Consider the following 144,179-nt stretch of genomic DNA (forward strand, 5'->3'; position numbering starts at 1 on the left):
CACTAGTAAGGATATACATATATATTTATTAAAATTAATCAATATAATTGTTTTTGTAGTTTGTAAATTAATGGATGGTGAAAAATTCGATAAAAGTAACACATTTTTTGTTTTCGTGTTCAAAGGTAGTACACTTTTTTAAAACTACGAACTCATCCGAGCCTAAATTATTAAAAATTTCCTTTCCAACTTAATGTTGTTTTGGGTTTTAGGGATGATCTGGGTACACATTGGATTGAGATTTTACCTTTTTCAAATCTTCGTAAATATTATTTATTTTTTAAATTTTTTTTAAAAAATAATTCAAATCTTACCCAAAATCATAATTTATTTTTTGTATTTTAAAACAAATGATGAATTTTGATACATTTGGGCAAAATTGTACCTAAACTTAAAATCTAAAATAAATCAACCAAATCTTTTATCTGATCAAATTTTCTATTATAACCCAATTTAATATAAATTTGTCGTTGTAAATAAAATTTGTATGATAATCTTGTAAATTTTATTAATAAAAAAAAGTTAGTTAAGATTGGAGAAGATTTGAGTAAAGATGTGAAATTAATCAATTTTAAAATATTCGCAAATTTTAATAATATTTTTTTCAATAAAATTATCAATTTTTAGCGTTTTTGGTTGCAATTTTAATTGAGAAAAACAGTTTGATGAATTTTTAAAAATATGGTATTTTCTAAATAAAAACAAAAAAGCGTAGTAGTTTTGCCAATTTTTTAGGGTAGAGAAAGGTTTTCCATATATGTGAATATAAGTAAAATTATATGATATTTTATTTGTGAGTATGAAAAAAGAAAATATGAAATTAGATGGTTATCGTTTTTAAATGAACTTGGCTTGAGCCTCAGGCCCCTTTTGCCCGAGACATTTTTTCTTGCTCAGTTCAGCCGCGTCTTCTTCCTCCCAAGCCAAGTTGATTTTGCTATTTCATTATCTATAAAATTTTTAATATTCAATTTAAATTCTTTTAACTCCACTAATCAAATAGACAAATTTTAAATTAAATGCACTATTCTTCTATTTTAGATTTTTTTTATTGTATTTTTCTTCTGACACTTCTACATTTTGTTATTTATCTTCTAATTTTGTAACACTTTAGTTCTTAAATTTTAGTGTGTATCAATTTAATTCTCGTACTTTAATATTTATTAGTTCCATTTTATCGTAGAAAATAGTTTAAATACTATGATTTTTTAAAATAAATAGTCTATATCACAAAATAAAAAAAAATTCACATCAAAATTTGTTGATTTTTTTCTCATATACTTTTAAGAAAAAAATAAGAACTAATTGTTATATGAAGTTCACAACCAAATTTGATACTCAACCAAAATTTAAGAGTCTAATAATTAAGTTAATGATTATGAACTAAAATGTTTTTAACATTTTATTTTAGGGACTAATTTTGAAATTTAAAAGGAAGAATCGTTAAAAAGATAAAATTGAAGAAAAAAATATTTGAAAATATAGCAATGGAAAAAAAGTGAAAGTTTGTTAATTAGTTTTTTTTTTTTTGGAGGTTTATATGTTTTTAAATCAAAGAGTTCAAAATAAAAATGGAATTAGGAAAAAGAAACCTAGCAGCCTCCATATTGGATCCCCTCCTTCTCGTCAAACTGCAAGCCGCTTTTCCCTCCGTCTACCGAGACCATACACAACTCCACCTGAAACCTCCTTAACCCCAGGCCTTTCCTCACTTCAGCGGCGTGGACAACCCGACGTTCTTTCTTGCAAACAGTATTGAGCACCGCCTATCTTTCTCCTTTATGTTAATTGCAGTTAACTGATTGGTTTTTTTTTTTTTTCAATATTCTTAGGTTGTTCCAAGTCTTTTGTTAGTTAAGTTTTCTCTGAAATGTTCATTCTTCATCGATGAGAAAACTCTTTCACACTCTGTGAAAGATTATCACACTTTACCGTTTCTGTTCTTCAGTTTACTTCCCCTGTCCAACTCCAACGTTTAAGGGAAAATGATATCTGCGGTTTCATGGGTTCCTAAAGGGGTCTGTAAGCCTCTTCCAGACCTTGCCGATCCTCCCTCCCAGGAGACTATTGATCAACTCCTCAAGAGCAACCAAGTCGTTGAGGATTCTAGGTAACTGAAAATTTTGATTAATTTTACTTCTGTTTTAGCTAATATTCATTTCTTTGACCACTCACCTTTAATCTATTGTAAGGACTAAGGAGGGTTAATTAAGTTTTTTGTTTCTTTACTGCTTTTAAGGATTAGGTTGAGTTGTATCTGAATGTGTTATTGATAATTATACAAGTATAATATATGAACAAAGCGGGTGCTTTCAGTTTCAGGGAATGTGTTTTGTTGTAGTGCCTAACGATTATGCATTTATTTCATGATTTTGGTGTTATTCAATTGAATATGTTAATTCCATATTTTCGCATTTTAAAAACTATGATTTGGTTTTTGCAGTAAACATAGTGATGATGAGGCAGATGAAGAAGATATGGATGTTGAAGACGCCAATGATGAAGAGATTGCCAATGCACTAGCTGTTGCACAAGCACTTGGAAAATCTTCTGAGACCAGGAATCTAGAAACCAAATATGACGATATTGCTGAAGAGTTGAAGGAACTCGACATGGACAATTATGATAATGAAGATGATGGTATTCTCATCCTCCCGCCCCTGATTTAACTCCTTTTTTGCTTCCTTATGTTATTAGTTTTTGTTAATTTTTATTTGGAGATGATTAGGAGGGGTCATGTTATTAGGAGGGGTTTTTTAAGGAGTTCTTCAGAAGAGGGATCCTGAACAGTTCGTTGGTGGAAACCTTTGTCTGTTTGATACCTAAGAAGGAAAACACAACTAGGGTGAAGGAGTTTCGGCTTATCAGTCTCATTACTAGTGTCTGTAAGATTTTTGGTAAAGCTTTTGCTAATCACTTAAGGAAAGTGCTTTCGTCGACAATATCTGACGTTTAGAAATGTGTAGCATTCCACTCTCATCAATGGAGTTCCAAAAGGGTCTATTCAAGCTTCTAGGGGTTTAAGACAAGGGAATCCTTTGTCTCCGTTTTTGTTCTTACTCGTTGTGGGTATCTTAAGTCAAATGATCAGTAAAGGTGTTGAAGGAAACATCATTAAGCCTTTTAAGATTGACATAATGAAGTTGGACATTTTTGCATCTGTATCGTTTATCTTCCTCTAAAAATTGTACTATTTCGAATCTTTTGGTCAGTTCTAAGAATTTCGTGTCTTTCTCTTTCGGGTTTTGTTGTAGTTTGACAAATAGGGAAACGACGGAGGCGACCTCTCTTCTTTCCTTGCTTGACGGTGCACTTTTTGTTGTAATTTGACCAATAGGGAAACGGGATGTTCGGGTGGATCCCTAATCCTAGATGGGGATATACTTGTAAGTCTCTGTTTAGTCTGTTGTTGGATCTTGCTCCACTTAAGGAGTCATTTTTTGATGTGGTTTGGAGGACTAAGGTTCCTAAGAAAGTTAGGTTCTTTATTTGGCAAGTCTTGCTTGGCCTGGTTATTACTGTTGATAGGCTTGTTAGGAGAACTTTGCTTGTCGGGCCTTTCTGTTGCATACTTTGTCCGAAGGTGGAGGAAGATCTTTATCATCATTTTTGGGAGTACCAGTTTGTGAGGGCCATGTGGAGCTCTTTCCTTCAGGAGTTCGGTGTTAGCTTTTCTGGTTTGCAGAGTATCATAGATAAAAGGGGTCTTTTTTATGGCTTGCCGGGGTGTGCACGGTTATTTGGGGCATTTGAGGCAAGAGAAATGATAGAGTGTTTCGTGGTAGGTAGAGGGGGCATTCTGCGATTTTGGTCTTGGTTAGATTTCACGTCTCTTTGGGCTTCGATTACAAATAACTTTTGTAACTATTCCATGGGCAATATTTTACTTAGTTGGTCCTTCTTTTAATGGGGTTATTTTGTTGGGCTGTTTTTTTTATGCCCTTGTATTCTTTCATTTTTTTTCAATGAAAGTTTGATTTCATAAAAAAAAAAAGGCTACCAACATAGCACTGCAGCTGAGTTATGGATTTATGACACTTCTTAACTAATTTGACCTTCTATCACTTCACTGCAATTTATCTTTCATTGGATGTATCGGTGAGGCTATTCCTTATTGTGGTTTGGTTTGCTTTAGAGATTGAGCTGTTTACCTCTGGAGCTGGAGACGTTTACTATCCATCTAACGACATGGACCCATATCTCCAGGACAAGGATGTAAGTTATTTTTTGAATATATTTGTCCGAATTAGCTTGCTATGTTGTTACTTGTGATATCTCTCTTTACTGTTATAGGGTGATGACTCTGAAGATATTGAGGATGAAACCATCAAACCGACAGATGCTGTCATAATTTGTGCATGTAGTGAAGACAACGTCAGTGCTCTCCAGGCACGTGGTACACTAGAACTAATACTTATTTCTCCTTTCTTGTCACCAAATGAATCCCTCCCTAGAAAGGGTAATGATAGGAAAAATTGAAGAAAAATTTGCTTCAATGACACTTACCAGGGTTTAATTTCTAAGCAGGTATGGATATGTGAAGGATATGGTGTAGGTGATCCAAACTTCTACATTCACCGTGATATAATTATTCCAGCATTTCCTCTTTGCACAGCTTGGCTAGATTGTCCTCTGAAGGGTGGAGAAAGAGGTATTGTGTTTTAATTAATTCTTTTCAATGTTGTTTTTGTTTATTCTGCTTTCTGCTTTCTGCTTATAGTTTACTGAATGGAAAAACAAATGGAAACTTGTTCCAAGTCATATCTCTGGCACTTGATTTGAGAATTTTGGTATGCTTTCATCAATTCTGCTTATTGTTTACTCATTAGTGAATGAAAACAAACGGACATTTTTTCTAACTTCTAAATCAAATTTCTGGCATTTAATTTGAAAATTTAGTTGAATGGGTTTTGAAGAGTGGCTCTGATCTGCTTGGTTGGAGAACTGAAATTATTATCGATTATATACTTTTTCCTTGAAGATTAATTCGGAACTTGAACGAAATTATCCATACGGGAGCCTTTTTTAGATTATTGCCACAAGCAACAACCTTATTTAACACATAATTCAGCCATTTTTATTTACTACTTTATCCACTTGGTGGGCAGGGAACTTTATCGCAGTTGGTTCGATGGAACCTTCGATCGAGATATGGGACCTTGACGTTGTATGTTTATGTGAATTTTTATGTAATTGACATTACATCATGTAACAAATATGTCATATTAAGTCTTCTTTTTTATGTTGTCTAGATTGACGAGGTGCAACCATGTGCCGTGTTAGGTGGAATTGTTGAAAAGAAGAAGAAGAAGAAGAAGGGAAAGAAAGTAAGTTGCTTGTTTTCTTTTCAATTTCCCATTTCAATCATTTCACTTGAAATTGTTGACCCACTTCCATCTTGGAGTTATTTTGTTTCAAATTCTCGATTGCATATAAGGTTAAAATTTCCAGTTTGTCTTTTTAAGTATTTACTAATTTTATGAACTTCATATCTTGTTTTGCTAGACGTCAGTTACATACAAAGAGAACAGTCACACGGATTCCGTACTTGGACTTGCTTGGAACAAGGAATTCAGGTCTGTTTAACATTAGTTCGTTACTGTACTAGCTGTTTCAAGATGTTTTTTAGTGCATCATGATTCACTGTTAATTTTTCCCATAACAAATAGGAATATACTTGCTAGTGCAAGTGCTGATAAGCAAGTCAAGATTTGGGACGTATCTACTGGACAATGTAATATAACTATGCAGCATCATATAGACAAGGTAAGAATCTCGGTTCTATTGATACATTAGTAGCTTTAAAATTGGCTTATAGAAATGTACTATAGGTCTAAATTGGTTTCTTGAATTGTTCTCTATCCCAAGGAAGACGATTGGTTCAAATTGTTTTCAAGTATTCACCTTAGCTTATTTTCTCTGTGCTTGTAGCTTACATGAACAACAAATGCTGCCTTGTATACTCATAAGCACAAGTTGCACGACATAATGCAAATGCATCTTGGTTCTTTTCTTATTAAGACATGAAAACAATGGCTAACTTCATTTTTTTCTATTTTTATATTAATCCTAATGGCCAATTAGATGAGTCTCAACTCAACTTGAAGTTAAGTTTATGATGGGAGTGTCATTTCCAATGTTTAAAAGACTTGTGAGGATTACTCTTTGAGGCTTGCCTTGGACAAGGCTCTAACTTTTAGCCTTGAGATTCATGCGAAAATGCAGTCAGACTTAAATCTCCACGCTTTTTGTAATGATTAGATACAAGCACAATATCATATTGCTTCATTCTTGAAATAAATAAGTAAATAAAGGTACAGTCAGGACAATAGAAAAGATAAAATTTGTAATGGATCAATTTTGAGGGGGAAATTGATCTTCCATTTATGATATTATTATTAACTTGGAAGAGTTTCCTGATGAGGGTTGTTTATCTTGTGAATCTTGTGAAAGTTCCTAGCTGTATGCATTTTCTAATATAAATCATCATTTTTTTTTCAAATTGGTGCCATTTATGAAGTTCTATTGATTATATTTAACTTTCCAGGTTCAAGCTGTTGCATGGAATCATCATTCGTCACAAGTACTCCTTAGTGGATCTTTTGATCATTCAGTAGTTTTGGTAATACGAGATGGTTTCTTTTGAGTTTTTTGCACTCTCTTGTGGGTTTACATTGATGCTGTTTAACTTATTTTCTCTCCAACATAAGTGGATCTTCCATTCTTCATGTTTAACTTCCTTAGTTTTAGGTTAAAATACGTCTTTGAATCATGCTTTAGGTGGTATTCCATTTTAATATCTGTTCTTTAAATATTATACCATTTTAATCTTTTTATTTTCAAAATTCTTAATCTGGTCTCTATACTTTCAATTATTTTTAGTTTGAAATTAATTTTTCTTGCAATTGGTAAAGTAATATTAATTATTTCCATTTAAGATAAGATACAACGGGACTATCTTTCCATAATTTATAAAGGAAGGTTAACAAAGACTAACTTTTTTTTTTTTTTTTTGGAAAAGTTAGAGATACTAATTTTAAGATTCATTTAAAGTAAAAAGACGAAATTTGAACACTTGGAAGTAGAAAAAGTTTACTAAAATAGAACAAGTCTTGAAGTGTAGTGCAGGACCAAATTATTTAAACCTTGGTTCTATGATTTCTCATCACACCATGAACTTTCTGGTCTTATGCTTTTATGTATTTCAGAAAGATGGGAGAAATCCTTCCCATTCAGGCTACAAGTGGCAAGTTACAGCAGATGTTGAGAACTTGGCATGGGATCCGCATACAGAGCACATGTTTGTGGTGTGTTTTCTTGCCTGTAAAGACCTCGTTTTGAAGATTTTTCAATTCACTTATTGATTCAATTTTCTTTAAATATCTTATCAACTATTAATTTATTCAGTGAGTTTGGTTTTTGAAGTATGATTTTTTTGTTCAGGTGAGTCTAGAGGATGGTACAGTGAAAGGTTTTGATATCCGGAATGCCACTACAGAGAGTAGTTCTGAATCCAAAGCTAGTTTTACTCTCCATGCGCATGAGAAAGCTGTTTGCTCAGTTTCTTACAGTCCTTCAGCACCTAATGTATTTGCTTTTCTTTTCTCCTGTTTATGTTGCCAGCTTGGTCTGATTACTAAATTCTGTTTGTCTCTTACTCTTCTTCTCCAGCTACTTGCTACTGGATCTACTGATAAAATGGTACTTCGTAATTACCCCCCTTTATATTGCGCTTGTAAATGATTTTGAGATATTAAAAAAGGTTATTTGTTTTGTTTGTCATTGACTCAATCTCCTGTGTAGGTTAAATTATGGGACTTGTCCAATAATGAGCCTTCATGTCTGGCATCCACCAATCCTAAAGCTGTAAGTAATATGATTTCAGTGGTTAAGTTATATAATATACAACAACGTCAACTGTTAGTTCTAATTATCACTTTGTTATATTGTGTACTTGTAATCGTTGCAGGGAGCTGTGTTTTCGGTTTCCTTCTCAGAAGATTGCCCCTTTTTGCTGGCTATTGGAGGCTCCAAGGGAAAATTGGAGGTGAGTATATTATGTTGGATTCATTAATTTTATTGAAAGTGGTTTGGGAAACATTTATGCTTTAGTTTAAAAACTCTTTGGTTTTCTAAAAGTGTACTTTCTTTTTCTCACAATGGTAATCATACATGATTACTGATGAATGCTGATTGTATTTGCAGGTTTGGGATACATTAACTGATGCTGCAGTGTCTCGAAAGTATGGAAATTATAGTCAGCAGAGATCTTAAGTTATTAAGCTAACGAGTTATGATAAAAATATAGATGAGAAATGTTTGGTTGTGTAGGCTATAGGTAGTTTTTGGATTCTCTTTTCGAACAAACTTGGGCTTTGCCCTTTAAGTTTTGTATTTGTTTTGAGTTGTCACTTTTCAAACCCCTGCATTTTTTTCGTGGCAGGGTATAATACCTAAAAACTTGTTGAGTATATTCTCTTACCCCTCCATCCACAAAGAAATGTTTATTATATATATATATATATATTGTAAAGGTTAGTGAGTCCTTGGAGCTCATGATTAATGCCATATTTCCTATCTGTTACATATGGGTGAATAGTGCCATTGGTGGTCAGTGTATTTGCAATCCATTAGTATAAAACGAATGAAATGTAAATGTTATTTAAAGTTCTAAAATAGTATTTAGTTGTGCTAAAAACATTCCGAGGCAGATGCATTAAAAGACATTAATGTTTTTTTGTTCTATAAACTACAACGACGCCTGGGTATCGTTGGATAACAGCTCAATCTCCTTCGTAAACCTGTTGAACTTATACAGTTCCTATGTATGCAAGATAGAAGAGATAGATATGTATCTAGATAATCAAAGCGAGCCGAGCCAATTCATTGATGGTTGGAAATCCATAAGTCACATACGCTCTAACTAATCCTGCTCGCACCCTCATGACCGATCTATGAAGCATTAGAATTAAGGTTGGGTAGAGATCATTGCACAAAACTTGATTGATTCTCCCTTTTGGGAAGCAAATCCAACCCACAGCTCTGTAAAGCAAAATACTCCGCATGACAAGAGATCCTATTTATCGAAGGAAGAAACATGAAGCTCGATATGGTTGCAGCCTTCCTATCAGCACTAATCTCCTTTTATCAACCAAATAATGTTTGACGTTATATGAAAAATGTTAACGTAAAAGTAACATCCATATATATATGCATCGTCACTCGTGAGTAATATTAGTTACCTATTGAACTCAATAGGTACGTAAATTTGAAGAATCATATCCTATCTTGAAAAGTTGTATCATGTTGATATCAATTACATCTATTAGACTCAACAGACACCTATACTTAAAAAGTTGTGTTCCATTTAAAAAAGGTAATATATGAATTTTATCAAAAAGTTAGTTGCGGCGAAAGATGAACTAAAATTTCCTCTAGGTTTGCCCCATTTATCTATGTTATAGATTATAGACTACAAATGTTCAAGATCATAGACATGAGCATAGCTAAATTGATTAAGAAATTGTATATAAAAAAAGAAACAAAAAGAAAAGAAAGAGAAAAAGTTCGAACTAAGAAAAAGTTTCATCCACTCTTTTTTTTTTTGAGATAAACAATAGAAACGATAACAATAGAATTTGAGGAAACAACGGAATAGAAAGAAAAACAAGAGGCAGAATGTACGGGTGGAGGGTGGTTTTCAAGCTAGATTTACAAAGGCTAATACATAGAGATAGGAGACTTAAAAGAAAGGTTGGAATAGACTTGAAAAGATGATCATGAATAGAATCAACAAAGGCCTAAATCTTATTTTGTACTAAATTTCTCTACCTAGAGTTTTGAAGTGATAAGTATATTCGTTTCAAATCAAAACGGTGTTAAGCAGTTTCAAGAGCTTTGAAAGTCCCTCATTTGTATATCAAACTTTTAATCACGTCATTAAGCATTCCACTTATAAATTTTCTGCAATTAAATGAATATTAATTGTTGAGATTGTTCACAACCTTAAAAATTTATACTCTTAAATTGTTTTAACATAATTAACTAAAAGTTAGCAGCTTTAGTAAAAATATGAAAGGGTGGAATGTAATGGACAAATTGAAACAAACTCAAAACTGAAAAGTAAATATGTGAACCTATTACATGAATTAATGAAAAGTTGAATTCTATTTAAACTAAAATGGTATTCACTTTGTTCGTAAATATTCCTTATTAAAAAGATTTCTTATAATTTAATGTATAATCATTTTTCGATTGAACGCTTGTAGCTTTTAGTTACATTCAAATTATTAGAACTTTTGGTTCTAATTAAATCATTTCGGTTTGTGCTTGTTCTCACATACTCGAACTCCCTCTTTTGTTATTATGATCTCAACCTTTCTCACAAATCCATCTATCTAAACCTTTCTCATTCAGTTCTTATTTTTTATATTTTTAGTTTTAAAAATATTTCTATAAATATTATAGTTTTAAAAATATTTATAGATATTATAGTTTTAAAAATATTTATACATATATTGTATTATTAAAAATGTTAATATATATTTCTAGACCTTTAAACTCACTTAAAATGATATCATAATTATTTTTAAAAAAAATCTAGATATTAGTTACCTATTCAACTCAATAGATACATAAATTTAAAGAATCATATCTCATCTTAAAAAATTGTATCATGTCGATACTCAACATATACCTATACTCAAAGAGTTGTGTCCCATTTAAAAAAGGTAATATGTGAATTTATCAAAAAGTTAGGAACTCCAAAAGAGGAACTAAATTTTCTCCGGTTTAGTTATGCTATAGATTATAAACTACAAATATTCAAGATCATAGTTTTAAATTCGTTTATGTTGCAGCCATGAACATAGCTAAATTGGTTAAGAAAATGTATTTAAAAAAAAAAAAAAAAACAAGTTCGAAGAAAAAGTTCCATTGTCTCTTTCTTTTCTTTTCTTTTTTGAGATAAATAGTTGAAACGATAGCAATAGAATTCAAAGAAATAACATAATAGAAAGAAAAACAAGAGGCAAAACGTGCCTGGGGAAAAACGTATAATAGCCAACATGAGTTTGGCTCAACTGACATCTGTATGTTCCTTTGGACAAGAGGTCCCTGATTCAAGTCTCCACCTAGCATTTAAAACGTATGATAGCTATTTGTGTTTTTTGTTTTTTTTGAACAAAAAGAAAAAAAAATTGATAACCATTTATTGTTTCTAGTTTCTTGTGTTATTTATTCTACAATTTTACTTTATTTTTAGTTTAAATTTAATTTAATTATGTAAAAAATAAAAAATATATAAAATTCATTAAACTATGAAAAATAACTATAAAACATTAACATTATTAAATGCTTGTTGCAAAATTAATAAGTATAATACAATAATTTTTATTAATTACATATCGTTAAAATTTGATTTGAAATGTTATTTTTCATTCAATTCATCTATTTGAGATGATGTTGATTTAGATTCAACTCAATTATATTATTATGAAAATGTCGTGGTTGTAAAATATTAAAGATAACCTAAATGATTATTTTAATCAAACAAATTATATAACTTAAAATTCTAAGTAACTTCAATACTAAAATCAATAAATTTGAATTATTTAAATTTAAATTTATTGTGTGTAGTCATTGTGCATTTGATTATTACATACATATTCTCGAGCTTCCTACCCATACTTTACCTTATAAGATTAGAATTGAGGACGAAGTAATGTTGACGTTCGAGGAGCTTATGCTCGCGTGTATGCACACAAAAATAATCCTCACTCAAGTTAGTCTTTGTCATGTACGACTTTTGACCAATTTGAGGACCTTTTTGTATAGGACTTTAGAGCAAACCTCACTTTGTTTAATTTGGAACCTTTTATTTTGACTTTATTTGTAAACTATTATTTTGCTTCACCCACTATCACAAGCCTCCTACCCAGGCTTTACTTCATAAGATTAAAATTGAGAACGGAGTAGTGTTGACTTTTGAGAAGTTTATGCTTCGTGCAAGCACACAAAAAAATCCCACTCACGTGACAACAATGAGTACAAACACTTGATGGCAATGACCACAGTGCAACTCCCGTCTTAACCTTTCCAAGAAAATAACAACAGTGCAACTCCGCCTTTGCCTTTCCAAGAAGACGCCAATGGTGTCGCTCCACCTCTCCAAGAAGATGACAACAGTGCAACTATGAGAGGATGACAATGGTGCAACTATGAGAGGATGACGATGGTGCAGCTTCACCTTCTGCCTTTCCAAGATGATGATGATGGTGCAACCCCCTCGATCCTACATCAATCCTACCTCAACCCTTCCCCAATCCTACCTTAACTCTTTCTCAATCCTTCCTTAATCCTTTCTTATTTATAATTAACCAATTTGAGTTTAAATATTATTTAATCTATTTTTTTCTCATTTACAATTTTCACTCTTACGAGTTTTGTTAATTTTAATTTTCTTATTTAAAAAACATAACTTGTTTTTAAGTTATGAATTTAGTACAATTACATGAATTTAAAACTTTCATTTTTTCTTTTACTCTTGAACTAAGTAATTTATTGTGATTACACTGCTTTACCCGTATTTTTTTTCTGCTCCTCATTACAAGAACTAGGACGATTTGATAAATTAAATATATGAAATTTATGTATTGGATTTAGTATATGTTTTTTTAAAAAAATTAATAATTTAATCGCATGTAATGATTACGTAAAAAAAGTTGAGAATTGATATCGTATTTAAATAAATTACTGCAAATTGTTTTACAAAAACTAGAACGATTTGATAAATTAAATATACAAAATTTGTGTATTGGAGTTAGAATATAAATTTTTAAAAATAATAATAAGTTTTGCTCATGCATTGTGTGCCATGTAAATGACTTCAGTTTATAACTCCCTTCCTAAAAACTATTTTGGTGCTTTGGTGCTTTGTATATCGTTTCGTTTGAATGAAATTATGGTGTCAGTCATTAGTATCAATCAATTGTTAAATATATACAATTTGTGTATTGCATTTAGAATATCAATTAAAATACAAAAATGTAATTTATTCGCACGTAACGATCCAACATTGAAAAAGGTTGAAATGGACGTCACATTTGAAGAAATTACTGAAAATATTTTTACGAAAACTAGGATGATTTGGTAAACTAAATATATATAATTTGTGTATTGAAGTTAAAATACAAATTTAAAATAATAATAATAATTTATTAGCATGAAACACTTGTATAATAAACGTTGAAAATGGACATCGTATTTAAGAAAACTAATAAAACTTGTTTTACGAAAATATGAAAATTTGATAAATTAAATATACGAATATTTGTGTGTTGGATTTAAAATATGAATTTTAAAAAACAGTAATAAAAATAATTTTCATAATCTTTTTTCCAAACAAATATTATCATAACATTATCTATTATAATTCTTCCCCAAACACGTACTATAATAACACTGTCATTCACAATCCTTCTCCTAAACTTATATATTATCCTAACTAATTTTAGGATTATCATAATCATTTTTCTACGTAATTCTTCCCCTCCCAACCCAACCGCACCCTAAATGTATCTATAATTATAATTTGAAACTTAAAGTTTAAATAGAAATTAAAACTTAAAATTCAGGACAAAACTTAAATATCCAAACTTATTTACAATCTCAAATTTGAAATTATACTCAAATTATGATTAAAAAAAAAGTGTTTTTACCTATGTTTAATACAATTAGTTTTTTTTGGATCCATGTTATCTTTTAAATATAAAATTAATAATACAAGTTATAGTAGTGTTTGACTAATAATTAGATTTTTGTATTTTTATAAATTTTTTACCTAATTTAGAGTTAGGTCTCTTTATTTTTTACTTCTATTTAAAATTAATGTTTGATAGTTAATTATAATTAATGACGATGTTTCAAAGTTAATTTCTATAATGCAGTGGATACAAACTTTTATTTGTTTAGTTAGCTTCTTTATTTCAAGCTTCTTTATGAATCAAAATGTTATAATATTTTAAAATTATATTATTGAAGATTATTGAAAGAAGTAGAAGTTATAAAGAAAAAGAAGAAGAAGAGAGCTAAGCATATAATATATAGAAACACGGTAGCAGTGACTTTTTGAGAATTGATGTAGAAAATATATGTATATATAAAATGTTAGGTTTTTATGAGATAAAATAGTTAGTTTATTGTTTTTTACTATTTTAGAATTTGAATGTTTGTAACAAATATTCATAAAGTCGTCCATAATATATATGAAATATATACATGTCATATAATATTTTTAAACTAAAAATTTAAAAGTGTGTATCTAAAGTCATTGATTTGAATTTAGTTTAACCATATTTACGTTTTGATAAACTCTTTTGGTTTTGTGCTTATGTCTAAATATTTAATTTTGTATCATCTAAAATAATACTAATTTTTAAATTTAAAAACACATTCTTAAAAAAGAATGTTAGAAAATTTAGAGTGTTGATCTAGAAAAGCATAACAAAACGGTATACTAATTTAAGATAAAAGACATTGAAAAATAAAGTCTTATGTCATTTTACTTTCTCATTTTAGCTAGAAAATTATATAAAAAAAAATAATAGAAAATAAGATGGAAGAAAAATTTTCATTCTACTCATCTGTATAACTAAAAAAAATAACAAAAAGAAAATAAGAAAATATTTACAAAGATGAAAGAAGGTATTTGTATAGATATTCAACAGCCACGAAAGAAGTAAATCTTATCTTCTAGCATTTTCCTCTCTTCCTAATTAGTTGTGCAATTTTCTATCTTCACTATTTATCTTATCTTATCATTTTTCTTGTCTCCTTACACTTTCCTCTCCACTTAACAATATATGATTTAATGCTTCAAGGAAGCAATACCATACATTTACATTGAATAAATTGATAAAATGTGTAGGTTAAAGAATTTTAAAAGGCGTCATTCTTATAAAAATTCTTCCACTACCCATGAACTTAGATAAGGTAATAAATATTAAGACGGTTAGAGAAATAGAGAGGAAAGATTACCCATCATTCATGGAATAGTAAAAATACTTCTAATCAAAAGGTAAAAAAAATTCTCCATACATGAGCTTTTTATATACAATAATAATAACTATAGATATATGCCTTTTTATTCTTCACCATGGAATCTAATAATTATCTAATTAATTTTAGTCCATGGTTGGAGAATACGCGTTTTATTTAAATAATTTACATTGATTAGGTTGACAACCTTTTATTTTTCTTAATTCTATCGCAGCACATTTCTCATATTTGATTTTCTATAATAATTATTGAACTTCTAAATACCTATCTAAGATTTAAAACAAAATTCTAACGTTCAAGTGATATGACGTTTTCCCCTAAAGATAAAAAATTGATGTATTATCTTTGAAGTTGTACTAAAAAACTAATTAAGGTTTACTTCCTTCCAATATGAATAGGTTGATTTAGTGGTCAACGAATTGAAAGTCTACATATAGATGATAATTGAAGTAAATACTCATGGTGGTCTACATCATCTAACTAGACTCATAAGTATAGTTGAAGTGTGACCAAGTAAAGTTGGTGATGACACCCACATAAATAAATAAATATAATATATATATATATACACATATATGAAGAACATTTTTGAAAATTAATTTGTTGTCCTCCCTTATGTCATCTTCTTCTTCTCCTTATCTTCACTTTTAAAAATTTCAACATTAAAGAGAAAAAAGAACAGGAAGATAGGAAGATGACAGAAAAAACCAGCTGCCACTTGTTATAAGTTATATTAAGTTCCAAAGGGATGAAAATAATACCTAGTATCCTCCACAAGTACCTCTCCACATGCTTCCAATCATATTTTGCCACGTAACTTGGAAAGCTCAATGACATGGCACCACTTCAACCGTTGATGTTCAATCATGAACTTGATTTTGACTTGTTGACTAAGATGCATGGGGCCCTGACTTTTCACAACATCCAAACCCCATCCCACGTGGCTTCCCATGGTAGGGTGGTGTCCTTTATAGCAATAGGGTTTAGGGTACCCCATCCACATCCATCTTTTTGTTCTCGTTGTAACAACAAATTAAAAGTCTTTGGATGAGTGGGAAGGCCTAGTTTTTCTTTTTTCATTCAAAACAAGAGATACAATAATTAATTTTAGATAAACATGAAATTAGAAATTACAACAAAAGTTTGCAAGAAAAGGAATAAAAGAATTTGGTGATGTAATTTTGGCATTTCTAATAATTATACATTCCTTAAATGGATAAACACTTTGTTAGTGTATATATGAAACTTGAATTATTTTGTTTAATCATTCTATTGTTAATTTCCTTTTTCTATATAACTTTTCCAAGCTTGTTTTGTTCAAAAATTAAATGTGATTTGCTATACTATAGTTTAGAATTAACAATATGTTTGAATTTTTGGTCAATTTTTCTTATTAAAGAAGATAATAGACATTTTATTTATTGAGTTTGGCTTCAATTGAATTTTTGAGTTTTTAATTTATAATAGTCCTAATTGAAAGAAGAATGTAAAATATATACTAAACAAGTAGCTCACTCTCATGATTTTGACGTTTAGTAAATGTTTGCTATCCATGATTTTATTGTAAATTTTACTTTATAAAATTGTGAAATAAAAAAAACTTGAATTTGCAAAAGTTATTTTGAATTAAATAAACGAAATTGTTATAGAAAAATAGTTGTTTTAATTAGTGATATGAAACTGCTATTAGAAAATGTAGTAATATATGTCTTATTATCATTAATTATAACATTGCTTACAAGAACAACAATTAAACTTCGTAACCAAAATAATTAAAAATATTGACAAACTCATGTACTCGACATATTATTGAATATGTATTTTAAACCAAAAAAAATAAAAGAGTATAATGGATTAAATTAATTTTATACTTGAAAAAAATCAAGAAATAATGTGGAAGAAACCAAAAAGCAAGTTTGAAAAATCCATGAATGGTTGAAAAGAGTGTGAACTGAGAAGGTCACCATTGGAGGGATGACCTACAATAATAATTCAAGTTAAAAAAGAAAAGAAAATAGAAAAAGAATGAAGGAAAAAAATTAAAAAAAAAAACAAAAAAGAAAAAGAGAAAAGAAGAGCCATATATATATGTTTCCAATGATCGACACAAAGTCCTTTTGAAAAATTGAAAGAAAGGCCACGCACGTGTGGCATTAAATGCAAAACCCCACATGAAATCGACTATAATAATAATAACAACAGCAACAACAATAATAATAAGAGGAAGAGGAAGAGGAAGAGGAAGAGGAAGGCTAGATAACAAATAAATGAATAATAATTGAATGTTGATTCACCATCCAAAGGCCTATGGCTAGGCTGGTTTCCTTTGGCCTTTTTCATTTACTACCATAGGATTTGATTTCTTTTGGCAAAACACAACACCATATCATGTGTCAAAAATGTTTGAATATGTATATATATATATGTATGAAATATTGTGAGACTTTGTTGGATTATATGATCATATCACATCCAAATTGTGTTTATTGTACCAACTTGGACTCGAGAAGCCAATATAGTATATGTGTGGCTAATTTAATTCGATTATTCAAGGGTAGATAGGGTGATAGGATCTATGGTAAATGAAATATCAAAATAACTATAACTCAAGTGACAAAATTTATGTTATCAATCTCAAGTTAAAAGTGATTTAGTTTTCTTTAATCAAAAGTCTTGAAATTAGGTGTGCCAACTTTACAATTTTCTTAATTGTTGAGTTGTTGTCAATAAATTTGAGATGAAACTCTATGTTTATCTAAAATAGTACAAGAGAGGAAACCTCTCATCATAAGTGCGATTTGGAGAGATCTAGATAATCCAAGGTGTGAAAATGAGTGAGATCATATTCAAACAAGAAAAATCCTGATAGTATACATTAAACAAAAACGGTCGAAAATTTAATAGATACTAACTATATCTACTGTTAACAAAATGTGAGTCGCTAATTGTTGTGTTGTTATTGTTGTTTCTAAATGTTGAGTCGAGAATCGTGAGTTACAAGATGTTTGTATATTGTTGTTGTTATTTTGAATATGTGATGATCAATTTAAATCGTTGTTTTAATGGTTTTGAGTGAATGGATGTGGATAGATGTGTATGAGTTGAGAAAAGTAATTTAATTTTAGGTGTTGAATTAGAATTTAAACTTTGTTTTACTAATAATTACTATTGTTCTATAATTATTTGTGTGGTGGTAGAGCCTACTTGAATAAACTTCAATCTTACATTTAAAATCAAATTAAATGTATTTGACCCACACACAGATATACACAAAATTATTTCTAAACATTGTAGAGACCAAGGAATGTCGTCCAATATATCTGTACATTAGAAAATTCAAACATTATAAAATATAAATAATATAACGTTTATTTCGAAAAATGTTTTAAATGACAAAACTACTGAAAATATTTACTAAGAAAATAAAATGTCATAATCTATCACAGTTAGAAAGTAGTCTGTCAAGATCTATCACGATATATTATTATTGATACAATGTAAAATTTTATCATATTAGTAAATATTTTTGTTCATTTTTTTATAATAATCAAACAGAGTTATGTGGTTGATTAAATTTGTAAGTACTCTTGAATAAAACTTTACTATTTACCTCCATAATGGAGTGTCGGTTTTATCGATTTAGAATTTGTTTTCAAATGATTGAATTAAAACTAGAAACTCCTTGTATTGACTTACATTTTAGAGAACACAAAATTCTCTAATGTATTGTATACCCAACAATCTAAATAGAAGAAGCCTTTACCAAGTTTAAAAGAACACAAAGAACCATTTATGTAAAGTTCGAGATGCAAGGATTAAAACCATGCTTTAACGTTCAGATTCGATACAACCTGATCACACTATCATTCTAATGAAGACGATCTCTATATAATAACACAAATCCTTTCAATATTATATACTTTATACTCCTCACTTCCATATATTTTCTAAAATAAGATTTTGAAAATCATCTAATATAGGTAGCTCTAAGCCAATCATGCTAAATGTTGGAGTATGTGTATAATCAAGCTACTAAAAAGAAAGGGCAACATTATTGGCTTAAAAGCATGTTGAACTTATGTTGGTTGGTGAAAATGTAGGAGAACGTCAAGCCATTAGGTGCCAAATCATTTACTCTGAATCCTGGTTTTAATATCAAACTTGAGGTATTACTACTTCATTAGCTACATTTAGACGTACAACATAAAGTAAAAAGGTATAAGTAAGTCAATATTAACATAGTTAATTTCACACGATTGACAATCGACTTACTTTAGTTTTAGGCCGATCGTCTAATGGATATTGATTGATCATGGTTTCAAGACAAGATATAGACTTTAATGTAACGACGATCTTTTTCAAAAATTATATATTAATATTAGAGAAGATATTTGAAAATTCTTCCATTAATGTGGAAAAAGAATCACTAAAAACAATGTGAATAGAGCAATTAAGATTAGTATTATTTGAGTAGAATTAAGGGGATATGCTATTCTCTCTTGTCACACCATTAATATTAAATCCAGTCCTCATTCAGTTGATGAATTGATTTTGTCAACATCTAAAACAGTTCATTCTCAGCTGTATATAAACGTTTTAAATTGTAGCTTTTCCCCCTTCACAATAAATAAATAAATAAAATTCTTTACTTTATTAATAATTTGTTTATTTGTATTATTTTGGAAATTAACTAGTGGGGTTTTATCTTTTCGTCTTCTATCATCTTAAATTATTAGTGAGATAGCATTTTCAATTACATGTTTGTTTCCCAACTATTTTTATTTTAGTTTCTGTATAGAAACTTAAGAGTCAAATTTTAAGTTGAGCAATATATGGTTTGAATTTTTCTTTCTCTTTTCGTGTTACTACCAGTGTATTTGGTTCAGTTTTTAGGTGCTTAGTCTAAAAAACAATCCATTTTCATTTTTAAAATTTCAAAATAGTTTAGGTTTATTTTTAATAGTTTTCTTTTATAAAAATATTAAAGAAAAATAACTCTTTTCAAAACCATTTTTTTTTCAAGTTTATCAAGAGAGGCCTAAGATTTTAGAAACCAAAATGACATTGAAGAAGAGACCGTTGTAAAAATAAAAAAAAGTATTCATAAGTTTAATTTTAAAAATAATTTAAAAAATCTAAAAATTAAGGTTTCATTTGATAACGAATTTAGTTTTTGAAGATTAAGTCTACAAACATATATGTAACTTTTCCATAAACCATAGTATTATGAAAAGGGGTCGGGGATGGAGTCAGAAGTAGCACAATGAGATGAATGTCTTACAAAATCATTCAATTCTGATTATTGATTCTTCTTTTAGTAACAATTAAAATCATTCATTTCAAATTGGTTTAATTGTTGGAAATGAAATGGAAGTACATTGCACAAGGACTAATGGAAGAACATATATATGTCCAACACCCCAAAATGTTAGGTTGTCATTTCCAAATTTGCAGATCACTATCCTTACCCTTCAAATATTGTTTGAATGTTGCTTTTTTAAAAACAGTAATTTCCTACTTTTTTTTAAATGACTTTTTTTCCTAACATGTCAAACTTCTTTATCACATTATTTTTAAAAAAATCAACTTTAGGACTTTTTAACTTTTAGATTGACATAGAGATCATAACATTTTAGAGTTTTCGACTCTACTCTTTGTTTGAAAGATAGTGTAGTAGTAGGTAAGTTAAATACCCTAAAGTATTAGTTTAGGGTTGAGATTTTGAAACAATGAAATCTTTTATAGAAGATTTTGAGGACAATTATTTGAGGATATATATATGTATAGTTGTTGAGAACATATTTATTTCCTTCTATATTTTCATGGTAAATCCATCACAAATTCTCTCTCTCCCTCCTAAATTTAGAACTTTCTCTCTTTGTCTAAGATCACATCTCTCTCTCTAGAGATTCTATTTTTTTCCCTAAAATTATCTCTTTTTAAATAATGGGAAAAGAAATTCATGTCTCTCAAAACGTCTCCCTCCCTCTTGAAAAGTTAATCGATGTGGTCCAAAGTCGACCTAGTATATTTGCATATATATATATATATGTATATATATATTTTTTGTATTAAAAAAAAAAATAAGTTGGATAAAAGAAAATAAATATAAGGTTCTATCTTATTATCAATGGAATGTAAAGTAGGTACGTAACTTATCTATATTATTATAAAGAGTGTGAAGTTTCATAATTTTTTCAACGTGGGTCGGACCTCATCATGCCTCCCTAAAAATATTGTTTCTTCGTGAGTTCACTTTTCTAATCGATTTTGAGATGAAAATTCGTATTTTTCTAATATATTATATGAATGCATGAAACCAAACAAATATTAATCTAAAAAAAGTAATTACAAAATTAAGGTATGCCCCAACAATTAGGCATGTGGAAGAAAGAGTACATAATCCTTAGGTAAAACCAAAATTATACTCCTCTTAGTCACAAAAGAAAAACTATATTAAAATATTTTAATTTTAATTTTTTTTTTTTTACCAATAATAACTTATAATGATTGAGTTATTGAGTTAGAATACATTCAAGTATTTTTCTTGAAAAAACAAAAAGACCAACTTACTTCCTTATAGAATAGATAAATTATTGGCTCATTGCTAATTAAATTAGAAATGAAATTTTACGTTGATTTAATTAATTATTATCTCTCCCTTCTCACTCTCTCCAACCACCTCCATAGACACACGCTTGGAAACTTTTAGATTATTTGCCTATATAAACACACACACTCACACTTCAACAATTCACAAGCAATCCATCTCTTTCTCCTCTCTCTTCATATTAGGAAGCAAAGTATCCCACGCAAGAATGAGGTCTATTCACTCATTCCGATCAAGAAGACAGGCTACCACCATTTCCAAACTCAAACCATCAAGGAGAAGAAGGATAAAGCTTCTTCACCTCCCAAAACACACCTCCTCCTCCACTGTCTCCGCCACCACCAACCGAACAACTCCGTCTGCTGCCATGCACAAAAGGCTGAGAAATCTTCAGAGGCTGGTCCCTGGCCACACCCACGAAACCAACCTCAACCACTTGTTTCAAAGAACTGCAGATTACATCCATGCTTTACAACTTAAGCTCAACATTCTCAAAGATCTCACTTCTTTCTATGGCCTTTGAATCCTATTTCATTTCCTTATTATTATTGTTAGGCTAAGTTATAAGTTATAACAAATAGTCTTCAACTTTCTACTTTGTTTCAAAATTATCTCTATACTTTCGAAAGCTGCAATATTATTCCTAAACTATTATAAACAATTAAAAACTATTCTCGAGAGTGTCTTTAAAAATTTCCAACAAACAACTTAATGCTTTGAAAATTACGTGTGACAATGACTTAAAAAGATGTGACTCAAATTTTTGGTGTTTATGTCACTTGCTACCCAGTTTCATATTTCAAATTCTATTTAAATTCTAAAAGATTTCTATTTCAGAAGTATGAAATGTTTAAGAAAATTTAGAGATAATATTGCAAATTTTAAAAGTAGGTGATGATATTTTCTTAAACAAATGAAAAAGTTTGAGGGTATTTTTTATAATTTAAACTTATTATTATTCTAAAATTAGGTTCTCTTATGCTTTATTATATTAATTTTAATTTGTATTCTATGTAGGCTCTCTCTCCCTCTATATATTTAATGTCTTTAATTTTAAGCTCTACCCTCTTTCTTAGCCTTAGAGAAATTATGTAGTTAAGTTTCTAATCATTGAGAGCCTACAATGGCCTAAAATGTTCTTTGGGGAAAAATAAAAGGAATCAAAAAGTGTTATATATTATTTATGCAGTTACCTATTATTATTCCATATGTAAATAGAGTTCCTTTTATTTTTACCTTTCTTCATTTTCTCCTTGCTAATTATTGTTGAATGGAAAATATAAGATATATGATACTTGCATAAGATTTTTAATTTTCAACAATACTGTTTGAGAAAAAGGATCTCTTGGGTTGATAAATGATTTGAACTAAAAAGAAAAAAGTTTGATGATGACCTTTTTCAAAAAAAAAAAAAAAATTAGAGCTTATGTAATTTCAATTTTTCTTTTTTACTATTTGAAATTCCTTATTAGAATACAAACCATTTAATTCTGATATATTCTTGGGGTTAAGAAATATTTTTGAAGCGTTTTAAAACAATATAGCAATGAATCAAAATATAGAAAAAAAATTTAAATATCGAGATTTTCTAATATTGCTCTTACTTCGTTGAAATTGTCTAGGACTTTTCACATTATCTTTTTCTTCCAAATTTTTAGGTAAAAAACTAAAAAACAAAATCAATATTAAAAAATGGGGGAGAATGACCCATCTTTGAAATCAAGTTTCTTTTAATTTTCTAATTAGGATGTATATATACACACACTAAAACTAGATGGCATGATAAAGTTAATAGACTTATTTTTAATGTTTCAAAGAAAATAAAAACCTTGTTTTTAAGAGAACTTTTTGACAATATTTTTTTAGAAATGAATGGTAATGATGATAATAATAAAAAAATGAATTAACAATCAAAGTACCTCTCATAAACTTTAAAAAATTTAATTATCGAAAAGAAACCTAGTTTAAATATTTATGTATATCTATCTATACCCTCTAGTACAAGGTTAAAAAGAATTTCAACTAGTTGCTTACAAATATTATGAGAACAATAAAATCAGTAGGTGTAGCTAATTTTAGTAATCAATATTCTATTATATATTGGTTTTATATTGCATTATTTTTCTTTGGAAGAAAAATGAGTGAAATTAAGAGTGTAATATTAATTAAGTATATTAATTATCATCAAATTGAAATAATTAAGTGGGGGTTGCTTTAATAATTAATTATTTTTAGCAGCATTATTATATTAATGAGTTGTGGCCAACTCTTTCAAACTTTTTCAGGTAATCGATCAAATCCATACTTATAATAGTCTTGTTAGGAATAATGAAACGACATGCATCTCATTAATTTTATCTTCCTCATAATCTATTAATTGACTAAGTAAGCTATTTGAGTTGCATTATTGTTATTATTAATATTAATACCCTCAACCAAAATAATTAAGTTCATATATTTGCTACTTCTCCTAATCCCATTATTAATTATCAAATCAATGTTTAATAATACTTTCCTATATCAATCGAACTTAGATTTTGATAGGTTAACCATCAACCGTTAACGAGTCATTTAGTTGATGATAACGATCAAACTTATTTAGAATTTCAAGATTAGATGTTACATATCAATTAGATTAGCTCACATATAATTGATTGTTGTTGAGTATAGCTCAACTTACCTACGATATATTTTTTTTATATCATTTAAATAAGTGGTTTTTATATTCTTAGTTGTTCAATTTAGCAGAGAATTTCAAGAAAGAAAGTTAGAATTAAAAAGAATATAACAATCAAGTTTAAAGTATGTAGAGACATAGTAAAATGCAAATTCTTCTATGTAGATATAACAAAATTCTTAATTGAATTCTCCATCCATCATAAATAGTTTGTCAAAATTTTCTATTTTTTAAAAAATTTCTAAACCTTTTAGTTTCTTTTTTTCAATTTTAATTTTCTAAAATTCTTGTTGAAAAGAAATATTTTTTTTAAAAAAAGGTTTATTCATTGTTTTTTGAGATTTTCATAAGATTTCAATAAAATAAAGTGGTGAGAGGTAACACATTTTTTTTGAAAGGACCTTACAACCAATTTATAAGATATAAGATGGATGCATGAGTTTTACTTCTTTCTTAAAAAAAAATTAATTAATTAGTATGGAGATAAAATCACATTTTTATTTAATATGATATAAGAATACATACAAGCACACATATTTTATTTTAGTTTTACATTTTTAAAATTCATGCTTGTTTCTTCTCAAATTTTCACTATATGATATAGAAACAATTCAATTCCTTAGAAAATTCTAAAAATACTTTTTTTTTTTTTTTTATTTCTAAATTTTCAAAACTTTTGTTTGGTTGTTTAAACACACGAGTTGAAAACAGATGGAAAAATTGTATCCATACCTTATTTTAAATAAAATAGTTATCAAACAAGATCTAACAAATAAGTAATGATAAAAAAAAAGCAACCAGAACAATTTGTTCTTTAACAAGATACTAGAGATTAGAAGAATAAGTTGGTGTATGCATATCAGAATATCTAGGTTGACACATCTTTCAACACTTTCATCATATTCCAAGCCAAACCGAATAATTCTAACTAACAACGTTACTAAAAAAAATCATTGTTAAATGTTTTTGTAAATCATGTTAATTTAATTTCTATATCGTAGAATTATTGTGAATAGAAAACTGTTAAAAGTATTTACAAAATATAACAAAATTTTAGGTTCTAGTGAAATAAATTGATAAACTTCTATAGTGTCAATCAATATCATTCACACACTATTCGGGTCTATATTTAAAAATATTGGTTATATATATATATATAGCACTTTCAAAACTTAAAAAAGAAGAAGAAGAAAACAATTCTGCAATAATGGAAGAACAAAGATAAGATTTAAATAAGAAAATTCCAACTCCAGCTATGAGAATCACCAAAGGGAACAAACCCTGATGAACATGATTTGGAATGAAGACAAACAAAATGGCCTAAAAAGTCAGAAATTGTTACAAATGAACCTTCTTCATTGGTTGTGAAAAAAGACACATCTTGGAATATATCTTAGGAATTTTGACCATCTTCTTATGTTTAATTAATCTAATATCAAAATGTTATTAATTAGGTGATACTTTTTCAATAATCAAAATGCTATCATTATTTATTTTCTAGGCTTTTTAAATCTAAATTGGAGCCATAAACTTTTTGAATCACTCCCACTTTCAATTCTTTTATCATTTTTTCTTGGAAAAATTCTCACTTAATTATGATCTTCCAATCAAATATTTATAAAAAGTGCTTCTAACACAATCATAATACATATGACATTATAAAGATTTTTGTTTTGAGGCACGTGTCTCAATTTGCAATCAATTTCTTTTTTAATGTTTTGATTCATATTTTATATTAAATTGATTTTTTAAATTCAACGTTGGAAACGAGATCTCGATTGAGTTAAACTAGGTTAAGTTTAGTATATTATAATGACCAGTAATTTTGGAGATAATAATTAACTGCATAATAACATTTTAAAACACTAATAGACTTTTATCATTGTTTAACTCTAATGATCTATCAGTAATAAACCAATTTTTGTAATATAGTTGATCAATGATAGAGTTTTATTATTAATGGACTTTGACAAATATTGCTATATTGCAAGATTTTAAAAATGCTCATATGAGCAACTTCTAAATAAACGTTTTAGATAGGGTATTGATTTTATTATTTTATTTAAAAAATTATTTTTAATGACAAAACTGTTGAAATACTTACGATGACTTGCATATTTCTTAATTACAAGAGCATGATTTTTAGTTCAAATTTCAAAAACAAAAAACATGTTCTGAAGACTATATTTCTTTGGTTTTCAAAAACATTGGTAAAAGTAGATAACAAAACAAGAAATTTAGAGTTAGAATGATTGTTAATAGGTTTAATTTTTTTAAAAAAAAATTCAAAAGCAAATAGTTTTAAACATGGGCCAAGTCAAAAGGTTTTGATATATGTAAGAAAATTAAATATAGGGTAGCAATGAGCAATAATATTCTTGTTGTTTGATGTATTTTATTTTTTAAGTATTGATTCCTCTAGTCCTATATGATATTTTAATGGTGAGTACAAGTCCTTTTTCACCAACCTTGTATTTAGGTTTAAACATTTTACTCATTTGATTTGACCATTTGTTTTGCTTACTTTCATTGTCTTATTGGTTTAATATTGAGTGATTTAGATTTTCTTATATGAGCAACTTCTAAATAAATGTTCTAGATGGTGTATTAATTTTATTATTTTATTTAAAAAAAAATTACTTTTAATAATAAAATTGTTGAAAATAGTTACAAATATAATAAAAAAAACCAAAATTTATTATAATATATTGATACTTCTTCTATCAATGTCATCAACTGAAAAACATATGTAGATTAAGTCAATTAGTATGTATCATTAATAGATTTTGAATTTTTGTTATATACATATATTTTTTATGTTGAAAAAATTGAAAATATATGTATGTTCTACTTAGGGAAGCCTAAGTATCCTTAGTGGAGGTGTCACATATAACGTGAGCCTTAAGTTCCCTTGAAAAAATGTGTGTCACTATTATTCGTTTTCATTTACGGATAAAGTATACAACATTACCAGGCTTTTTCATTTACAAGAGTTTAGACTTCCCACAAACTTGAGGCTTCCTCACTTGATGTATTAAAAGCTTACCCTAGTCTCTTAAGGAAGAGTTTACACTTCTAAACTTGAGACTTTCTCTTTGGTGGCCTTAGACGTTTATGCTCCTCCTAAACTTCAGACTCCCTTTGATGCAACGATACTCTTCCCATCTTTCATTTGACAAAACCTTCTCCAAGCATATTTTGCTTAGGATCCCTCAAAAAGTAAGCTCCCATCACCAACATCAGACGTAGACTCAACTATGTAAAATCAATAGGTTAACTTCTTAACTAGAACAATGCAAGAATGTAATCTCTTAGTCGTGCTCTATGTGTATAAGGAAAAAGAGCCTATCATCAAGAAAAAAAGCCTTAGTGTCTACCGTAAGAGCATGCAAAAGTCTAACATTAAAAGTAAAGAAAATAACGACCATATATATATATATATGAAGAACAATATGAAATAAAGTCTTGCAATGGATTATATCTTTGTGGAGATCGCTAAAACATAAATCTATTACTAAAAATTTGTAACGACAAATAAGAAAAAAATATTCTTCACATAAAAGTAGTGCAAACAATCATTATACCCTTGACAAGAATCGATAAAATGTACACCTAAACAATAACCAACAAAACTGCACCAACAATCTAATAAGATTAATATCTTTTGCAATGATGGCATGTTATCTTTATGGAGTGATATATATCTTATTTTCATTGAATCCTTATGCAATATTTATAAATTTAATAAAAAGACTGTTCATCATAATTGAAGTAAATAATTTTATAGATAGAGATAATTATAAAATATACCATAGTGGATTAATGTGCATGATTGGAAGCTTCCCATTTGAATAAATCCATAAAACAAAAGAAATCAATCCAATGTGATAATTGAAATAAACAAAATAAATTTCCATTTTCAATTGACTGGGACTTCACAATTAATGACGCAAACCAGAAATGCATACATATACCTAATTTGTTTCCCAACCACAACTGCCTCATCTTTATCTTTACAAAGAATTGCAACTAACTATATCATAAAAGTTCACTACTCCTCCATCTTATACAAGCTTTCAAATAAAAAACTCAAATTTACATAATGATAGAAATTGTAACAATGGTATATAAGTTTAAGATTTTATATACACTCTAAGGCTCAATTTTTACACTATGTGGTTGCAACTATATAACATCATCCTTTTTGTAAATTGCCAATAACGAAAAGACAAGAAATTTGAGGCATTTTCCTTTTCTTTCTCTTTGTGTTGAATTAAAAATGGATTTATAAGAGGGTGAATAATAATGGGTCAATTATTGAAGGTTTGTAGGGTTGTAAACCTAAGTTTAGAGGACAGTACTATGGGTCCTATCCATGTGTGCACATGCATTTGTTAGGCTTAGGGTGTGAGCGTGTGCAAGAAACACTCTTACTTTGCACATTTGACTAAAGAAAATCTTTTCAAATGAGATATGTGTAATGCTCTTTTCTCTATTTCTTGCATTATTGTATTGCTATGATTCCCAATAATGTTTGTATGATTATTCTATAGGTGGGAATTTGAAGGGTTGTGAGTGTTGTGGATTTTCAGTTTATATATATATATATATATATAATAAGAATAAAAGGAAAAAAAGAATAGTTGAAGCATATATAGTTGAATTAGGTGCAGAGATATAACTTTGATTAAGATATTAAGTTGGGATGTCATTTTTCTATTGAATTCAAAAGTAAAGATAAATGGAAAATTGCATTCAATTTTATTTATTTAATAAGGGATGAGCATAGGCATATGTATGACTGTGAAGTCTAATCATGGAAGAGACTTATTTGTCTAGTAAAACTAAAAAGAAAAAGTTAAAATACCATTTCATCCATTAATTTTGAAGTTTATCCTATTTTACTTTAGATTACTTCCTTGAAATGTCTTAAATTTAAATTTATTATCTACTGTTCTATAATTGACGTACTAAAATTGGGGAGATCAAGAACAACTTTGGAATCTAAGTTAAACGTGCATTATATCTTATATAAACTCTACTAACCAACTTACTAAGCAGCTAGTCTACATTTGCATCAGAAAACATTTCTTAAATTGCTCTCTTTCTCTAACTATAGACATAGCTAAAACACTATTAGGAAAATCATGTACAAATTCTATATATTGATCTTACTGTTCACACTTTCACATTTTCTTTGTTTGTTGATTTCATTATGTTACAACGAACTCATAGTAAGCCTCTCCAGTTTGTTTATTATCATTATTATTTTTGTTGTTATTATTATTATTATTAAAAAAATGGTGTATATTAACGGTCCTTTGTAAATATTGAAAACATAAGTTGTTTAATCAATTTCAATAAAAATTAATTTTGAAATGATTAAATTTAAAATTTATTGAAGGTATAAGAACTAAATTTGGATACCATTTGAATGATAGACAATAACAAATAATAAAAGGATAATTACACTAAGCAACACTTTTACGTGAAATATAATAATTAAAAGTTACGTTTTAGGAAATTTTTCTCCAAACATAAAAAAGGCCAAAAGGATGGAGGGAAAGTGAAAATTGGATGTTTTTTTTACCCAAATCCAAAATTATGTCAATATTTATTTTTACTTTTCAACTCTTCATCATCCATTCATTCGAAAGAAATAATGCAAAAAATAAATAAAAAAAAATAGAAAAGAAAATTAGCATCAAAATTAAAAATCATTTGCTTATCTCTAATAATTTTGCATTAAAATGAATACAATATAGTTGTTTCAAGATTAAAAAAAAGTCTATATAAATATAATGTTCCCCACACAAAAGAAATTCAAACGATTTATAAAAATTAAAAAAAAAATACTGATAATATCAATGATAACTTTAATTAGTATCTAACACTAATTAAACAATGATAGATTTCTATCGATTTCTATTAGTAATAGATATGTTTCTACTAGTGATAGACCATGATAGACTTCTATCAAAGTCTATTAATAATAGATTTGTATTGGTTTCTCCACTAGTAGATATGGGTTGTAAATTAGAAGCAGGTAGAAAATCTTGAGTTATATATTTTGACCCATTTTTCTATATCTAAAAAATCCACTACATATAAGGAGAAATAAAGAAAGAGAAATTAGGAAAACGTTAAATTTTCTTACTACATTCATAAATTGTGTTCACATAATTGAGGGCAAGAGACTTGTTAACTTACAAACCTATAATTAAGAACAAGCTTGAGAAAGAAGTGGAAATTACTAGAACTTGTTAATCTAACACCCTCATATTCATATATTTTAACATATATTTATGGGAGAAATTAATTTGACCTAAAACATCAAGATCAGGATTCAAAATAGGATTAAGATAATTTTTTAGTCATCCTATATCCATGGGTTCATACCCTACTTATTAAATATGAGGCCTTGAATTCCCATTCAATCGAAATAATTAAAAAGAAAAATGTAAAAAGCGGGACTTGAAACTAGTCGTAAAGCAGTTACAGATTAATATATTTATTACTAAACTAAGCATGAAACTAGTTCTAAAGACAGTGAAAGATTAATATATTTATCACTAAACTAATCAATGATATTGATAACAAGCCTAAATCCTTCAATGCTCTCGAGCAAATTGGTTTGGGCCTCTAGTTTTTTAGTCCTTCATTAGCATCCTATAATTATTAGTAGCGTGCTCTCAGGCTTGAATTTCATTTACTTTCTGTCTCCATTGCTCTTATACTTTTGTCAAATTCGATTATTCCTTTATTTAAATCCAAAATCAACTATAACAATGAGCACATTTCAAGCTTTGCATTCAACCAAAGACGAGACTAATTCACCTTCAACCGACTCCTTGCTGACTCCTTGGCTTATAAGTGCTATCCCTAGTCCTCTTAATTATTCACCCCTAACAACATGAATCTTTCTTAGAATTAAAAAGATGAACATGTATGTTTAAGTTCTTGGTTAGCATATATATGATGTTGATATTTCTTGAAAGATAGGAAAGTGTGCTTACTTGTTTGGATGTTGATATTCAAGAAGCATAGAAATTGCCACGTCTAGCTAGCTATTTGCTTTTGTTCGGATTATAAAGCTGTTCTTACCTTTAATTTAGGAAAATCTACGTTAAATCTCAATACAAAAATGAGAATATATAGTTAGATATACAAATAGTGAGAGTGGATTATTTTTTAATTTAGGAATAACCTAAGACAATAATTTCACAAAATTAATATCATAAACATTTTTCACCCATATATTTTTTTTTACTTTGTTATTTACGTTTAATGAAACATTATTTTCAAAATTCTAACATGGTTTCGAATAAAATAAAAATAGAAGTAGTATTTATGAATTTTTGTTTGTATTGGAATTTAGCTAACAATGTAAATGTTAAAACTTATTGTAGAAAAAGTGAGCAGAAACAAGTATAATTTTGAAAAACTAAATTATATTACTCAAATTCTATTCAATATACTTTTGATTTTATAAATTAGATTGGATAAGAATCTATGTTAGATTGAAATTACTCCATGAGTCAATCGTTCGAGTTATATGTTTGGATTAGTCCGTACTCAGACTTGACTAAGAGTCCAATCCAATATAACAACATATATTTTATATATGATTTTAAAATAAATAAAAGATCTATTTCAACGACCAAATATTTTTCATCTCATGCACATAAGAATAAAAAATAATGAGAGATCATAGATTAAATGTGTGTAATGAGAGATCATAGATTAAATGTGTGTAATGAGAGATCATAGATTAAATGTGTATAGTGTAGGGTGAGTGAGAGTTTGAAAAGTAATTAACAACGGTAACATTAAAAAAACACGTGTTTGGTTTAAAAGGGTGAATTATTATAATGTTAAGTTATAATAAATTATTTTAGTTTTTATTATGATAATAATTGTCTGATTCGTAAATTATTTCAGTTTGAAAAGAAAATAACGAACAAGGTAACAAATAATAAAAAAACGATCAATGTAAAAAATTAGAGTATTTTAATAAATAGTTTGAAAATGTGCAATAATATCCTCCAATTTTTTCCTTCAAATTCTATATTTGAACATTGGGGTTTTAGTATAAATTAAATGTTTCTTTTGTTATTTGTCCAAAGTTAATTTTGAATTTTGCTATTTATCTTGTCCAATGAATAATTTTTGCAAAGGGTTAATAATTCAAAGACCTAATCTTGAAACCAATATTCCAATTTCAACCGATTGAGCAAAGTCAATAAATTGGACTATATGATTTTATGTTGAAGAGGTTGGGTTGATCCAAGCCTAGACCAATTAATGGTTGAGCACAGTAGGGATCATTTCATTTGAGTTTGGACCAAGTCTAGACTCTTTTATTCTTTGATCTGGGCCAGCTCGACTTGACATATTGATGATGATCGATCTTTTAACTTTTTTAGATATAATTACTATATTTATACTCTAGTTTTATATAAGGAAAAAATTAGTACGAGACTAAGTTTCTCCCTTCAACTCCTCAATTGTTATTCATTTGTTTAAAAAGATATAATCTTTTTAAGACCTTTTCTTCGAGATAAATGTTCTTCCCTTGGTTACACTGATCTATACATTTTAAGTTAAATCATTATACATTCTCCCATTACTTTTGTCGTTAGGAATCCATTTATTATGTTTTCAAAAAAAAAAAAAAAGAAGACTCAATTCCCTAAAATTCTTTAAGTTAAAATAAGATCATTGTCATCAACATTTTTTATTCATAGCTCTTATATAGTGGCGATTTTTTATAGCCTACCATTAGTATGGGAGCTATTCTATATATATATATATCTACCATTCATATATGTGGTCATTAATTAGTAAAATGAATACTCTTCTCTTCTACCCTATATTATACATTGATATATGAAGAAGCTTGATGATTAAGGCACACGTTTTGCTTTTGTTAAAAAGAAAAAAAAAAATCTTTTATCATTGAATTTTTATACTTGTTGAAGACATATGAATTAAGGAATTGAGTTAATTAGGTCCATGTTGGTAGATGGCTTCAACGATATATTTCATGAGTTAGAAATGTAAACTACAACAAATCAACTCATGATTATGGTAAGGCCACAATGTTGGATTGTTGAGGTTTTGATTACCAAAAGTTTCCTATATTTAATTTATATGCTTAAATATTCACTTAAGCACTAAATATATATATAAAATATTTCTCTTGTATATTTAAAAAAGGAAAAAAATTAAATACCGTTTTAGTTTATAATATTTGAAATATTTTCTTTTCAATTGAATCACTATTGTTCTAAAAATGTTTGATCTTGGTTTAACCCTTTCAAGAAAAATGGAACTTTTAACAAAAGAAAAATGCACTTGAACTTTAAAAAATAAAAAATTATATTATATCACACTTCAAAAAAGAAAAGAAAATTAAACCACTCCAATTATATTGTTTCACTTAGATTATTAAATATTGTCCATTAATCACACACACGTATATGTCGACGCTAAATAACAATGGATGGACATTGCATTGGAAGCCATCAGAATCATAACTACATTTAAATTTCAACATAAGCATGTTGTCAAGTTGCATAATGATTAAGACATTAATATTATATAGATTGTGAAGTTAGGACAAATCCAAAGAGCTATACCATACCATCAACTGCCATTTAAATCATGACAAATTTTGGCTAACCATAAATTGTGTTTACGTTAAATCACAAAATTATTTCTTCCAATTATTTAAATAACACTTATACCGAAAAATTCAATAATGTCACGTGTCCACCTTATGGCATATTTCGAGGGTAATTTAATAATAAATTAGCTCAATTCAAGCCAATCTAACAATAACATTCATGATGCCAATTTTGCCCATGTTCGTGGTTATCAAAATGTGTTGACCCATTGTGCAGCTCGCAAAACTTTACTAGATTGTGTAGCTCACAAATTAGGTCTTGTTCGATGGTAGCGGTTTGTGATGTAACCTTGTAGTTTTGTTCTTGTTCTATTTGTTCTTTGTTCTAAAAAAAATCAACAATGTTTACCTACTAGTGAGCTAGAAGACCCGTTATAGAAGATTAACAAATCCAAAAATTAAAATTTACATACTCATATATAGAGATCAAATATTTGAGTTATAGTTGAAAAAGAGAAGTTACCCTACTAATGATAGATGTATATAAACATTAAATAGTGGTGAAACTAAAAAAACAACAACAAAATTAGAAATTTCAAGAATTTTCATGAAAAATTGTAATATCGGAGAAAAACAAGTACAACCCAATTGAAAAAACTTCCATGGTTAATTAAAAATTTGTTACAATCACATAAAATTCTTACCCTAATCCAAGTTTAGAAAAACACTTTCACAACTTTTTGTATCACACCCACAACAATTTCTCATTCCCAATCTAGAACCAAACTATTGTCTCTCCTTTTAAAGTATATAAAGACCAACGTTTGCTTCCATGAATAGTTCCCATATTTAGGGATAGTTATCCTTCTAACCTTAGTATCAAGGTTAATTTTGTTTACATTCCATTTAGGGTTCTACCATTTTTCTTACAATATAATGGTTTATCCAATACCTTCAATTATTTGATTTTAGTGGAAGACTTATGTTGTGTGATTTTTTGAAGGACGAATAGTAAAAAACGAAGAAATCGTTTAAAGAGACACTATCTCGAGAGACAATTTTCAGGTGGATTTCAAATGGATATGAAATTATAATGTAAAATTTTATGAAACCAAGATTGATCGTGGAAGGAAATTGAACGAAAAAAAAAAAAAACTAATCATGTAAAATTTTGTGTTGGGTTGATCATCGTGAGTCTTGTGAAAAATCCTAGTAACTATGATTTTAGTTAAGGTCCATCGTGGTCAACATTGCTAAAATGAGGAATTTTTACCAAATAGCTTCCTTGTTAGGAGTGGTCAATGTTAACTCATACGAAAATCTTTGTAAAACTAGTTGAAATTTCCTAAAAATATTAAGAACTACAAAATAATAATAATAATAATAATAATGACTTATTCCTCCCAATAATTTTTTTCTTTAAAAATAAGAACGAATATTTTTCTACAATCATGGTTGAGACTTGTCAAAAGCATGAAAACAATCAAACCCTTTGTTTATGATTTAACTTAGTCAATAAGATCCATGAGCTAGCTCAAAAGAAGCTCAGAGCACCTATGAAAGAGAGCTTAGAGAGTTCGATGAGGTAGGCTCAAGAACTGCTCAGTGGAACTTTGGAAATAGCTCAAGAGGAACATCCACGAGGGAGAGCTTGAAACACTCAAAGGAACCCAGGATGTAAGATCAATGGAGTAATCTCAAAAAATTTAGGATAGGCTCAAGAGGAGCATCCTATGGGAAAGAGTTTAGAAAGCTTAGTGGAACCCATAAATTAGACTTAAGAGGAAGTCACAAAAGCTAGCTTTAGAAGAGCTCACTCTTGAGGTAGACTCAAGAGGAGATCAAAGAAGCCTATGAGCTAAAGAGCTCAAGAGAAGCTCATAAGAACCTAAAAAAAAAAGTTCACCCATAAGGTGAACTAAAAAAGAGCTCAAATGAACTTAAGAAAGAGCTCAAGAGAAGCTCATATGTGTTTAGGAGAAAACTCAAGAGCACCGGTGGAATGTGTTGAGAGAGCTCAAGGATTCAATGAGATAGACTCAAGAGGAGCTTACATGAGCCTAGGAAAGATATAAAAGAAGAACACCCATGGGAGAGAACTTAGACAGCTCAATGGAATCCATGATATAGGCTCAAGTAGAGTCCAATTAGAGTAACCTAGGAAAGTGCTCAAGAGAAGCACCCATGCATGGAGAGAGCTTAAAGAGTTCAACGGGGCGCATACGATAAGGTCAAGAGTTACCTCAAAGGAGTTTAATTAAGAGGAGCACCCACGGGGAGAGATTAGAAAGCTCGGAAGAACTTAGAGGTAGGCTTATTAGGAGCTTAAAGGACGTAAGAGAGAGCTTAAGAGGAGCACCCATAGAAGAGAGCATAAAGATCTCAATGGGACCCATGATGATAACTCATCAAAAGGAGTTTGTAAGAGAGAGCCTCCTAAAAAGAAGATCATAGGAAGAGAACTCATATGGGAGACAATATAAGAAAATCGCTATTTTTTTAAGCACAAAATAACCGTTAGGAGAGACATGGTCGAGAGAAAATCTATCTCCTAAGAGGAGCTCACGAGAGGAGGAGGTACATATAAGAGAGAGCCTAACCCCCTAAGAGGAAGAGTACTCTTAAGACAGTGTGTCGGAGCTTAGAGGACTCGGATGGAGGAAGACCTCTAAACGACTAAATAAGAAACTATTTAAATGGTGAACGAACGAGAGTCATAAAGAAAGCGTTAAAATGAGAAACAAAAATTCTTTTATTTTTACTACGTGGGACCCTCCAATTAAATTTTGAAAAATGTAAGAAAAGATTTTAAATAGTTTGAAAAACAATCCAACTTTTTAAAAATGAAAAACTTTTACATTATATCAACCTCATTTTCACTAATTTTTGTAGTTGATATATTGGCCTATTTCCTCCATCTCTCAAAAGTGAACTAATTTCTTCAAGGCAATTAATTGGGTTATCGTTCTAGTTTATTTGGTTCGAAAAAACCTAACTTTATCTTCAAAAGTGCAAATTGATTAAGATCATGCTTAGTTATAAGAGGACATCATTGCTTGTATTGCATCTTGCTATTCTACAACTAAACTATTCATTAGTTATAATGACACTTCTATGAGTCACAACTAGAACATGAAGATGAAGAATGAGAAAATATAATATGAAAATAAATATTATATAATATAAATAAAATTAAGAAATTAGAAAAACACAAATTTTCTTCACTTTCTTCGAATTTCATGGATTTCTCTTCAACGTGCTTCAAAATCCCACTAAATCCCACTATTTATAGACAATTTGACAAGCATGGGAGTGAATTACATGATCGTTAGGGTTGACATCTTCAAGACACCTGACATAAGAGTTGGAGGAGAGGGAGAGTGACATATGGCTATATGGACACCAAGCACAATAAGCATCTATTATAATTATCTTTATAATTGAAAAATATGTGAGATGATAAATAATATCCTTTAGCTATGACTAACGTTATTAACTTCAGGAATAGCTAACATAACAAAACAAACAAACGTAATAAAACGAACATATAACACAAAACGCTTTAATAACTCAGTTCAACTAATACAACATACATCTGTGGAGCTTCTTTGCTCATATAAGAAATATTATTGAGATTAATAAGTTATCACCATAACTTAGCTGTATAAACTCAGGCTCTCCCTGACGGTAAATTTGAATCTCCTCGAAGACGAATTCAGGTTCCTCTTGAATTCATTTACCGCAATACAATTATCTAAGTTTTCATTCATCTTTCTTATCAGTCGATATTCTGTCAAATCCCTTGACGATCTTCAATAATATGTCATAATGTAGAAGGTAACCATTATACTTTCAACAAGAACAACTTGAACAGAAGAATTCGTATATGCTTAGAAATATCATATTTCTTCGTCAACCCAAAAAATTAGCTGTCTTCGTATGTATGTCCCCAGATATAATATACGAATAACTTCTTCCAGATTAGAAGGAAACAACCACGTATCTACTGTATCTTTCAATAAAAAGAATTCTTCCAAACGATTAAAAATATATTTGACAAAAAAATCTTTTAACAATAATAACTTCTTATATTTCACTAAATTGAGAGGCTTTCCTGTAACTTTGTCCTTTATATTTTTTTTCTTACCAATGAAGATTTTGATATTATCCTTTTAAATAAAATAAAAATAAGCAAACATTATCAATTCACAATAGTTGCCTTTAACATGTGTTTATGAATTATGATTGAAAAAATCACAAAGACCTTCCAAGGCGAATAGGTTTTTTTTTTTTTTCATTCATGAATTTAAATCAACAAACATAGGGGAGATGGTTTTGATTTGTATGTGCATCTTAAGTCAAAAAGTGCACTTAGTCACAAAGTTCTACTTCTTTTCCATCCATCTCACTTAAATAATTCATTAGAAACTTTAAAGTAATAAAAAGGCAAGAATTGGAATGAATGATTGGATGTATTTGTGTTTGAAACTTATTTTCAGCCATACTATATTCTCTCTTTTTTCATGCCAACCCAAGCCACTCCATGGGCCATAACATGTATATTGATTGTGTTAAAGTTAGGTTATCTAAATTCTTCAACATTTTTGTCCAAAATGTCAATGTAATAATTTTAAAAGCATAATTTTAATAGGTGTCTTTTTAGTGGTTGCAGCTAAGGTAAGTGTGTGTGATTGATTTAAGTAGTACAAATGCATATGATAATTTCATACGTAAATTCTTTCTTTTATTTTAATCGTCTTTCACTTTATCCTCTAGTCCTTTTTTGCAACAGACCGTCGAATCGCTCTCATCTTTGTGGACTTTGTTTGCATTCATAACTCGTTATTAATGTTAGGTTTGCATTGCATAAAGGGAAACCATTTATTTTTTATTCTTTTTACTATAAATCTAAACAATCTATCCACATTTTTTTCAATATGGTCTATCTAGGGTTGATTTGGGTTTTGGTGGGCCTTATCCTCCATGTGCTTCCATGTGCTGTGTCTTTCTTTCATAACCCCACCATCCTTTCTTCTCTAACACACACATAAAATCCCATTTCTCCAAAACTCTTCGATCTCTCATTCATTTTTTTTCCTCTTTTCTTTCTCTCATTCTTTCTCATTGCAACCCTAATTCTTTTCTAAAACCCTAAATTCTTCTTAAATTTTCAATTTTTCCGCTACTATTTTTCTTTTCATCTTCAAAACATGCCCAACCCCAACAAGCTCAAACAACAATTTCTCAAGAAATGGTTGGTAGGTCTACGATCAACCACTTCTTCGTCAACCACAAACATGAATTTCCTAGACAGAAAGAAAGCCATAAAGATCTCCGCCGACTATGCCATGGCTGAAACGAGGAAAGGCACGACTATTTGGAGTCAATCTATCATCGCCAAATCCCTTAAAGGTCATGCTCCACCCAAGGCCATATTGAATCGTGGAACGATTTACATAAATCTTCTAAGGAAGAAGAGGACGATGACACAACTGCAAAAGATGGGTCGGAAAATCGGTCGAAGAATGGCGAGGAGGAGTCGCTTGCCTTCGTCAAAGGTGTTACCAAGAACGATTGCAAAGAGATTGGTTGAGAAAAGAACTAAAGTTTTGAGGAGTTTAATTCCGGGAGGAGAGTTTATGGAGGATGAAGTTTTGTTGATTGAAGAAGCCCTAGATTATATACCGTTTCTTCAAGCTCAGGTTGATGGAATGCGATTTCTTGCTAATTATTATTGCAAATGAGAATTCAAAATTCATAATTTACGTACTTAATTACTTTTGTAATATCTTTTTTTTTTTAAAGGGCTTGTTAGGGAGAAATATATATTCACTAATGCAATATTTTGTACAGCTGAAAAATATATGTTTTTTTATATATATATATACACATGTAAGTGAATTTGATATTTAATTTTATTTTAGCTTTTTTTTTTCAAAATTTAATGTTGATCTTTTGCAATCATTAAGCTCAAAAAGACAAGAAGAAAATGCCATTTTATCAATCTGTCTAAAGCTGTTAAAAACTCAAAACTAATCATTTAAGTTTCAATTTGATTTAATGTCTTTCTTTGTTGTTAATGATCTTCTTCTACTGGTAATATGAATAAATGTGCAAATATTAATTTTTTATTTGTATAATTTCTAAGTGCATAGCTTTTTTAGGAAGGTTGAAACGAGGTAAATTGAATTTCAAGAGATAAATAACACCTCAAATAGAGATCATTGTGCAAGTTGAGCCTTTTATGAAATAAATATTTTGTGTTTTGTACTAAATTGACTGTTTGTGATATTAGATATTATAATTCAAATCAAAGAAGACTAAAATTGAGAACATATTTTGAAAACATCAACTTTGTTTCAATATCCTTTAGGAGTCACCTTGATATAGCCATTATTTTTCTTTTGTCACACACACCTTATATTTATTTTCTAATTTCTCAAACTAATTTTTGAAATGTTAGCTAGTCAAAATCTAAAATTTAAAAGTAAAATTTAGGTCTAAATCATGTTTGGTGTCTAAGTTACTTTTAAATTTGTTCTATTTAGATACATATATTTTTTAAATGTCCAATTTAGTTATGAAAATTTTAAATTTATTGATTTTAAAAGGTTATTCCTTGAACTTTAAATAATATCATGCATTTTGATCTTTGATCTTTGATTTGTTTTTAACAATTTAATCACATAATTTTGGGTATAGATGTATTCTAGCCCATTAATTTCATATGAGAGGATGATTTTGAGCCATGTAGAATCAAATTTAGAGACAAACATTTGGCAAGTGTTAATATCAACGAAGAAGGAACAGAACAAGAACAAGAAGAACCACTAACTATCTTTAAAACTTTTAAGGACTAAATAAATAAATATTTTGATAAAAAATCAGATTTACCAATAATATGAAACAATATTTTAACTCTTTTAAAAACATATATTAAGCCCAAGATTTTGGTTTTAAATTTTTTAATGAAGTTTATAAAACACAACTAACTTTATAGAAGCTTCCAAATCAAAGACAAAGTTTTGAATTCATACCAAATGAATTCAAACAAATTATTATAAAGAATTCAATGTATATAATATTCACGAATACTAAGAAATAAAACGATTAGAAAGTGGTTATAATTATACCAAATAACAAATTATTATAACAAATAACAATTAACGAACATGTGAGTCACTTTGGAGAAAGGAAAAAAAAAAAAAAAAAAAGAGAAACCAAATGGAAGCAAACATGCATAGACTTTTCATAGAGTACTAAAGAAAGCACTTTTTGGAAAACCAAATGGACAAATTAATTGCAAAGAAATATAAAGATATGTCTGGCTAAAGATGAAAGCACATGGGTTGGTTTTTATATAATTCAAAGCCATGCAAATATATTTGTAAAGAAAAAAAAAGTTGGTGATAATTTTGACAAGGCCAAGCTTGCACACCCGTGTGCATGACTATGATGAAGACAACAACAAGAAGGCCAATGTGCCCAAATTTAATGCTAAAATGGCCCTCGTTAATATTACCTTCCAATCATATATTACATTTGCACATGCCTATCCTTTTTATTTTATTTCCTTTTTTTCTTTTTTTTTTCTTACAATGAACTTAGCTCTAAAGAGACTTCATCAACACAAAAGACCGCTTTAAATGAAAATACGAGTTGTTAAATAGCTCATTCGAGTCTTGCTTAGCACATAAAGAAAACAAAACATTATTTTGAGATTGGCAGTTAGATGTTCCTTCCTATAGATTGTTGTTAATTAAATGTAGTATAGTTTGTGCCTATGATTCAACCATTTATCCAACAAGTTATTAAAAGAGAGTTAAATTGTTGATATAATTGAAATTCACTTTATCTAAGATAACTTATGAATGGTATGATATATATAGTAAAGAATTTATGTATTGGGACGTTGTAATTAAATGTGTATAATAATAGGTGTAGGATGAATTAGCAATAAAGTTAAAATTAAATTGGTAATAGATTGTTAAATTTTAATTTATTATAACCCACCCTTATTTTTGGTGAAATAGTAGCCAAACTTAAGTACTATTAATTTAAATATGATTTTTTTTATATATTTTTCTTGACGTCTTGGGAGACTTTTTAGGTAAAAGGGACACATAAATTATGCTTGATATCATCACATATTCAAATTAGTATGAATTATTGAGACACTAGCAGTAGGAGAGATTTTACTAATTTAGAAAAATAAAAGGGTCTCAAAAGAGTTACTAATTCTACGTGTTAGGAATGACTTTAATTCGGTACGTGACACTATGAATAACACCTACACGTAAATTGAGTATATGTATTTACTATAAGTTATTTAGAAAATTTTAACTCTAGAGTTTAGAGAAGTATAATATATAAACTTTCTAATCAAGCTAGTGGTGTCGTATTATTGTATTCTAAAAAAAAAATTTAACAATGTTGTTCTCCTTCTCTCTCGTGGATGTATAGCTAACAAACCACGTGTATCTTTGTGTCAATCTCTATAAGTTTTTTGTATTGCTTACTAATTTCCTAACAATATCTAATAAAGTTCTTGACATAATCATTTTTTAGAAAATTCATTAATACAAAAATGGAAACTCAACAGTTCAATTAACCATAAATGACATTACTTATATCTAATAATTAATTATATAAATTTTGAGTATGTCTATAATAATTTAAATAAAAGTGAGTTTTTTTAACAATATAATCGAAGATATAGATATCAATAAATACACTTACATAAACATATCTCAATTATAGTATTCTCATTGATTCATCCCGAGTAGAAGATTCAATATTATTCCACAAAAAGAAATATACAAGTAGAGAGTTTGTTTGTAGATTAAGCAACCCAAAACCAATTAAGGAGAGCCTTGGAGAAAGTCTTTAAAATTTAAAGTCTAGTAGTTTAGTTATTAGACACCAAATTTAAGAGAGAGTTAGAATGATGCATCAAGACACCTTTAAAAGTTAAAAAATAAAATAAAATTACAAACTTAAAACTTGAAATAATTCGTGGATGTATAGAGGTAACAATAATTAAGCTGATATTAACATCAATAAAATAAGAGGAATATTTACTATCAAACTGGATTTAAGTTTGAGAGAGCTTGTATATTATTACTTGAGAAAGCTTAAAAGAGAATGGATAGATATTATATATATCATCAATACCTTTTAAATAATACACACTTTCCTTAGCTTTTTAATCGCTTATTCAATAGGACTTCTTAGCTAGCTTAGCTTGAACTAATAATACAATAGCTAGGAATTGGTACATTGACAATATATACCATATTAATTTAAATTTTAAAAAATTCAATCCATACCCGAAACTTTTATAACATAAAACTAAAATATATCGAATTTTTGTTCAATTTAAATGAAATTAAGTGAAAATAGTTTTGAATTAATCACAACGATGGTTCAATTTTAAAAATATTCAAAAGTATATTTAAGTTTGTACAAATATGATAGACACTCAACTATAGGAGTTATAAATTATTTTTTCTCAATAGTTAATTATATGTTTATGTTGATTTATGAAGTTTATTGTATTAATCATAATTGAATAATTTGACCTTGGATATTTATAATGGTTTGTGTATTATTCATTTGTCTATAAGGTAGGTTTTTTTTTTGGGAGCTATTTTTTCATGAAAAGATTTGTCATATTTATGCATTGATCAAGTCTTATTGTTATTTGCTTGACTATTATTTTTAGGGGAGCTTTATTTTCATTCACTGTGATGTGAATATTATTTTGAGGGAGAGGCTTATATTTTTAATTGTTGTTTTCGATGATAACAAAAGGGGAAGAATTTGTTTAGAAAAGTATGTGCCATATTTAATGTAGCTAGGATTGTATTTTGATTTACTTTCAATACTTTTATCCACATTTTAGGAGAATGTATTGTTTGAATAGTTTGTAACATCCAAATGAGTCGGAAAAAGTTGGGTTAACGAGTTTCAGTCACATTCATGTGTTTTGATGATAACAAACATTTAATTACCAGTGATTTTAGTTTTTAAAAATGTGAATCCTAGCCACTTAATTTTCTTTGATCTTATTTAAAATTAATTCAATTGATAGATTAATTTTTACCTTAATTTGGTTAATTTTTAATTTTGTGATTAATCAAATTTTTTCTTTTAAAAAATGTTATTTAGTTAATTGCTTTTAAGTGTTTTGGGTTGTTTGGTTAAAGTGTTTTGGGTTGTTTGGTTAAAGTAACTAAAACAATTGGTTAGACTAACTAAGATAGGTGGATAATTACTAAAACTGAAAACTTTATAAAATGGGTTTTGGTTCTCAAAGGTTCCATTTTTGAGGAGTATACCAAAGTTAAAAAATAAAGTTTTTCTTAAAATAATTGTAAAAAATAGGGTACCTTGAAAATGTATGACAAAAATATTGAAGAAAAGAAAATTAATTTAAAAGATAAGGTGATTTGTGTGGCGAAGGAAGTCGTGTACGTACATGACTTCCTTTAACCCAGTCACATCCTACGTGGCTAAAGACTGATGACTGGATTAAGGGAATTCAAATTGTCGGTTGTCAATCAACTTTAAAGGCCTTTTATAACACTAGAAAAGATGTCAGTTGCCATTTGACATTTAAGCCCTTTAATGTCAACTTTAAACTGTCATTAAAGGCCATAATTCTTTACTTCGAAGTCGTGTATGGGTGCACAACTTCCTCTAAAAAAATTACAACGTGAGATTTCATGCCACTTGCATGGTTTTTTACAGTGTTTTTCATAAAGTTTCATAGGTTAATTTCATAAAATCTCATAGTTATTTTTAGTCTAATATACATGTCATTTGAAAACTCTTAACTATTTGAAATCTCAAAGTTATAACTTGATCCAACACGTTTGGTTGTACATTTTAAGATATTTCAATTGAATTAGAATATTTTTTTTGTTTCAGCATTCAAAAGTTATTTTTTGTTTTAAGTTTCTAATATGATCATGATTTTTGTGCAAACAAGAATGCAAATTCGTACAATTCTACTTTCAAAATTAAAGTTCATATGAATTAAAATTACAAACTAAGCATGATCTTGATCTCCCTCTACAACATCCTCTCCCTGTTGTGTCGTCGTCTCCGTCAAACACCTACGTGTCTTCGATCCATGTCTGCAACATTGAGTCGTATTGTCTGCTGAATGATATATGTTCTTGTGTTTCACCGAGTAATTGTGTACGTCTGGAACAAAACTATTCTGAATGATTGCAAATAACATAATTAAATAATGTGCATGCTATAAAATTAGAAAAAAAAAATCATATTAACATTAAATTCTTACCATGCAATAATAGTAAGCGTCATCGGGAGTGATAGATCATTTTGTAATTGACTTGTATAAGGAAAAATAGTCATCTGATCTGACACAGTTGGCTTGTGTGTTGCTTCTTCTCGTGCACAACGATCATGACATGTATGTTAACTTGTGATATACTCCTTATGAATCTTATCCCAATCTTGATCGTGTTTACCTCTTAAATCAATTTAGTGCAAGCTCGAGTCTGTCAAGCACAATGATGGTTGGATTTGCAGCATATCGAATTGTCGCAACACATGATCTGGTAAATGTCACACTCAACGATATGGAAGCATATCATACGACCTATGTAAGACCATACCCCTTCACCATTATGATATCGATCAAGTAGCAATTTCATAACATCAAATGTGTATGGTGTGTCCAATTAATTTTAAAAAAAAAAAACAAACATAAGTAGACAACATTAAGTATAATATTTTATTACCTCCGTGTGCATCAGTCGCTAAAATATTTGTCGATACGTAAACAACATATTTGTTGATTGTTCTGATGCAGATAGGACACTCCTCCTCCTAGTGTGAAAAAGAATTAATAAGAAGTTATAAAGAGTGCAATTTTTATTTAAAAATAATAATATATAAATAAAATAATACATGAAACTCAGTGGTCAAACAATTGGAACTTATAATGCAACTCGTGGTGCTACAATAGAAAATCTATCACATGCCTATACTTACAGTAGCATTAGTGGCTAAACTATTTTCTAAGGATTATATTGTGCATTACATGGGCTCGACACAATTTCCTATATAAAGTCATGCAATGCATGCAACACCATAAGAGAATGCTTACCAGCCTAGTTGAAACTACTTAAAAGTGGAAGAAACATACTATGTACCAAAGTATTTGAGTTGTTGGCAAACAAAAGCCTCTAATGAGTTGCATAATGTATGCACGAGCATATCTCTGAACGGTCACAACATCAGCATCTGGTGGCGATTCTGTGATATGTTCAACCAACCATTGTGGAGAGCCCGTCCACAACTTCACTACACTATTTTTTAAAATAGTTTCTATTGTACCTTATTTTTTACATTATTTTTTAAAATAACATTATTAAAAAAATTGAATATTTCAATTGAAGATTTAAAATTTGGCCATCATTTTCTAAACAAGTATTGTGGGGTGCACCTTCTTGATAAGGTTCTTTTTTATATGGTAAATAAAATTCCACACTTTGCATGTGAAAACGTTATTTTAAATTTGTAGATTTCCTCTTATCTCATTGCATTGGAAAGTTAAACTTTCCCCTTTCTTTTCACCCTTTTCTGCTTGCTTGTGTAGTATATTGATTACAAAAAAATAATAATAATAAATAAATACAAGATTTCAAGTTTTTTTCTTCTTTCCTTTTGTTCTCTGTCTTTTTAGTGTTTATGGAAGGTTTTTACTAATGTTTTTATTTGCTGAAGGTGATGAGATGATAAAGATGAAGAGAGGAAGAAGGAGAAGCAACACAAGAGGATTTTTAAAGTGTTTTAGTTGACAAAACCTACCTCCATTGTGTTTTGGGAGCAAGATTATTATTCAGTTTTTTTTTTTTTTTCCTAATTGATACAAGGTATATATAACTTCTACCCTTAGACTCTAGTTAAAGAAGAAGATAAAAGAAGCTATTCTAGCAAATTTTTAGCTAGATTTCCTTTACAAGAAGATAAACTAATTTAGTTAAAATTTTCACAAATATCCACCTTAAAAGACATAGAGTATAAAACTTGTTTATATCTTGACTCTCATTTGATGCAGTCACTCCTTTTTGGGTTCTAGGAACCCGATTGTTTGAAGATATTTGAGGAAATTCGTTTGAGTGGCTACCTTTGTCAATATATCAGCGCCATTTTTACTAGTATGAACTTTGAGCACTTCCACATTTTCTATTCTTTTTATTTGTTCTCTGATGAAGTAAAATTTAATGTATATGCGCTTAGTTTTACTGTGATATTGTTGGTTTTTGGACAAATGAATGGTGCTTTGATTATCACAGTAAATCTTTACAAATTTCTATGATATGTCAAAGTCTTTCAATAGTCCTTTTAGCCAAATAGCTTCCTTAATAGCTTCTGAAAAAGTTATATATTCAACTTCAGTAGAAGATAGGGTCACCATGGTTGTAGTGAAGCTTTCCAGCTTAGAAGGTTACCTCCAATTAGTAAACAATCTTCTGTCAGTGACCTTCTCTTGTCCAAATCCCCTGCGTAGTCAGAGTCTACAAAATCATAAAGCTCAAACAGTTCTTTAGAACATATTTTAATTTATAGATCAATTGAGCATTCATAGATCCCTTTAGATACCTAAAGACCCATTTGGCTGCTTCACAATGCCTTTTGCCAGCCATGTACATGCTTATCAAAGTAGATAAATAAGATACATCATACCTAGTGAAAATCATTAGGTACATTATACTACTTACCACTTGTGAATAGGGGATGTTTGTCATGTACTCAACATGGTTGGGATCTTCACAGTTTGCAGCTGATAGTTTAAAATGTTGTGCAAGAAGAATTACTACTTGCTTTGAATCTAACATATTAAACCTTTTTAAGTACCTTATAGCAATAATTACTTTGTTCTATTGTTGGAATCCTCTTTGTTCTTTCTCTAGTGATGTCAATGCCTAGAATTCTCTTAGATTCTCCAAGTTCCTTCATATCAAATTCTTCCTTCAAGACTCTCTTTACTCTTTTAATATTAGATTTAGATTTTCATGCAACTAACATATCTTCTACATACAAGACTAAATAAACCTTAGAAGAATAGGAATTTGAATTTATAAATGCACAACTATCATAGGAACTTTTGTTAAACCCAAGTTTAGAGATAAAATCATCAAACCTTTTGTACCAACACCTTGGTGAATGTTTTAGACCATAAATGGATTTTTTAAGATAACGTACCTATTCTTCTTTTTCTTTTTCAATATATTCTTGTGGTTGGTTCATGTAAATTTCTTCTGTCAAATCACCATGTAAAACAGTTGTTTTAAAATCAAGTTGTTCAAGTTCTAAATCTTCTTGAGCAACTAAAGAAAAAAACATTTTTTATGGAGGTTTGTTTAACCACTGGTGAGAATATTTCATTATAGTTAATTTCCTCCCTTTGTGTAAAACCTTTGGCAACAAGCCTATATCTAAGAGGTTGAAGACCGAAAACTCCTTCTTTAAGTTTATAAATCCATTTGGAAGATATAGTCTTACAATTTCTAGGTAGCTTTACCAAAGTCCATGTATCATTAATAGTGAGAGATTTCATTTCATCATCATGACATTTATCCAATGTCTAGCAAGGCACCTCACTACCTCATCAAATATTTTTGGTTCCTCATCATTTAGATGATTCATATCATTTAGGGCAAAGCTTACAAAATCTGTCACATTGTATTAAGAAGAAGGAATAATAGTTATACATCTTATTTCTATAATATGCCTCATTCTAAAACCTTTAACTCCCTCTATAAAACCTAGGAACATGCATTTTATAGCTCTAGGTTTTAATTTCCTCTAACTTTGATGGACAAACCCTATATAACCAAAAATTCTAAGTTTTTGTAAATTAGGAAGGTGTTAAGACTATTTTTCTTCAAGTGTTAGGAAGTTTGTAAAGTGATGAGGGCACCTATTAAGAGTATAAACAGTATACCATTTACAATTTGACATCTTATTTTATCTAATATAGTTCTATTTAATACTTCAACAACACCATTTTTTGAGGGTATACCTAACAGTCCTATGTCTCATTATTCAATGTTCTTTACAAAAATCATAGTTGGATTTCTCACTACAAAATTCTAAATCATTATCAGTTCTTAGGCATTTAATTTTCTTAGAAGTTTGTTTTTCTACCATGATTTTCCATTCTTTAAACTTTCCTAGAGTTTGGTCTTTAGATTTTAAGAAATAAACTCAACTCTTTCTTAAATAATCATCATTAAAGGTTAAAAAATACTTGAAATTGTTTAAAAATTGTGTTTGTTAAGGGTTCCCATAGGTCGGAATGAATATAGTCTAAGATGTTTTTGGTGTTGTGATTTTAGCCTTTTGAAAATTTTGCCTTGTGAAATTTCCAACTATACAATGTTCACAAAAGGAAAGCTTTTCAGCCACTACTTTAGGAATAATCCTCTGTTCTAACAATTCAATCTATTTCCATTTATATGGGAAAATCTTTTATGCCACAAATCCCGTTCAGTTAGCTTATCATTAAAAGCAATTAGGGCAGCATGGTTCATGGACACTTTTTTGATAAGAAAGCGAGCATTAATTTTTATACCAACAAGAACGATCTTTGAGTCTTTCAATATTTCAAACCTTCCTGCATAACTTTTGTATTCACAGCCTATGGAGTCTAGCATGCCAAGAGAAATTAGATTTCTTTTCAAGAATGGAACATGCTTCACATTCCTAAAAAGTTTTTTTTTTTTTTTCTCATCTTTGAATTTAAGAGTAACAGATCCAATTCCTACAATCTTGCAAGTATTGTCATTTCTCATGTATACTAGGCCTCTATCCCAAACTTTCTATATTGTAAACCATCCCTTAGCTTTAATCGTGTCATATGGAATGAACATGCTAAATCAAAACCCAATCTTGAGTTTATTTCTTACCTTCTGCTTTAATTGAACTTTCTCACATTGTGAAGGCATCTGAATATACATACGAAGTTTAATCTACAATTAATCTTGCTTCTGCCTTTGGTTCTTCTTGTTGTTTTTCTTTTTGCTTCTTTTGATTTTGCTTTCTCTTTAGAAAGAACATTCTTGTTTGATGTGTCCCCTTTTGTGGCAAAAGGTGCATTTAATTTTTTATTTATTCTTTTGATTCTTGGATTCATTTGAGTTGTTTTTGCTCTTCCCTTTTGAGAACAGACCTTCATCATTTGTTTGATCTCTTATTTGCGAACTTAACTCTAGTTCTCTGGTTTTTATTACTTAATTAAATGACATCATCTGTGGTGATTTTTTGCCTTCCATATTTGAGAGTCATTTTGACTTCTTTATATGCTTCTAGAAGTGAGTTGAGTAAAATGAATGATTCATTTTCATCATCAATCTTGTCTCTCGATTCTTTAAAATCTGAAGATAACTTCTTGAATTCTCCAAGATTCTGTGTCAGTGATTTGTTGCCATCCATCTTAAAGGTAAAGAACCTCTCCCTCACGTATGCACAATTACTTAAGTCTTTGGATTGATAGAGTTCATCCAATTTATTCCACATACCAATAACTTCCCTAAGGACATTGTCACTTAGGTTTAGAACTATGGCACCATAGGCTACATTTTTCATAGTTTCTTTGTCTTCTTGAGTCATTGTTTTAGGTAGCTTTTCTGGAACCATGAGAGCTTTCAATGCTTTTTGTTGACCGGCTATGGCTTTTATCTTTACTTTTTTCACAAGGTAAAATCTTCCTTACCATCAAACTTTTCAATATCATATTTTGCTACTGTCATCTTAAGTTATCTTAAAATCAATAATCTGAATCTTGGAGCTTTCTTGAGTCTCTGATACCAATTTGTTGATGCTGCCACGTGTATGGTCAACAAAATGCCACACTTTGCATGTGAAAAGGTTATTTTAAACTTGTAAATTTCTTCTTATCTCATCGCAATGGAAAAATAAAATTTTCCCTTTCTTTTCACCATTTTCCTTTTGCTTGTGCAATATATTGATTATATAAGAAAAATACAAGATCTCAAGCTTTTTTTTTTCTTTCCTTTTGTTCTCTATTTGTTTGGTGTTTATGGGAGGTTTTTACTATTGTTTTTGTTTGTTGAAGATGGTGAGATGATGAAGATGAAGAGAGGAAGAAGAAGAAGCAACACATGAGGATTTTTAAAGTGGTTCAGTTGACAAAACCTACATCTTGCTTTGGGAGCATTTTTTTTTCTAATTGATACAAGGTATATATAACTTTTACCCTTACACTCTAGTTAAAGAAGAAGCTAAAAGAAGTCATTCTAACAAATTTTTAGCTAGATTTCTTTTACAAGAAGATAAACTAATTTAGTTAAGATTTTCACACTAATGTTGTTGTTGATCCTACAAAAACATTGACATTAAACCATAGACATATCAAAATCTCAATGCAAAATATATATATATATTAAGAACTTATTTTGTCAAACTGATATAATTAACTAAGAGATGCAATTTGCAAACTTGAGAAGGAGTAATGGGGTAGTTGCAAATTTAGCAATTAGATTCAAAATAATTAAGTATATAGCAACATTTTAAAAAAATTGCAAAAATATAGCAAAATTTGTCAAATTCTATCCATGATATGAGTCTATCACTAATAGACTCATACTATCAGTGATAGTTTTGCTATATTTGCAAAAAAAATTAAATGTTGTTATATCCTTAATTATTATTATTAAAATGGTCATCAATTACAATTACCCAATGAGTAATATGAAGTGTAGGCTCATAAAATATGTTAGTCCAACATGTGAGTGCCAGATTTTGAAATTTCAAACTCTTAAACAAGGGAAAATATATTAAGTTTGCGTTTGAAATACATTTTCAGTGTTTCAATTTAAAAAATAAGCCTACTAGGAGAAAATTGTTTAGTAATCACTCAAAATAGCCTTCGAAGTGTATTTTAAATTTTTTTTTTTATATAGAAAACGAGTTTAAATAAAAATGAGTTTCTTGAAAAAAAATTCTTAAGTCATTAATCCATAAGGTTCCAAGTGTTGAGATGTTGAGAATCTCAGTTTGGAAAGACTAAAGGGACTCACATTCCTTATAAGATAAATAGACTACTTCTCTCATTGTCAATTGGTTTTGTAATGGAACCTCACACTATCAAATATGGTATCAAAGTTTATAAAGCTCAAATAGGTATTCGACCCAATAAAAAGAAATTGTGATTCAGTAAAAGAATGATAAACCCAAAAGAGGCACCATCTTGAGACGTTTGTTAAGATGTTGGGAATCTCACATTGGAAATACCAAGTAGGGAGAAAATCAAGATTGAGTAGCTGGAATACGTGTTAGGGATAGCGTCACGACGCTTGACAAAGTTAACACGAAAATGGGGCATTTTGCTCCCATGACCTAACAAGGTTGTGGTTAAATTGATCACTTCTACTTCTTTAAACCTTGGTTGATGCAACTAGACGTTTAAGCTCCATTTTGTCATTATCCTGGTTTTATCCTTGATCATATGCTCAAATCCTACAAAATAACCAAATAAAAAAAATCAAATCATCAAACAATTCTGAATTAAGTAGAATTAAATAAGGTATATTTTCGGTGTTACGATCGTTTAAGATTTAGAGGTTATTTAGTTTAACTTAACAAGTGAAAATTTTCAAATAAAAGTCATTTTTATTATTTAAATTCTTTTAAAAGTTAGCTAGAGTGGCGATGGCCAAGAGTTGTTGTCCGTGTTTGTGGTTGGCAAAGTTCATCAATAGCTACAAGAGAGCACTCAAATTTTTCTCTATGGTTAGAAAAGAAAAAAAAAACAATTATGTCACTTTTTAATCGGTCAGTTACACAATTACCTTCATTTGTACTTCAATAACTAAAAGTAATCATCACGAAAAATAGTTAGAACAGTTTTTATCTATCGTGAAATTTCATTTTTTTTTTTTTGAATAAATAATTGTTATAGGGTAAAAAAGACATTTAATAATAGACATTCAATAAGGATGTATCAATCTCATTCAATAACTTTGGAACAAACTTTCAAAAGTAGTTGAGAGAGGTCTCTCATCTCAAAATAATATTAATTCATTTTGGTGGGGTGTGAATATGTTAGGCTATATAGGTATACATATATGAATAATGATAGTGTTTAGTCTTTGTATTATGTTATCACTATCAACCAATGTTAGTCGGCAGGGTGCCATCACATTCAAATAAAGAAGCCTTCTTCATTTGGCTGTCTTTGTATTTTGTTGAACCTTTCAATCTTAATTTCACCATCCAATTCCTTTCTTTTTCCTTTCCACAGTTTTGTATACTCTTTTTCACTATTATTCACACTTAATATATCTCAATGTAGGGCCAAATTAAATATTCTTTTTAGTGCCTTTGAGTATAACATTGAAGTCTCCGTTTCTTTGTCTTTTTTTTTCTTTTTCTTTTTCTATATGCTTAGATGTAGGGTAAGATAAATAAATATTCTCGACTGAATATTTGGTGACCATTAATTAGTTAATGTTGGAATATTTAGAATCATTTACTAACATTCAAATTCAAGTGTATTTAATTGTGTTGGAATTTTGTTTTAAGAAGAAAATTTAGTATTTTCATACCTAAATGTATTTACTCATATCAAATTTTATCATACATGAAAATATATAACAAGTTTAATTTTGGATTGTCAAACAAAAAAAAGAACAGTCAATTTTTGCATATTGCGAATATGGTAAAATTTATGATATCAGACGGCTATCAAAAGGTAATCATCAGACGATTTTATATAGTTTATGAAGATTTTATGCAGTGTTTTTCTTTAATTAAATTAGAGAGATTTTTTTTCTTTTTTACAATCATCCGATGCACAACAATGAAGATGAACGTTAAAGAAATGGCAATACATAATTTAATTGGTAGAAAAACGTTTGGTAACCATTAGGGGTGTAAGTCCAACCTAAATAACTTGACAATCCAAACTACGTACCAACCCTATATAATATGGGTTGAGTTGGATTAATTTAAAATGTCGGTTGGGTTTGGTTGAATTATTTTTTTTTTTGTTTCGGGTTGGGGTTTGAAAAATCCGATTTAGTCCAACCCAACTAAAATTAATATATATCATTTAATAAAAGGAAAGTTAGAATTATTTTTTGTTGAAGGATCGTGTAGGAAGTTAAATGATTGTATAAAAAATTAGCCGATTGTGTAAAGAGTAAACGATCGTTTGAAGGTAGAAAGCTAAAAACGATCGTGTAAGAAGGTAAATGATTTAATAAAAAACTAAACGATCGCTTCGAAAGTCGTTGGGTTAGAAATGAAAAAAAAAAAAAAAAGAACAATACAATCTAACTTAATCCATATTTTATGGATTGGGTTGGGTTAAAAAATTAATTCGGATAATTCGAGTTTGTCAACCCAACCAACTCGAAAATATGGGTTAGATTTAGAATGTCTCTCAATCCAACTCAACCCAATCCGTTTACACTTCTAGTAACCATTAATGAATTTGATAAAATTAAAGTTAACAATCCGTACAAAAACATTTGGTAACAATTAATTATTTTTTTCTAAAGTTATGCAACTTAATAGAAAACTCAATTTGTAAGATTTTATTGTCTTTTCCAAATATAAAATTATTTTTATGATTACCACAAGTATCTACAATGATATTATTCAAAACCTCTCTTTGTTACGTTATCTACTCTTTCCTATTAAACTAAACACAAACTAAACTATTATAACAAATTACAAACTATTATAATTTATAACTGCTCTTTCCGTCCACGTCCCAAACACTTTTTAAAAGACAAAAATAGTATCAAAACCAAATTAAAATCTTAAAAAAGATCAGGGGTTTTCAAAATTGGGTTGAAGTTGGCTAGAAATATTCATATATATATATATATATGAAAGAAGAAAAGTGATTATTCATGTCAGTGTTGATATATAAGTTGATAGATGATGTTTAATTCTCTCTAGTTCCCAAGTGAGAGCTTTTGTTTTGTTATATTATGGTGTGTGAGGGCCATGAGAATAATAATGATGATATAAACACAAAGGCTGTGATGGGTATAGCTTTAGGGCTGAGAAGAAAAGAAAGGCATTAGAATTTAGGGATAGTGGTAATGGCCATTGTTCACTTACCTTTTCTTACGTAAGGCTTCTGCAAAACCATCACCTTCACACACACAAACACAGAAAAAATACATTTAATATGAAAGAAAAAAAAAAACACTCATGGATTCATCCTGTGTTGTCCCATCACCAACCTTGTCCTTTCTTTTTCTTTTCTTTTTCTTTAATCTTCGGATTGATTTGAATCTATATCTACTAATTCTACGTGACAATATAATTGACATTAGAATTGGTTTGAGTGACAATTATTCTTGTAGTGCTACTTTATAGTTGCAATTGCTTTTTCTTTTTTATCTATTGGCATTTCTATCATACATATGGAAAAAATATCTCTACATATTTCCAAATTAATTATGATTGTTATTATTAATGTTTAATCAATTTAAGTAAACATTGACTTTGACTAACTAATTAACTTCATATTTAATACAAAATATAAAAACTAAAATTTGATAATTTGATACAAGTATTAAAGTTAAAAGTGTCACCATAGATTAAATCCATAGTGACATGTTTCTTATTTGTACTATTATGTCTTGCCATACACAATAGTTAGATTAAGATGACATGTAACATGTGCTATTTCATTGTTCTATGCATGGCTTGAGTTACAAAATTAAATTATTATTTTATTTTCTATGTTTATGATCAATTATAATCAGTTTAATTGTATGAAATGTAATTATTCTCTAAAGGTGCAGATCATACAAATTTAATTCTTATACAATATTTGAACATGTTCATCAATAGCAAGCGGAGATTTAAGATATTCTGATTGAATACAAAATTATTGAATCAATTTATCCTTTTATATCCAATATACATGTGGAGCTTCATAATTTCCGATAGTAGCAGGCATAAACCTAAGTTTCATATGTCAAAATCAACTAATATCCTATATACATCTTTATAAAAATGATGAGAATGTCTTTCATGCTTATGCATGGATAATATTAATTAATATTATTAAATCTCCCACAATTACAACTTAATTAATTATCTACTAAACCCTGATATACTCAACTTCAATGTAACCATTAGAAAGAAAGAAAAAAAGGTGCCACATGGACACATTTTCCTATTTCCTATTTAGCCAATAAAAATAGGGCATGGATGGCATTTAAATTAAAAGTAAATGTAGGGTGGAGTGTGAAAGTAGTAAATATATAAATAAATAAATAAAGAGTTTGGTTTTTGTTTTGTATTTTTAGGGTTTAGTGTGTAAAAAGTTAATTGGAATAATTGGAGCAGTGGGAGTCGACCTCTCATTGATGAATGAACAACACACAATCAGAAAAATAAAAACCCCTACATACCCTAACCCTAACCTAACCTAAATGCCATCATGGAAAGAGAAACACAAACAATAGACTTAAAGTAAGAACTTTTTTTATGAAAATAAAAAATATATATATATGTGTCACGTCAAGTTTATTTGTTATTAAGAGATATAATATTAATTTCTTATTCACTTATCAACTTAAACATCTTGGATCAATCCATGGTTTATGATGAGTTAGCTATGTTGTTAATTGTTAAAATTTAATAGACAATTTGGATAGAGATATGAAATGTGCTAAAGAAAAACCAAATCTCCATTGAATTTTGTTTAATTTGAAACTTAAGGAATTTAATTGCAACATAATGCAACCCTAAGTACTCAATATTATTTTTTTCAAAAAGTAATAAAATCAATAATCTAGTCTCTTATAATACTACTTTCTTGATAGAAGTTAATTTTTTGGAGGATCAGATTTTGAACCATACAAATCAAATGAACTTTCTAACTTCTAATAATGTTAACCCTAGTATCATTATTCTTAAATGTAGTTAGACATGCATAATACAACGCTAATTGTTATTAATAACGTTGAATACAAGGATTATATACTATTGTAGAATATATTATAAAAAAAGCTTTAGGATTATGTAGGATTATATACTATTATATACAATGTTAATTATGTCTCTCCTAGAAGTTGGTTAGCTACTTCTCATTTTATTCTAGGATTCTTCTTATTCGTAAGTCATTTATGGCATGAAGGAAGGGCTCGTGCAGCTACCGCAGGATTTGAAAAATGAATTGATCGTGATTTTAGACCTGTTCTGTTCACGACTCCTCTTAATTGAGACAGGTAATCTAATGCTAGAAGTAAAAATCAATTAGATTTCATCATACATATCAGATTGGACAAATTGGGTGAATTCAATAATTATTAGCTTTACGAAGTATATAAAAGTAATTTAAACACGTGCAAACAAAATTCAAGTGCATACCTTACTACTTATACTTGAAATAATTTTACAAAATATGAAACAGTTGTTTGCTTTTACTTAATATTTTTAAAAAATTTAAAAATTATTTTAAATGATAACATTTTCTAAAATATCTATAAATATAACAAAATATCACAGTTAATTTAGAGTAGATTATGATAGACTACCATATGTGTCTATTATGATATTGATAAATACAAATAGTATTTTATTCTTGTTTATTGTAATTTATCATAGATAAACTATGATATTTTGTTATATCTTGTATTTATATTTATTTTATTATATTTAAAAATAGTTGAATAACATTTTAATTAATTTTTCAATTTTGTGTATAATCAATCTCTAATTTATAAAACCAAACCTATTCAATGATTGATGGATTGAACTTTTAAATTTGAAGCAAATTTAGGGAATTTTAGTGTCAACAAAAATGTGAAATGTTTCAATTTTATGAAAATATTACTTAAAATAATAATAAAAATATTGATATCAATATATATATCTACAAAATATAGCATATTTAAATTAATAAAGAAACCATTACCCTTTTTAAATAAGCAAAAATGAATTTTTATAATATTAGATAGAAAATGAAAATTTTTAAAAATATCAAAATAAATTAAAAAGTTTATAAATTATAGTAAAATTTGTTGGTTCTATCCATGATAGTCAGTGATAAACATCTATCACTTAGCTATGTCACTGGTAGAAGGATATCATTTACTATGAAATATTTATTATGGATTGAATCTAAAATTTTGTTATAACTTATAAATATTTTGTTAAATTTACTATCTTTATAATTTTCATAGAAAAATTTTAACTACTTTTTTTTTCCACTAAAACATGTGTCATTTACATTTTGTAGATATGTAATGAGGTGTTTGAAAGATATGTAATGAGTTATTTGAAAGATGGAAATGTAATGGTATTGCCGAAAATAAAAGGATATCAGAACATGTAATCTCTAACACCAAAATTTTGTAATTTAATATTCCTTTATTTGACTAAAAAAATATTTGTTTGAATTAAATGTGTATTATTGTTGTAGGTTATGTGTTTTATTCTCAAAATCTCTGAAAAGGCAAATATTAGAAAGATCTTTCTGTGACAATCCATGTACCAACATTGAATATTGTGTTTTTCGATATTTGATTGTTTCAAGAACACATCCTACAGAGAGAGAAACAAAATGGAGATGATATTTGGAGAGAGTTTTTTTTTCTTCTCTTTTCTTTTACAACCATGCATGCAACTTTCGGTTCATACAAGTTTGCTTCCTGTTCTTATTATTTGTTTCGTAAGCTTCATAACCCTCTGTTTGTTCTTTCCCAACTCCAATCATCGTCTTCTTCAACCTTTTTCTTAGAGGTTTTCGGAAACTTGTTACAAATTATATGCCTCGGGAAGGATTTAAGATCTGAGTTCCGCACTTGGTTTTCTCCACCTTTTCTTAAAGATTCGGAAAAGCGTAGTTTTGAGTATGTTGTTAATTGTTATCGAACAGAAGTTGACACCTTAATTTTTATTATAGGGAAATTCTTTTAAGCATTTATTGATTATACATATCGATTTATTATATTTATACTTTTCTCTCTTAATCTCAAAAGCAATGAACTTATAATTCAAATATGTTAATATATATATTCTTTTTCTTTGATTTTACTATATATATATATATATATATTAAATTTTTATGATTTTGAAAGTTTCAAGTAATTAAGATTAAATTCAAGTATATATGTTTGAATAATAACATGTTTTTTTGTAATGTAATGATAAGATTTAAATGTTCAAATTTATGACATTTTGAACAAATAAATGTGCAACATAATTTGTTTTAATCAACAAAAATTATTTAAAAATTTAGATATCATTATCAATATAAGTATAACTGATCAATTTTTAATCGTAACGTAACAAAACTATTTAAGTATATATTTTCGCTAAGAAATTATATATATCTTTCATTCACAATAGTAATGATAACTCAAAGAGATCAATGCATATTAGTTAATCATTGCTTTTGAAAAGTCTCTCAATACTCCATGTTATATGTTTAATAGAAACATAAATATATAGATCAATAGTTTTAAAGGATGTAAATTTTCAATTAAAAGCCCCGTGGTAAGGAAAACATTCCATCCTAAAAATCAACTATATTTTAGTGCTAGTAATTGGTTGAGACATAAAGTTTAAAAAGTTGCTTACGTTGAAAATTTATCTCATTGAAAAAATTGTCATTTTAGTTTCTTACATTGAAAAAATTGAAGAATTTCAAATTAAACCACATGCTTCTTATGAGATATATGAATTACTTTCTTACATTACTAATTTTGTTTTGAGATAGAACGACACACGCTATCTAATAATTTGGTGTGTTGTTATTATCACATTCCGAAAGAGTGAAATTTGTTTCCTATGACTTTTCTATTGTGAGAAGACTCAAATTGGTTCATTGGCATGAGAGCTTTTTCGTTTGAGTATTCCTTTTCTTTGTTTTAGTCTTCTTATTTCTCTTAATTAATCATTTAGTAAAAAAAATGTCATGTTATAATTGTTAATTAAGTTGACACAATGGTACTAAATATTTATTGACATGTTTCTATTCCTATCCATATTTTATCATTTGATCTCATCAGTACAAAATTAAAGCAACCAAAGGTTTGTTATATAATAAATATGATAGTTAGTATTAAATGGTTTTAAAAATTAAAAAGATGTTTGTATTTGTTCATTTAAATAATTTTTTTTTTAATTTGCAGAGATGTAAATCAATTTTCACTCATATCTAAGACATCAATATTTTATCTGTACTTTTATTGACATTTTTATTAGACATTTAACAATTTGTTAACATCTATATTTTAAACCAATTAACATGGATTTGATTTAAAAGAACACTTAGGCCTTTAAAATTTTCAAGAATACCACACCAAACAATGTAAATTATTTTTGGTACATACTTTGTCCCTGGTGGAGCACACCTTTTTCTGTTCATTCAAGCCAACCTTGTACTTCTAACAACCACTTCTTTTGTTCATTGTATATTACAAATTGTTGGTACTTTCGTTGAATTCTTATCTACTAACATTTATTTGTTTATAAATGAATACTCAAAATTTCCTCACCTTGACTAGACGATACAAGAGGTCCTTAATTATTAATCAAGGTTTATTATATCTTGACTAAATTAAACTACATGTTGATTAACTAACAATTAAAAATATATATTTGTTAATAAACCTAAGCACATGTATTAAGATCTTAAGACTAAGTTTGGTAGGATTAGATCAATTGATTATTCTTTTGTCCTTGGGTTACTTTAGACAACTATAAGGGTTATTAATAAAAATGTCATGAAAATAAATATACATCCAAAGCATGTAGCATATATATAAATAAATGATTGGATTGTCAATCTCAAACATTCATATATGCTAAGAGTAAACTCAAGAGACAAAGAGAAGTAGATAATCAAGCCATCAGAGTCATTTACAAATTTAAAGAAACAACCTAAAACTAAGAAAAAAATGTAAAGAAACGAATAACTTAGAAAAAGGTATTAGCTTGGAATGGCTGCCTCCCTCTCTGTCTCCATAACCCTAAAAATAGAATATAAATTTATAGAAGTAGGAGTGTCACAGCCCTATGCATCCCATCGCCCACAGGTCAAAGCCGCAGCGTTGAGATGCCATTGGAGAGTGTCGCTGCCTCATTGTTGTGCCGCTCTTGCATGAATTTTTTTATTTTGCTTCGTTGCATTACATTTGAACCGTCTCGAGAGTTTCCCATGTTGCTAACCTATCTAAACACTTAAATAAACATTAAATATATGGGAACCACAAACCAGTATGATTAAGGCCAACGACAATAACTTATTTGGAAAGTCATCATACTTGCACACTGTACAATGTGAAATAAGTGAGTAGAACATAAACTTCAACAATAAACTAAATACTCAAATTATAGAAATCAAGTTTCTAAAAAGTTGTACCTAGTTACATATTCGGTAAAAGCAAAAAAGTTGTTCAATAAAATCACACCATAATCTAGCTTCTCTAATAACTTTTAAACAAAACCCGTTCAAAATCTACTTTTTGTAACTACTTTAAACAAATTCGAAATCGAAATTATCTCTTCTACATCCAATGCAACTTATAATCGTCAATTATATCGTCTAAACTTTTTCAATAGTTTAGGTTAAATCCCATGTTTAATACATATGGTTTAGAAAAAGTTAAAATTTAGTCAATATTGTTAGAAAAAAGTTCCATATAAATGGATTTCATTGAAATTATTAACAATGTTTTATCAAATAATAGATATTAAATTTCTCTAAAACTATTAGCACCAAACTTTCTCAAGATCATATAGGACCAAGTTTATAATTTTAACAAACAATTTATACATTATTAGAAAGATAGGAAAGAGAAGAAAGGTTTTGAATGATGATAAAATTTTGGTTTGATTCCATTGAATTCCATGGTTGAAACTAAAAGTAAGTAAGAAGTTCCCATTGAGAGAAAGTTATTGAAAACTCCAAGTTCCCAGGCTCCTCCCCTCTTTCAATATCCCCTTCCTTTAATTACCTCATTTCTTTTCAAATATTACGTGATTGAGAAGCTAAAAGATACAAAACTCATTGTCTTATCATAGTTTTTCTTCTTGTCATGTCACTTTCCATCTCTCTCTCTCTCTTCTTAACCATTTCCCATTTCCCTTTCTTCTTTATATAAACAAAACCCTAATTCCCTTTTCACCTTCATCAACCAACCACCACCATATCTTCATTTTTCCCCCTTGCAAATTTACATCACTTCATTCTTCCCATGTCTGTCTTTTCTTCTCCTTATTCCTTTTCCTTATTTGCTCCTCATCTACTCCTCCTCCCATGGATCCTCTTTCCCATCATTTCCTTATTCTCTTCACTCATATTTTCACATTCTTTCTTGATACCTACTCCTCGCGACTTTGATGTTGTTAGAATCTAATGTCTTCTGGCGTTATCTCACCTGAGCTTATTGTGTTTTTTCTTTTTCTTGTTTAGTTTTTTTAAGCTTTTTTTCTTGACCTTGCAGGACTTGTAGAGTTTTATGTGTCCTAGTTAGTAGTTTAGGTTATATTTTTTTTTGTGCTTTTTTTCTTTTATCTTGTCCAATCTTCTCATCTTCACTAAAGTTGTTTATCCCTTCTTGAGCTTACAACTGTATTATATACTTGTAGTCGTGATATTTAAATATGTTTTTAATTTCTTCCCTATGATATCAAGAGTTTGTTATATTCTCTATTAAAGAAGGCTATATTGAGTAAGTTCATTGATGAATGATTAATGAGTTTTGCATGTAAGTGACGTTGAAAGTAACGGCTACTTGTTTTTATGGAAAATGCAATTAATTACAAATTTGACATAAACATAGAGAGTATACAGCGAAAGAAAACAACTCATACATGACTTCAATTTGAACCACCAATCAAGGTAAAACGACCTCCAAAACTGTGTTACAGTTCAATAAACATAAACTTTATCAAGAGTTTCGAATTTTACTCTCTAGATAACAATAAATAAAACACATTTTATATAAATTATGAACTTCCATATCATGTTCATACAAAATTCTCTGCATAGAGAGAAGAGAAACTTTGGACTTTTCTTCCAGTACAAACTTTGAAACTTCTCATTACACATATATACAAACCATCCATCAAAATCACCAAAACTCAAGCATTCTCTTTTCTTTTACAAGGGCCAAAAAAGGGCTCGAACATAAATCTGGATGGGGCTGAACATATTACACACCATCAAAATGGTTATATAATTGGATCATTTTCAGGGTATCATCCTTTTATCTTTTCTTTTTTCTTTTTTCTTTTTTTCTTTTTTTCTTTTTTTTTTTTGGGTAAGTGTATGGACACTGAAAATAAAGTAAAAGGAAAAAAATGAAGGTTGAAGAGAAAAAAAGAACTTCAAAGTCGATTATCAGCATCCGCTTCCAGTTGTTACATACTGATTCAAGGCAGATAGCCATGATCTCCTACCTTCAGATGCTGTTCTTCGAAAACCTGATGATCTTGAGCATCTCGAAACATGGTTCCTCATGTTCCTGTCAACATCGCAAGGAACCAAAGAGGAGCTACTACTGTGAGGATCTCCCATGCAGAGATTGGAGTTCAGTTTCACTGAAGGAAACCTCTGACAGCTAAGGGATCGAAACGATGCTCCGAGTGGAGAGATTCGGGAACAAGTGAACTCAGGCTTGCATAATGGCGTGGTTAATGTGGGAGGCTCTGGTGCCTCACCAGAACAAGTGCAGAATGATAAAGATAAACTGGTTCTGGTGATCTCTTTGGCAATTGGTTTCGTTCTAGGAAGTTTAATGAATGAAACTATGCCATTTCGGCAGAGCGGGCACGCAATTGAACCAGTCGGACCATGAGAAACTGATGATGTGCAGTTTGTGGAACAGAGATACAATGCACATCTCGTGCAGAACTCGTGATCACAACCTGCATCATTTCAAGATAATGTGTCCAGTTTATGAATTATAAGGAACAAAAAAAACACAAGCAAGTTTGGAAGTTGAAAACTAAAAAACACTATTTATAGATCAGCATATCAGAATATAAGTTGACAAATTTGATATGAAAATGACTTCAAATTCCACCACAGCTAACTATAAAATAATAGATATGAGATGATAATTTTTGGAACAAATTCTTCTCGTTTTTTAATCAAAGATACCTTGTGCAGCAACTGTGCATTCTCTCTCCAAACATACTACACATGGATCTTGACATGTAAGTAAAGAGTCACAACTTCTCCATCCACATTCTCTGAAAAAATTCCACAGGATCTCAAGTCAGTCCTCATACAACGTTCTGTTGAATTGAAACCGATTGAAGAAGAAAACACTAAAAGTAGAAATGGCTTCAAAAGAGCTATAACATACATTAAGAAATTGCTTAATGTAGCATTGGATACATTGAAATGAGCTACATAGAAAACTAAGCGAGAACTAGAAATGTAGAACAGGACAAAGGCATCTTCTTTTAACCATATTTGCAAAATATTAGATTGAGGCTAAGAAAATCCGAAATAGTAAGAATAAACTAAAGGTAGTGAAGTTTAAAACAAAATTGTTGATTATGAAAGGTAAAAAAACTTCACTGAAGATTAAATTAACAACCGAGTACGGAATGACAGCAGTAGATATTTTAGTTTTAATATATATATATATATTTGACAAGAATGACTCACCTAGCAATTCTAACAATGCTCATAAGGGGAAGAGTCAAATATGGTGAAGGGACAAGATTTGTCGCTACTGCTCCTGCTTCTCTGCTAAGAATTTCCACAAGCCAGTCTCGGTGCCATGAACGAGCGACCATCAAGGGAGTCCATCTTCAATAAGATAAAAGTAACATAGGATGATCTGACAACTTCAAGTTTATTGGGTAAGACAAATAGAAAAATATGAAGCTCCAGAAAAGAATCGTGATAATTTAATTTGGGTTACAGCCTACAGGTATTAAGCATGGAAAATCGTGATCTAATTAACAAACACAGAATCAGATTACAAAAATAAAATAAAATATAATAAAAAACAACACATGAATAGTTACCATACAATGCAAAGCATAGGATGCCTTTTCTTCAAGAATGGGAATAATAAAGAATCAAAACGAAAACCAACCCAAGAAACTAATTGCTACGAGATGCATACACCAGGCAAACTACAAATCCCACATTTCATAAAAGGATTGGACCTTCAGCAGGATTGAAATTAACCGCATTTGAATATGAATACTTGAGAGAAGCATACCCATTTGCATTTTGTGCAGTAAGATCGGCTCCCCTAGCAATCAACATCTGAAATCATAACATACAAACTATTATTTCATGTACCATGAACAAATATGGGTCTGAATTGTAAAAAGTTCTTATCATTTTCCTTTAGTCTTCAAAACAGATCTTACTTGACAGCACTGGGCATTTCCGCCACATGCAGCATAGTGAAGAGCAGTGCTGCCAGCACCTATATATGAAAACATAATCATCTTTAGGGAAATAAGTTCGAACTTAAGAAGAAAGCCACGAAATTCAATCTCTTGCAGCTTCTAACAGACTAATCCTAGCTGGCAAGCTCTGTGGAAAGAAAAGCATGGCCAATGAACATGTTTAACCGGATATGACTTCCATCTAGAAATTAAAGAACATACCTAAACCCAAAATATAGTGATACACAATTCTACATGTAAAATAACAATAGTTTATAAGAATTAAATGAAGCAAATTAAATTGTAAACTTTGATGCCAACTTGAACACAGCTCTCAACTGGCTAAAGTATTTGTCCTCAACCAAAAGGTTAAACGTTTGAATTCCTACACTCACAATGTAAATTTTTTTGCAGCAAGGTACAGAGCAGACCAAATTTCTTGAATTTAGGACAGTGACATGCAATGAATCATAATCCACTTTAGTGTCTAATAGAACATAGTTAAAACTAATGAAGCTGACATACTTGAACAGCTTTCCACTTCTCAGTAATGAGAAACAAGAAAACAAAAATAATGAAAAATAAAAAAGATGCTCAATTAACACCTTCATAAGCACAACTCATATTTACGACTTTACTTGAGTAGGATTTGTTCTATAGGTTGTAATATTGTGTCCTTGAGTTCTAAAAATAGAGCAACTCATATTCACTATTAAACACACAAGGGAAACAAAAACAGGAACTAATAAGCGAGTTACCTATTAGATCGATGGTGGTTCCATCTTCCACAGTAACCTGAAAAGCAGAGGCACCCAAGTCCAAAAGTAACTGCACACTATCAACGTGCCCATTTAGCGCTGCCATATGCAGTGCTGTGATGCCTCCATCTGATGTTCTGTTAACTACCTCCTTCAGAGCACTGATGGACGAGAAGCAGGAAAACATATTGATGACTTGATGTAGCATAATAAAACACGTTTATAACTGACTAGGATTAGATTCAAACAACAATACCCGAACTCAAACTTAGAAACTTGTTCTTCGTTGTTCGAACTACCATGTAACATATTCCAAAATTTTGGTGTACTGGGTACATAATCAGCAAGCAGAAGTCGAATGCACCGAGAATGACCATTCAGAGCTGCCAAGTGAAGAGCAGTACCTCCGTTCAAGTAATCTGCTCTGTGAATCTGATGTCTCCCAAAGAAATGCATGACAGCATCATCAAAAATGTCCATAAACTACTTTCATAGAGAAATAGAACTGGTTGAATTAAGGCTAAGGAAGGTAGCTCACATTGGCTTTAAAAAGTATAAGAGTCTGAACAACCTCCCAGTGACCATGTTGACAAGCTTGCATCAAAGCAGTCTGTCGATGAGAACTAAAAATTACAAATTTTGAACACTTAACAAAATAGCGTACATAATAAACCTCATCATAGCTCAACTCGTTAAGACATTATATAATCAACCAAAATATATCAAAGGTTCAAAATAATTCACATGTTGTTGTATAAGAGAACCAAATAACTCACACATAACAAAGGCTATAATCCAATCACAGTTTTGGTATTAGTTGATGAACAAAACGAAACATTACATAGAGGAAGTAACCAAATGGAACAAACTGAAAACAGAACAACATTCCAACTCGTACCTGACCCCGATAATTCCGAAGATTGATCTCGACCCCAGATTCAAGCAAGAGGGAGACAATCTGCAAAAGTATATGCAAGTAAGTTGAGTCACTATCAGAAATACATTTGGAAAATGGAAACTCTAAGTTGAAGAGAAAGGTCAATCTCTTCAAGAGAGGAGGAAAATACCTCATGGTGGCCATGAGCTGCAGAGTAATGGAGAGGGGAATTTCGTACACCAAAAGTCGAATACCTCGCCAAACGAGGATTGTATTCCAATAAAGCCTTGGCTTCTTGCAAGTCTCCATCTCTTGCAGCTGAAACTAAACGTTCCCCAGAAGCAGAACATCCAAAGGAATTCCCAACCATGCTTAGAAATTTCATTTTTTCTCCAAAGATTTCACTCACAACCTAAAATTATATCAAAGCCCAAGACCACCTTTCTACTTAATAGTCTCACCTAAAGTTTTGTATGTCCAATAAAAATGATCAAAAGGATTTACAAGCTAATCCAACCAAATTCACAGAAATATACAACCTAATTCCCCACCAATCAAACAGGAATGTCTAAATTGATAGGTCGCAGCAATCTAGAAATTCAATATATAAACAACCTTACAAAATCCCCTAAAATGAAGAGGAAGACGAGGAATCAGCCGGCTAAGGAAATGCCAAGGCAATAATCAAACAAACAAGGTAAAATACCAAAGAGAAGAAAAGAGAAAATTACAATTTCATAAAGAATTTCTCTCCACTTTCAAATTCGAAAAAAATCGACGAACCCCAATTCGAAATTCTTCAATAAGAATCTTCAATCGCCAAAACCCAATTCAGATATGAATCAAATAATGGAAAGCTAAAAAGCCCACTTACGGTTCCGAAAGAAAAGAGCCAGAATTACCAATAGAAACCTTCGATTTTCTCCTGCTTCATCCAAAAAGTGATCAAAATCCCGGAAAAATGGAAGCAGAAAAGAATCGAAGGCAGGAAAATGGGGACTGAAAGCCTTCCCCTTGTCGGGGTAAAGATCAGTCCAAATGAAAAAAATGGGGGAAATGGGGTTAAAGAGAGAGAGAGAGAAAGAGAGAAGAAAGAAGGTGGTAAGGATAAAGGGTAGTGACGGTTTGAGAAGAGAAACGTTGTAACGAAAATTTGCTAAAAACAAAGGAGCGAGTAATTACAACACAAAAGAATTGGGGATTGTGGATTAATTGATAGAAACCGAAAGCAAAAAATTAAGGGGATTTTAATTTTACAAGAAGCTGAACCAAACAAGAATGGAAAGGAAAAAGCAAGTATTAATGATTGGTAATAATTAGGCAGTGAATATATTAGGTGGGTTGTTCATGAATTGTTCTTTTCTTGCTTCAGTCCATGTCTTCCCTTCTTCCTCTGCCCTCTGCCCTCTGTCCTATGCCCTCTGTTTTCCATTTATTCATCTATGCCAATTTAATCTTTAGGTGTAAATTTATTTAAAAACAAACAAAAAAGTTCACATCTTTAATTAATAAAGCTTGGATTTTTCTTCTTTCTTTCTTCATTGTAACTCAATATCTGTAGATAGATTTATTGTCCTTTTAGGCTATTTATAAAAATAATATCACTTCCAAATTATTTGCAAAAATAGCTTCTTTTCTTCTTTTATTCAATGCATACTTTTATTCCATTCTTCTTTTTTTTCCCCCTCAAATTCATTGTTCTTTCTTTTAAGTTTTTACATGATTCTTATTTAATTCTCTATTTTACATTTTTTTATTATCTTTTATAATAAATCTCTACTTCATTCATAATTCGAAGAGAAATACAATTAAACAAAAAATATTCTGAATAATATCGTAATAATATCTTTTTAGAATACTTCCATAATTCAAATTATAAAAAATTATTTACTCATCAAAATATCAACATAAAAAAGAATTAAATAAGAAGATAGAAGAAAAAAAATCAAAATAAAAAAATGAATTAAATAGTGCAAAGTTGAATTGAATAAAAAAAATACAAGAATTTTTCTTAAGAAAAAGTATTCCATCTCTTTAAAAAGTAAGAAAAATATTAATTAAAAAAAAAATAAGTATCCAATCTCTTCATATTGAATAAGACAAGAAAACACCCCTATTTTTGCAAATAATAATTTACAAATCACTTTATTTCTTACGAATATCTTTTAAAACCATCCTAAAATGATCCTCGAAATTATTAACGTGAGTGGTATTTTAACAATTTGTGGGTAAGAGGTTGAGTCTATGTGGAATAGACCGTAATAGATGCATATAATTAATAGTCTATCAGACAATGACATTTTGCTATCCAAAATTCATAATTTTAATCGATATCGTTTATTAAATTTAAGGGTTTAACAATATTGTCAAAAGGAAGATCGAATTGATCATTTGAAGATGAAGATATACATTATGTGCCAACGATATTTATATCATTTAATACAAAAGAGTTAACCTATATATGGAGAGAGATGTCTCACCAAACATATATATAAGCTCAAATAGGGATAGCCATAGTGTAGAAGCATCCCATGCATTAATATATTATCAAAATTAGATAATTCTAAACCTAAATATATCATGAAATTAATATATTTAATAACTTATCTATCTTTTTAAATTTAGTATTGTTGTGCTTATGAAATAATCAAAATGAAATGAATAGAAGTGAAATAAATGAGTGTTCACCAAATTCTAGTATTAAATTTGAAAAAATAGATTAGAGTGTCTCTTGGTAAATCATATTAAACTATCATGTTTTAGGTATAATAATTAAAATAGTTAGAATCGTTAATTTTTGAACTATTTTAAAATATAGTAAAATAAATAAAATATTTAAAAATTATATCAGAAATATCATGATTCATCTCGAATAAACTATCTATTATGTGTCTACTTGCACGATGATAGCTATAGTATTTATCGTTATCTACCTATTCATTTCACCCCAAATTTTTATCTATATTTTTTTTGTGAAACTTTTGAAAAAAATAAGTTAAACTTCTAAAAAAAAAGTAATGTCTAGAATTATAAAAAATGAAAATGAACTTTATCTAATTTTTAAAATTAAAATAAAAATAAAATTGGTTAAGAGATTAATGTAATAAATTTAAGCTTAATTTTTTATATCCATTCACTTCTATTTTTATAATTTTTATATTTACTATTTATCAATATACTTCCCCCAAGTTTAATGAATTATTTTTTTTGTTCTTAAACATAGGGGAAAAAAAAAAGTAGAGTTTATTGTTCAAATGGACATTTTGGAAAAGATTTGAAAAAGAAAATAAAACAAGTGGTATGAAAACTATTTGCAAAAATAGTGGGAATTTTTTGTTTTATTAGGATTAATAAAAAAATATTTTATTATTTTTTTTAAGTTCAATCTTGAGAAAAGACTGAAATATTATTTTTGTTTTATCTTTTTATTATTTTATTACAACTCAATAAATTTATATAAACATGAAAAGATATTCCATTTATTTTCATTTCATCTCTTTTTTATTTATATATTTTGAACTTTGTTTTCCTTGTTATAAGTTCACTTTTTAGAATTCAATAATTTTTTCTGCCTAATTGTGGATCAAATATAAAAATATTGTAAAAAATATAAAAAATCCTTATAGTATTAGATAGCCAAATCTAAACGTGTCTCACAAAAATAGCACAATCTAAACCATCGTCGATAAAAAAACTTTAAAAAAATCATTTATATTTAGCCAAATATAAACGAAACAATCGTTTATAAATAAAAAAATCTTGAAATACATTAGTTAAAATTTAGCTACCTAAATTTAAACCATCATACTAACTTTTTTTTTTTTTTTTTTGAAAAAGATCGTTTAGATAGCAATATCTAAAATATCGTGTACCTAAAAATCTTGAAAAAATCTAAATGTTTAAAGTATAAAAAAAAATTATTTTTTTCCGTTTAGATAGCAATAGTATTTTTTATTGTGGATCTATGAATTTTTTCCGTTTTTGATATTGTTCTATACCGTCTAAATATTTACCACTTTGTTATATTTTTTAAAAGATGGAAGATTAAACTACATTTAGAATCTAAATTAACAATAGAGTGCTTAATTAATTTTCTAAACTTACGTTAAATATTAAGCATTTTATTGTTAATTTAAATGAAAGATTGTTTAAATGTTCTACATATGAAATAGAAAAAAAAAATATTTAATTCTTAAAAATGGACTTATAAAAATGAAAATAAGGTTCAAAATAATAAATAAAAAAGAAAAGAAAATAGAAGAAAAAAAAAGATTTCATGTATATATAACTTTACTAAGTTGCTATAAAATAAAAATATATATATATATAACAAAAATTAATGTTTCTTAAATATATATATATATATATTCCAGTCTTTACAAAAACAAAAAATTCACACTATTTTTACAAATAATTTTCATACAAGTTGGTTTTCTACAAATTATTTTTCAAAAATTACTAGGCAGCTAATTATATATATATAGGACAATGATGAAAAAAAAATGTAGAACTATTTATGATATATATAGGGGGACCTAAATTGAAGCCTCTTCTCCATTTTCATTTTACTTAATAAAGCCTAAAACTACACACCTAGCCTTTTTCCAATTGCATTTAATTATCAATCCAACAAAACCCCAATGTGGAATTAATGATGGGAAAATGGAACAACTAATAAACAACCATACATTTCCATTAATTTTCATTATAATTAAATTCATACTCAAATGTATAGAGTGTATTTAAATTAAATAATTACAATGTTGAGAGTATATGAGGATGGTGATGATGATGATGAGAGATATCAGCTTAAAATATGGAATTCATGTGTTTGTTGAATGTGTTGTTTGGAATCTCTTTTCTTTCTCAATGGTTCATTGCACATACTCAACATGCAACCCACTCATTTTATTTCTTTATTTAATCATCATAATTCCTTTCTCTTCCACTGTCCATTTTTTTTTTCAAATTAAAAGGTTCAACAACTATTTTAAATCTAAATTTGAAATAAGAAGAACCAAGTTATTGGAGATGAAAGGCACCTAAATTATAGTGATAATAAATTTAGAAGTTAGCACTAAAAATTAAATCATAGGGGGAATTATAATGCATATATTTTTGGTTTGGTATATGTGTAATGTGGGACTTTTTTATGACAAAATAATTAAGGAAAGAGGTTTGAGGAGTGAATAATGATGAGGAGACCATTGGACTTAATTAAATAAACACCAATCTTTTTCTTTCTTTTCAAGGGCTTTTCTTTTTTCCATCTTTTTCCTTGTTTCATGCCACTCTGCTTTCCATTTTCTTTTTATTTCTCTTTCTTCTTTTCTCTAAAATAATGCATGAAAAATATTACAATTTTCTACACGTGACATGTTTCAAAAGGTTGGAAAACTATGTTTTTATTTTGTTTAGGTTCCAGTTTATTATTATAATCACTTACTTATAAAACTACGTTTTTATTACTATTAATTTATAGACATAGCATGTTATTTCAGTTCATATTTAGACTTATATTTATTTTTATTTATTATGTAAAGTTAACATTCCTAAGTTATGTTTGCTTCCTAACTAAAATACATATTGTGCTTTATTGTGTATGTTGTATTAGTTGGAATTGTAATCGTTTCATATTATATAATTAGCTTTAATTTTGTAGCTCGTTGATGTTTTCTTAGATGATATTGGTTTTTGGGCTTGTTGATATCTTTCCTAGATGATCAGTTGTCTTTCAACTTTTAATCTTCTTTGAGGATCGACTTTTAAATTTGTTGATCTTGTTGAATAATTTGGATCGACCTCGAACTTACTGATATCTTGAGTCGGCTTTAAAAACATTAGAAGAGTTATATTCCAAACTTTAGATCTTGAAAAGCTCTAAAACTTCACCCTTCAGAGCTTGTGTGTGCTTCAATTTTAAGTGCATAGGACAAGTTATATTTTACAGGTATTTTAGAGCATCAATGCCTAGAAATTCGAATCGTTAGAGAGTTTTGGCCATCAATTAGTTCAACCAACTTTTTAGAAAATGAATTGGCATGCAAGACCTCTCTTTATAAGAGTTTTTCCTTAAGCATAGGCCCAATTGCTTGTTGGGCTTGGGTTTAGGCCCAATCTTTTATTCAGCCAAATTATTTTTAGCAAATTAGATTTTTTTTTATTATTATTTTTCAACCGATTTTATCCCTTCGTAGATTCAACTTATTTTTCAGATACAATCTGTTTGTGCAGACTAAAATAACAGAATATAACACAGATTTACGAATACAATGTATTTGCATATCATTCAGTGTTATAAAAATACTAAATAAATATTTATTTTCGAGTGTGTTCTCATTTAACCAACATCTCCTAGACTTCAAATCAAATTATTACAATTTACATATATATATATAATAATAATAATAATAATAACTATTTAATTCACGCTCTTTCTACTAGCCATAAAACAATGGATAATATAATAATAATAATTGTTTGCTTTTAAAATGAAGGAGATAGTGTTCTACATTTTATTTTACATTAATAATAATCAAAATAAAAACAAACTGTTTGTTATATCTAAATATATTATATAATTAATTATTAAAAACACAACAATTTTTTATTCAAATTATTCTTTTCTTTTAAAGCTTCCAAAATTACAAAAGCCATAACAACGACCATATTCGAACTTTTCAAAAAAGAAAACGTTCGAATAGTTTCAAATGATTTTCTGTAGGGTTTTGAATGAAAAAAAAACGTTCGAATAAAAGAGAAACAAAAGAAAATAAGCGGGCGAAGTCCAAATGAAAAAAAAAATCACTTGCAATATTTTAAGAAGATGAAAAAAGAACTTGAATGAAAGAGGAATAGATTTGGAATGCCCAGAAGTGATCTACTTGACTATTGCTCAGAAGTAATATGTAAGAAGATGAAATGTTTCAAATGGTTTTCTTTAGAGTTAATGGAAGAAGGAAATGAGCAGCTGAAGTCCAAGGAAAAGAAATAATAAATGATTTTAAATTTTGCAAGCATTAGGTGAAGCTTCCCATTAATGACAAGTTTTCTAATTTTTATGTTTATGTGAAAAAAATTTTATGTAGCATATGTTATTTTAATTATAGTGTATTTAGGGTATAGATAAACAATTGTATTTTTCACACTTAATAGGAACATTTAAGAGATTGTTTTATTTATTTATTTTTCTTATTTTTATGTTTCGCTAGTTTAACAATTAATTTTTTTTTGCTATTTTTCCAAAGTAAAACTTATAATTTGCTATTCTACTTAACATTTCAAATTTTAATTATTCAGTCTGATCTAATTTACACTTTTCACAAGATTTTTGTTGTGATCACGTGATATGATTTAATTTGCTAAAATTTAATCTCTCGTACAACAAATAAAAATTTTAAACAAGTATGGTGTTATTGACAAATTAGTATAATAATTAGAAAATGAAATCAAAGGTAAGAATGAATTAGGATAAAAGTATATTTAGACCAACAAACTTGAGCATAAATCAATCCATTAAACATATATTTTCAATTAAAAGATTAAAGGTTCAAATATTTTTAAATAATAGCTGAAAAGTAATATTATACAAGACCTTTTTGTGATGGTACATATTTGCGATGCTTCTACCAAAGGAAAAAAAAGGTGATGGATATATTAACACACACAAGCAATAGCTATATATATATCTTTCTTACATATTTCATTGTTATACTTTATGCACTAAATAGAAAACGATGCAAAATAGAACGCACAATTCAGAATAACCACAAAGCGATAAAAGAGTAAACACAATGATATATAGTGGTTCGATCAATTCGGTTTACATCCACTTTGAGAACCGACTTGGAGAGATTTTATTAAGAGCAAAATATGATACAATTACAGAGTTCAGCACAATAAGTAATCTATAATCAACCACGACAAAACAGACTATACCGTCCATAAAATGCCAAGAGAGACCAAGAGACCCACACTGAACTGATGTTGAGACCCAAACTCAACACTTAGACCTGACGGAATACAACTCTGAAACAAGTCTGAAGCAAGAAAGTTGCTTCTGCCCGAAGCCAATCACCAATGGAGTAACGCCGCAAACGAGCATTGTTCACCGTTGTGTAGGAACTCCGACGTCAATGCTCGTCAAACGTCTTTGTTTCTCCCTCACTCTCTTCTTTGCGTTAACTGTCGGTTGCCTCTCTCTTTCCCCCCCTTTTCTTTTGTTAATTTAAAAACTTAAGGAAGAAGATGTAAATAATTACAAATTTACCATAAAGGCAAATTACCACTCTACCCTTAACTTAAATCCCATTTTTCAAACCCTTAAATATTTGTCATTTTTTCTACACATGTCATTAAAAATTCTTCTTCAATGCTTTTGTCACAAGTGTTTGTTAAACAAATAGCTAGACGGAGATCCATTGTTGTGTAATTGTCACACTCGAGTCTTCCTAGCTCCACATGTGTTCTTGTGGCGTTGTATGCCTGCTTGTAGGTCTTTCACTTTCACATATGAAACCCAATCCACCATTTCCCTTCCTCTACTGACTTTTGTGTGCCATCTTGAAATTTGTCATAATAATCTCTTTGGCAAACCACATGCTCAGGAATTTATGTTTCTTTTCGAGGAAATTAAACTATATATAATCATACATTTATGATAATACATGAGAATGTAAGAAAAAAATGTTGAAAAACTTTCGATCAACGTCAATTACCAATAAGAGGAGTTATTACTTATTTTATAAGAAATTGTGATAAAGATCTCTTCTATGTAAGAAAAAAACTCTTGTTGTCTGATGTATTAGAAATAAGGTACTAAGGTCAAATCCTTAATTTGTTAAGATTAGGATTAGTTTCTTTGGTTTATTATGATTATGATTAAGTTTCTTTTATTAATTAGGATTAGGATTAATTTGTTTTCGCTATAAATAAAGTACTTATCTTCTTGTATTCACAACTTTTGATATTCAATAAAATTTTCTCATTTGGTATACCTCAATTGGTATCATAGCTCCAAGAAACTTGGACTTGATGACAGGAAGAAGGCTGACCGCGACAATGACCCTAGCTCGTGAGAACTATCAAAGTGGCGGAGCAAACAACCATCTTATAATCATCATAAAGACAATGACCCAACGCTTGTAGCAATCAAAAGCTCTATTGATGGTATCTTTTGTGTACTTGAACCCATATTCTTGGTATTTTATTAATTAAAGCACACTTATAACAACAAGCTGGAATAGCTCAGTTGGTTAGAGCGTGTGGCTGTTAACCACAAGGTCGGAGGTTCAAGCCCTCCTTCTAGCGATATTTTTCTTAAATACGATTTTTCAAATTGTAGAGAATTATTCTCGTAGTTTCTCTAAATGTCTTAAATTTCTTCAAATATTGAATAACTTATTTATTCTTGGTTAAATGGGCTTGACCCTTTAGGCTCAATTAATTGGATCTTGGAATTGATTTACTTTTAGGCCCATCTAAGCGTATATATCAATCCAAATTCTAAATAAGAAAAGAGCTAAATTAATTTATTGGATAGACAACAAAAAAAAATAGCAAAATAAAATGTTTACTTTGAATAATAAATATTTATTTAAATTGATAAAATAAAAAAATCAAAAGATATGAAAAAAAAACTGCTCAAAGAATGTCGTGAAAAAATTGAAGCCTAAATACAATTATTCAAACAACCACAAATACCCTATAATTAAAATCAAACTACCAACACAATACCTATTATCGTCTATATTGATAGAAAAAAAAATGTCATAATATACAAATTCGTGATATTTTTGTAACTGTCGTCAATATCGAAAAGATGATATTTATTTTCATAAAAACTGTCACGATTGACATATCCATAAGGTTGAAATCTATTTTCCTAATAATAACATCCTTCAATGATGTCTGTTAATATAGAAATACATATATCTTTTCATGTCTTACAAATATATAACAACACATAATTAATGGGTTATACTCAGTTTGGCATGTAATAAAATAAATGAAAAGGAAACTAAAAATTTGTATACAGGTATAAAATGCATGAGAGTATTTTGAGAGGTATAGAGAATTACAAAAGAAATCATTAATTTCTCAACAACCTTAACAAAAATGTGTATGTGTGTGTGGTTTTGCATATAATATACACAAAGAGAAAATGATGGAAGAGAGAATCCAAAATAGACCAAACAACCAAATGCCTTCTAATGGATTCCTTTGCTTTCATATAAAACAAACATATAACCTTGTAAAATATAAGAGAGAGAGAGATTGCATAATTAAAAGGTCCATTTTAAGCCACATTTTACAATTAAAACAAGTTCATCCATCACCTTTTCTTTTTTCTTTTCTTCAATATATTATGTTCTATCTATCTCTTAACTTATTATTAATTATTGGGTTTTGTTGGATAATGTTTTTTACTTAAGTTTTGGAATAAGATATCATTTTAGGCATTTTTTAATTGATTTTTTTTACTATATTGTTTTACGAACAACTTGACACTGACCTCATGATTACTTCTCTATATGGACAAAGTGTTTGAAGTCATATACACTAAGTTAAGAGGGACTTCCAAATGAATCTTTAACTCATTGTTAAATTATTCATAAAATTTATTTAATGTTATGAAAATACTATAGAATATGGGTTTGTTTTTCAATTATAAAGGAATACTTTCAGACTTTTTTTTTTTAGGCTTTTCTAAACTTTTAAATAGTTGTGTTCATCTAGTACAAAAAATAGTTTAAAAAAAAAATATATAATGAGCTCGTGTTTATAACTCTTAAACCATCTGCAATGAACTTTATTGTAAACTTCATCTATTTATTGTTTACGCCGTCAAGACGAGATCAATTTATTAGTTATATGACTACATGTTTAAAGATATATTTTGCATTTTTAAAACTATAAAGACTCAATAAATTAAAATTAAATGCAAAGTAGCCTTAATACTTTAGGTCTATGTTAGAACATTTTAAATTATATGGAAAATATACCCACATCGATACAATCCTCCAAATTTTGGAAATTACAACCAAATAATTAACATTTTCAATTAGTTTCAAATTTTTAGAGCAAAATAAATATATAGACTTTTTTTTTTTTTAGACTTGAGAGTATATATATGTCTTCATTGATCGTTTACGTTATGCTTAAGTTGCCTTGTTAACGGAGTTAGTAAAACTAAAAGAAGCATAGTTTATAAGATTAACTAAAACAAATTAGGTGTTAAACTAATTATTTATAACAACTAAAAGAAAGAAGACTAATAATTAACTTGATATAAGAAAATTGGTCCATATTACATCATCATCAGGTTGCATTAGCAATCACATCAACATTTTATAATATTCAAAATCATTTATTAGCCACTAAAACTATCGATAACAATTTAAAAACCAACACATAATGATATATTTTGTAAATATTTTGATTAATCTCAACTATTGAAAGAAAAATGTTATATAATATAAACAAAGACTTCCTTTTAGAGTTGGTGATATGTGTCCCAACACAAGGACACACCTAAAGGCCATTGTCAAGCTGTATTGAACAATATGTAGAAGAAGAAGGAAAATTTGAGGAACCCTACTTTTGGTCCTAAAATATATATATTAATCCCAAATTTGGGTTGTGATATAAGAAGATGAGATGGAGGGTAGGTTAAAGTATAGGAAAAGAAGATGGTTTCACATTTCCCAATAAATCAAATTGAAGGATTTGTTTGTCTGTAGAGAGATTGGTCTTATGTTTGGAAAGTAAGTAAGTAGTTTCATTGGTATTGATGCTTACTGCATACACATTTCTTTGTTGTATTTTCAGTTCATCAAAAGTCAACTAAACGTTCCTCATTCTTTTGTTTAAACCATTCTACTTATTATCATTTGTTTTTATATCTCCATTGCATGTTCATGACAGAAGGTTCCCATTTTAGGTTTAGATTATACATCATCTACCTTGAAAAATATATAATTATATATTATATCTCGGTATGAACGCATATTAAGATTAATCGATATATCTTTTTTATTAGAAGCGGTTTAAATTTAAATCTTTACACTTTTTCACTTTTGGGTTTCTTAAATTTTAATACCACTGTTCATTTTGTCAAATATTGCTATTGTTTCTTTTGTGGTTTTTCGCTCATTATTATTTTTAACGTTTTGCTTTTTGTCGTTACGTAAGTTAATGAAAAATCTAAGATGGGAACTAATTTATGCACGAGACAATAAATTAAGCACACTTTTCTTTCTTGAAACAAAAACGCTTCATTAAATTAAACAGACACGTGCAATGCAAAGAGAAATTCAATAGTTCGATCGATTATTGTGTTAGGGGTTTTCGCCAAATGACAAATAAGATTAACTTAGAACATAACCGATATCAAATTCAACAAGTTCTGAGTTAATGATTCTACCATCAACTTGTGAATTTCGGTTGTTGAGAACTTTAAAAAATACAGGACCTTAATTTAAAATCAAGATTGAAGTGTATATATTTCAAATCAAAAGGTGACATTAAGCAAGATTTTTTTTTTTTTTTTTTGTGGTATTATTTGATTTTGTTTAAATTTTATTTCCATGATTGATCTATTTGTTGTTATCTGTCATTCTGTCTCCATTTATTTCCCTTCTTTCTTCTTCTTCAAACCTAATATTTTTAAATTCCATTTTCTTTCTCAACCTTCAAACATACATCCATGGCTACTCTCTCTCAACCCATTTCTAATTTTCCTCTTCCACCGCCGTCACCGGATACCCAATCCGACGGCGGTTTTAATTTAGACAACGAAGTAAGTCCCACAATTCTCTTAGCCATAATCATCCTCGCCATTATCTTTTTCTTCTCCGGCCTCCTCCACCTTCTCCTCCGATTCTTCCACAAACCCCAAATCAGAACTGACCCAGAAGATTCCACTGCCGGCGACGGCGGTGCCTCTGCTTTCCAAGGTCAACTCCGGCAGCTGTTTCACCTCCATGACGCCGGCGTTGACCAATCCTTCATCGATACACTCCCTGTTTTTCTTTATAAAGCCATAATCGGCTTGAAATTAGACCCATTTGATTGCTCTGTTTGTCTCTGTGAATTTCAGCCTAATGATAAGCTTCGATTATTGACGAAATGCAGCCATGCTTTTCATATGGATTGCATAGACACTTGGCTTTTGACTCATTCTACTTGTCCTCTCTGTCGTGCGAGCTTGGTTTCTGATTTCGCTGCCATTAATGGCGGATTCTCGTCTCCAATTGTTGGAGTTCTTGAATCTGCAAGTAATAGTTCGAGAGAAATTGGGGAAGTTCACACCGGTTCGTTTCTTGGTTTTCTTGGGGATGTGTCGGATTTTACTGAATTGAAAACAGAGGAACCTCCGGCAACGGGAGCAGAGACGGTGGTTCCGATTAAATTAGGGAAGTTTAAGAATTTGGAGAGTAATGGAGAAGGGAGTAGTAATAATAGCAATGTGGGTTCGAGGAGGTGTTTTTCAATGGGGTCTTTTGGGTATGTAATGGATGAAAATTCGTCTCTTCAAGTTCCCATCAGGACGCCGGCGGTGAGGAAACAGGTGAGGAAGAAGAAGGATCTGCCATTGATGCTCGGGAGCAGAGCGGCAATATCTGAATGCGATTGCGAATCAAGAAGAGAGTTTAATTTTGAGGAATTGAGTGGGAGAGTTGAGAGTTTCCGCCATGGGAACTCGAAGGACAGCTGTGAAGAGAAGGTAGCCGGCGCCGGTGACAGAGTGGCGGTGATGGATTTGTCTAGAAGGGCGTTTTCGTTTCATTTTCCTGCGAATCGGAACCGACCCAGATCGGAAAATGGGATGGGAATGATGGATGAAGAGAATCAGAGAAGAAACAGTTTGGAATTTGTTGAGAATCGGCCGTCGTTTGTGAGAAGAACGTTACAGTGGCTGATGGGAAAGAACAACAATAGGATTGTTCATTCATCTTTTACACCTAATGATGATGATGATCATTCTTGATTTTTTTTCTTTTCTTTCTTTTGAGATTTTGAGTAACTTTTAATGGGGATTTCAAATTTGAGTGCAGAAATTATAAAAATTCAAAACTCAAAAGAATTAGAAAATGTCGATTGTAGCGGAATTGATGACGAATTTTTTGGTGTCAAAGAAATAAGAACCATTTGTATTGGGGTCTTTCTATGGATCTTCATGAATCAAATTTGAATCTTAAGTTAATTTTGGTGAGTTTTCTAAATCCTTTTTGCAAATTAGGAGTCATAGTTTTGGTAATCTAAATCCATGATCATAATTTTACCATAAAAGTACCTACCTTATTAGTGATTGGTTTATATATATTATTAAATAAATTATGAGTTCATGAAATTTGATAAATTTATTCCATTTAAATCATGTTTTTTAGGATTTGGATTGAGCAACCAATGGTTTATGTGGACTTAATTCTATGTTAAAATTGAAGTGTTTATCATTTTGTGATTAACTTTGATTTTTTTTAAAAAAATTGGATTGAGGTATTTCAGTATCTTATTAATTTGTTTTATGTATAGGTTCTTTTTAGTTTTTTTTTTTTAAATTTGATTATTAAAAACTATTAATTTGGTCATTTCTTTGAATTTAAAATTTATTAAATTAAATTGAGTATTGAAAAAACAGAATAAATTTAACTCAATACTAATGGATATGACTTTCTTTCCTTTGACAACTTGATTAGAGAGCTAATCTCAAAGAATTTTTTTCTTAAATAAAGTTAGTAATTAATCTTATTATATTGTTATAAGTTAAGGTTTGGAATGAGAAATTTTGAATTTGAGAATAAAGATGGTTTCCATTGGCAAAAGAAGATGCAAAAGCAAATAATAATATAAGAGAGGGGAGAAGGGTAGGTGTTTGCATTCAATTTGTTTTCTGAGGCATTTATGAAGTGATGTTTTAAAAGTGACCATTGGATAACAGTTGGAATGGCCAATTTCAAATTTTATTAATCCCACCAACCTCTTCTCCAACAAAATAAATAAAACAAACAAACAAAAAAGATATCAGTTTTCAAATTTATGTAATATCAATCATGACATAAATATCGAATATTGAAGGTTAAAAAAGAAAAATCAGTAGTTAAACATCCCTGCAAGAAATAAGTTAGGAGATAGAAGTTGGTTGACATCGAAGATGGAAGAAAAAGACCGGATTTAGAAAAAAGAGAAATGAGCGTTTGGAAGAAAAAGAGTTTTAAAATCCATCTCTCGACATGTTAATGAAGGAGTAGCTTAATTATTTAAACCTAAGCTACACTTAGATAGTTATTAAACGTTACTTTATGTATCTTTTATTCAAGCATAATTCGTATGAAAAGGTAAATTGTTTTTATAATATCAACCTAGCTTACTTATCTAATTAAATGTTTAAAACAACGTTTACTTTGAGTTTTCTTTTTAAAGTTAGATCTATCATTGTTGGGTTATTATGTAATATTCTAAAAGGATTATGGAAGTAAGGTTAAACTATCAAAAGTGTAGGTTTTTTGGTACATTTTTACATGGATAATAATTATATAACACTATCAAAATTAAAATTAATTTATACTAATGTACCAAATAATATACCTATCGAAGTAGATAATTTATGTTCAAAATAGACGATAGCGTGTTGGAAAGGCTTTTAAAAAATTATTATTTCTAACCAAAAAATATATATTAATGAACTCAATTAAGATAACTCTTATGATTGTTATTAATTGAGTGGTAGGATGTCCTTTGACAAAAGGAGGAGAATGCATAAGGATTATTTATGGGTATAAAATTCAAAACTTTATAAAGAGACTAATAATTGCCAATTTTATTGTTACAAAGACTATGGTTGCACAAAATCAAAAGTTTGAATTGTTGAAGGAAAAAAAAGGTTAAAGAGGAGATGAATTATTATCACAAAAGTTATTAAAGAGAAACATATCATAACCATATAGTGAGACTTATAAATGCATGAAATTAAATGTTATAGTGATTCACAATATAATTCAAAAGGGATAGATACCATATTTCATTCAAATTTCTAAATGAGAGAAAGACTTTTATTAATGGTAGTATAATTTGTCATTTTGACAATATCAACTTTGCCTAAAAAAGAATAGAAGCAATTTGTATTTATATAGAAAATACAACCCATTTACTAGTAATATGAGTTGGGGGATTCGAAGCATAGGTTTAACAACTATAGGAAATAATTAATAGTTTATCAATCTAAATTTAAACAATAAATATTATCCAACAAAGCTGATTTACAAATTTTGTTGTGTAATGTGCATATTTATTAACAATTTGAGTATGATTACTATACTTGCAACCTATAACTATTAGCTAAAGAAAAAAAAATTGTCATACATCTTCTAGTTACTAATGACCTTAAACCTTAGTTTAGCTTAAGCTTGTTTAATTGTGTCTGTGTTAGAAAAGATGTTGTGGTGGACTTGTAGGTGATGGTAACCTATGTTTACTATGTAACGAGTTCTTTAATGCGATGAGCGTGGAGATGGGTAATAAGTTTTCCTATCTCAGTCCAAGTATAAATTTAAAATTGATTTTCTGGTGAGTCTAGAGTTGAACACACGAAATTGATGTTTATGGTTGAACTCGCGAAGAAAATTAAATTAAATTCAAGGTAAGTGAAATGAGTCCTATACAATTATACTAGTGAATCTACTGTCTTAATGGAACGATAGATTATGTGTGGTAAGTGCATCGGTCAATCACATTACGGAGCGAAGCGTGAAATATGTAGGAAGAGTATATATTAAGTAGGATAAGAAGATTTTCTAACATTCTTTTCAACCAATACACAACTAACATTTAGATGTCCAACTGCTACTTAGAGTAAGCTACCATTCTTGCACCTCACTGCCACATGCAAATACTCTATGTAATTTCTAAATATAAATGTTGGAGTGATATGCAACAAACTTAACCTCATTTCTAAGTTTACTTCTACCTTTGCTTAACTTGGTCTTAGTCACTTACTCTTTCAAACAGTTAGCTATTTATACTCAAACTAATTTTTCCATTAACCTAAAAGCATTTATTTAACCTCAAGTTAAACAGACGGAAATGTTTACTTTTGAATGTTTTCAGAGAAAATCAGTCCATCTTTGTAACCCGGCCCATTGGAGAATTTAATTAGTTACTCAAGGTGAAAGTAAAGAACATGGATGAGTGAAAAATGAAATTAACTATGTTCGTATTAAAGAATGTAATAAAGTTTCCAATCTTTGATTCAATATTACAACACAAAGCAAAAACAAAAAATCAAAATGGAAGAAAGAATATAAAGCACAGAATGTTGGGTGGTTGATCATAATTTCTTGCTCTCTTTGGCTTAGTTGATGATTGCAGTGCTTCAATGATTGTCTGCTCTTGATGAACATACTGTGAAGAAGATGAATATACATATGATAGGAAATTTAACAGAGATTCAGCTTATTAATGATAAAATAGGTGTGTTTTTCTCTTCTTCAATGCTCTTATTTATAGGCCTCCAACTGCTTGTTGCCCACTTCGCACGTTCCTAGTTTTTGATAGAAATCTTCCCATATGTGTGAGTTCTACCCATGATTAGAAACGACTCATCAAGTTTAGATGATATCTTGGTGCATACTTCCGTTATGATTTGCGCTTGTTCATCTTGATATGCGCAACCGTCTAGGCATTACTTAATCATGTACTTTCTTGTTTCATTGGGTCTTAGTCGCATGATTCCTTCATCTCTGTCTGGTATTAATGACTAAAACTTTCTATAAATCCAAAATTATTGAAATTTGTACGCTTTACCTAATTTTTTCTTCTTTTCTTCAAGTCCTATGATGAAGAAAACAAAAATATAATGCCTATAAGTTTTCAGGATTTTAGACTTTGTAACCACATGAATGCATAACTCATAAATCTACACAATTTCTAAATCTAACGGATACATTTCTACCTTTTTAACTTAATTATTTTGAACAAAGGGAAACAAATCTCAAATAAGTTAAAGATAATTAATTTGAAATTGCCTAACTTACTAATTTTTGTAGAAGTAAGTTAGTAATAAATTATTTTACAAGGAACATCCCTCCCAAATTTAAGTTTACATCATTTAAATAATTTGAATTTGACCTAAAGTAATTGTTTTAAGTGAAAAAACGGTAAAAAAAATTGATGTCTTTAAATATAGTAAAATATCACAAACTATAATTAGTTTTGGACATGATTTAGGAGGGTTGAATTTGCTTTTCATGGTAGCAGAAAATTTTGAGTGGGAAATAAAGGTTATCTACGGATTCAATAATTTGGTAGAAATCTTCTAAGAATGTTGAAAGACATTCTTTTTCCTTCCAATCTAAGCCTAGTTTTTATTGCATTCTTTCATGAACTTTGTTTTGTCTTTTCATTCGTTTTTCACTATGTGTTAGAAGTTCTCCCATGGAGACTTTTCCTGGCTGGTTCGTGACTATATGGATGTAAGAAACTTTTTTTTTTTAAATAATATGATTTTTGAAACATATGTCAAAAATTTGTCCCCGACTTTCACCTACTGAGTCCCACAATTTTCATTTTTTTCTTATTATATATATATGTATGTATATTACATTGAGGTCACACTTTATTCTTTTTTTATTATTTATATATATTATGTGTGAGTCCCATATATTCTTGTTTTTCACGTATTATATATATATATATATATTATTCAAATTTTAAAAATATATTTTTTATTAAATTATATGTATATATATATATTAAATATTTAAATATTCAATTTTTCTTATTAAATTCATCTTTTTTAATAAATTTAATTATTTTTTAATAATTTTTTTTTCAATTTTCAATTGAAAAACACATGTGTTAACAAAAATATGTTATTAAAAAATATATTAGAAAACTAAAATAATAATAATAATAATAATTGAAAAAATTGAAGTTTACCCTAATAATAATAATAATAACAATAATTTGCAATACAAAATTATTAGTTAAGTTTTTTAAATTCAATTTGCAATCGAAACATAATTTTCATCGATCAACTTTAAATTATTTCATAATTTTTTTTTCTTTTGCCATAAACATTAAACACTTTTTAACAAAAATTTCCATGCTTTGAATACTGAAATTGGCCATCAAGGGTGGTTAGCCATAAAAATATAGTAGAAGTGAGAGAAATAAATTTTGGAAGGTTGTCATAATTTTAAAAATTATATAAATTTAGTAGACATTAAACAATTAAAAATCATTTTAAATTATTTTGAGTTATGGGTGAAAAAGGTGATTTTTTAAAAAATTAAATTGACTTATTTTAATATTTGGTTTTTAATACACTAGAAAATTCGAACCACAAATTTTACATTCAATACTAACACCGTTGTATGACAGTTGAATATCCTCGTTTACAACTTGATGACATATTTTTTAAATTGAACACTTAAAATGATATTTAAAAGGTATTTCAAGCATGCTCCTACCACATTATAGTCGTTAGATTTTATAGTATATAATTCAAAGTCTTTATTTAATTATAGGGTTGTCCTAAGTTATGTTATAAATGGGTTTGTTACGTTGTACTAATTAAGTTCTCACAACGAGTATTCAAATTTAGTCGTATACTCCTTTGTCATCTATCACTATTTTGTTTCCTTACCCTTCAGTCTCTCATAGCCATCCACCAACATGCCATCATCTATCTCATTCCTCCTTTTATGAAACAAAACCATTAATGGGCTAAAACAAATTATACCAAATTAAATTGAAATTGATTTGTGTGTCAAACCCTCCTAATCAATAAGTTACACGAGTGAGGTATTATATACAAAGAATTTGTATAAAAAAGTAAATTATTTAATTTTTTCGTTAATTGAAGAGACTAAAATTTTACAAATTCTAAGTGAACGTTGAACTTGGACTTATCTTTCGCTTAAGAGAGACTTTGGTAGTCAAATTTTAGAAGTAGACTAAATCAAATGAAATTAAAATATATAACCTAATTACTAATGACCTCTCACTCTCACCTTATTATTTTTAATTAATGATTAATGCCTCCCCACCAAACCAACTAAAAATAAAACTAATTTTGTAATAGAAAGATTAGATATAGATTGAAGGTGAAAAGCATTGTAATTCCTAAGTATCATAAGACCAAAAGAAATGGCCCTACCTCCCCACAAGCCTTCGGAAAAAATCAAAACCCACACGCCCACGGTTTCCATTTCTATACTCTTTTTCCTCGAACTCTACATCATTCAACCATATCCCCAATCCCCCAATTTCCTTCAAAATTCCACTCATCCCTCGCCGCCCAACAACCCCCAAATGCCCTTTCAACCTTCTGCCGCCGTGAGCGGCCACCCACTTCCCCACCCTCCGCCACCGCCTAAGCCAGAGACTCAACTCCTTTCTCTGCTTCTCAAAATCGCCATCATGATTCTCTTAACCACTCTCTTCTTCGTCTTCCTCGGCCTCGCCACTGCCCTTCTCCTTATCCACCTCTGCGTCGCTAGTGCCCTCCATCGCCGTCGCCGATTCCACAGTCGCCATTCCCAATACTCCGATTCCTCATCTGGGTTCTCCCATCGTGACCTCAAAAAGCTTCTCCAGTTCCGATTCTCCAATTGGGTCAATCCCCATTCTCAAATTGACTGCTCTATTTGTCTTGATGGCTTTAGAAAAGGTCAGTGGTGTAGGAGACTTGGTGGGTGTGGGCATGTTTATCATCGCAAGTGTATTGATTCGTGGTTAGTTAGGGTTTCTGCTTGTCCTCTATGCCGACGATGTGTTCGATTGGATATGGAAGAACATGAAATTGATTGTGTAAGTTCTCGGAACTTTGAGCTTTTTTATGCTCTGTAACTGCCTTTAACTTTAGTTTAGTTTCTTCTTTCTTTTTTGATTACGTTCTCTTTTAGATGTATATAAAGTCGAATCAATGTTATTCGATGAAGGTTACTTTTGGTAATGTTTTGATTTTGTGTCTCTGTTTTTCTCTGTTCCTATGATTATCATGTTCTTGGTTTTTGTTTTTTTCTTCATTACTTCCCCTAATCTCTTGTTTTGAGGTTATAATGATTGGATTATGTTCTTTACTTGTGAGGTGAGATTTTTGCTTGGGGTTTCTTTGATTGGGAAATGGAGATTTTAGGGAATTTCATTATCTTAGGTTTAATGGTAGGATAGAAGGAGAAGAGGGGTCTTAAAGTTCATAGGTACAGAGAGAAATGAATATATCTCAATTGGTTATGTTATGTATTCGAGGTTACAAGTTCAAATCCTGGAGGACTCTTTGTTAAAGTCAAAGAAGTTTTTCTGTAGTTCGTAGTGGAAACAACATTGCAGTGTTCATTGAATTCAATTGGGATATGGATTCATTAAATAGAGCTAAAATGTGGTTTAACTCAGCTTTTGAGAACTATGAAGAGTGGCTTCATTGATGTTGATAATCACTTGCAAACATTGTTTTCCAAAAGCATCAATGAATAAGCTCGAGTGTGGAGGGTATTATATTGAATTAGTTAAACGGAGGAAGGAGAAGAAGGGGTAGAAGTAAAAGGTTATACGATGTTTGGATCCTAAAATCTAAGTCTTCCTATAAAGATCTCCATGTTCAAAGGACTTGTATACCTATCTATACATAATGTCTTGATCATTCGAGTAAAATATCAAAGAAATAGGGTTGATTTGGTTTGTGGAAAACCTTGCTTCAAATTTGAAAATTATTCCAAAAGATAGATGGCGTGCAAAAGTGGTTTGTTATTATGAGTATTTTTGACCTAATATTATGAGTCAAATTTGATTATTGACTTGGCCAAATTATGATTCCCATTTAAATAGAGTTTGTTTAACACATCCTATATAATTTGGAGTAAATTTATCCAAAATAGTTTTGGTCAAATATTGTTTTTTTAGTGAATGAATTCTAGGATATGACCAAAAAAACAATAGTATAAAAAAATATTTATGCATCTCAATCACATGCTATAATACTCTATATCCAAACAATGACTCAAATAACTTATAGTAATATCATTCATTCCAAGCATGGACTACAATAACACATAGTTTATTATAACCTACAAACAATAATAATCTACTTTGTGTCCTAAATGTCTATAGGTGTTTCATTAAAATAAATAAATAAAATTATTTATATATGAATGGTAAATAATTTCTTTTTTAAAAAATGTTGAATTTAATAGTTTTGTTACACACTAAATGAGTCCAGACGTAAAATTGAAAATTTTTAAAGTTTATTAGACAGTTTTAGAATCTCTTTATTTTAATCATTAAAATTTTAAAAGTCTTAAAAGATAGCATATGAGTTATTTTATTTTATTTTTTTCAATTATTTGTGAGAGTTTTACACGTTACATTACTTCTAATTAAATTAAAAGTATTCTTCTGGTTAATATCGCTATTATCTTTCATTTCATCTAATCTAATCTTCTATGAGTCTTTTGAATATTTTGACCAATATTAAAAATAGTTAAGATAGTCTGTCATCCCCATCTGATGAGAAATTTCTCCACTTTTTGTTATGAATTATAAGTTATTGAAAAACAATTTACCCAATTAAGAAGATGAAATACAACTATTGTTGAGGATAAAATGGAAAATGAAAAAATTTATAAAACACAAAACTAGTTTTTATTTCTGCTTGAGACTTAGCTTGACGATAATGGAAATGGGCAATGGACAGGGAAAACATAATCCTCAGGGCCATAATGAAGATGAGGATAGAGAATGCATTCCCTTATATATATATATATATATAAAGAAAATATTTCTTGCGGGAGAATCCAACCTTCACTCATATTTTAAGGATTTTTGTTTCTTTCATATCAAACTATTTCAAAATTTATAGTAAAAATCTTTTTATTTTAAAATTTTGAAAACCGTAGCTTTCTATGAGATATTGTTATTTAGTGAAGAACATAGTCGTATCGGAAAAATATGCCTTTTTTTTTCTTTTTTTCTTTTTTTCTTTTAAGGTGATTATTTGAATTGTTGGTAGTTTTTAATTAATTATTTCTGATTTTCTTATTTAACTATAATATAAAAAAAAAATACCAAAATTGTAGAAAAACATTCGTAGACAACTTTATTCTTCAGTATTTTAATTAATTATAATTATACCCTTATTTTAATTTGAAATAAAGGAAAAGTTTGAAATTAAATACATTAAATTTATGAATTAATACCTTATTACTATCGTAAATTGATTTGTTTCTTTTTCTAAAGTACTCTTTTAAAATTTAATTAACAATCATTTACAAAAAAAAAAAATTATTTTAAAAACCTAATGGAAAAACATTAATATATTATAAGAATATATATAATAAATTCAGATAAATTTTAAAAAGAACATGAATTTTGTACAAATTAATAAAAATAAATTTCTATTTTGATTTTTATAAATTAAATTACACGTGCACATAAATGTATGTGGTAAGAACACTAGGTTTAAGAAAACACAAAAAACGTAAAAAGGTGTTACCCAATTCTCATCTCATTTACTTATATACATTTATTACGACAAGTGTTTGGTAATTTAAAGTGTTGCATGCATTCATATGTTATTAATTCGTCTTGACCTAAGAGATGAATATTTATGATGCATTGAGTATCATACTAGAAACTAAATTTACGTAAACTCATTAAGTTTAAATTTATTGTTTTTATTTTTGCTTTTCAAATGAAACTATTTTGATGTTTTGTTCTTTTCTAAACAATTTGATTTGTGATTAATACATGTATATATGTTTTTTTAAATAAAAATAAAAATAAAGATATAATTGTATAACTATGTGTATAGATTAAATGGGAAGTAAATCAAATAGTTTGATTTTATTTTTTAAACTAGTATATAGAACTAAGAAAAGTTCATCACAACTTATTTTGAACTTTATATTGGTAAGTAAACATTATTATAAAAAAATATCATTTTTTATAAAACAAAAAACATATTTTTTAAAGAAATTGTTATAGATAGAAAAAGAAAAAAAATACAAAATACAGAAAAAAGAGCTTAAATGAGTTAATGATTTTTTTAATATATTTGGTAAATAGTTTCAATATTATGTCATTTCTATTTTTATAAAAAAATAAAATTAAAAATAATAACAAAAAAATGTATATGTTTTTTGTTTCTTAAAATCTAAAAACCTAAAATAAATTTCCAAAAATAAAAATAAAGAATCAAATATCAAATATCAAATGGTCATGGAGGTCTTTAACTTTATAATATATAATTTTGATTCCTAATATGTAAACAATGATATGTGTAATTTACATTTACTAGCTTCCTTCTCAAACATTCAAATGTTCATATTCTTTACTTATTACACTAAAAAAATTAATAATAAAATAAACTTTTTTCATGAAATAAAATTTGACTTTGAATTGTCCATTTTAACAATTTTACTCTGTTTTATTAAATTAAAAAACAAATTTTTATAGTTGGCTAGAACCAAGTTTTTAGTTGCGATTATAATTAAGTTATGGTCAACATTAGCTTTGGGTTCAAACCACCAACTACTATCATATCGATTTTCAAATTAAATATAAAATAATGTTCAAGTTCTGGCGATACATTTTTCTCATAACGTTAGAAAAATCATTGTGTATATAGAACTCTTTGTTTTGTTTTGCTTATCAAGCACAAGTCAATCTTAAAGAATGACTTTTGCCAAAATTTTATATTTAGATTTAGAATAAAAAAATATGTGTACGAAAGAAAATGGATTATTTTAAAAAAATGTAGTGTTTGACCACGGCTCAAAAACATTTTTTTTTTAAGAGTTTGAGTTTATGGAATAAGTTGGTTTAGAATAAACATTTAAAATTAGCATTTAAAAAAAAATGATTTTTCAGAGTGTTTAGTAGTTTTTGTTTTCTTCGTTTGTATAATTTATAAAATTAACAAAATACAAAAAAGAAAAAAGAAATCACTAACCTTGCCCTTACTCGGTGGTTGATTTGGCCAAATTTGACGATCAACTCTTTCGATTGCTATCATCCATCTCCGACCACAACCTCGAGCACTACCACTAGCCACCACCTTAAACGATGAACTTGCAAAAACAAAGATCAAAATGTATATTAAGTGCAACTTTTTAAAACTTTTTTTCCTAAATCAATCCAAAGGCTCCCATGTTTATTAAACAACAAAATAACTCAAAAATAGCTTAAAGGAACAAAACCTCACAAAAGCACACTAAAAAATATCACTCCAACTACCAAAACAATAAATCTCTAATAAAAAGAATTCCTAAAAGAGAGAAATAAACAATTTGAAATCACCAATCATTCACAAAAATTCCCACTTTAAGTTCAATTTATTAGTCCTTACAATCCTCTCTTTCAACATTCTTCATCTTCATCTTCATCTTCTTCACATTCAATGCTTCCAAAACCCTTCTCATTGCTTTTCCTTTCTCCCTCCTATTCTTAATCAAAATCTCACAAACATCAGCAACACTCATCTCTGCTCTCTCAATACTCTCTTCCAATTCCTTCAAAACACCTCCATCCCAACCTTCTTCTTCTTCATTCCAATCCAAATAATTCCTGAATAGAATCTTCAACAACGGAAATGAACAAAAACTCATCAAAATATGCATATCCATTCTCCCACTCCTCACCAATGCCGGATCCAGCTTCTCGACATGGTTCGTTGTGAACACAAAGATCTTCTCACTTCCACAACACGACCACAATCCATCCATGAAATTTAACAAACCAGAAAGCGTAATCGAATCACCATTCTTCGAGTTCTTCCGATTCGATAGATCGATAGAACAATCTATGTCTTCGATTACCACGATTGATTTTGATGTCGTCTTCATTAGAAGCGTTTTGAGCTCGGAATTGCTCTCTACTTCCGTTAATTCAAGATCATATATGTCAAACTCGAGAAAATTAGCCATCGCTGCAATTAAGCTCGATTTCCCCGTTCCCAGTGGTCCATACAAAAGGTAACCTCTCTTCCAAGCTCGTCCCGTTTTCTTGTAAAATGATTTTCCATTTCTTGTGAAATCTCGAAGATCTTCCATGATTTCTTGTTTCTTTATTGGATCTATAGCGAGTGTTTCAAACGTGCTTGGATGTTTGAATGGAACAGCCTCCCATGGAGTATTAGTAAAACCTCTCGAATCGAACGATCCACTGGCTCTACGAGGATTTGTAAAGAGGTAGCGATCTTGATTTCTACGTCGGATATCGTTAGCGATTTGGGTAATATGATCGAAGTAGGAGTTGAGAATTAGGGATTTGTGTTGTTTTTTGAATTTGAGTGTGAATTGTCTTTTGTGTTCTGGAAATATTGTTCGCCATGTGTTGTGTAAGTGCCTAGGTGTGACAATGTGGAGCCATTGGAGGGAGACGCCATTGAATTGGTCGGAGATGGAGGCGTTGTTTTGGAGGGAGAAGGTGAGGGCGGAGGAGTTGAGTTGTCGAGTAAGGCTGAGGCGGGTGGTGGCGGCGGGGGTGGTGGTGGAGAGGGAGGAGGTTAGGTAGAGTTGAACGGCGGAGTAGAGTTCGTTGGTGTTGAAGCCATCGATGTCGGTAATGTCGAAGTAGAGGTAGGAAGAGAAGGAAGAGAAAATGGTGGTGGTGAAGGAAAGGATTGGAGGGAAGAGAGTTTGAAGAAATGCTATGAAAGCTAACAGAGACGCCATTGTTGACCAATAATACTCCATTTTTTGTTATTGTTTTTGTGTTATGGAAAGTGAAGACCGTTTGCTAATAGAGAGAGTTTAAAAAACCTCAATATAAAGAAGTGACACTTGAAGTTCAATTTTAAAAAAAGTTTATAGGGTTTGGAAGGTTAAGTTTTGGTTTGTTTGTCCAAGTTTATTAAACACAAAGGTTAAGTTTAGATAATAAAATCGATATTTTTCTCGATAAAACTAAATCTTCTCATTTGTTACTTCTCTTTATACGTTAAAATTATTTTTAAATATAACAAAACAAAATACCATTGTACTCATCGGTATCATTGTTTATATACGAATACCGATAGACGATAGTAATTTAATAAATATTTATCATTATCTATCACATCGACTAACATTTTGATATATTTAAAAATATATTATTATTAATAAGAAGACATAAATAATGCAGGATATTGCAATAAGATATCCCCTAGTGATGATCCAAACAAAGGACTATTTAATTCCTATTCATTTTGGCTTCTTTGTTACTATGGATGTTGGGAATAATGGGAGGCCTGCAGGATATCATTGTCAAAGTTTGTGGTTCATAAGTCTCATTCACACTCTACTATTCAACTTTCATTATTATTTCAATACTTCTATTTTTGGTTAAATTACAAATTTTATTTCCAAACTAATCTAACTTTTCTATCATACAATCATCTAACCTTTTCATATTTTGCATAGTATATTCTTTTAACTTTTTTTTCTTCCTTTATAATTAGGGCGTGAGTAACGTTGTTATAAATGTTATATTTTTATTTGAAGTTTATTTATACATATATATGCATGTTGGTAGACTTATAATTTATGATACTTTTGAGATGCTTTTTCTTTTCATTAGCTTGAAAATATTATAAAAAAATTATTTTTATGAGCGAAAGTGAGTTTAGATCAAGGCATGACAATAATGTTAAAAAATATTAATACAACGATTGTATGGATGAGAGGTTGAACCTTCCAACTTTTAAGCTGGATAAGGTCATGTCAATCACTGTTGAACTACGTTTGCTCTTGACTCGTAGATGTTACTTATAGATTTTACAATTCTGTCTATAATTATTATGTTTAAAAGGTGCTAGCGATCGTAAAATAAAAATGGATAAGATTGAGGGGTTTTGATTTCACTATTTTGTCAAACATGTAATGGATAGAAGATAAGATTTATAGGGAATCTGGTAATGTGTGTGATAAAAGCAAAGACAATATATAATGTCCTACAAAACATTCTAAATCCCAACATGATCTATGGAACTCAAAACTTTTACCATGTGAATCCCACGTGTGCAAGCTTGTGATTCATTGGATTTTCTTTCAAATAATTTGACCAATTATATTCACTTTTCAATTCTCAAAAGCATAAATTACAAATATGAAGTAAACGTAATAATCCATTTATATAATCCCAAATATATTTTTAATAAAATTTGTCAACCTTTTAATCATTTTGTTATCTATACTCAAAAGTGACCAACCTTTAAAGATTGTGGACGAAAATGTTAGTCTCAAATTTAGAGAAATGTTAATGGAAATATTGATAAATTATGATGTTGATCAATATTTTTGAAAAAAAAAATTTATAAGCAAAATATTAATAAAAATTGAAGTAAAATATAATTTATCTTATAAAAAATAAATAAAAAGAGAAAAAATAAGTTCAAATTGACCCAAAATTCACAAATTTTGAAAACCTCATTTACTTGCCACACTTAGAAACGTTTGTGATAAGAAATGACTTATAATAGTCTGAAGATTATAATAAGATGATAATTATAATAATTTGAGGATTATAATAGTTTGCGTTTCAGATGCAAACTATTATAGTCTCTGTTTATTATAGTCTATGTGTGGCCCTCAGGTTTGAGGGGAGTGGAGTTGGGTGAAATTGACTTTAAGATTCTTTCCAAAATTAAAAAACTTATTTGAAAGAAATTTCTCGATCTGATCTCTTGGGGACATCTCGAAGCAACCTTATCCCAGGATCATACTACATAATGCTTATGTTTTTTAGCTCGAGGTTATCTCGAAGCAACTTTGGCCTGAGATCATAATTAACATAATTGCTTTTGTTTTTCAACTTGGTGAATCTCGGGATCACGATTGCCTAAGAACAACTAACCAATTTCAAATTTTCAACTCGAGGACTAACGTGGCAAATTTGGCTTGAGAAGAGTTAACCTCAATTTCAAAATTTTAATAAAAATAATACACTATCTTGGTGACGCACCCGACCAAGAGAGATCGAGAAATTTACTTACTTTTTTTTTTTAATTTAGGAAGAATCTCAATATTGATCTCCATCAAGATTGACCCCGAGAAAATCAAATTTTTAGTGGTCATGAGATGCACCTAACCGAGAGAATGAAACAATGTGTGGTAGAGACTGGAAACAGTAAAATAAAATAAGAGGAGTAAAATAACCATATTTCCCCTTTTACTTAATCCATGCTCGAAACGTAGAGTGTGCTAAACAAACCCTTAAATTCTAAATCATTTATAAATTAAAATTTATGGTCCTCAATTCATCCTATCTATTTAGTCTTAATAAAAAGTACAATTACTCACCAATTTTATTTAGGAATGATTTAATATATGTAAAAAAAATAATAAGAATGACTATAAAAAACTATGTGGGAGACATTTGATGGGTTACTGACAAAATATTAAAGGACACCAAAAAAAGAATAGCAAATTATGAGTTTTACTTTGAAAAAATAGCAAGAATAATTTTAAATGGTTAGAATACCAAGACATAAAAGTTTGAAAAATAAATAAATGAAACAATTCTTCAAATGCTCCTATCTAATATGAAAAGTACAATTATTCACCTAAACTCCAACTACACTGTAATTAAAATAACATATGCTACATAAAAATTTTCCCCAAAAAACATAAAAATTACAAAAGTTGTCTTAATAGAAAACTCTACCTCATGCCTGTAAAATTTAAAATCTATTTCAAGGTCCAAAAGATGCGGTTCATTTGAAATAGGTAATTGCAAAATTGAGACACACAGATAGAATAACCATAGTTGAAAAGATGAGTATTGTTGATATTATAATAAAGATGAAATTATGAAGTTATACCATAGAATTCAAAACTTATATACATCTTAGCAAGATACGGATCGATGAATTTGTCCACTCTCAAATCAATGAGTTCTTCATACATTCGAGATTAATTTGAGTTCTTCTCTTTTGTTTGCAAGAAAAAATCTTTCTCTCATTGTGTTTGTCTCTTGTCATATCCCTCTCTCAATCTCCTTTTTTTCTTTTCTCTAATAAAACATAAAAGAAGAAGATTCAAATAATTGCAAAAATGACATTGAGGCATAACTAAATCCAAAAATTTAAATTTAAATTGTTATTAAAAATATATTATGTATTATTTAATAAATTGTTTAAAATATAACAAATTTAAAAATCTTGTATATATATATTTGCCATTATTTAAATTGTTGTTGCAATATTGTTTAGAAACAAAATAGCAAATTTAGTTAAGATTTTCCAATTTTGAATGTTGTTTTCTTAATAAAAGAGGCACAATAAAATAATTTTTTTAAATAAAAAAATAAATGTTCAATTTGAAATATAAATTCAATATATTGTATTATCTAATAACTTTTTTAAAAATAATTTAAAATATAAATCAGACGAAAATATAGTAATTGTCATTATTTTAGGGATTAGATTTCATAATATTTAAATTCAAAATACTGTGAAATATAATGAATATTGAGGAACACGATAAAATTTTCTACCAATTTTTTAGGGAAAATTTTTATTAACCATACGTTTTGTGAATTAAATAAATAAATGTTAATTAATTTGACTTAAATAATAAAAATCCAAAAATTTGTTATGAATTATAGACATATATTTAGGAGATATTGGAGAAATCTTGTCAATCCCAAAAATATCACAAATTAGTTAATATTTTTCAAAATTGATTGTAGTTGCAAGTACATTGTACATGTGACAGTATGATATTTGATCTCATTATTTGTATCATGCAAATACACGATATCTGTAAAACACGTATTATTCTACATTAAATGGGTATAACACACGTATTATACGTCTTGATTTAGACATGTATAACAAGGATGATTGGAAATAAAACGTCATATTACAAACTAAAATGTCTAACTAAAATAAATATGAATATTAACGTAATAAAAAAACACAACGTGATAAAATAATTATTGGATACAAGAGGCACAATAAATTATTATTTTAATAAAAATCAACCAAAGTAAATGTATAATCATAATTAGCACGATTGTAGGGATGATAAAACTTTATTTTTAAATTATTATTAACCCTACATAATATGTATTATCTAATAATTTTTTTAAATAATATGAAAATGTTTATTTATGCTTGCGATTATTTTAGAGATATGATATAATCTTTCAAAACAAAATATTATGAAATATAATGACTATTTTCATAACCATTTTTTTAATTAACCGCATGTATTATGTATTATCTAATAATTTTGTTTAAAGTAATTTAAAATATAAATCATATGAAAATACTGAATTAACGACGGCTAGTATTTTAGGGATTAGATTTCATAATATTTGAATTCAAAATATTATGAAATCTAGTTAACGAGGAACAGCGGAAAAAACTTTGACCAATTTTGTAGGAAAAATCTTAATTAAATATAAATTTTATGAATTAAATAAATAAATGTTAATTAATTTGATTTAAATACTAAAAATTCTAAAATTTATTATGGACCATAGACATATATTTAGGGGATATAGAGGAAATCTTGTCAATCCCGTAAATATCATAATATTAATATTTTTCAAAATTGATTGTAGTTTGCAAATATATCGTATATTTGACAGTGTGATATTTTACAAATATATTGTATGTGTAAAACACGTATTATCATTCCTAAAAGGTATAAACGGGTAAATAAATCCAAAAAGTTTTGTAACCACCGATTTTACCAAAATTCTAAATATTTTTCAGATTTGCTATTTTTTAGTTTGTTATACTAGTTTTTTTTTTTTTATTCTCAAGGTTATCTCAATATCAAAAGTACAGTGTTTCCTACGTGGATTAAATTGAAAAATGAGATAGACTCAAAGCCTATAAAAGGAGTTACTTGTTTAAAGTCGTTCTAGTTAGAAACCCTTTAAACTTGAGCTCATTTGGATTGATGGAAGATTTTTTTAAAAATGAAATAATCACATTTTAATTTAAACTCAATGCAATAAGACTTATTTTTTAAATTAAACATATTAGAAAGGCAAAATACACTTTTGGTCCTTTAAGTTTGAAGTTAGTGTTTATTTGGTCCTTAGAGTTTAGAAAGAAACACTCTAGTATGTAAGGTTTGGAAAGTACTTCTAAATGGTCTTTGAGTTAATTAACTTACCATTAGTTTGACTAACGAAAAAATTGATATAGTTTAAACGGGGTGGCAATTTGCGTATTAATTTTATACTACTTTTATGGAGGTGAGGTGAATTTCACTATTTACATTTACTTTAATTTTTATTTTCTCACCGTTTCCCCTTTCTCTCCTCCCTGTCTCCCCTCCATTTCTTTGAAGTAAATTGTTCTTCCATGGCAGCCCCACACCTTCCAAAGGAGATTCCTTCCCTTGTATCCATGTTTTCCAACCTGTTTAATCGTGGAACTATGAACTCCAACCTCCAAACCTTTCTCCTCTTATGTGATAATAAATCCTAAACCCATCGTTTTGGGTTGTAATCTTGATTTTTAGGTTGTGAGGTCTGAGAGTTTATGAGAGAAATGAGGGTTTTGAGGTCTGAGAGTTTATGAGAGAAATGAGGGTTCATGGGAGATTTTATATGAAATGAAAATTGAGGAACTTGTAATTTAATGACTATCCATGGCCGTCGAAAACTAAGGTTAATTTTAATTTGTTTTGTCGCAAAATTATCATTTAACATCTGCATCATTTTACCGTTAGTCATCTAATGATCTATGTAGCTTTAAGGACCATTAAGAATTATTTTTCAAACTTCGAGAACTAAAATGTTTATTTTGAAATTTCAGAGACTAAATAGACATTAACTTTCAATCATAAATACTCAAAGTGAATTTCGAATAAAAAAGTGTGAATAGTAAAAAATTAAGAGTTTGAGAAAGAAAATTATTAATTTCAGGGTGTCGTTTTTCGAGAATTAGTGATATGTCAACACAATTTTTTTCTTTTCAAAATTATTATTATTATCCTAGGTTAGTAGGGAAAAGTTATATATCCAACAATATCTTTGAATATTATTTTGAAAATTCAAAGATATTACTCCAAAACTTTATTGGGTTGAAAAGTAATTTTGGAAAAAGAATGAAATTTTCTATAATTCAGCATTTATTTAAAGAAAAACGACCTAATAGGAAAGAAGAACGTCGTCGTTTTGGAGCCATTACGCACTTAGCTTCTTCTAGTAAATAGGAGTAGGTGAGAATTCCACGTGGCACATATGATTGGGTGATCATATAATAAAAATGAGACTCTTCATTTTCAATCTCTTTACCAACCACAGATGTTGACAATTTATTTCATTTCTAAACCCCTAATGTATTTGATTATCTAATACTTTTACACGATTGACCTACAATTTATTTGTAGTTTATATAAGTTCTTCCTTTTATTTTCCCCTATTTGTATCTCACGATCATAAAATTTAAAAAAAAAAAAAAAACTTTTAAGTACTTTATATTAAATATTATTGGCGACCCACTCATCCTAATCGATAGCTTGTGGAATGGTTAATAATAATGTTCCTTATTCAATTTGGAAGGATGGATTTTGTCATTCTTAAATTTGGACAACAATTTTCATCATCTTTCTGAACATTTCCAGCCCTTTTAAGTGTAACCTAATTATTATCTAATTGACAAAAGAAAATGTAATATAATATAATACATATTAGAGACGTGTTAATAGCGTTGTAAGAGTTTATATATTGCAAGACTTTGAATTCTAAGAAAAAAATTATAAAATATAACATAATTGTGCGTATACATCTTAGGTTTTGGAGTGTTTCCTTAATCTTAGATCCCATCAAAACATGTCGTGACCATGTGCTTGGTCATTCGAAACATAAGGTGAAAATATTGTTAAAATGTCTTGAATCTATTATCTGATGCTACAAAGAACCATGTATAATTAACACAATGACGGTTAATGAGTCATGTATATATATATGCCGTGTCAATCTTCTCTATCATTTTATAATTTTTTATATTTTTTACTTGTCGATTTTCAGATTTTTCGATTTAGCCATTAAGAGATATACTTTTTTTTTATGGAACTTTCTTTGTTCATTGAGGAACAAGAAGTTTTGTTGTCCTCCTCATCCATTCTCACAAACAAGTAAACCTTCTTTGTTCAATTTTTGGGGCAGATTTTTTGTTTTTTGCTCATTCTCTTTCTAAATTGGAGGCATAACATGTTTCAAATAGAATATCATCAATATGTAGTTGGAGATTCTAATGACTTATTAGATGGTAGCTAGAAAATGATTGTTAAAGTTCACAAGATCAAGAGGGAGAGAAATACATGAAAGGAAAAAGAGAGACAATCACCATTACCCACAAATTAAATATGACTAAATATTCATCATAAGTATTATTTCTAAATCTAACAATCAACAATATATTATTGCGTGTATCAACAATCAAAAGTCTACAGTCCTATATTCACGTTAAAGTTAATGGAACAAAAAATCCAACTATATAATAATGACTAAAATTTTGTTACAATTGGATCAAATATTTAAATATACGTACAAGTACTCATTCCTCATCCGTCCACAAACAAAAGAAAAGCTTTGACAAATGTAAAGCATTAATGATATGTTGTTAATCAAATTTAATATTCAAACTAAATACTTTTCCACAAGTAAAAAACAATAATTAGACAATCAGTTCTTTATTCATTATGGAGCCTTCGTATTGTTTTAAAAATAATTAACATCATACTCATCCATTTGATCATCAACTCCACCTCTAACACCACCTACTCCATAATTACTTCTACAAAAAGCACAACATTTCTCACAAAATTTCAAAAACTTCAAACCAAAATCCCTCATCTTCACATCAAACCAAACCAAAACAACCTTAGAAATCATGGATCATGATGAACAAAGGAACGGCAAAGATTTCATCTTCAAATCAAAGCTCCCAGACATTTACATCCCAAACCACCTCCCTCTCCATACCTATTGCTTTGAACACCTCTCCCAATTCCAACACCGGCCTTGCCTCATCAACGGCACCACCGGCCGCATCCACACCTACGCCGAGGTCAACCTAGCAGCCAGACGTTTCGCTGCGGGGCTGAGCAAGATCGGTGTCGGACAAGGTGACGTGATAATGCTCATGCTCCAGAATAGCCCCGAGTTCGTGTTTGCGTTCCTCGGTGCATCTTTCGCCGGTGCAATTGCCACGACCGCGAACCCGTTGTATAAGCCTGGAGAGATAGTGAAGCAGGCGGTGGCAGCGAAGGTGAAGGTGATAATTACACAAGGAGAGTTTGTGGAGAAGGTGTGGGAATTTGCGGTGGAACATGGGGTGAAGATATTGTGTACGGATTCTTCGTCGGCCTCGGAGTCAGCGGGTTGTTTGAAATTCTCGGAGGTTATGGAGGCCGATGAGAATGAGATTCCGGCGGTGAAGATTAATTCAAGTGATGTTGTTGCTCTTCCTTTCTCGTCGGGAACTACCGGAGTTCCAAAAGGAGTTATGCTAACGCATAAATCTCTTGTTACAAGCGTAGCTCAGCAGGTTCTTGCCAAACTTCTGATTATTAACCGTTTATTAAAATCTCAACCAAAATTTTGAAAAACAATCAAACATATTTCCAAATATAATAAAATATTATAATTTTTTTAAAAAAATTATAATAGATAACACATATTTTAGTTTACTTTTTTTATCCAAATAAAAACAACCCTTCAACTTTCATACTTTATAAACTTTTTTTTTAATATGATGCATAATTATTTATTTAATATGAAATTATTTAATATGAAAGTTGTACCATTAATTTCGTTGAAATTGCAAGAATGATCATATATATTTAAATGTAAACAACTTTCACTCTATTAGTACGAAATCTTTTAATTCGAAAATAAAAGTAAGTTTGTACTTAAAATAGATAATATCATATCATTGTGGAGATTAGTTGGCGGGTTACTTTGTTCATCAAATTTTGAATACTCCTACCTTATGATATTATTAAAAAAAAGTGTTCAACATGTTTTACCTTTATATATTTATATACTTTCTTTCATTTTATTATGTGAAGTTTCTATGCTTTTTTCTTTTCCTTATTTTCATAAACTTTAGATGAGGAGGAATATTAAATTTCTTTTAAAAACTTTTCTTTTTGAAAAAAAAAAAAACTTTTACAATAAAAAAATTAACTTTGTTCAATTTGGTTATATTTTTAAATGATGTTGAGATGGTATGGTAGGAAGATGACTAACATAATATACCATAAGAAATTTTCTCTTAATTATTTAGAGTTGACCACCCTTAATTTTCCTTTTAATAACATGAGATCTAAAACGATAAATAAAAGATAATTGTTTTTTCCTATCAAAAAATGAATGGTAACATATTTAATATCAACAATCAATAATCAAATAAAGATAGGAGTTAAAGTTTTTTCTCTTTCAAAACGGTAAGTCGGATATGAAAATATAAAGCTCTGATTTAAAAAAACTATATATATATATATTAATTATTGTTCAACTATACATATTTTTTAAGTCATATTTATTGTTGTATATCAACGTTTTTTCATATTTGATTGTTGAAAATTCTCTTTTTATTTTTTTATGTTTGTAGGTGGATGGAGAGAATCCAAATGTAAACATGAATAGGAAGGATGTGATCATATGTGTTCTTCCTTTATTCCATATCTATTCTCTCAACTCCGTTCTCCTGTGTGGACTACGTGTCGGCGCTGCCATTCTCATCCTTCAAAAGTACGACGTCTCCTCTCTTCTCCGTCTCATTCAAACCCACAAAGCCACAATTGCTCCATTTGTCCCTCCCATCGTCTTGGACTTTGCCAAAAACCCTGACATCCATCGTTACGACTTGTCGTCTATTCGAATTGTCATGTCGGGTGCTGCCCCCATGGGGAAGGACCTCGAGGACACCGTCAAAGCTAAGCTCCCCAATGCCATTCTCGGACAGGTAATTCACATTCAATTATATATGCTTTCACTTCTTGTTTTTGTGCAATCAAATTTTTTACTCAACGTGAGTCTAACGACTCGTTAACTAAGTATATCACAAAGTATTATAATTAACTTGTAATGTTTGGAGGTCATTTTGAAATTATTATTAAAAATACAAGTTTAGAATTACTCTAAAACATACCTTTCATCTTTTGTAATTATTCTAGTTCATCTTAGTTTAAAAGTATAAAGTAATTTTCAATATCTAACATTAAAGTCAATTTAGATTTATAAATATTTTGAAAAACATTTACAAATATTAAATTAGAATATACAACACAATATATGTTAGTTGGCGACTTGCTGATTCTGGTAGTGATGAGAATGTTTCGAGTTCTTAAAATATCACCAACCATTTTCAAGTTGTTTTGTATATATTTTAAAAGTGTCTAAATCTTATTTTATTTATAAATTGTTTACTCTATGCTTCTAAATGTTTTATTCATTATTTTAATATGAGAAGTGAGAATTAACAATTATCTTTAGGTTAATTATTGATTTATTGTTAATTGCTAATAGCCTTAGGTTATACAAAATTTATATCCGTCTAATTTTTTTCCTTCTTATTATAAATAATATTTCTACTTTGAAATGTAACATTTTGAATTGATATAATGTTTTACATTTAGTCATAATTTTTTTTCCAATGCTCAAAACATGGTCGAGAGAACAAACTTCTCCCATTGCCAACTTCACTTTATTTAACTGCAGGGAGAAAAACCTTTTTATTTGCAGTGTTATATATATATATTAGCAGAGTAAAATAACTCATTTTTGAAAAATAACAAAAAATATTGACTTTTGAAACAATTGAAAGCTTGATTCTTCTTAAAGCAACAATAATGATTAATGCATTAATGTTTGTGAGGCCATATCATGCTAGGTTTTTAAGAGGAATGATTCAAACGTGACAACTTTAAGCAAGTGGGATATTAATGAATCAATTAATTACTAATAATATTTGTTATTTAATTAAAACAATAGACCGACTTGGATCAAGTCAAATTTTCTCAATAGTTTTTTATTAAAAGAATATTTTTCGTTATTTTATTTTAGTTTCTTTCACTATTTAATTTTCATATTTTAGTAAATCTTAATAGTTATATTAATCTAATTTCACATACTATAAAGACTCAAATAACTCTTACAAAAATAAAAAATACTAAACTTATGAATTATTTTTAAATATAACAAAACGAATAAATTTATATTTTTAACAGTTTTATCATTTACCTTGTAAAATTAATTTCTAATGTCTTTTCTATTATATTATAATTTAGTTCACATTTAGTTGGGTATAGTCTACCAAACTTATTGGTTTAAAAATAATTTTTTCATTAAAAATTATTTGAATGTATGTAAGAAGAATATCCCAAGTGTACTCGGAGAATATGACAATATTATGGCCTGACCCTTTTGTTTGTATATGTTTAGAGTAATGCAATGAAGTTTTAAAATAATTTGTATTGTATAGTATAGTATATGACAAATAGTAACAAATGATATTATTACAAAAAAAGTAATGAGATTTATCATAAATAGGGGTATGGAATGACGGAGGCAGGGCCAGTGCTGTCGATGTGTTTGGGATTTGCAAAGGAAGCATTCAAGGTAAAATCAGGTGCATGCGGGACAGTAGTAAGGAATGCTGAGATGAAGATCATACACCCTCAAACTTCTCTTTCTTTGCCTCGTAATAACCCTGGTGAGATCTGCATACGTGGCCCCCAGATCATGAAAGGCAAGTCCCTACCTCCAACATATACACACCCTTTGTTTAACAAAACCATTCATTTACGTGTGATAGATTAAATACACAATAAGGCTTATATATCAAAGATCATAGGAATTTTTTAGTTTTTAGATGAAATTATTTCTTGTTTATCTAATGAGAGTTGAGATGTTATCGATAGGTTACCTTAATAACAAAGAAGCAACCGAGAAGACTATAGACAAAGATGGGTGGCTCCACACAGGAGACTTAGGGTACATTGACGATGACGATGAGATCTTCATTGTCGATCGATTGAAGGAACTTATTAAATACAAAGGATACCAAGTTGCTCCAGCTGAGCTTGAAGCTCTCTTGACTTCAAACCCTAACATTACTTCAGCAGCTGTCATACCGTAAGCATTCCCACGAACATCTTGTACTGCATATCATACATTATTTGTCTTTTACATTATAATAATCTATTTATTTTATTTTTAACAAAATAAATTATTGTGATTCTTCACAGTATGGAAGATGAAGCAGCAGGAGAGATCCCTGTTGCATTTGTTGTTAGATCTAAAGGCTCCAAAATTAGTGAGAATGACATCAAAAACTATATTTCAGATCAGGTTGGTTTATACTTTTATTTTTTTTTCTCTCTCTGTTGTGATATTTATTATTTACGTCATATTTCAATCTACGGATTATATTACAATGAACTCTTACTTGAACATAGCTTTATTGGAATTAAAAAATGAACGTAGTTGTAACTGGTTCAAACATGAAGTATACCTAAATTCAAGAAATTCAAGATTTGAGTTTATACACACATATATTTATACTATAGTCTTCCTTTTTACAAATATTTATAAATTTTTATGGAGCATGGCTTTATATATATAGTCATATAAACATTTCTACTTATTAGTGTCATCTATCACAAAGTTGCACTAATGTTGGCTAAGTCCTACCTGTTTGATTGATGTTATATATATACGTGTGTGTATATATATAGATATAAACTCGTTGGTTGAGCTTTTGTGGGACAGTAAGTATTTAATACTGACATGGGTGTAATATTTTTTGGTGGGTGTAGGTTATATATTACAAAAAAATCAGAAAGGTTTTCTTTGTGGACTCAATTCCAATGGCTCCTTCAGGCAAGATATTGAGGAAAATTTTAAAAGCTCAGTTGGAGGCTGGTGTATTTTAATTAAATTATATTAGCTAATTCATCACTCAATAATCGATATGGATCACTTTAACCATGGTCATATATATATGTGTGTGTCTCCATATAGCTTTGAGTTTTTGATCTCTACAAAACAAATGTTATGAAAAGAGAGATCATTACTTCTCAAAAGAAGACGGGTTTATTCATTTGTTATGAATAGTATGTAATCGATCTATATGCCTTTGTAACTTTATTGTATATGTTGATTAAGCTACAATGCAAATGTTTACTAATATATACGTACATACACATTGTTATGGGCAATTTTAGGTTGATAAAAGATAAAAATAAAAAGAGAGTTACCTAATTCGGAAAATGGATCCAAAACTGGTAGGAAACAGGCTCGTCCGTGGTGTTCCTAACAAATTGGGAGAAAGGAAAGGTCAAAATCTAATTAGTCTTCCTTGCAGGCCCAAGGTCGTGTCCTCCCTGAAAACGACTTGCTCTGACATTTGTGAAACATAGTACAAAATACTAACTTAAGTACCGAGTGCCTATGGCAAGCATCACAACGGTATGGTGACTGTTGATCGGGTGGATTTTGTCGCCTAAATCGGGACCAAAAATAATTTATCGAACTATCCTAGGAATCCAATCTAGAAACAAGTGCGTTAGCCTCTCAACCTTCTTTTAGATGATGGGGAAGATTTCTCTACTATATGTTAGGTTATGAGCTAATCAAAGTTAGAATGCAGTGTTGATAACGATGTGACGCTAAAATGAGCGCAAATGAAGTCATTAATGCATCAACAAGGGCAAAACATGTAGAAAATGTCATATTACGTCTCTATCTTGCAGCGTCACACACAACATTGTAAGGCATTAGCATCAAGATTTGTAGAAAACACACAGCTAGGTAACTTTGAGCTCTTGTTGGTTTTTATATATCTTCTAACCCTTATATGAAAGTATAATCATAAAGTGATCCTAAATTAAAAGAGATTAGATAACACTTTTTTGGTGCTATCGTCCGTTGAATGATTTTTTAAAAATGAATTGGAATATTAAAGTATGTGTCGGTTGAAAGAATCAAAACTCTAACATCGTTTTTTTTTTTATAAATGAATTGGATTGAAATTTGTGTGGGTTGAAAGAATCAAAACTCTAACTTCAAAGTTGATTGTTACGTCTCGTGCAAATCACCTTAAAATTTGCTATAAAATGTTGTCCAAGGCTCCTTTAGAAAATTCAAGGGAGAGCCCAACGTGCTCATGTGATGGCCTACAGGTGACCATGACATACACCCATGACATTGGGGTGTGCCCCTTAAAAAAAAACCCATAATCCCATCATGCGTGCCACGTCGAATGCCCACAGCAACCTGTGTGTATGCCCAAAAGCACAGCCCCATAGGCATGCCCAGACGCCCAAGTGCCCCATGCATAGGCACTGGTATGGCGTGCACATGCCCCACACGCCGCAAAGGACCCATATGGCACGAGTAGACGCTTGCACATGCTAGGCACATCCAGACATTTCCAAAAGCTTCCATGATGATTCAGAAGGATACAATGACAATCAGAAGTATCATGGTAGGTCCAAAATGTTCTGGAGTCATTTGTAAAGGGGTAAACCTACTTGTAATCCCTAGAAGGTCCTTGGCTGACCTTCTAAGCCCCCTAGATCGGTTAGGAAGACTATAAATACATGTAAGGTGCTCATTTGTAATCACCTTGAAAAACCTTGCTACCTAAGCAATGCATAACCTTGCTAGTACATTTCAAGGCAACCTTGCCACATCATTTGTACATGACTTTCTTAGAATACCAAATATCTTTTCCAAGAAAAGTTCACTCAAACTTTCTCATTCTCCCAAAGTCTCTCTTGCCTTTCAACCATCTTGAATCTTTCGTTGTCATATTTAATTATAGTACTTGATGCACTAACCTCTGAAGGCTTACCTGATATTAGTCAAGTGTTGCATGTTTAGTTAGTGGAAAACTCTAATCACGTGACATGATAGTACAATACTATGTCAATTGAGGTATTCTCACGATGAAGAAAACATGTGCAAAACGATAGCAAATATTAAAAATATTATAGTTTATTTTAAAGTTAAAACATGAAACACACTTAATCTAATCCTACAAATCCTTGAAAATAAGCCCAACTAGAACCAGTTTTTAAAAGTATATATTATTTATAGTTTTCACCCAGTCTAATGTTTGAAAATAAACAAATTAAGTTCTAAAACAGAAACAACAAAATCTTTTAGACAATCTAAGGAGAGTAATATTTTTAATTTTTAATTATAAATTTTTGGTACACGATCAGATTTCATGGTTTAGATTTTGGTAGCCAAATCTAAACAACTTTTTGAAGATTTTTTGGTAGACGATCGTTTAGATGTGTGATAGTTTAAATTTAGGTAACCAAATCTAAATGATTTTTTTTGGTATACGATTGTTTAGATTTGATCGTTTAAATTTGGGTAGCCAAATCTCAACTATTTTTTTTCAAGATTTTTTTATACACGATGATTCAGATTTCTTACACAATAGTTTATTTTTTTTTTCAAGACTTTTTGATACACGATCGTTTAAATTTAATACTTGTTTAAATTTGACTACCTAAATCTAAACAATTCTTTAAAAAGATTTTTTTGGTACACAATTGATTAGATTTAACTATTTTGGTACATGATCATTTAGCTTTGCCAAGAAGATGAAAAAAAGATGATGAAAAGAAAAAAAATCGCAGAAGAAGAGAAGACGATGAAAATAAACGAAAAACCTGAAATATTTAAAGAAAATGGTCAACTCAATGAACTTTTTCATTTTGTTACCTGATAGTAAATATTTGTTGAGTTTGTTATATTTATGAAAATTAACTTTTATTTAATTATATATATTTTTTATTATATTAAAGAAAACTAAAGTCTATTTTTGTTATTAAATTTAAAACGTAATAAATTTACCAAACACCAATTTACTACAACTAATATTTCTAAAATAACACTAATAAGCAATTATTTTAAAAGCTACTATACAATTTTCAAAATCATCTCATAGTTTTAGACATATAATCCAACAATTTTTCACAAACCAAATGCAACATTATTTCAAGCTCAATACTCCAATTCCTTCAATTCAATAGTCCCAAATCAAAATTGGATGGCTGAGTATATATATTTATCCCTATTTTGAAAAATGTTTAATAGAAAAATAACTTCACAATTTATTTATAAATATAATAAAATGATTATTTTGCTATATTTAAAAATATTTTAAAGATTTTTGTAATTTAAAATAAAATTTCATTATCCATATAATAAGTGAATAGTAACAAAGTTGGCATTGTAGATAATTGATGAAGTCAAGCATTACCATTGAATATAATATGGTAGTTTGCTTTGTATTGAAAGCTTTCATGTACTCATAAATTTAAATTTACTATTCATTTTTATTATGTACTTTTCTTTTTTGTTAGAGAGTTACCACTTGTGACTCTTAGGTAGCACTTCATGCTTTATCTTAAATTGGTTGAGTTGTTACCATAACTTAACTCACACTTTGTCAAATAAAAAAGAATTATATTCAATGAATACCAAGTTAATAATTAAAGAAAAAAAGATGATATTTTTCAATATGATCAACTTATGGCTTTCATTAACTATAACTAAATAGAAATAAAATTGTTTATTAAGACATCAATTAAATGGATCTTACCTATTTGGTTTTGTTTTGAAAATTTACTTTTGATTTGGAAATCAATTAAAAATTCAACCACTATATTCTTCTATTCTTTCTAACTGTCAAGCTTCGTTCTAGCTCGACCTCTTGCCTACTCCTTTTTCTCTACGAATGGAATTTTTTAGTCTTGAACGAGATGAAGGTGATAGAGGGTATCGACCTAGTTGAGATGTGTTAGTAATACCTGCTAATCTCTTTTGACTTGAGAATAATTTTAAAAATAATAATAAAGAATTAAATTGTCTCAATAAAGATGAGATCATGGTATGAAATGTGGAGAAAATAAATTCAATTTCCTAAAAATATTCACAATACAAGAGGGATCGAAGAGTACATCAAAACATCTTAACTAAGTTGATACTCTTTTAGCACTTTTATCAAACCCATGACCAAAAAGCTAGCTAGCTATGCTTCGTTAACTTCATGAAACCCTAAAATCTATTTAAATTTTCCAAAAAAACTAGACTTATATGTTTGATTTTTTTTCTTTGAATTTTATTATTTCTTTTAAAATAAGTGAAAATTATAATAAAAAAAATTGAGAGAAAACAAAATCGTAGAAACTTTAAAAACATAAACCTAAAATTAGATTGAATTTGGTACATTAACCCACTCGTTAATTATTACTCACTTTCCACATGATTCTAAGACTTCTAATACAAGACACTATCCAACTAAAAATTTAAGAAAAGTTTCACTTAAGGTGTGAAAATTTGTTCAATTTTTTTTTTTAATTTTAAAAAATACCCTCTTTGTATTATATATCATTAATGAAACCGAAAGGAAAAAAACAAAAAAATTAGGTGTTTATTTAATAAGCACGTGGAAAGATAGCCAAAAACTCACATTGAATATGCATATATTTATGTGCATTATTATTTTTTCATGTTCATAGGACTTTGCCTAACTGTCAATGTGTGAAAGCTTTTACTTTCTTTTTTCTTTAGGACCATATATTTTATTGCCAATCTAACCATGTATAGCTCTTGGCCTATGCCTTATATAGCTATGAGATTTTTCCAATTGATGTGGGTTTGGAAGTTTTAACTGTAAACGATAAGGATTCAAACATATAACGTTTGAGATTCTATCGTGAGATTGAATTTTTGTTAGGTTATCTTGATATCTTTTTAACTTCTTACCTTTACTACATTTCTATGCTAGTATATATTTTAAATTTAGCTTCTTATTTAATTTTAATTTTCTAACTTTTGATATTTATATTTTTAAAAAATTTCGAGGTTCATTTAAAACATATAACAAAGAACTTAGATATTTATCAATTCCAAAAACAGAAAAAGCTCATACGTTCACAATCAAGAATATAAAAAGTGTTCCTTAATTAATTGACATTCAATGCGTAATATATTTGGAAAACGATAATTTAGATTTGGCTATTCTTTTGTACACAATCGTTTAGATTTGAATGATTTTTTTAGTATTTTTTGGTACACGATCATTTAGATTTGATCGTTTAAATTTGACTACCCAAATCTAAACAATTTTTTAAAGATTTTTTTGGTGATTGTTTATATTTGGTACGAGATTGTTTATATTTGGTACATGATCGTTTAGATTTGATTGTTTAAATTTGGTTACCTAAATCTAAACGACTTTTTTAGAGATTATTTGGTAGATCGTTTAGATTTTTTTTTGTATGTGATGGTTTAAATTTGGCTCCCAAATCTAAATGACTTTTTTTTTCAATATTTGGTAGACAATCTTGAACAACCTAATAATTTCAACAGAAAATTTTAAAAAAATAGATCCTTCATATTTGTACACGATCTTGAACCTAACAATTTGAAAGAAAAAAAAAAAAAAACGGCTGAAGAAGAAAGAAAGACAGATCTGAAATATTTTTGAAAAAATGGTCAATTTAATGGGTTTTTTCCTTTTGGTATATGAGCTGTAAATATTTTGATTGTTTGCTATATTTATGAAAAATTTTAACTTTTTTTTTAATATATATTATTTAGGGGCATTTTTTAAAATAACAAAATAAATTAAAATCTTTACAAGATATACCAAAATTTTGGATTCTATCTCTCATAGTCTTCTATCACTATAACATATCAATGACTATTATTAATAGAATTTTCTACAACTTGTAAATATTTTATAAAATAGATTATTTTTAAAATTTCTCTATTATTTATATTTTTTTAAAGGATGAATTTTTATTTTTAGTATATTGGAAGCGGACAAGAATTTTACACTATATAGATTTTGTTTATTAAAACATTAATTTAGCTTCACTCTAATATTTTACAAAAACGAAATCTTATATATAAAAATATGATTGAGTACTACCTAGTTTAAAACAATCGCTCAAGCAAAAATATAATATAAAAAATTACATCAAATGATTAAAAACATTTAATTCATGGTACCAATTTTTTGCATATTACGAAAATGAACAAAATTAGTGATATTCGACTATAGACGATAACTATAGAACTATCAGGATTATCATTTTTAAATGTGCTATTTTAACAAATTTAGAAAATGTTACGACATGAGCTTTATTATCATTTTTTTTTTTTTTTGCTATTCTACAAAAGTTCCAAATAATAGTATTAGATTGAATTTGAGCAACATTTGAATGTAGAAACAATTATATTATTATTGTTATTTTTATACGACTCTTAATTGTAATTTTTATCTTATGTAATTAAACTATAAAATAAAGAAAAATGTTTGAAAAAATAAAAAAATAAAAAAAATCACCCAACAAGTTTCTGTTTCAATTTCTTATATTTTAAAACCATAAATGAAAATAATTATCAAACATAATTTTGAATTTTAAATTAAGCGCATTTGACTTGTTATCCATCATCGTCTAAGTTTTTGGTTTTTTGTTTTTCAAATTAAGCATATTTTCTAAGAAAGTTGACTTGTTATCGGTCATAGTCTAAGTTTTTGGTATTTAGTTTTAGAAATGAAAACTTATGTTCTCTCCATTTCTGACCGTGATTTTCATATTTTTTTTTAAAAAAAGAGTTAGAATTTTTTTATTAAATTTAAAAAATGAAAGCAACTTTTAAAAGCCAAATCAATATATTTAGATTTAGAGTACATACAAATATTGGTAGAAAGTATATAACTAACCGAGCAAAAAATAAATTTAGAGATGAAATGAGTTCATAAAAAATATTGGAAGGATCTTGGTTTTTTATTTCTAATTTTTTGAAATTAAGCCTATAAATACTACTACTGGTAAGTTTCTATGGGTTGATCACATACTATTACCTCATATTTTCAAAAATCAAATTAAGTTTTCATAACTTAAAAGAAAATAGTGATCATGTCAAGAGAGTATGCCCGTTTTTGTTTAATTGTTAGGGTTTTTTCTTTTAACAAAGGTTACGTATAGAAACTAAACTAAATTAAACCAGCAGAAATTTAAAAAACAGAAAATGGAAAAGGAAATGATTAAACTGAACTCGAGTTCTAAAATATACTTGATCATTTTGCAAATACAAATTAAATACACACAATTGATACATAGAGGTGATCAAAAGCCATAAAGGTGTATAAGCTAGAGTTTCAACATCCAAATAGAAAAGAGTAAAGGCAAAGTAGCTTTTTCACTTGTTGTTGTTGGAAGATTTTAGTCTAAGGAAGTGGTTTGGTGAATAATGCCTAAACAAATTGAAGGCAGAGATGAAGGAAATGAGAAGCAATGCAAAGAAAGCTGCATAGCCACAAAGAAAAGCTCCTCCAACTTGGTAGCAAAATCTATGGAATCTGTTGCATAGCTTCATCCATTGGAAGTCATGAGCTCCGGTCACTGCCAGAAGGGCCGCCTCCATCCCCGCCGTGTTCGATGCAAATGTGAGATATGCAGCTACCTGTGTGTCAATAATGGTAGTTGTTCAAACTACTTCAATGTGCAATGATGAATATAATTTGCTAGTGTTCATCCAACTTGGACGTTAGGCACATATTTAACGCACATTTTGGACCCTTTTGAGATCCACATGATCCACATGGATAAAGATATTTTTTTCTGTTGAGTTTGAAAAAAATCATGGAATACGTACCCATTTAAGTTTCCGACTTCTTATTTTTTACTTGTTTTTTGGTTGATTATTTTAGTTTTTTATTAAATTAAAAAGAAAAATAATCGTGAGTGACAAAACTAATTAAGACATTTATAAAACTAGCAAAATTTCAGATTTTATCAATGATAAATACGGATAGACGTTAACATCTAAAATACATCGAAACTAATAAATAAATGAAACTAAAAAAACTAAAAACTAAAACATGTATTTGACACAAGTTCATATTTCAAAATTCTCAAAACCGAACCTATGTATAATGAACTTTCCTAGCGTTTGGCAATTACATCACATGGTTTCTTGTGATTAGTGCACTTGTCAGTGTCATTTTCCTCCATTATTACAAAGGTTGGGGGGAAAGCTTAGCTTTCATTAATTAACCCCCCTCTTTGTGAGGGAAACTAAAGCTCATTACAACACATCATTTTTCTTCACTTTTATCCTTATGTTCAATATATACTTTTTTGTCTTCTAAAGCCATTAAAGTCAGAATTTAGAAGTGTAGTAAAGAGAAATGGAAGACATACTTGATCAAGAAAGAAAGAAAGCCAAAATAAGTATATATGAAAGTGTGTCCCTAATTTGGATATTCCTTTTGGCTGAGCAAAAATCCAACATTTGCATAGTTGAAGAATGTTGTAGCCAGCTGCCATTGAATCCACATATATAATTATTCTGTCACAAAAACAAGAAAAAGAATAAAATGATCATAAAAGAATATATATTCTTTTAATTGGGTTTAGAATTAGTAAGACCTTAAACAGACCTCATTTCCATTATAATTATCATATTATGAGCAATTTGAATTTAGGAAATACTAATACTTTGTTTACCAAAGACCAAAATAAATAGAGGCAATGGTGAGACTATTTTCTTTGAGAGATTTGGTCAGGTTTAACCTAATCTTTCATTTCTGTTAGAGGAAAATTAAAATTAAAAGTTTAATTAATTACATTTTCTAATATAAAACAAATTAAAAACATATTTATTGAAGATGACAAACTGACTATATAAGTGATAGTGATAAACGTAGATGGAAGTTTATTGATGTGTCTATCAATATCTAATTTTCTGTTAAAAAAATTACATACCACTAACAAAGTATGTATTCAAATTGAATTATTTCGATTAGATAAACATGTGATCAATTCCATCTCAACGAACTTCAATTTGCCCTTTCAAAGTAGTGTCATTTTTACGCCAAAAGCCTCATATATTGTAATCCTTTTCGACTCCCCTTGAGTGCCTCCTTCAAATCAACCTTCTTCGATCAAATCTCAAAAAAAGTTTAATTGAATTCCTCTCAGAATTTGAAGAGAAATTCATGTTATTTGATACCATATTAAACAAACATAAAAAATAATAAACAACAAGTGAGGTTTTTGAGTGTATCCTTAAATAATTTCTTCAAACTAAGAGACTGTATAAGCAACAACTATCCCTTCTTCTTCGTCACTTATTCATCCCAATTAAAGTTTTTGTCAATTCTAACTTACAACTAATTTAAACATGACTTATCTTGTATATTACAAGTACTTTTCAAAACATCAAAACACAAACACGAAAGCTCAACCAAAGCAATCTAGGGGACGACGAAAGATCAGTGAAATGAAAAGATAAAAGAGCAAGAAAAAGAGAAAACTTACACAAGAGCACGCAGACTTTTGAAAGAGGCTTTCTTGTCGACATGAAAGATTTGAACAGTTTCCTTATCAAAACCTAGCAACAAAACTGATAAAACCAACAAAATAATGGCACAAAATCTCAGAATCCCTTCAGTTTTTACATCCCCAAACCCCATTGTTGCTACTTCTTCTTTCTTTCTTGAGAAACCAGTGAAGAAGATAATTAAATATCCAAAATAATTTTCAAAGAGAGGGGGGGTGGGGTATGTGCTTTCGGGCAGCTACCTTTATTTATGACTGCTGGTTGGCCAGAATACTCACATTATAAACTCATTCAAAGGGAAGTCCAAGATGTTCCATTGGTTGATAAACGTCCACGCCAACTTGCCTTCCTATTATTTAATATTATTACCTTTAAACATTATTTCCGTATTTCTTCAAAACTGACTGTTTTCAACGATTTAATCGTTTTCTACCGTTATAAGACAGTGAAGAAATCAAGATAGGGGTTGTTGTAGTTGAATTGCATTTTGATTTACCCTTGTTGATAAAACAGTGAAAGCGACAACAATAGTAACAAAAAAAAGATGAACTCCCAAACAATTAACCAACAACTAACGGTGCAGATAAATAGAGATAGTAGAAACATAAGAAATTAATCTAGTTCGATGACACATAAGAAATTAATCTAGTTCGATGACACATAAGAAATTAATCTAGTTCGATGACACAACATCTACGTCTGGAAGCCTATGATCTGAAATTAGAGATTTTTCTGATCTATAAATCATAATCCACACTAGTAGTGATACAACATTACAGAAAGTAACTCTATCATTAAACTTATACAAAGATACCCCTTTATCAAGTTTCTCATCAACCAACAGATTAAGGTAGTGTATTGGACGAACGCCTCCTAAATCACGTCACTCATCAAGACATAAACAACATTTTTTTAAAAATCATCATACTACAGAAGCTTGAACTTCAAAATGTTGTAAACTCAGGTTAAACAGTAGCTGATACAAGTGTCAGCAACAAATCACAGCACACTTCTAGTCCTTATGAATAACTGACTATTTAAACACAAAGTCGTCCTCCACAAAACTGAATAATGAAGAACACTGAATACTGCCTATACATGCTCATTATAATTTCAACGAAAAATCTTCAATAAATAAGAAAATAATAGTTTTTTAAAAATCAAATAAAATATTTCTCCCATTAGAATATTCTTCACAACTTTTCCTTAAACAGAACCAAATAAAATCTTTTTTCCATCATAATATTTTTCATAAACTTTCTTTTTTGCATCATAATATTTTTCATAAACTTTCCTTAAATAAACTGAACAAATAAAATATTCATTTTTTACTTTAAAAAATGGACCCACAAATACTCTAACATTGTACTATTTGGAATCAGAGATAACCGTGAGAATGTCAAAATTTAGTATAACAAACTGAAAAATAGCAAGAATTTTGGCAAAACCAGTGGTTACTGAATTTTTGAATTTTTTTACCCGTTTATACCTTTAGGTAGGATAAGTATTTGTCAAACATCACACATTTACAGATATAGTGTATTTGTAAGCTACAACCAGTTTTGGAAAATATTAACTAATTTATAATATTTACGGGATTGACAATATTTTTCCACTATCCTCTAAATATATGTTTATAATTCATAACAAATTTTTGGAATTTTAGTATTTAAATTAAATTAATTAACATTTATTTATTTAATTCATAAAACTAATTAAGATTTCACCTAAAAAGTTGTTTATAAGCCTCATTCATTCGATTTCATAATATTTTGAATTCAAATATTATGAAATCTAATCCCTAAAATATTGTAATTACTAATTCATTATTTTTGTATGATTTATATTTTAAAAAAATTATTAGATAATACATAGTTATTTTAATTTATATTTCAAATTGTACACTTATTTTTATTTTAAAAAAATTAACTTATTGTATCTCTTTTATTAAAACTGCCTAATTTACAAACAACATTCAAATTTAATAAATCTTAACTAAATTTGTTATTTTGTTGTTAGACAAGATTGCAACCTCCCTTATAATAATGACAAATATATACATTTTTAAAAATAGCAAAATAAATTAAAATATTTACAAGTTATTGCAAAAATTTTGAATTCTATCGTATATATATCAATGACTATTAGTGATAAAATTTGCTATAGATTGTAAATATTTTGTAAAAATTGCTATTTTTTAAAATAAAATTACAAAAATAGTAAACTTAAAACAAGCTAATCGTTTGATATATCCAATTACTTGTCATATTTTCAATATGCAGAAAAGATATGGTACGAGTTGTTTTTTTTAAAAAAATAAATTGTGATATGACCATTTCTCCTATAATTTTAACTAAAAATTTTGGTTGAAGAAAAATTTGATGTAAATTTTAGGTTAATAAAAGTATTTTTAAGGTGTTTATATAACTTTAAATAGTTGGAAGTTATTTTTGAAATAAAAAACTTTACCAGTTTTCATCTAAACTTGATAATGAATAGTTTTTAATCAATTTTAATTGAAAGCTTAAAGAAATTTTTAAAAGCTTATGTGTATTTTTTAGACAAATTTGTTTGGAGACTTTTTTTTTCTTTTTTGTAATTTAAGTTTAAAAGTACCAAAAACTAAAACAATGACTTTGGTTATTGTTGAGAGTAAATGATTTCTTCCTTTGAGTTGTCTTCTTTAATTTTCCAATACCCCAACACTATTTCTTTTCCTTTTAATAAATCAATGGAGAGTGTGCCAATTTAATCTCCAAATTTGAAGAAAATAAATTCACGTCAATTGTTGCTAAAACTTAACTATTAACGACTAATTAGTGATATACTAATATTTCCACTCAATTGGAGTTTGGTACTAGAAAAATATTAGTTGGATTTTTGAAATTTTAATGCTCTTGTTTGGACGATTTGATTAGGTTTTATAAAAATGTATAGATGTTAGCTACGACCCAAATTAAAATCTTTGAAAATTTTGAAATTTTGTTATATTTTTTTAAAAAAGTTAAGCATTAAAGTCTGGATTATGATTTAAGGTCGTCATTGTTGTCATTAATATTATTAGGAGAAGGAGGTGACATCTCTTTAAAATAACTTTGTTAAGTTGGTGTCCAATTTGGGAGAGATGTGGGGTAGTCGGGACAATGTTATATCACACATTTTAGAAACTTGTTAACCACAAGTGTCCAACATATACAAATATAAATGTTTAGAAATCAAAATTTATTTTTCTCAACTTCTAATTTTTTGAATGAATTTGACCTTTGTTAAAAATATATACTTAATACTTGGTTAAATTCTAAAAAAATAAAAATTATGATTTCCTTCCATGACTATTTAGTTTCTTATTTTTGAAAATGTACTTGTAAGTGCTACTTTCACTTGTAGCTTTATTTTTTTTCGAAAAAGATATGATGGGTTAGTCAGGTACACTCATACATCTTCTTTTTTTTTTGTGCATTTTTAAAATTGTTTGAAAAAAAAGTTATAATTTAGTCCAAATTACTCAATTCTTTAAGTTCAAAGAGCCAACTTCTGTTATACTAAAATAAAAAGTTTAAAAGAAAAGTTAGAAATTTATGGACTAGTTCAAAGTGGGAGTAATAAACACCATATTAATTTGAAAGAATAAGTGGCCTAACTTGTTATTGATTATACTTATGATGAAGATAAAGGCATGATTATAGTCTTTGTGACATTTAATATGGTCGTTTGGTTTAGTATACTCTCTCAATATCCATTTTTGATAGATTCTAAAATTTTGTTATATTTGTTTTTGTTATATTGTTGTTTCTTTTTGTTATATTTGAAAATAACATCGATGCATTAGCTTAATTATTTAATGTAAAATTATTCATTATTAATATTTTTTTATTAGTTCATACTTATTCAATGTAACGCCTCACGAGATCATTATTCAACATAGAATTACCCTAAGTTAAGTATATGCTTAACTTTGAAATTCTCATGATCGAATCATCGAAAAAGAAGGTGTATCTTATTAGTATAAGCAGTAACTTTTAATTCTTTCTTAATCTTATTTTCATGTTTTCGAGATCCGTATTATTCAGATTTGATATCGATTTATTCATGTTCTCCTTTTAAACTCGAGGTGCTACATTCAGTTTTTTTTTTATTATTAATTAAAGTAGTCACTTATTAATATTTTAAGTAATTAAATAATATGTACTAAAGATGGTTAAATAATTCATTAATTTAACAAAATAGTGCTAAATTTGCTATATGACTAACATGGCTTTGTTCCTTTGGATTTAATTAAATAACTATTTTATTTTGATTTCAATACATACAAATTTTGATAAATAAATCAGGGTGTATTTAACTTTTAAACATGAGTTATCTTCGACATCAAACGCATATATTAATTGTTTTATAAATTTAAAATTCATATCCATAAAATAATATATACGACGAAACGAACTCTAAGTATTTTTTTTATCTTATTAACTGATCTCTAACCTCATGGATCAACATATGACAACTATTAAGCAAAGTTCGCTTGGACAACGATGTATCTTTCTTATTTCTTTGTTTTTTTCTAAAAGAAAATAGAGGATGATGTATCCTTTAGTATCCTAATTTTGGACCACATTTTTTAATTGAAATACATAAATATTAAATATAACTATGGCAATATGTCATAGTTGGGGGAGTTGTAAAGGGCAATAAATACAATGAGCTATATACAACATATATACATATACAATTATATGATATTAAATACGATGAGCTATGTGTGGTAGCCCCACCCAAGTTTGAAACTAAGTCAATAATTTCCACACTTTACTACAGAAAAGTAGGTATTTAATTTATTGACAATTTTCTTGGTCACCTTACTATTTTTCTTGTTCTTTTTTCTTTTCTTTAGTAAAGTAGTCACATTTTTTATTAAAAAAATATTCTATAAATTGAAGACATCTTGCCATGCCCAAGTAAAAATCTTACAAATTAAATGTAATAATCGAAGTATTCTAAAGTATTTCAAACCTTTGTAATTTTGGAAAATATTAAAGGTTGTGGTTCTACATTCACAAAACTAAATACCCCTCAAAGTGTAAGTTAGGTTCTCTAATATAATCTTGAAAGTTCGTTTCACATTAATGAAAAAGTTACTGCATATTTAATGATTTTGATTTTTTTTAAATAAAATTAACATATATATATATAGTTAGTTAAATTGTCCCAACTACTTTTCTTTTGAGTTTACATTTAGTTTCTATTGGAGGTTCAATCCCTAATTTTTGAAATGTTTAATTATGTAATCTTTAAATTATATGATTTCAATTTCAATTTAATTCCAAGAGGTAAATATTTTACAATATTTTATTATTAAGATTTGACACTCATTCTAATTTTGTCCTTAGATTTGAGGATTTTACACTTTTAACATCAAAACTATTAAATCTATTTATAAATATAGAAAAATTATTTTAAATATATATTAAAACGGCTGAAACTCTTTACAAATAAGAATTTTTTTTAAAATCTATGAATAGAGACCTTAGTAAACTTTCTATTAGTATCCATCGATAACATTGATAGAAATAGTGATATGATAGATACCGATAGAAATCTAATTTCATAGAATTTAAAACTTCTTTATATTTATAAATATTTTATTTTATTGAGTGATAGGTAAAAAAACAACCTTTAAAAATATTCTTACATTTAATATCTTGTTTTTTTTTAAAAAAAATATAATTTAAAAATCTTTATTTTTAAATACGTTATCAATAATAATTTATTTATTCTTAATAATTAAATCATGGCTGGAAACTTATTATTTTCAATTTTCCAAATATTCCATCAAATACTATCAATTTATTTATTTGTTCTGTCAACATTATGAGTAATGGGATTACCCAACGCATAGGATGGGCATTTGTTGATGAGTAATTGATTTTATGTAATGTAAATATTATATAGTTTTGTTGGTATGCATATCAATCATATAATACAATCTTTATTCAACTTAAATAATCAATCACCATTTATATCTTGACTCATTACTTTATTTTGATATATAAGCTTAAGAGAGATTATATTTCATAGCTTTTAGTGTGTAAATAATTCATATCATACATACATCTTCAATGGACTATATAAATGGATACATAATATACCATGATTATTGTATATCATTCTTAAAATATTTGTTCAACAAAGAAAATTCAACGATGAAACACAAAAACGTGAAAGATTTGTAGAATAATTTTTTCGTCTAATTTAGATGTTACTGTTCTTTTCGAACCAAACATTAAGTTTTGGGGTTGCGTTATAAGTTTTTAATTTTTGTCACATCTTTATAAATATAAAATACATTATTTAATTTTTATCGATAATGAAATTTTTTATCATGTTAATTTAAAATAAGGTTAGAGTTTAGATTTAGTGAGAGATACGACCAAAGTGTGGTAACCTAGTTTGAATAATACTCTATTTGTTGCGCTTATTTGTCCAAGATATTTATCGTAACTTTCTAAAATAAAAAAAATTACATTTGAAACTGACTTATATTTTATGGACTACCAACACAGATAGACGACATTGATTGAAACTCATAAACACATCCTATATGCATTATTATGGGACCAAATATGAAACTTAATTAAAAAGAGAGGATATTCTATATTATTATTGTCGGTGCACTCTAGTAGAGCTTTGAACGTGGTTAGACATTTGAATGATAACAAGGGGCTAAGCTTAGAGTTTGACAGTAAGCTCACAAATTAAACCTAAACGAGTATTCAGTCTAACATTAGTAAACTTAAAGGGCATCATCTTGAGGGACATGTTAAGAATCTTATCATTAAATAAAATAAAGAGAACTGACGTCCAAAATAAATAAACAAGTTACTCTTTTAATTATCAATTTTGAAATGAAACATCAGTACATGCTCGTTAATTAGTTTGAGCGTAACATCATTACCTATCTTATTAGGTTTTAATTCACTCCTTACACTAAGTAAACGGGATTTCATCAATGACAAGCTGTCCTATCTCAATTAATTTGGCCGATTCATATTAATTAATTGACTTATAATAGTTAGGATAGGATGGGAGCACCTACATAAACTTAATTAGGGTATGGATTAGGCCTTTTGGTTATTCAACCATAAAAAAGTTGACAATCTTAATTGTGCAACAACATCTCATTGATAAAATATTAACTCATTAAAGATACTTTTATATGATTTTGGACTAAATCAACATCAATATGATGAATAAATTGAAAATAACATGATTTGAGCACGCAAGAACGGAAATGGAATCTATAGCATATGAATCCAACTTGAGTCTTGGTTCAATCTAAAAGGTATTAAGAGATATTTGAAGATCCATGATCTTCTCCTATTGTTTTGTTATTTATTATAAATTAATTATATTATAATTTCTTACCATATTCATTTGTAATTTGTATAAGGTTAATTCTTATCATTTAAAAGGGCGAGCAATACGTAATTATTTCAAACCTTTTCAAAAGGTCCATTATTGAGTCCTAGCCAAATGTGCTAATTGGGGGTGCCTCTCACTTGCCTTCACTTGTAAGTATGAGGGTAAATTTGATATAGGTTAGAAATCCTATTTTTGCTTCATAAACCATGTCACCTATACTAATTTTAACTTACATCATGAAATAAATCATTCATTCTAAATCTTAAACTGTAAACTTGTCAACACTTATTTTGAATGTCTGACAACACTTATTTTAGATGCCTGACATAACATAATTGAAATGTGTAGTAAACATTATATGAATATGAAAATTTTCTATAGCTTGTCACTTAATGTTCTTTATCGCTCACTTAAAACTTGGACTCTTTTCCTACGTCCAAATTTTAAAATCAATATATATCTATATTGCTTAGTTATTAATTTAGATTCCTAACATTTCTCTTTCTACTCTGTGGGAAAGAGAGAGAAAATAGAGTACTTGCGAGAAAAACAGAATAAATTGTAAAATTTACAAGAAATTAACAGTTGAATTTTATTAGAACAATACAACAAAAGCCATGTGATCATAAAATAGCGTACGTTGATGAATATTACATACTCCCAATCCAAAGAAAACGAATTTCCTATCAACCATAATTAAGAAAAGAAAGTGAAATATGAAAGACATTTAGAAAAATAACAAACATTAGAATAAATTTGATAATAGTCGACTTGAGAATAACTCAACTAACATCAAACACGTCAATTTCAGCCATTACAAGTTTGAATCTAATGAAAATGCTTAATACATATAATCCTTTGTTTGTTTTCTTGTGTGTTTGTTTTAGGTTATCCTTCCCCTAGTAGGTGTTGAGGTAGCACTCAAGAGGGTAACCTTGTGGGAATTTCTTTGAATCTTGACAATAACTGTAGATCATATAGTTATCTTGTACCCATTTCATTTGGCCTTTCATTGCATAATCATAATCAAAATTTCCCCATAGCCATGAATTTGAATTGGGAGTGCAAGAAGAGTATCCATTGTACCAAAAACAGCCATCTTCATTGTAGTTTTCGTAATAAGCCTTGAATGGGGCTTGGCTCCAATCTGTCTTCTCAAGACCACCTCTTGTAGCCCAATTATCAGCATCCCATAGACTTGAATATAACCTCATGGCTTGATATTGTGGGAAGGGTACTCCTTTGTCTTGGAAGTTCTTGAACTCTCTTATGGGAATATCATCTACATAGAAACTACAATGCAAAGTAAATAGGTTAAAACTCTTTTGTAACTAACTTTAATTTTGTATCAAGCTTTGGTTTTTTTTTCAGAGAAAGATACTATAGATAGAGACTGTCAGCAAATGAATCAGAATATTCTAACTAAGTTGACAAATTTGTACTCTATCATATAAAATTTTGCTATGTTTACTGCAATCAAGAAATGTGCTTATAGAAACATACAATTATTTAGGTTAAAGATAGTCTTTGGTGCATAATTATTTAAATAACAAATCATAATCCTTAAAAGTGTATAAATAGATCCATATGCATGAAAAACAAAAAGACAATAGAATTATCTAAGTGATAATTATAATCATATATGCATTTCGTTACTATGTTAATAATTGAAGCCTATTCAATTGGGTTACTTAAACAATTAAATTTTAACATTTCTTTAATGAAAGTTATGAAATAATGATAAAATGTACATATAATAAATGATGGGTTACTTACACAATGTGTTGGTGATTCCAAAAAATGGTGTAGTTATGGAAATCAGCAGTTGGGTCAAACCAAAGGTAGAATTGCATCTCTCTGTTGCCAATTCCTTCACAAAACACATTGGTGTGAACAATGTAAGGATTTCCACTTGTGTTTCCCAAGAACTCAAAGTCTATCTCATCATGGTAATCACCTTTTGATGATAACTGAAATCACATCTCAAAACACATATACATATTTGTCAAATGTTGTTTGATGTACAGTGACATAATTAAAATAAATTTAGTGCAATATGACCATAATATTAAAAACATTTTTAATCTCAACACATGTCGACACATTTGTATCAACATTTTCATTTATCTATGTGTTTTATATCAATATAAAAGTTTAATAAACCTTTTCATTATATCTAATATTTTTATTTTTTACTTTATTTGTTTAAAAAAAAAGTAAAAAAAAAAGTAAGCACTTGTTAGATAGTTCCAATTATTGCTAATAAATATCTATCGAATATAAAGTCTATTACTCAAAAAAAAATTATCATTAATAGAGTCGAGAACCTTAATAGGGATCTTATTATATTTATATTTTTTTTTAAATCTTGTTATATATTTACTACGAAAAAACGTTGTTTTAAAAAATTACTCTCTTCTCAAACAGTAAAGAAACAAAATTCTATAAATAAGGTTTGGCGATAAAAAAAAAAAAAAACTTACAAAGAATGTAGTGACAGTGCCAGCAGAGTTTCCAGAAACAAGTTTGATTCGCATTTGAACCTTTGCAAATAAGTATTCGTTCTTGGATTCAAAGCCCGAGCCCGAGCCTCTATCCAAGATAAGCGTTAAAAGCTCGTTATTGTTAACCATTTGACCTCGACCATCTCCCCAGCTAATGTTAATGAACTTTGACAAGTCATTAGCTAACAAGACATGAAAAGAACAAAACAAAACACAGAGGATGAACATAAACCATGCCATAATATTTTTGGAGGAAGACCGGTTGAAGAAGAAGATGATGAATCAGGCTTGATGGTTGATGGGTTGGTGAGGAAATTACACTTGGAAGAATGGAAGTAGAATGATCTATGGAGAATGGTATTTGTAATGGGAATAAGAAGAAAATAAACACTTTTGAAAAACCCAATATCTTAAAGTCTCCATTATTCATAATAGAATGTTTGTTGTTTTCCATTATTAGCTCAACGTGTTGACCACACAATTTGGAAGAAACATTGGCTCAACCTCATGGGTAGCTCGCCCATTGGATGGCAGCTCATACCAATGCTGAATGCATATAGGCAAACAAGGAAACTATTACATAATAATTAATATTATGTGTTATAGTATTTTTATTTTATTGTGTTGTTTAATTTATGTTTATTTCTCACATGTAAAAATCATCTGCCCTCTTTTACTCTACTTTTCTCCGTAGTAATAAAGTCCATGGAGTCGGTCCAGGGAAACAAAAATTGATATTCATTCAAGAAGCTAACAAATCTAAATACGAATGTCGTCCAAAATCTTACATTGAAAAAATAAAAGAAAATTCACAATTTTAATAAGATAGATAAATTATTTCACTCATTGGTCAATTGGTTTAGAGATGAACTTATAGACTACTCTTTCCTTGCCAATTGATTTTGATTAGATGGAATCTCATACTATCAAATGTAATATGAGAGACCATAAAGTCTAAACAAGTATCCACTCCAATAAAATAAAATTGAGATTCGATCGAGATTAGTGAACCTAGAATAAACATCATTTCTAAGGGGATAGATTGATAAATTTGTTATCAGATAAAACATAACCTAAAATTTAACTATTTTAAGAAGGAAAAAAAGTATCTTTTTTTGTATTTTAGATGTGTGCTTGAGATGGAAAGATAATTAGAATGAAACATAACTCACCTGTCATATAATTTATACATCTTTATAAAAGAAAATGCAAGAAGATAATAAAAGAGTAGACTGTCATTTTAATTTTTCTAGTTGTCACTTTTTTTTTCCATTTTGGTAACCTCTCACATTAAATTTATTTCATTGATGAAATAGTAAAACTGATCAAAATTAATGATTAACACATACCTAATCAACCATACATTAAATTGACTAACAAATATTACATCAAAATTAATAAAATAATTTCTTAATACAAACTATAGACAGAGGATTCAAACAACAAACCTGACTTTGATTGCCAATTAATAAAATAATAATAGCTTAGAAGACAAAGTATAAATTATCAACGACGTAGGTTTCATCAAAATAGTATTTGAAAATGTTCATGTATTATTTTAAAAAGTGCCCAGAGTATTTTATTTGTGTATATAATGATAGATACATCTTTATTGGATGTTTCATTCCTTGTTAAATTCAAAAACTTTACATATATATATAAAAAAAATTAGAACCAAATAATTTTCAAGAGTTGTGCTGTCTCGTGGACTCTTAAATTGTAGATTTTAATTATGGTTTGACCTAAAGTATATGGCGTGTTAGCCACCTCTTTCTTTATATATGCATGTACGTGTGCTTTGGAATATATATATATACACACATACATACATGTTCACATTATTATTCCTAAATTTAAACATTACGAATAATGGATAAGTAATTTTCTATATATAAAGTTGACATGTAATTAATTTTCAGAGGATAAGTAGTTTTCTATATATAAAGTTGACATGTAATTAATTTTCTTTCTCTAAAAAAAAGAAAGAAAGTTGATGTGTTATATAGCAAACTCAAGAGAGACAAGATCTCGTATACTCGTTGAATTAAGAAAGTGAGAATAATATTTCACTTTTGACCACTTGATCGATTCCAACCGATTCAAATTATGTGATTTTTTTTTTTTTTTTTTTGTGTCGTAGGTACTGGATATTCAACTGACATCAAGTATATATTTGTGTCATCTGATCAAGAGGTTTGAAGTTTAAATAATTTCTCTGTCACCACGTACCTGAGATGAAGCTAAGCGGTTGATATCTCAAAATAGGTTTATTTTAGACTAAAACAAAAAAAGAGTAGTCATGCACCAATTCTTTTTTATAATGTAATTGAAAATCGAAACAAATTAAATAATTTCTAAATAAAATCATAAATTAGAATTGAGTTCGAGTGTCATTTGTGAATGAAGAAGGTGTTAACATTCCATAACATCTGTTTGGCTAAATTTGAAATCTTAAATTAAAAATATTTTTTAACTTCTTTTAAAAATAATTTATTATTCCCAACATTACTCCAATATTTGAAGTGATGATCTCATTAAATAAGTGGAGAACACTTTATCAGTTAGACTAATTAGTACAACTTCTCAAAATCGAGTATAAGAATAATATTCAAATAAAGAGATTTTTATTAAAAACAAATATTAAATAAAATCATTTTTTTCTTGAGAACAAATAATCTTGGACTCCTAAACATTGATCTTATATCATAAGAATTCTAGGAAGTCGAATTCTCAACTTTCTTAAATTTCATCGTAGATTTTGTTTAAGAAAAAATGAATAAATTATTAGAAAAGATTGAATAGAAAACTTTATAAAATCATAGATTAAATAACGTTCAATGTTTAAAAAACTAAAATTTAAAGAAAAATTTTCTAATTATTTTAATATGATTTTTGTGAAAAATTTAAACTTAGACAAATTTAAATTAGGAGGATTTTAAAATATCGAGAATTTTAATCAGAAAAATTTATAAATTTTAAATAGAAATCAAAATAAGACTTTAACAGAAAAATTAGATAAGTAAAAACAGCATCCTCATAGATTAAACAAACATAAAATAGCATGTATTGAGATTTTAATAAAAAGAACACAGTGAAGATATTGATCTCGAATATCCAAAGAATCGATTTCCTCCTTTCAAGAATGTCAAATATACAATATTTTTAGATTTTTTCATCAGAAATTTTATAAAACAATATCCTCGGTAAAAGAAGACTTACAAAAGATATAACTTAAACAACTTTCAAATGTCTTAAAAGAAATTTAAATAAATACTAAATTGAACGTCAACGTAACAATTAATGCAAAATATCATATAAACAACCCATGTAATTTAAAGAAACATGATGATGTGGATTAATGAACATTAAAAAAAAAAAAACCTACTAATATTTTAGTGAAAAATTATTGGAGATATCTAAGACTAAAAAAAACTGAATCCTCACCTTCAACAATTCTAACCAATAGGACTTTCAAATTTTGTAGATTTCGTTTTTTTTTTAAGAAAATGAATTTAAAATATTAACAAATTTAAACTACTACTACCAAGATTATATTAAATGGATCATAAAGTAGACACAAAATTTAAATAAGCATATATTCAAAATAAAAATGTAAAATAAATAATAATATATAAGTAAATAAAATAGAAAACAAAATTATACTAGATAAAGAAAGATGTAAGAACAAATAATGAGTAAGAAAAAAGATAAACATGATGTGAAAAAGAATATGCATAAACAAGTAAATTTATTAGGAGAGAAAAGAAAAGGTAGAAATAAGATAATAAAGAAATAATTACAAGAGAAAGAAAAATATTGGAGAAATAAGAATAAAAATAATAAACAAAAAACTGTTTATTTAGTCTTCTAGGTTGTTTTCCAAAGTACTAAACTCACTTGTTGTTTGAAGTATGAATTCTTGGGATCAAAGCTCTACCGCACATACACCTCCAACTAAGTTAGAGCTTTTTCTCGTGTGTTATTGGATTCTTATTGTAGAGAGAGTTTTTGTGAAGAATATGGAGATCTAGAAGGTAGTTAGAAAAGAAAACAAAATTGATGACGTTATATATCTCTTGGTTATTTTTTTTCTTTCAGGATGAAAGCTAAGAGAAGTGGTGACTACGAAAGCTAGAGGTTTGGATGAAAAAAACGGAGATATGGTGTAACTACCAGAATTTTTCAAAATCAGTAAAGTCATTACTAATCTAGTTATCTTAACTTTCTAAAAACAGTTGGGAAAGCATAAACCAAACCACACTACTGGAATAACAATACTTATGCATGCAGTTTTGATATTTTTGATAGTTCTAATAAAAATTGTCAAGTAGAAGAAAAAACGTCAAGAATAACCAAAAGTAAAAAAAATGTATATATTTTTTTTTCAATATTTGACCGTTTAAAAGTGTCAAGATTTTAGTTATATTTTTTTCAATGTCAAGTAATATATCTAAATGATTTTATTTTTCCAATTTTACCAAAAAAAACATTTTTTTAAATATTTACTCTTTCTCCAAATTTTCATTTTACTTCCCCCCATTTTACAATCAAAACCCTTTCTTCTCCCCTTTCCCAATTTTTTTGTCTCAAGAACGCGAAACGTCGTCCCTCTTCTCGACCATCACGACAATCGTCGTCCGATTTTTCATGCCTCTCCTTCAAAAACAAAATGAGCTTCCCTGTGCTCCGTTCAAAATCGTCGCCCAATCCTTCACGCCTCTCCTTCAAAAATGAAATGAGCTTCTGCGTGCTCCGTTCGAAATCACCCTTTATATTCAGATTGTAAATCTGAGCCTTTGTGTGTTCTCTCTGGTCTTGAGATTTCTCGACTCTCTGATATTTTCAAAACCCTAGATCTAGAGTACGACGAGACAACTTGGTTGAAGGAGAGGGGAATGGTGGAGAGACAGCGAGGCGGATGGCAAAGGCTGAGAGTGACAAAGAAGCTGGCTGAAGGAGAGGAGGCAAAGGACAGAGAGGTGAACAACGAATATAGTTTGTTGAATAAGACGACTGCTCAAATGACAAAGAGTGTTCAAGAAGAGGCGTGAACGAAGTGGGAGCGGAAGACAGCTTGGGCTTTTGTTTTAGTTTAAGTTTTGGGATAGTTGCAAATTTAGCAATTAGATTCAAAATAACTAAGTATATAGCAATATTTTAAAAAAAATTGCAAATATAGCAAAATTTGTCAAATTCTATCAATGATAGAAGTCTATCACCGATAGACCATGTTGTAAATATTGGTCTATCACTGATAGACCATACGAGTCTATCGGCAATACAAGTCTATCAGTGATAGTTTTGTTATATTTACAATTTTTTTAAAATTTTGTTATATCCTTAGTTATTATTCCTAAAATGGTCATCAATTACAATTACCCAAGTTATATATATATATTTATAAAATGTATAAGTTGGATTGGATCAACCCGACCTTTATCAATCCAATCTGACTACCCGACCCAAAATTACAATTTTTTCATTTCCTTAATCCAATACAACCCAACACTTACAGTTTGGGTTGGGTAAGTCAGGTTGGTCGGACTACCAATTTTTTTTAACACCTCTATTAGTACATGGTGCAAGGTTAATTTCTCGTGTTATTCCATATCCTAATTTTATTTTGATTAAATTTTAGTTTTGAAATGTTTATAGGAAAGGGTAATGATAATTGCTGACTTTTGAATGAACAGAAGTATATTTGACAGAGTAAAGTTCTAGTTTTTTTGTAAAAAAAATATACTTTTTAAGAATAAGAGATGAACACAAAGAAAAACTTTCCAACTAAATGCTATAGTTTGAAATAGGAGAGATAATAATAAATGTATAACATATTTTAAGAAATTTTAAATATAAAAAAGACCATCCTTAATAGAGATCTACTTCATTATCTATAAACAGATATCTATCTATTTTAATATGATATGTGATAGTTTAGATTTTATTGCTATATTCACAATTGTTCGAGAAAAATTGGATTGATGCAGACAAAAGTTCAAACAACTTTATTTTCATAATTTAGCCTAAAAGTTAGGTAAAAGAGGAAGTTTAATTAATAGCCTTATCACTATCTCTTCTCCTCCTTTTTCTCCTTTTTCTCTATTATGCAAAAACAAGGATCCCTAAATGAAAAAGGTAGAGTTTAGCAAAGTGAATCCTATATTAATAAAACTTCTCTTATTAATGTGTTGGGTGCATGGGGAACATATCTTTACTTCTTTACTTCAACTTGTTGTCCTATGTTATGCTGGGTTTGGTTGCTCAATTTACTTCTCTTCTTATGTCCATTTTTAAGTGATTTATCTTTTCTTTGATAGGTATATAGTTTAGTAGGCTCATTCAACTTACTCCTTAGATTTTAACAAGTATAAATAAATACAACCTATGCTATTATATTCTTAATTAAACTCCATACCAGGTTGAGTTGTCTTAGGTTTTGTTGTTATTAGGTGCTCTACCATTTTCAACATAGAAAAGTTAATTTTGGTGTTAGACCCACATTTAAGGGCTAATTATTGTTTAGGAAAAGCAAATACAAAGTTGGTTATGAGCAGAATGTTATCATTATGTGTGAATTGGCAGCAAATTCATGGTAATATATTTTTTCTTTAAAAAAATATTTATTTGTTAGTTTAAGCCTCAACTTTTATGTATTATATATTTTGATTAAATCTAACGCGCTTGACTTCACTATTATGTGTGAGATCCACGTTATTATTTCAGTTTTAAAGACATGATCTTTACTAATTCTTTAAAATTTGTGATATTAAATTTCACATTAATTTGATAGTAAAAATTTTACTCTTTCTTATGGAATTGAAAATTAAAGAAAGCAACAAACATGAACAATAATAGAAACTGATATGAAAATTTATGTGAGTCTTATGTGCCTAATCATTCACAGCACACCAAATTAAATAACATATTTAACACATTTCAACAACCTTTTGTTGATAAACAAAATTTGGGAATATGAAATAATTGTGCCTTGTTAACTTACACCATTCCAAGTCACAACAATACAGTACCAATTAAATCTCAGTTTTCGGCCACAGAGGCTTGGATATTTCCATATGGAAGATCATTAAAAATGGTATGTTCACTATAGACTCAGTCAAACAAAATATGAACGAATTTATTATTGACAATCATGTCTCAATGCTATACAAATCTCTCTAGAAACCAAATATTCCCAAAAAAAATGCAAAATTTTCATATGGGCTTTACTCCACCATGGTATATTCACCTGTGATATCATTCAAGGAAAGCTGAAAAATTATTGTCTTAGCCCAAGTTGGTGTATCTTCTGTTTGAAAAAAAAAATGAGACTACTGATCACCTCTTCATCCACTGCAACATTGTCCAATCCCTTCGGAAAAAGATTGAAGACTTAACAGGGATGAAAAATCAATGGTCAATGCTGCCAAAGCCTTTGCACAAGCCTCTGCTCTATCAATACTAAGAATAAAAAAGGTATTATTCATTTCAATATGGGTATAGCTACTCTATGGACAATATGGCTAGAGAGGAATTGCAGAACGTTCACTAATAAATTTGCTTGCACCATACACATGTCGAAGAATATCTGTAGTCTCACAAGATCTTGGTCTTCCAGGAACAAACTTTTTTATTATTCATCGACGATAATTGCTCTAAACTACAGCACTTTGACTTGATTTGTGTTTTTATGAATTAATATATTGGTGGAATGATGATGCTAAAAAGGTGTACAACTACCCAAGTCCTATCCTTTTTAAAAAAATTAAATCTCAATTTTTGTTCTACAACTTCCAACGAATTCTTACCCAAAATAATTATGAAAGATTAATTAATTTAAGTTTTACTATTACAATTTTTATAAGATTTAATTTGTTTTAAAAACAAATGGGAAAGCTGAAGGTTAGTAATTACTTTTTGTGATTTAACTATTTTGTTTTGTAATGAGTTTACACTTAATCAATTACTTATTTATCATGACCAGCTTAAGAATAAAGAAAATACATTTTTCCTAGTTAAAATTTAGATATGCATGATACTCATTGAGCAAAAAAATAAACTTCATTTACAAGTTTGCAATTATTTTTTTCTTCTCAACAAAGTAAAGATCTAAATCAAGCAATTACCTCTCCTTAATTAGGTTGATTTTACTAGTTTAAAAACAAGATTAAAGTTTTTATATCATCTAATAAGTATAAAGTTCAATTTTCAAGCCAAAGATTTATGCTAAATAAGTCATCTTTTATTCCTTAATTGTTTGAGATCCTCTTCTTCTTCATCATCATTTCCCTTTTCCTTTGAATGCAAGTTGTGATTTCGATTCAACTTGGATCTTGATTAAGCACTTGTGATAAAATCTGTGGATAGAAATTAAATAGAATTCATTGGAAGAAAATGTTGAGTTTGTGGATCCATTTGAGATCACGTCCATTATTTTGTGAAATTGTTTGGGAATTCTTTGAGGAAAAGTAAATGAAGTCCAATGGTAAACCAAGTTATTTTTTATACCATTTGACAAAGTCTTCTATATTTTAACTTAGATTTTGCAAGATATTTAACTCACTAAATGATGTTTGATTTATGTTTTATAAATATTGATTTTAGTATGTTAAGTATATAAGTTTCTAAAACTTTTAGTCTACTTCCAATTCTTTGTGGATCATGATCAATTTCGAAGTCTTGGAGAGTTCAAGCAAGTTTTTATCTTCCAAATCTTTATTTTAGGATTAGATGGAAATATGATAATTATATTCAAAATATCAATGTACATAGCAACATTTTTAAAAGTTGCAAATATAGCAAAATCTGTCAAAGTCTATCCCTGATGGAATATATTATAAATATTGTTCCATCTAGATTGATCATACGAGTCTCTTTATTGACGATAGAAGATTATCATTGATAGGCTTTGCTATATTTATAACTTCTTTTTTTTTAAATGATACCCTATAGTTTTGCAATTGTGTTGGTAGAGGATGTACAACCAAATTAAATCAAACATTATTGATTAACTCAAGGCTTAAAGCCTACTAATTATTCATATTCAACAAATTAAAACATCAAACACTACACTCGGGGGGAAGGCCATGAGAGAACCTCTTAGAATCAGTGCAATAATTGTAAACCATGTAGTTTCTTTGTACCCACTTAAGCCTTTGCCTGCCGGCTGAGTCCAACTGTTGGGACAGCCAAGAATCGTTTTTCGACGAGCCATTGCCGCAAGAGGAGGAGCCCAAGGTGGACCAAATGCAGGCTTGATCGGCGTTGAAGTTTCGGTAGGCGGCAGTGAAAGGAGCCTGAGTCCAATCGGTCTTCACTCGGCCTCCTCTTGTCGCCCAATCGTCGGCGTTCCATAGACTTGATTGAAGCCTCATTGGGTGGCTTTTGGGGAATGGAATGCCTTTGGATTCTTTGTTCTTGAACTCACGTATGGGAGTCCCATCTACGTAGAATCTACAAAGGAAAAAGGCGAAGGAGAATGTTATTGATATAATTACATTTATTGTAGCCATGTTAGTTTAGGCTTTTAGGTTTAGATCGTTTAGGATCAAAATTCGATTGAAGTAATGGATCGATTTGGTAAAACATGCATGATTTAAGTTCTTATTTAGATTATAATAAACATAATTTTAAAAAATGGGGATGAAAAGTTAATTTTGTTAAAGTGATGATACAATTAAATTTAATTGTTCAATTAGTAATTTAAAAAAGTTTATTCTTATAATATTACATTATAACCTTTGAACTTTGAATATTATATATTATTTTGAACATTTTCTTCAACATGGTTTATATTGATTTGACAAACATTAAACTACATTTATTCAAATGTTAACCTAAATATATTTTTAATAAAAAACTTAAGGTAGCTAGAAGAGATCATTAGCAAACACACTCTAGTTTTCTAGGGTTTCTTAACCAAGGTTGACACACTCTTAATCAATACCCTCGTCAAATCCTAAAGTCAAAAGTAACATCACACTCATTCGAAAAGGAGTACAAAATGAGTTTGCAGAAGAGCTCAAAGTCATACACATGCCTAGTCTATGAAGTCTATATAGGCACACTCAATTCCCACAAAAAAAAAAAAAAAATTTAAGAAGATGAACTCAAATAAGTACTATCTTGAGAGGTAGTGAAAGAATGAGATCCACATCTACCTTAAATTACTCGTCGTAAGTACTTTACTAACAATTAATTTTAATTAACAGGTAATCTACATTACCTAATATTAAATTTCAAAAGTAGAAAAATGAAAACAAAATCGGAATCATAAGGAGTGGAAGGTTAACTTTACATGATAGTTTGGGGATTCCATAGAAAGGAATAAGTGTGAAAATCAGCAGTTGGATCAAACCAAAGGTAAAATTGTTGCTCTCTATCACCTTTGCCTTGAGTGAAGATGTTTGTATGAACAATGTATGGGTCACCACTAAGGTTTCCCAAAAATTCAAAGTCTATCTCATCCCATCTTGACTCATCAGAACGTAACTGCAATTAATGACATACAAATTAATACTTTTAAATTGCTCAAAATTCAAATGTAGTTTACCTCTTTTAGTTTAACCTAATCAGTAAAATTACATCTATGATATGGAAAAAGTCATAATTTAGTCTCAAAACTAACACATGTATACACACAAACGTACCTTTTAGCTTATAACTATAAATTGATGATCTTTAGACTTTATCAAGCGTAGAATTTTGTTGCTGTCATTATCTTTTAATATTTTTGTATCTATACAAGTCATCTCTACTATTAATGATAATGGATGATATATGTAAATTCAATGTAACAAGTCGTCCTTTTTTTCTTTTTTTTTTGTGAATGAACTTTAAAATAGTTGACAAAAAATCTAATGGACTTTGGTACCTTAAATCCACTTTAATTTTTCAGCCAAAATATTGACTTTATTCGACTTTACTCAAAGGTATATTTTCAAAGCAAAATGGGTTTTTTTAGGTGGAAATTATTGTGAACTATTAGACTTTTATAACATTTTATTATAAATTTCTAACGATCTGCTACATCTCTACACATAAATAAAATATATAACTCTCTACCAATGGCATAGATGTGTAGTAAACTTTTTAATCAAAATGGAGTGTTTGCATATAATTGAATAATAATGATGCAATTTAAACATGGGTCTAACAAAACCTGATTTTTATATTATTATCAAAACAAAACAGAAAACTTAATCTATTAAATGTGTGGTTTCTCTAAGAACATTTTGTTTTGTTTCCTTAGGAGTTTTCACTGTACAAATGATTTCAAATGAATTTGGTTGTGTGAAACTTCAATCCTACGGTATGATTTATAGAATATGATTACAAATATATTCCTTATTTGTTTGTGTATCATTTTTTTTTTTTTGAAAAAGATATGATGATGGATAGGAAAGCATGGGGAGAGCAGAGCCAACAAGGTTGCCACCACCCAAGCACCCTTATTATTTATTTGTATATTAAAAGATAATAGTTTTTATGTGTGAGATGGGACAAATTTGAATCTCTCTAAACTTAAAAACACCCGATCATACAAACCATAAATATATATATTTAATTGAACAGTGTTTGATGTTTTCCAATGAAAAATTGAGAGTGAAAGATTTGAACTCGAAACTTCTTGGTTCTTGGGTACACAATATGTTGACGAACTATGTTCGTGTTAGGATCCAAGATAATAGTTTGTTTTTGTAAGATTTTACCAAAAAAAATTTGTAGAAGGGTTTGCCAAGTATAGCTCAACTTGTGAAGAAATTATTAAAACGAAGAAAAAAAATCATTAAATCATGAAACTTAAAATAATTTCAAAACTTTCATGGTTTAACCTATAGCTTTGAAAATTCATCCATATATGGGTTACTAAAAGACAGTCATATTATGATTGTTTCATTGAACTAAAGAGCTTACATAATACGCGGTGACAGTCCCAGCAGAGTTTCCATGGACGAGTTTAATCTGCATGTTGATTTTCCCAAACAAATATTGGTTCCTTGATTGGAAGCCGGAGCCGGAGCCTTTATCAAGCGACAGTGTCAATGTGTTACCGGCATCGAGAAGCTTTGCCCGATCGCCACCCCATGTTATCTCCAAGTCCTTGTTCAAATCACCGGCACTGCCAAACCCCAATAAACAAACTAACAAAACTACTGAATACAAAGGCAGAGCTCGGGCCATCTGCGGCGGCAGGTTTAATTTGTTCTTTTTTTCTTGTTTTGGTTATGATGGGAAAAGAATGGTATGGAGAAGAAAATATTTATAAAGAAAGTAATGAGAAGTGTTTTGACGTGAAGGATAAGTGCTTCTATCTAAAGTGGTTTAGAAGAGAGATCGAATTTGGTTCGTTTGATGAAACTAAAAGTATGATCCATCATGAATCGGCATGGTAAAAAGGATGCAAAAGAAGAAGAAAAAAAATAATGTAATACTTTTCATTTCGTCTTTTTAAAACGCTTAATTTGGTATCCAATTCATCAAGATTTTTATATTAAATATTTGGTTTTCATGGTAGCCTTAATGTTCATTAATTAATCTACAAGAATCAAAAGAACTATAGTTTAATATTTTTCTTTTGGATATAGAAATGAGCGTGGAGGTATTTTATTTGTTTCATTCAGAACAGAACAAGGAAAATAATGTACTAAAACAAATCAGATTGATTTTCTAATAAAATATATATAGAAAATATCACGTCGAAAACAAAAATGGCCACATTCATCGTGTGACGAAGTGACAAAAATGTTGCAAAGTTGCGACGTTATTTTAAAGGTTGCACAATGCCACTTTCACTCCCTTCATCGTGAACTGCAACATTTTTACATTTGTTGCAGTAAGCAACGAATGTATAATTGACAATTGTTAAAACTTATTGCATAAAATCTTTAGCAACTAGAATTCGCTGATATTTCATGGTGCGATTATTTTTTCGTCACTAACAAAATAGAAGCATTAGTGACATTTTTTTTCTTCACCTCTAAAGACTATTTTTTTTTTTTTGTAGTGCACTGTTTTCAAACATATAAACTAAATTGTAATCAAATTAAAAACTTCTCCGTTTTTTTTGTTTTTTCTTAATTTTGTTTAAAAGTTTTTGGGTACTTAAAAACAAAAATCATATATAATTTGTAACTGATTTGAAAATAAAAGTCTTACTTTTTTTCATTCTCAGTTTCCTTTGTAATTTAAAGAACATATTTTTTGTTTTGAAAACAAAAAAAAAATGTTCACTTTTAGAAAATTAAAAATAAAAATCCAAAAGCATGAAATGAAAGGGTTACCAAATGATTTTAAGAGATTGAAACTATAATTTTTTTAAAAAAACTTATATTTAATATCTAACCCAAAAAAACAATTTGGTGGAAAAATAAATAATGAATTATTGACGAAATTATGTCAATACCATAGGTAAGCAGTTTTGTTATATATATATATAAAAAAGCTTAGGGAAGTTTGTTGGGAACTATGAAGAGAGAAGAAAAAGAAGTTGCAAAATATTGCTTAGTGTGAATGAATTCATGACTCGTAAGCAAGAAAATGTATTACAAATTTAGTTCAATTTATGTCAAATAAGTAACACACGATTTTAGATTAATAATTGAAAATTTAAGATTTATTTCATACACAAAATTATAATTAAGCTCCAAAATTTTAAAACTTAAGGTTTTTGCAACCGTTTGAATGTGTTTGGGAGGGTGATATGAATGAACCAATATCGTATTTGAATAAGAGAAATTTTGAAGACATGAAAGTAATGTTAAGAAAGACTTTAAAAAATTAAAAGTTACTACTTATACCAATAAGATACACCTTCATTTTCATTAGCTCGATTGTAAGAACTGTGTGTTTAGCTCCAAAAAATTATACGTTGAATGACCTCCTGAGAATTTTCCTACAAAACATGTTAAAAATACTCATATACATGGAACGTTTATTTAGTATAACAGCTTCGAGACAGAGTAATTGAATATTTGACCCCTAGAAATGAAGGTTACGCTAATACCACTGGATCAATTTCATTTTGACCTCTAGAAATGGATAACAAATATTATATACCTTCGACTTACTATGAAGTAAGGAAGAAAATAACATTCTAAATGTTAGAGCTTGTGATAATAACATTTGGGATAGGAGATTTTAGAGCTTTTGATTTTCTTATAAAAAAAATATATAAATGTTACTCAAACAAATATTAGTATATATATATATATATATATATTTTTTTTTTTTCAAATACTAAAACTTTGAATCTCTAGTTTATATATTTGCAAGGGGTTATGTTGCTTAGGATTGGGTAGGAATTTCATGTTTAATGTCATAAAAGTACAATGGTGCTAAAAGTATAATACAATAAATTAATTAAGCTTACTTGCCTCTCCTAAAGCTACAGTGGCCTATTATATAAGGTTCGTTTATTAATCTATTTATGATCTTTTTTAGGTTTTGTTAGATCAAGCCATTTGATAAAAGAAATCTCCATGGAGTTCGGTCGTGCTCATCCTCAGCCCATGTGAAGGCCAAGGAGCTCGGAATATGCTTTGGCCCATGCACTCTTCTTTGTTTGGATGTAATTTTAGTATTTTCTCTCTTACTATCTCTCATTATCTATTGATATATGCAATTTTGTGATAGAAGTATTATTTAAGGTAACTAAAGCAAAAGAAGGTTTTTGTTGTTGTTTGTGTGCCCACCATATCTAGTAGACTAGTCTTCTAATATTGTTGCATTAAAGGCAAAAGAGAGACCCATAAGTCAAGTGCCATCCTTCTTACGCCACCAAAACCTAACAACCTTGCCTTACCTTTCCCCAAATTTCAAGAATTTGTTACATAGATTCTCTAACTTCCCCCAACTTTCTTCTTTGTATTGGAAAGCTAATATCTCGTTTGATTTTATTATAATAACTATTTTTAATAACACGTGAACGGAGATTTTAACTTAAAAACTTCTCAATCCTAATGTACCTTGACTAGATGAACTATATGTTTGGCTTGATGATATCTTAAAGGATTGTGTGTTTAAACTAGAACCGTGTTTCAGGCAAACCAGTGTCTTCTCAATTTAACTTTTCGAGTATTTAAAATTGAAAATAATTTATTTTTTAAAAATAAACATTCTAAATTTGAATGTGATTTTTTTCTTCTACTCTTCCTCTTTTTATTGTTTTTTTTTTTTTTATAATACTTATCATTCTTGTGGAAGTGAAATTTAGGACGATATTCATAACCCTTTAAATCTTTAATATAAAATCAAGCCAAAGTTTAGAATAAAATCAGACCAAAGAAAAATTATTGAAAATTTGTGAGTACTTAGTCTTTTAGCTTTGATATTAAAATTCAAACCACGATCCTATATATGATTTTGAGATTTTTTTAAGGAAAAATATCCATCTAAATCCTAATTTTCAAGTTTCTACCAATTTAAACTCTAAATTAATAATCGTAACAATAATTTAAATTCTTAACTTTAGAATTTGGATCAATTTAAACCCCAAACTAAATAATCGTATCGATTTAGACCATAAAACTTTTATAAGTGAATCAGTTTAAACATTAAACTTACCAGATTGTGTCAACTTGAACTCTTTTATAATGTTTTATTTGGATAAACGTATGAAAGTTGAGGTATAAATCGATACATTTAAGAAAGTTTATGATTTAAATTAGCAGTACAACCATATTGATTTAGTGTTTAAATTATTACAACTTCAAAGTTTAGGGTTTAAATTGATACAATTATTAGTTTATGGTCATACTGCCTAATATTAGTGCAAGGGTATAAGATGATATTTTTTCTTTTTCTATTTACTTAAACGATTTAAGTATTATTTTATTGAAAAAAAAAAGACATTAAAGAAAGGGTTATAAGAAGGTCATACAAGACTATTGTGTATAGTGTAATTACAAAAAAGTCTTCAAAATCATAAAGGAACATGAAACCTCCCTAAGGATGATTGGTACCAAATATCAGTAGTCTTCTCTCCACGATGTATTGAGTATATGTTAGAACCACGTTGGTATTCCTTTTGTGAATGATTTTGAAATTTTTCGAATTACATTTTTATGTTCTAAAACAGTTTTGAAACATCCTTGTGAAATTAAAAAAAAATAATTAAATATGATGTTATTGGTCATTTTCATACTAAACAAGATTGATTTTGATTATTGATATTAAAATGATTAAAAGCATACTTTCGAAACGAAATTACAATGAAAACTGACAAAGCTAAGTGGTTTTAAGGAACCTTGCAAAATCATTACCAACACTCATGTCTTAATTATGTAAGAAAAAAAAGAAATTGATGTGTACAAAAATCATACTTACTAGAGTAAAAATCTAAGAAATTAAATTGATATTTTAAAAAATTTATTAAAAAGATGTTTACAAGTGATTTTGAAACTATTTCAAAAGAATCTTTCTTTTGCTATACTAGCTGATGAATACAATGAAATAAAAAACAGCACAAAGGAGTTTAGAATTCAGTTTTCAAACATAAGTATGCATTTGTACAATAGATAAACTAGAAATAATATACATATGTTTTAACTTAATGAACAAAATGGGTAATTAAACATCACATTTTCAACAAAGATAATATATGATTTATGGTCATATATATATATATATATATATATATATATTTAAGACATATGAATGTGAGAAAGTGTCAAGGTGACACAAAATCATTAAGTGTCAAGGAAACAATGGTGAGTGTAGTTTACAATTCTTAAACAATTATGAGAAGGACAAAATCATTAAAAAGTCTTTAAAAAATTAAACATGAGACAAGTAGAGGTGAAATGATGGAAAACATTAATACTTTTATGTAAGACATGAGTATATATATATATATATATCAAGAATGCTTCTGTCAAAAGGCTTTAGTTTAAAGGATGAAATAGAATAGGAATGTCTATACCCACTCTTAAACTCAATATGAATAATCTTTATCCAACTTAGTATTGTTCACGTTCATCCTTTTGCCCTAAATATAATCGTCACAGTCTAAGAGTTTTATTTAGTTCAAACTCCACAATATATCTCGACCTATATCTCATGCAACGACCCCACTTTTTATACTAAGTTGAGGTCATTACTACTAAAATAAATAAAGGTCTTTTTGTCAAAAACAAAAGAAGACACTAAATTTTCAATGGAAAACTTCAAATACTCATTTAAATCATAAATAAAATATGTAGAGATAAAATCCTAGTTCATACCCTATTTACTTTTAAAGAAAAATAACATAAAAATACTTAGTTTGATAAATTTAATAAAAATACTAAAAGTCAAAACACTGTAAACATAAAGCGGAAGCATCATAAACTTTTCACCTATGACCAGTCACAATCAGCTTTTCTTTACCTTATCTTTGCCTGAAAAATTAAACATAAAAAATTATGAGTATAAACATATACTCAGTAAGAGACTCACTACTAGTCTCACTTTCCATTAAGATTATGTGAGGAAGTACCAGAAACTATCGTGTGCCCAATGGAACACATGCAATCAATGATGATCCCGAAGGAACACTCTCATGTATTGTTGACCCGAATGAACACCTATGATATCTATCGGGTTGTAAGTGATCATGTCAAATCACTCAAAAAGTTATAAAAGTTATCATGACAGACTAGTGGTTCCGTCAAGTACACATAGTCATAAAAAAAAAGTGGTGATCTCGAGGAACACCCATATGTGTACAACCTTAATAGACAAAGTTTACAGAACACTCATTCATAGCATGTAGCATATCATAAACATCATAGACATGACATGACTATTAATCATAACGTCCTTAATCATCGTAAACATATCTGTCATTCATCATCATCGTAATATCAGTCGTCATCATAACATAATTTAAGTCATCATTACCATAACATTAGTCGTCACCATCATCATCATCGT

General features: G+C 28.8%; 10 protein-coding genes and 1 non-coding gene across 12 annotated transcripts; 6 read left to right on the forward strand and 5 right to left on the reverse strand.

The window, feature by feature from the left end:
• The first annotated feature begins 1,571 nt into the window (after positions 1-1,571).
• On the forward strand, positions 1,572-8,568 carry LOC101211367 (uncharacterized WD repeat-containing protein C17D11.16). The gene is made up of 17 exons (XM_004149029.3): positions 1,572-1,752; positions 1,949-2,110; positions 2,444-2,640; positions 4,136-4,215; positions 4,294-4,389; positions 4,528-4,651; positions 5,109-5,167; positions 5,253-5,327; positions 5,506-5,576; positions 5,670-5,766; positions 6,548-6,622; positions 7,209-7,307; positions 7,444-7,587; positions 7,672-7,701; positions 7,804-7,866; positions 7,970-8,047; positions 8,206-8,568. Exons 2-17 carry the CDS (start codon positions 1,986-1,988, stop codon positions 8,272-8,274), a joined length of 1,482 nt encoding a protein of 493 aa, XP_004149077.1. The 5' UTR covers positions 1,572-1,752; positions 1,949-1,985; the 3' UTR covers positions 8,275-8,568.
• A 30,614-nt stretch (positions 8,569-39,182) lies between these two features.
• Positions 39,183-39,716, forward strand: LOC101216909 (transcription factor IBH1-like 1). The gene has a single exon (XM_004149052.1). It carries the CDS (start codon positions 39,183-39,185, stop codon positions 39,714-39,716), a length of 534 nt encoding a protein of 177 aa, XP_004149100.1.
• A 23,221-nt stretch (positions 39,717-62,937) lies between these two features.
• LOC101211117 (probable E3 ubiquitin-protein ligase XBOS32) lies at positions 62,938-68,371 on the reverse strand. Of its 2 annotated transcripts, none has more exons than XM_031881141.1 (10): positions 67,205-68,371; positions 67,036-67,095; positions 66,676-66,760; positions 66,394-66,569; positions 66,138-66,298; positions 65,359-65,417; positions 65,205-65,251; positions 64,640-64,783; positions 64,124-64,215; positions 62,938-63,888 (listed from the first exon to the last, which is right to left on the reverse strand). In XM_031881141.1, exons 1-10 carry the CDS (start codon positions 67,321-67,323, stop codon positions 63,362-63,364), a joined length of 1,470 nt encoding a protein of 489 aa, XP_031737001.1. In that variant the 5' UTR covers positions 67,324-68,371; the 3' UTR covers positions 62,938-63,361. The 2 variants fall into 2 exon arrangements, with proteins under 2 accessions (XP_031737001.1, XP_004149076.1); XM_004149028.3 differs by having other exon boundaries at positions 66,676-66,747; positions 67,205-68,369.
• A 7,878-nt stretch (positions 68,372-76,249) lies between these two features.
• Positions 76,250-76,323, forward strand: TRNAN-GUU. Its single transcript has one exon. It is a non-coding gene; the product is annotated as a tRNA-Asn (tRNA).
• A 3,303-nt stretch (positions 76,324-79,626) lies between these two features.
• Positions 79,627-81,239, forward strand: LOC101216679 (RING-H2 finger protein ATL13). The gene has a single exon (XM_004149051.3). The coding sequence runs from the start codon at positions 79,721-79,723 to the stop codon at positions 81,002-81,004; it is 1,284 nt and encodes a 427-aa protein (XP_004149099.1). The 5' UTR covers positions 79,627-79,720; the 3' UTR covers positions 81,005-81,239.
• Positions 81,240-87,327: 6,088 nt separating this feature from the next.
• On the forward strand, positions 87,328-87,864 carry LOC101216436 (RING-H2 finger protein ATL56). The gene has a single exon (XM_004149050.3). The coding sequence runs from the start codon at positions 87,328-87,330 to the stop codon at positions 87,862-87,864; it is 537 nt and encodes a 178-aa protein (XP_004149098.1).
• A 4,256-nt stretch (positions 87,865-92,120) lies between these two features.
• On the reverse strand, positions 92,121-93,901 carry LOC101216191 (AAA-ATPase At5g57480). Its single transcript, XM_031880696.1, has one exon. It carries the CDS (start codon positions 93,705-93,707, stop codon positions 92,349-92,351), a length of 1,359 nt encoding a protein of 452 aa, XP_031736556.1. The 5' UTR covers positions 93,708-93,901; the 3' UTR covers positions 92,121-92,348.
• Positions 93,902-101,693: 7,792 nt separating this feature from the next.
• Positions 101,694-107,186, forward strand: LOC101210868 (4-coumarate--CoA ligase 1). The gene is made up of 6 exons (XM_004149027.3): positions 101,694-102,508; positions 103,577-103,930; positions 105,517-105,715; positions 105,888-106,101; positions 106,215-106,317; positions 106,785-107,186. Exons 1-6 carry the CDS (start codon positions 101,852-101,854, stop codon positions 106,899-106,901), a joined length of 1,644 nt encoding a protein of 547 aa, XP_004149075.1. The 5' UTR covers positions 101,694-101,851; the 3' UTR covers positions 106,902-107,186.
• Positions 107,187-114,038: 6,852 nt separating this feature from the next.
• LOC101210629 (CASP-like protein 2C1) lies at positions 114,039-116,607 on the reverse strand. The gene is made up of 3 exons (XM_004149026.3): positions 116,328-116,607; positions 115,209-115,356; positions 114,039-114,468 (listed from the first exon to the last, which is right to left on the reverse strand). The coding sequence occupies exons 1-3, from the start codon at positions 116,480-116,482 to the stop codon at positions 114,205-114,207; spliced, it is 567 nt and encodes a 188-aa protein (XP_004149074.1). The 5' UTR covers positions 116,483-116,607; the 3' UTR covers positions 114,039-114,204.
• Positions 116,608-124,332: 7,725 nt separating this feature from the next.
• Positions 124,333-126,598, reverse strand: LOC101215947 (probable xyloglucan endotransglucosylase/hydrolase protein 23). The gene is made up of 3 exons (XM_004149048.3): positions 126,249-126,598; positions 125,542-125,735; positions 124,333-125,058 (listed from the first exon to the last, which is right to left on the reverse strand). The coding sequence occupies exons 1-3, from the start codon at positions 126,507-126,509 to the stop codon at positions 124,665-124,667; spliced, it is 849 nt and encodes a 282-aa protein (XP_004149096.1). The 5' UTR covers positions 126,510-126,598; the 3' UTR covers positions 124,333-124,664.
• An 8,646-nt stretch (positions 126,599-135,244) lies between these two features.
• Positions 135,245-138,539, reverse strand: LOC101215705 (probable xyloglucan endotransglucosylase/hydrolase protein 23). The gene is made up of 3 exons (XM_004149047.3): positions 138,183-138,539; positions 136,564-136,757; positions 135,245-135,719 (listed from the first exon to the last, which is right to left on the reverse strand). Exons 1-3 carry the CDS (start codon positions 138,447-138,449, stop codon positions 135,326-135,328), a joined length of 855 nt encoding a protein of 284 aa, XP_004149095.1. The 5' UTR covers positions 138,450-138,539; the 3' UTR covers positions 135,245-135,325.
• Positions 138,540-144,179: the final 5,640 nt, after the last annotated feature.

Source organism: Cucumis sativus, chromosome 2, assembly GCF_000004075.3.
Source record: "Cucumis sativus cultivar 9930 chromosome 2, Cucumber_9930_V3, whole genome shotgun sequence".
NCBI lineage: Eukaryota > Viridiplantae > Streptophyta > Magnoliopsida > Cucurbitales > Cucurbitaceae > Cucumis > Cucumis sativus.

Coding starts and splice junctions, on each gene's coding strand:
- LOC101211367 (XM_004149029.3), top strand. CDS start 1,986: ATGATATCTGCGGTTTCATGGGTTCCTAAAGGGGTCTGTAAGCCTCTT. Junction 4,390..4,527: donor ACAACGTCAGTGCTCTCCAG/GCACGTGGTACA, acceptor ATTTCTAAGCAG/GTATGGATATGTGAAGGATA. Junction 7,308..7,443: donor ATACAGAGCACATGTTTGTG/GTGTGTTTTCTT, acceptor TTTTTTGTTCAG/GTGAGTCTAGAGGATGGTAC.
- LOC101216909 (XM_004149052.1), top strand. CDS start 39,183: ATGCCCAACCCCAACAAGCTCAAACAACAATTTCTCAAGAAATGGTTG.
- LOC101211117 (XM_004149028.3), bottom strand. CDS start 67,399: ATGAAATTTCTAAGCATGGTTGGGAATTCCTTTGGATGTTCTGCTTCT. Junction 65,252..65,358: donor GAAATGCCCAGTGCTGTCAA/GTAAGATCTGTT, acceptor TTATGATTTCAG/ATGTTGATTGCTAGGGGAGC. Junction 64,216..64,639: donor AGCATTGTTAGAATTGCTAG/GTGAGTCATTCT, acceptor GAATTTTTTCAG/AGAATGTGGATGGAGAAGTT.
- LOC101216679 (XM_004149051.3), top strand. CDS start 79,721: ATGGCTACTCTCTCTCAACCCATTTCTAATTTTCCTCTTCCACCGCCG.
- LOC101216436 (XM_004149050.3), top strand. CDS start 87,328: ATGCCCTTTCAACCTTCTGCCGCCGTGAGCGGCCACCCACTTCCCCAC.
- LOC101216191 (XM_031880696.1), bottom strand. CDS start 93,707: ATGGAGTATTATTGGTCAACAATGGCGTCTCTGTTAGCTTTCATAGCA.
- LOC101210868 (XM_004149027.3), top strand. CDS start 101,852: ATGGATCATGATGAACAAAGGAACGGCAAAGATTTCATCTTCAAATCA. Junction 102,509..103,576: donor TTACAAGCGTAGCTCAGCAG/GTTCTTGCCAAA, acceptor TTATGTTTGTAG/GTGGATGGAGAGAATCCAAA. Junction 103,931..105,516: donor CCAATGCCATTCTCGGACAG/GTAATTCACATT, acceptor TATCATAAATAG/GGGTATGGAATGACGGAGGC.
- LOC101210629 (XM_004149026.3), bottom strand. CDS start 116,482: ATGGGGTTTGGGGATGTAAAAACTGAAGGGATTCTGAGATTTTGTGCC. Junction 115,357..116,327: donor AAAAGTCTGCGTGCTCTTGT/GTAAGTTTTCTC, acceptor TTTTTGTGACAG/AATAATTATATATGTGGATT. Junction 114,469..115,208: donor TTTCTTTCTTTCTTGATCAA/GTATGTCTTCCA, acceptor ATTGACACACAG/GTAGCTGCATATCTCACATT.
- LOC101215947 (XM_004149048.3), bottom strand. CDS start 126,509: ATGGCATGGTTTATGTTCATCCTCTGTGTTTTGTTTTGTTCTTTTCAT. Junction 125,736..126,248: donor GCACTGTCACTACATTCTTT/GTAAGTTTTTTT, acceptor ATGTGATTTCAG/TTATCATCAAAAGGTGATTA. Junction 125,059..125,541: donor TGGAATCACCAACACATTGT/GTAAGTAACCCA, acceptor TTTGCATTGTAG/TTTCTATGTAGATGATATTC.
- LOC101215705 (XM_004149047.3), bottom strand. CDS start 138,449: ATGGCCCGAGCTCTGCCTTTGTATTCAGTAGTTTTGTTAGTTTGTTTA. Junction 136,758..138,182: donor GGACTGTCACCGCGTATTAT/GTAAGCTCTTTA, acceptor CATTAATTGCAG/TTACGTTCTGATGAGTCAAG. Junction 135,720..136,563: donor TGGAATCCCCAAACTATCAT/GTAAAGTTAACC, acceptor TTTCCTTTGTAG/ATTCTACGTAGATGGGACTC.